The sequence below is a fragment of the Chionomys nivalis genome, chromosome 12, assembly GCF_950005125.1.
Source record: "Chionomys nivalis chromosome 12, mChiNiv1.1, whole genome shotgun sequence".
In the NCBI taxonomy this organism is placed as follows: domain Eukaryota; kingdom Metazoa; phylum Chordata; class Mammalia; order Rodentia; family Cricetidae; genus Chionomys; species Chionomys nivalis.
In genome coordinates, this window is record NC_080097.1 from 46,585,808 (window position 1) to 46,729,986 (window position 144,179).

The 144,179-nt window shown below is 44.3% G+C and overlaps 1 protein-coding gene across 2 annotated transcripts; it reads right to left on the reverse strand.

Moving 5' to 3' along the window:
* Positions 1 to 2,006: 2,006 nt before the first annotated feature.
* On the reverse strand, positions 2,007 to 98,366 carry Adra1a (adrenoceptor alpha 1A). Of its 2 annotated transcripts, XM_057786139.1 has the most exons (4): positions 98,114 to 98,366; positions 95,261 to 96,728; positions 10,583 to 10,968; positions 2,007 to 6,333 (listed from the first exon to the last, which is right to left on the reverse strand). In XM_057786139.1, the coding sequence occupies exons 2-4, from the start codon at positions 96,141 to 96,143 to the stop codon at positions 6,325 to 6,327; spliced, it is 1,278 nt and encodes a 425-aa protein (XP_057642122.1). In that variant the 5' UTR covers positions 96,144 to 96,728; positions 98,114 to 98,366; the 3' UTR covers positions 2,007 to 6,324. The 2 variants fall into 2 exon arrangements, with proteins under 2 accessions (XP_057642122.1, XP_057642121.1); XM_057786138.1 differs by lacking the exon at positions 2,007 to 6,333 and having other exon boundaries at positions 10,349 to 10,968.
* Between the last annotated feature and the right edge of the window lie 45,813 nt (positions 98,367 to 144,179).

The window sequence follows — 144,179 nt, forward strand, 5'->3', positions numbered from 1 at the left end:
GGTCATGCATCAGCTTCCTCTCTCCCAGCACTCAGACAACCAGCCATTTGGGTCAAGGCCCTTCCCTTGGCTCTTGTCATAGCCTTCCAGCTGCTCCCTAAAATCCAGAACTGAAATAGTCATGGGCTGTGTTTATATGAAGCACAGTTGGGCCAAGAACCTAAGCTCAGAAACTGACTTTCCCCCCCTGCTTAGAGCAGATTTGAGATTTTGACTGTTGGCAGGGAGATGGTGGCCAACCTCTGCCAGAGACGGCCTCTGAATGTACTTATGTTCCCATCCAGTCATGCCCAGCTGAGCTTGGGGTGGGGACCTTCCCATCGAGTCACCTGTCCAGAGGTCCCCAGAGGTCCTTTCAAGGGCCCATGGTAATATCTGAGGACAATAGGTTGTGACCTACCGCTCACATGACAGGCACTCGATTCCACTGAAACTCAAACGGCCCCTGTTAGTGATTGGGAATGGCTGTTCATCTCGTAAACACTCACTGCAGACAGTTGCCAGGCGCTGCTGACCCTGCTCCCTTAGACAAATTTAAACCGGACTTTTGTGTCGAATCCCGCAGTCAGAATGACTCTCCTTTCTCATGGCTTCAGCTTTATAAACACACATGCACCTTGCATGTAGTGATCTTCGCAGGACAGCTGAGATAATATAAATCACTTCCCAGCACCACGCCGGTAGCTGGCAAAGTGTAAAGCACCATTTTTTGCCTGGACAGTCCTGAGCCTCATGGAAATCCTCGAAACAGTTCAGGGAGCCTGACTTAAAAAACAGTACAGTGAAATTTCCAGGTAAAGGTATCTCTAATCCAAAGGAAACAGCACGATGTTGGGGGGGCAGCTAACTGAGAGCCTGCAGCTGAGTTTTGCAAGGGCAATGCCCAGCATGGCACGGCTTGTTTCTGATTTCCTTTATAATCATACAGAAATGACCTGTGGATGCTGGCGAATTCTGCAGGTGAGCCTGAGGTGGGATAAAGGGTAAAGGAAAAATTTACTCTCTCAATTGTTGCTTGTAGAGTGTGCGCGTTTACGGAGGCCTTGCAGGTCTTTTCTAATACTCACCCCACGGAGAGAGGAGCTGGGAGGGGGGATGAGTTAGGGAGGATGCTGGCAGGTGGTGGAGGCCACTGCGACAGAACTGTTTATGTCATTTCATGAGGCGTCTTCCTGAACGCACATCTCACTTGCTCCCCATTTCACAGATGAAGACATGAGGCCAGAGGGGTCAAGGGGCTCACTCAGAGCCACTGTGAGACAGGGGCCTGCACTGAAGCCCAGGACTGTGACAGCCCTGCCTATGGCTCTTTCCAATATCAACATCCCTCCAGCTTCCCTCTTGTGCTGCCGTCTGGGTGGATCCGAGTAGGTCAAGGCTCAGCAAATTGAGTCTGGTTTAGGTTCCCACAAGAGTGCTTCAGAAGCAACGGGAGGGGTCAAGTCTCAGGTTTCTATTCCCAAAGTCCCTGCAGACCTTTCCCTCCCTCTGCTTCGATGCCCAAATCCTTGTGTCCACTCTCTATGAAAATCTCCCACCTACAATACGACTCTATAATCTTGTTCCTGCCCATTTCAAACTGCGTTAAAGGGCTTAACAGTGAGCAGGGGTTCTAGAAACAGATGTGAGCAGAAATGTTTAAAGTTTGTGAGATTGTGGTGTGTGTGATGTCTAGACAAGAGGACACTCTCAGGAATTGTCCCTCAGGAGCTGACCACCTTGTCTTTTAGGTACAGTCTCTCCCTTTGACTTGGAACTCACTGATTTGACCAGGCCGGCCAGCGAGCTCCAGGGGCACACCTGTGTGCTTCTCAGTGCTGTGATCACAAGGGTGCACTGTTGTCTTCCTTCTTCCTTCCTTCCTTCCTTCCTTCCTTCCTTCCTTCCTTCCTTCCTTCCTTCCTTCCTTCCTCCCTTCCTCTCTCCCTCCCTCCCTCCCTCCCTCCCTCTCTCCCTCCCTTCCTCCCTCCTTCCTTCCCTTCTACTTTCTTTCATGGGTTCTGGGAATTGAACTCATTCTTAGGATTTGCAAGGCAAACACTTGATCAGCTATCTCCATAGACCTAAAAATTCACTCGTTAGAGTCAAGGAAGGAGTAAAAGAATCTTAGAGTTTGCCATGTGGATTAAACTGCTATGGAAATGACTGGAAGGATGTTATTTGTTCGTAACTTACTAGAGTCATCGAATAAAGACTTGTTTTTTTTCACTTCCGATGAAGAGAGCATGCAATTTGATTGGGGCTTTCAACGCTGAGCGGGATGGCTGTAGCAGGTGGCCTGCTCCCACCTGAAGTTAGGGATGAGGGTGGTGATGCTCAGCACTGGAAGGCAGGAGCCAGGCTGGCCGCCAGAAATGGAGGTGAGAACAAGCAACGGATGCTGCCTTTTAATTCAACTTAATCTCCAATAAGAGTTTACGCTAATAAAACAGAAGCAAACTGTTAGTAAGTCTAGGGGTACTGGCATGTTTTCTCTCAAAAGCACCTGCTGCTGCACTGTCTCTTAGCCTCCGCATTTGTCACCTTGGGTTTGGGCGCCTCTTTTGGACACGAAAGCTGCTTACTGACCTGCCGTCTGTCAGTGTCCTCTGTGCCTCTGCTTTTTACAACTGCTGTCACTTCCGGTGTGACACAGGGACCAGGAAGGATACTACATGCTCAGTTTTGATTAGTGAGGAGACAAAGTCAACATGAGCTGAAGAAGACACAGCCAACTAACACCTTGATTGGGATTTCTAGCATCTAGGACCATAACGACCCTGGCGGATGTTGGTGAAGCCATACAAGACTGCATTATTGAGCAAAAATGTACCCGAGCAATGAACATGAGGATACAAATCCTGAAGCTACCAGCAAGAACTGGAACACTCATGTGGAAGAAGAGTCTTCAGGGCAGACATTTCTCTATTTCAAGGGTAGGGTAGGCAAGAAGGGGAATCCTAAGGTTCAGGAACATGCAGCATAACGTGTAGGAGAGGAACAAGGAACAGAGCCTTGGAGGAAGCAGCATTCCATGGACAGTCTAGCTGAGGTGTGCTTCCCCCTAGCCATTGCTCAACGGGAAGGGGGGACTGAGTTTACTCTATGGGTTCATCAAGGCCTTGAAGAGCCTGGTGACCTCCTAATAGAGAAAGTTCACAAGAAAGAGAGAACAAAAGCAAGGGCCAAAAGGTGATGATGGAGAGTAAGGTTGACTTTGAGCGCATGGGAAAAGTGTCTAGGTTGTGAGAGGTTGGTTAGAAGTACTCCGGAAACCATTCCAAGCCAAAGCGCCCCTGAAATGTGGCCTCACAGTGTGCCTGTGCCCTTCATGAGGGAAGGATCACCCAAGAACAGAAAGGCAGAAATCCAAGGTGAGGCTCAAAGTCCTGAGAGGACCAGGGCCCTGAGGATGCTCTTGCCTTGCTGGCCTCATTTTCTGGCCCAGGCTCGTGAATAAAGTTACTGTGGTTGCTTTGGGAACTTCTCCTTTTATTCACAGCATGGTGCATGTTCCCCACAGACAAGGGCCTAATGAAACACCGTTCATTGTCTGCAAAACTGACAGGAGTGGAGGGTTGATTTATGGGGTTAAGATGGAATCAGCATAAAGTAGAAAGGGCAAGGGGTGCAGATACAGCACGAGGTGGAGAAAGGGTGTGGAAGGGAGGCTGCCATTCAGCACCTCCCAGGCCTTTCTTTCCAGGCTCAGCTTGGTTGTGGTGCCAATAGTTCCGGGTCTTTACAGATTATGTCTGCCTCCACTGTCCTACCCACGGCCCAGCCTTGGAGTCTCCTTTCTCAATACTCAGATGCTGCACTAAGTCACATGATCTGAGTCTTAGTTGCATCTGGAAACCCCCTGCTCCTCAGTGTCCCTTCAGGACCAGAGAGGAAAGGGAGGGATCCTCCATTGCAGCATTAGCTCAGGGAAACACGGTTTTTGCACTTCTCAGGGAGTGCTAAGTAAATTTTCTAATATTGGAGCCATTTCTATTTCATTCATTAGTGATTTCAATTTAACAAAAAACAGAGAAATATGAAAAGAAGGGAGACATAGGAGGAGGGAGACACGAGAGAAAATTCTATCCCCATTTTTCTTCTGGAAGATGCTCTCTGTGTCCTGTCACTTTTCATAATGAGTTCCAAGGAGGTTCCAAATGCCCTAACACAGGGGACTGTGGTCACAGGGCCTCTCCAAGAAGCCTCAAAGGTATCTAGGGATCTCCACTTCGATGAGTTCTGAGGACCTGGGAGAAATTTAAGGGCAGTCTTGGTCCAGTGGCTGCTCTGAGTTGGACAGATGTCATAGGGAGGAGACTGCCTTCTAAGCCTGGAAGACCCCTGAGCTCACTGTGGCTTCTGTTGACCTGCCTGCCCCATAGGGCACAATGTGGGGAGTGGTAAACCCTTCCCTCTGCTCCTATCACCTGCCTGGAATCCTGAGGATGTGAATGTGAATTTGCCGCTGTATGTAACAACTCACACAGTTTGGGAACATTGACTTCATCCAGGGATGACCCATCGTGACCTATTTTTTTATAAGCATGCCAATCACCCGCAGCCACAGTTCACAAGTATTGTCTCTATACTGCAAGCTAGTGGTGGTGTGGAGCAAGGATGGAAAACTGTGGCCCATGGGCTAAATTCGGTCCACACCTTGCTGTCTTGAGCTACAATGGGTCTACATTTTTAAAGGACTGTCCATAGCTCCCACTAAAGAGCCAAAACTGAGAACTTAAACCACCATGCCTGAAATGTTTACCATCTAGACATTTATAGAAAAAGCTTACCAACTCTTGGTATCCATTAAACAGATGTTTATTTATTTATTTTTGGTTCCACTAGGAGCACCTCCCCATTTGTAACAATGCCTCTTGGATAAACACATCCTTGACTTCTGAACACACTGTCAGAACCTTGCCAGCTCGCACACTGGGGACTGTCTGTGCCTCGCGTTGGTTTCATGTCAGGGTGGTGCTGTGGAGAGTGGCCGTCGGGGACTGCTAATCAGAGTGTGCCCAATGACCCACAGGTTCCCTTTGGGACCTTTGTATTCCTGAGGACCTTAGGGGGACAGTCACAGCTGACTTTGCCTGACACGTCGCCCTACTGAGCAGAGCAATCTCCTTCTGCCCCTAGCTATTTCCCTGGACCGGTAGCAGCTTATCCGTGGAGAAAGGACAGAATGACAAGTGCTTGTCTGTCAGCCAAGGGAACAAGAACGGGTGACCATGTACTACAAGTTCTTCCCAACCGCTGGCCAGGACAGGCAGGGAGAAGGTGCGGTCAGAGTTAGAGCTCTGACCCGGAACTGAAGAAGGGAGCTATGGAAGGCAGAAAGCCAAAATACATGGCGGACCTGCGGACATGAAAGCTTCTTGGAGAAAAGTTGGATATGAGGGTGCTCAGAGAAGTCCTTAACTCCTGACTTCTATTTTTTCACATGCCAAATGTAGGTAAAAGCTCCTTCCCTTTCCTTCTCCCACACTGGAATGACCTGAGAAAGGTTTGATAAGTATGTGGTAATACACATATCCATATATCCATGTGTGTGTGTGTAAACTCTAAATTTATGTTGGAATTTCTGTCTTAGCTGCTTCTCTACAACCTTCAGATACATTTATTGTATTCATCCTGATTCATAAACCAGGTTGCTCATCTTTTTTTCTCTAAACGCAATGCTAAGTTGTGCTAAGATTTTTCCCTCACCTAATTAAGTCTGTATTGTTTATGGCTCAACAATCCTCAAACCCAGCTTATAATGTGACTGCATTGAGTGTGCGACAGGGACCGCACGACAATAACTCCCAAGCGACATGAGAGAAAAGGTCATTATTTGCCCTTTGTGAATAAGCCACCAGTTTCAGGACAGTTTCTTTCCTGTCAGTTGCGGCAGAGCATGACTAACCCTTCCTGTTCTGAGTCACGGCTGTGGTCAGTCTCCTCCTTCAACGCTCCCTGCCACCCCTACAGCCTTTGGAGGTTCAGCAGTGGCAGTCTGAGACATGACATTCTCCCGCAGAGAGCAGGCAAGGCTCTTTCTCAGCTCGCTCATGTGCCATAGGGCCCGGGAAACATGAATGAGAGCCCATCCATGGCACCATTGCCCAGGGACTGGCTTCATATGCTAAAATCCTAACTCGCTTCCCGGCCCAGCCCCCACAACAGTCATGTCCACTCATTCATCTTGCAGGGAACTTGGAGGGCTGGAGGCCACTGTTGTCACGGCTTTTGGAAGATGTGACCTCAGCTCAGCTCCTCAGCATAGTTTGGAGGCCCAGAGCAGGTGCTGTGTTCCAACTGGGCTCTTTCGGAGCTGTGTATGGACAGGTGGTTTCACGGTTAAAAGCCCTGGTAGTATAAAAAAGAGACCAGAGTGACCGATGAGCACCTCTGATGCCTGCGCATCTGCTACCTCTGTCTCCTCTTGTTGCCCTGGTTTTCACTCACCTCTCATCTGTTGCCTCCTGTTTGCCATTCCTTTAGCTGATGAGCCATCTCTTCCCCTAATTAAGACTGCAAGCATTCATCGGAGAGGCAGCGTCATATTTTGGCAAGAGGATGGGGACAGAGCTATCCCCAGTAGCAGCTAGGAATGTTTGTTAGCAGTGACTAAGGAGCGGTGACTAACATAGGGACAATTACCTGCTCAAGAAAATGCTTCCTAAAATAGTTTTGCTCCCAGGCTTTCACCCCCAACCTATTGTGCTAAAAGGTCTTCGTGGTAGCTCATACAGAAAAGGAAGCAAGCTAACATGCACAGCTGTCGGCCAATGGCCTGTCTTCAAAAACTGCCAGTCGCCGGCTTACCCAGAGACCAGTGTTCTGAGTGGCATCCAGGGAAGTCATGTGCCCAGCACAGGCTCTGTACTTCCTGGTAGGATGCCTCTGGCCTCTTCCCCTTTTTGCTATCTTATAAAATAAAGGTTGGAATTTAGGTATGTGGGAACTGGTGTTGCAGATGTTTATATATATATTTTCAAAAAGGCATACTTCCTAAGTGCCCATGTTGACTTCCACACACCACTCAGTACGTGTCCCAGCTATTATTGGGCCTTTCCATTCTTGGCTAATTCTTCCATGTTCGGGTATATGCTTATCTTGTCCTGGTTTAGTATAACCCATCTGCGTTGTAAGGTTTTAGCCATATCTGGGAGCACTATGTCCTGGAGATGGGAATGCTCTCTGATAGTTGGAATTACAGATACAAGGTTTGATGGTGTATTTGCTAAGATTAATTTGTAGGAAAAACGCCAAGGGAATAAATTCCATTAAAGTTGGGGTGTGAAATAGTCTCCTGAGAATCTCCAATTCAAGCTCTCCTGTCCCAGTGTGTGAAGCAGAGGTACTGCGTAGAATGTGACCAGCTAGAGGGAAGCTTGGGCTTGAGCCACAGTTCCTTCTTGACCATGGGCAAGTCCTTAGCCCTTCTCAACCACCAGAGTTCATTTAAAAACTGGCAATGGAAGAGTTTCTAGAGGATCAGAGTCACTGATCCCTGACATGTGATAGAGCTAACAGAAGCGCCGTAAGGGAGGGCTTATAGCTCAGCTATCACTCTCTGTCTTGAATGGGCCAGTCCCAGTCAGTGCTGAGAGCTGGAAGCTCCAGTGTTTTGCAAAGGGTGTCACATGCAGCGTAATTCCGTGCAGAAGCAGTCTTGGATGAGACTATGACAAGGAAGAGCTTTTCTTGCAGTGGTACAGCCTGGAGTTTTTTCTTAATAGGGTCTCATGTAGTCTAGGCTTGCTCAAACTTACTATGTATCCAAGGTTAACCTTGGACTCTTGATTCTCCTCTTTGTACCTCCTGAATGCTGAGTTCACAATCGTGAGCCACCACTCTTGGTTTTAGGTGCTGCTGGGCTGTGTATGTCAGGCAAGCACCCCACCAACTGAGCTGCATCTCTGATGCCCCGGAGAAACTTTTGGGTGAAGAGAGCCAAGGTCCCTCCTTCATACACACGGTCTGAATCTCACACTAGTCTCAAAGTCGCCTACCATAACGCCCCCTTGATTTCATGAGAGAGAGAGACAATCCCAAAGCGATCGTTTTCTTAGAACACGCAAGAGAGGACATTTTAACTGGGGTTACTCTGGGTAAATTCTTAAAACTCCAAATAGAAGCAGTAAACACGTGAATATAAATATGACAATCATTCGTTTGGCTGTAACCATTTTAGATAGTTTTTGGCACACTTAAAGGTACAGACATTTTTTTTTTTTTGGCCGATGATTAAAAAGACATTCCGCTTTTATGCTGTTCACCCCACTTTTGTCACCATGTTTTTTAGTGACATTACCAATTTCTTATAAAGTTGCTGTGTTTCTAGTCAGCACCCTGCTGTGGGAATGGAAAAGGCTGTTAGATACTTGCTTGCCTAAGAGGGAGGGATGCCAGCGGGGTGTGCGGGTAGTTGTTTACAGATAGCGCTACATGCATTCTATTGGTTTTTATCTGAGGCCCTAAGCTGGCATTAATGGTAGCTTTTTAGTGTGCCTAAGTTTTCCACTTTTAACATTTGCGTTTTTTCACCCAGAGATTTAAAGATCATTGGTGGCATGGGATGGTACTCTGCTGAAGGAAGGCTCTGCTCCTCCCCATCAGGATGTTCTTCTATGGGGGGATGACAAGAACAAGGGTCAGTTTTAGAATGCAGATTGAGAAGGAAGTTAATTGGAACAAGGAAGCTTATATTGAGAAGATGAACCAGGCTTGCATTCCGGAGTTCTTCCTGGATACTTTGACACTCACATCTGGTAGAGTTGTTAGGAGCTATGCAGAGAGCCCAAGAAAAGCCTAAAATCCCAGCCAATTTCTCAGTAGCAGAAGCCAATTTCAGAAGAGCACAAGGCCAAGAAACTCTCTTGCTGGCCAACAAGAAGATACGACCCAGGAAAAGGTGGGATAAGCAGGTCAGATTCAAAGCCCCAAGACAACCGATCACAAAACCCACAGCCACACGCATGCACTGCCTTCATTGCGATGTGGATAAAGATTTGCCTGCAGAAAGACTTACGGCAGAGTTCAGTTTGATGTAAGGGGGGAAAGGAAAGCCACAAGGACCAGGAGTCTCCCTGCGGAGGTTTCATAGTAACTTCAGCCTGCTCAGATGCTCTTAGGGGAAGAAGTTATGAAAAATGTTGGCAGTTGTGATTCTTATTAGGGTTGGTGCCACAAACATTAAACCTTATTTTATAATTCTCACGGAGGAATGACAGGCATGTTTTAATTTTTATGTGTGATTGCCGTGGTCACCATTCCTAATAATGTGAATTATTAAGGATGCAAAACATATATATATATACATATATATGTATATATATACACATGTATATATATGTATATATGTATATATACATATATACATATAATATATATGTATATATACGTGTGTGTGTTTTGAAAAAAGTAGGAATCGATTTTGGGCAGTTATTTGGCAATCAATTGAAATGTTTGAGGGTGAGCATCAGTATGTTTGGAAGCTTAAGAGGGGTGTGCCTGGACCCTGAGACTCCCTCTATGTGCCACCAGTGAGCCCCATTCACTACACAGCAAGGAAGCGGGTGAGAGGAAATGGAAGCCAGTATTCTGCCATTCCTGAGTTTCCATTATGGAGCTCTGGAAAGGACGAGTGGTTTGTCCTATCAAAGAGGCTTCAGAACTACAGGGCATTAGCCTGATGTTAGCATCCTCCACATTCCAGCTTCTTGGTCTTTAAGGAGGTAAAAGAAGAAAGCCTTCCTTCACCAGGTCTTGCAACTGTTGCCCCAACCATACCCTCTGCTCTTGAGAAAAGCATACTGTCCCTGGCTAGTCCTGGTCATATTCCTTGGATCCAAGGAGGCAGAATACACCCTAGTTTCAACTGGGAATAAGGAACCCGTCAAAAAGCAACCTCTGGGAAGACCCCTGTCCAGGTTCACCCAAGCTGAGACTCTGGTGGCGCTTCCAAACTCACTTTAAAGCATGCTGGCCACTACCTTATACTCCTTTCTGTCTAGGTCCCCTCTCCATAAATGTCAAATGTGGTTGCCAGTGGGTTCAGCCTGAAAATAAAATACCCTCCCTTCCATCAAGAAATAGCTCCAAACTTAGAGTGTGTGCTCAAAATATTCACAATGAAATCATCATCCTGTATTTATAGTCTTTTGGATTGTGTATGAAATTTTCTTTCCCATGGTATTTCTTGTTGAAAGGGTCAGTTGTGGAAAGCAGGATCAGAGAGTGGCTGAGGGTTTGAGCTGAAGGGAAACAGGCCTCCCATCATTCAGAACCAATTAGTTACCGACTACCCTGCCTCTTACCCTGTGCCCCCCCCCCCCGGGACTGGTGCCCTCCCTCTCCCCTTTCCCAGATGGGGACCTCCTTGAACGGTCCTGGATTGTCCTTCAAGAATTCACTGGCCTTCTGAGTGGGAATCAGCGGTACCTAACATCACCCCTCTTCCTGTGACCTTTCCCGTTCTCTAGACTTCCTCCCCATTTTCACCGAGGGAGATGGTATGGATCTTAATGGTTGGAACTTGGTGATTTTCTTCGAGGCTGGGGGTCGAGGACCCCATACAGCAGCAGACCTGCAAAAAGCTTTTACTTCTCACCCTGGCTGTGGTACAGGCAGATTGGTCCTTCGGCATTGTAATCCTTGCCGATCCCTGGGACATGGAAGAGAAAAACTTCCATTCACAGACTCCGTCTGTCTTGGAGATCTTGTAGAAAGTCTCTCCTGAGCCCACGGGGATACGAACCATGTCTCTCTGCTGTCCCTCCACGGCCTGGCTGGGCGGGTGCAGGGTGTAGCCCAGGGCGTGCTTTGAAGACTGCCGTCTTCGGAGACACTGGATTCTCAGCACATTCTGAAAGGCTTTCTTGAACTCCTGGCTGGAGCAGGGGTATATGATGGGGTTGATGCAGCTGTTTAGGTAGCCAAGCCAAAATACTATTTTGAAAACGGTTTCCGAGGGCTTGAAATCAGGGAAGAAGGAACCTGAAAGAGAACGGAAAGGATTACACAGATGATTGGCAGGTCAAGGGGCCAATAAGTTAAAACCACAAACCAACACACATCTTTTTCCACTTTTAAAAAGTTTCAAAAGCTTCCCGATGCACGCAAGTGTCTCATATTTGCTGTTAACCCCTCTGTTATGATTTCAAAGACCATTTCAGACTGCTGGGGTTGTACCAGCTCCCTCTCAGTGATAGACAATCATGTGTTGGTTTCCTCAAGCCTTAGAGAGCACAGCATGCCATTTTTGGTAGAGTCTAGACACACGGTTTTGCCTGAGTTATAAAATAAGGTAGGAGTACATTCAAACCCACATCCACATTAAAATGTGATTACCCTCGCTGAGCCAGTGGCTCAGGCCTTTCAGCCCAGGACTTGGGAGGCAGAGGCAGGTGGATCTCTGTGAGTTCAAGACCAGCCTGGTCTATAGAGTGAGTTCCGGGGCAGCCAGGACTGTCACACAGAGAGAAAAAACTGTGATTACCTGATCCTATCCACTGTGAACAGAAGGACCAGCCCAGCACTCCTTATTTTTCCACCCCAGACATTTATTAGCTCCCTGAAAAGGCATTGTATGGTTTTCTGTACCCCCAAGCGTTTCTCTTCATTCCTTTCCGAGGGGTTTGTAAGAACAGCTTCACAGTCCTTTCTGCCTTTCCCCTTTTCACTCCTGAGCTGTTCTCCTTTCTTCCCTTGCTACTAGTAACAGTTTGATGTCCACTTAGGTGAGTGGTTTTTGGGGGAAGTCTTATGACACCCCTGGGCTTCCGTTTTTCCTTCTGAACAAAGCAGGATGTTGAGTAAAAGTTTTTCTCATGGCCCCACACCGCCTTTATCCTTTCTTCTGCTGATGACCTTTATTATTATTTTAATCTATCATTTGAGAGGCTGGCACACGAATATAACGTATTTTGATCAAATCCACCCTTACATCTTCCCCTCCAACTTCTCCCACAACTCACTTCTTTTCCCTCCCAGTTTCATGTACTCCTAGAACTCAGTGAGCCCGCTCAGTGCCACATGTGTGCGGGAGCAGCGGGGCAGTCCAGCAGGGGATGCATTCCTGAAGAAACCCAATACTCTGCCTCTTCCAGCAACCATAGCGGTTGGAAGGTCCTCAGGTGAGGGTGGGATTTCATGGGCTGCCTTCTCTATCCATGAAGGAAGACCATGGCCTTGATTTTCTTTCTTTCTTTTTCTCTCTGAGCTGCAGACCCATCAGAGTTTGGGACACACGGCATGCACACTGGATGCTCTTAGAGACTGCCCCATCCAACAGCATCCTGAGCTCAGAGACACAACTTACACACCATGGAAGTCAAAACATACAGAAGGGTGCAGCAGATGATGGGAGCATTTATCACCAAAGCACAAATCTTGCCTCAGAGCAATCACAGAAACACACAAATTGACAGGTGTTTACTTTGGGAAAACCATACAGCTAAGGAAGTTTTATTCTTAAGGTTCCAAGTTTTCAGCGCTGTCTCATTATTAAAGCAAAGTTTAGAGTCATCAATTATCTGTCTTGAGTCAGGCAGTGCGCCTAACTTTTTTGCATATAATTTAACTATTATTAGTAATATTGTAAGTGGTTTGGCTTCTGGACTGGGGAGATGACTCAGTCAGTAAAATGTTTGCCTTGCAAGCATGAAGACCTGACTTTGGTGCCTAGAACTCATATTAAAAAAATACAGATGTGAAAGCATATACTTATCCCAGCCCTAAAGAGATGGAGACAGGTGGATCCTCGAAGCCTTCTGGTCAACCAGCCTAGCCTGTTTATTGAGTTCTAGCCAGGGAGACAACTTGTTTTCCACTCCTCCACACACATAGTGGATAGTACCTAAGAAACAGGACCTGAAGTTGCCTCCTGACATTCACACTCATGCACATACACATGCAAGCATGTGTGCATCTCTATGCATCCACAAACATTTGTGTGTATAAACACATGCTCGCATACCAAATGACATACTTATTAATAATGTTTCTATTTTGCCAACAAACAAACTTTGAATGAGGTCGAGTAAGTCAACCAAGGACACTCAGGCAGCACTAAGACTTGGCCTTAGAAGGTCTAATTTCAGGGACTCTCAGAATCTCCTAGACGAATATCTTGGAAAGAGGACGGTATACATGAAGAAGTGAGATGGGTAGTTAGGGAAGGCTGAATTAGAGTCAAGCTTTTCCAAGCTTCACGTGGGAGCAGAGAAAGTCTATGCTAACCAGATGACTGGCTTTGTGCAAATATGGTCAATTCTAGGGAAAAATTCATTTTGCATTCCAATGACTATATATTGTTCAATATTTCTCTCTCATGGTGACAGCAATGTGATTAAGGCAAGCCATTTTACAAACTTCGGCCTTTTCCTGGGCACAATGACTGATGGCAAGCAGAGATGAGCTGGGCATAGCAAAATCCACCTCATCTGGAGATTTCATTACTACAAATCAGCTAGACAGGAGGAAGTATTTTCCTTATTTGAAGAGTTTTTTAGCCAACAACAGCAACCACGCAGCCCATCTGCCCTCTGAACATGAAGCTATTAAAGTGATTTGAGAGCCCCAGTCCCCTCAAGGATGCTATTTCTGTTTACAGTCCAGGTTTGCATTCGTAATTCTTACTCGTTCCTTTTACTCCTGAATTTCTGAGTCTCTGTGATCCCCCCAACCCTACTTCCTTAACCTTGGGTCTACTTGACCCATGGGCTAAGATCCTGAGCTCTCTTCCTGGGGTCTCTATGCTGTGTCCACAGTGTCAGCAAGAGACACGGTTCTTGTTTCTGCACCCACCACTCAACACATCCCATTTGGTTTTCCTGCAGCTGGGATGTAAAGCAAAAAAAGAATTTAGTTGAAAACCAATGCATTAAGATTTGGATGTAAGATAGTGTCCAGCCTTAATTCTTCAGGAGTATTTTCTTTTTAATCCAAGAACATCTTTGGATATTGACTTTTCAGTGAGAGGGAGATACTTCTGAGCCAAAGACCTTTCCATAAATAGCACGTTTGGTTTATTCCATTAATTGTGTGGTAGTACCAGGATGTGTCTAAGCTTAGTACGTCCTTGCTCACTCTCAATCTGATGACTTCCCTAGAGGCCTATGGCTGGATCTCCTTCCTTGCACGAGCATTGGTCTCACTTTAGAGGGGATGCGTGAGAATCTCTCTGAGTAGCTGCTGATGGATTGCGCTTAGGGGAAGGATTCAGAATAGTGCCTCTCTACCAGCAGCTTCCCACTGGATGAGAAAAGATAGCGAGGGGCTGTATTCTCCTTTGATTACTAGCCATATCCTCAGCTCTCCTTCTTCACTTCATTTTCCTGCCTTAGGAAGAGAGCCCAGAGTGAGCATTGGGCTTGGAAAAGAGTTACCACCATACCACCTTGTTCCTGGCATCATTCCTTACCCCACTATCTCCTCCCTTGCCCTTACCACACAACCCTTTTTGAACTCCCCAAACTTCTCTCCCCAAACTCAGTTTCTTCTCAGACCCCCTTCTCCCAGGTTCCTGGTGATGCTTTTGAGAGTGCGAACACAGATGGGGGATGCTGTCCCTGGTTCTCCATCTATGAGGACCACCAGAGTAGAACCAGTTATGTTGAGGATGTGTGATGGTTAATACTGCTTGTCAGTAATAACAGGACCGAGAATCACCACGGGGACAAATCGCTGGTCGTGTCTGCCAGAGATTTTCTAAGTTAAGCCAACTTGGTTGGGAAGGCCCACTTTACAAGGTAGGTGGCGCCATTGCATGGGTTGGGGTCTTGGACTGGACGAAAAGGGAGCTGAGCACTAATGTTCATCCTTCTGTGTTTCCTGGGAATGGATGCTGTGTAACTATCTGTTTCATACTCCTGCCACCATGACTTACCCACCATGATAGACCGTATCCCCTTAAACCACGATCTTACGACTTACCCACCATGATAGACCATACCCCCTTAAACCACGAGCTTTAGCAAACCCTTCCTTCTTTAAGCTGTTCTTGCCGAGTGTTCAGTCACAGCAACAGACAGGCAGTCAATACATGACAGGTTTCTCTGACCCAGACAGTAGACTATGCACCCCCCATTCCACTAGGAACTCTTTTGTGATCACCCACATAGTTCCAGAATCCGGCACAATGACCTGGAAGGCCAAGTGCCATCCCTGCTAAGTGGTTGACCTGGTTGACAATGGCTGCAGCTCACTGAATGGCTGACTGTTTTTGTTTTTTCTGTGCTTGTGGCTACCCTGTGGTCTGGGGCTTTTATTTTTAATCACCATAGCACCCTGCTTCTCTCCTTGAGCCACCTTTTTTCTGCTGTCTGCACTCTCTGTGCACATTCTTTTCAGTCCTCTGGTGTTTTCTGGGTTGGCATTTCTCTCTAGTTTCTCTCCCGTTCTGTAGCATTTGTCAAATGCCTCAGGGTTTCTTGTCACGTGTCCTAGGAAGAAAAAGTCTTCTGAAACCCTCAGGCGAGAAACTCCTGCTCCTTTTCTCACTATTGCTGTGTTTCATCCCCCAGTGACCTCTGTCCGGACTTTGCCACCAGGGATCCAACAGCAATCAGCTTAGCTGCTGGAACATCTTGCCCTGTAGGCAGGGTCACCTTTCACATGTGAATTTGTCTAATTTCTTTCTTTTATTTTTTTAAAAGATGTAAGTATTATGTATGTATGTATTTGTTTTATGTATGCAAGTGGTCTGTCTGCATGTATGACTTTATGCCAGAAGAGGGCATCAGCTCCCACTAGAGATGGTTGTGAGCCTCCCTGTGGGTGCTGGGAATTGAACTCAGGACCTCTGAAAGAGCAGTCAGTGCTCTTAACTGAGCCACCTCTCCAGCCACCTAATTTAATTCTGAGATTTTAGAAAATTTTCGGTTATTTGGAACTTCTTCTTTAAAAATTATTTTATTATTCATTCATTTATTCAGTGTGTGTGTGTGTGAGTGTGTGTGTGTGTGTGTGTGTGAGCGCGCGGCGCGCGCACAACATACTGCCAAGGACAGAAGAAAAACTTTCCAAGACAGATTTTTTTCCTTCTGACTTGTTGAGGCAGGATTTATTATTGTTGTTGTTATTATTATTATTATTATTTTGCCCCGTCCCATGTAGTTCAAGCCAACTAGCCTGTAGATTTTGAATTCTGGCCAGTTTGTTTCCCCCTCCCCCTCACTGTAGGAGTGCCAGGGTTACAGATGTGTACTACTGCATCCGGCAAAGGGTGGGCTGCAGGGATTGAACTTGTTTGGCAGAGGTTTATAGTGAGTGCTTTTGCCTGTTGAGCCATCTCCTTGACTTGGAACAATTGAATGTCCATCCACTATTAGTTGCTGCAGGTTTTGGGACTCTTTTCCAACAAAAATATTGTGACCACCTTAACACCGGCTGGCTAGAGGCACCAAGAGCAGGTGCTCACGGCCAAATGCCAACAACAACAATCTTCTCACCTTTAGAGAGTCAGAATCCTCACTTTCACTGTGGAAGCTTCTAGATCTCAAGGAGAAACGGACACTGGTGAATTAAAATGAAACCTCCTGATGTTACACCTGAAGTCCTCACCATCAGCAACATCTGGCTTCTCGTTCTTGACCCAGGGCTCCATTGGAGCCTCGGTAACGAGACACTAAAAGGCTTGGCTGTTATAGTTTTGCTTCAGCTATGAGGTGACACAACCCTTTTTCCTCAGTGCTCTCAGGAGAAGTTCAGCCAGCGTTGATTCCCTTACCTGTGTTTGCCCCACAGCACTCCTGTTTACTCCCAGACTCAGGGAGAGCAGAAATGGATGGCCTCGTGCCTCAGTTCCAACCTAGCAGTGGTCCTCAGGGGGCTCCCTTTTCTAGCTCAACTGCTTCTTCCTAGATCAGGGGGGCTGAGTATGGGAGCAGAAAGCTGTTAGCCTCCCAGCCCGTGTCCTTCCTGTCACCTATCCGAAAGCTCGAGATCCTGGAGGCAACTTTAAGAGACCCTCAGTTGGGATGAGTCCCAGGTAATTGCAGCCATGGACTTTCTAGGCTTCAAGGACTGGCAGGACTCTGGAGACAGCAGCCTCCCTCTGCCTTGCAGAGACCAAGACAGTTAAGCTGAACAGGCCAGTGATTTCCCTAAATCGGATGATTCTTCTGTCCCTGGGTCAATACTAGACCCAGATCCTTTTCCATTTTACCTATGCCGACTCCCAATCTTCACATACCGTTTTAGTTATCCAGTGATGGCATGGGGACTGTTAAAGGCAATGCACGCAGCTTTTGTTGTATGGCACACATGATAAGGAAGCATGAACTGGTTGGTGTAACTGATATCTTCATTATTTAAAAAATTAGCATGTATTGTTCAGAAAGCTTTCTAGAACATCCTTATTATTGTATTTTGAAAATTAGAGTTTAAATGATTTTAGATTTAAAATAAAAGGCCGACTCTAAAAAAGGAGAATCTGATGTTATGTGACCATGGGAGAAAATTACCCTTAATTGTTGACTATTGTCTAACCAATGGTCTCAGTAGTAGGCCTGGTCCATATTCAATGAACATAGAAGAAAAACAATTGGCCAGTTTGCCATGCCAAAGAACTCCAGTGCCAAGTAACATTCAGGCCGAACAAGTTGGCACCTTAATACCAGGGAGAAAATTGCCTCATCCAATCAAGCCCCAGAGAAATGCTGTAGGTAGGACAGCGTAAGAAGAGACTCAAATTTCTTAGTCTCTTGGGGTCTACCAGATGACCCGTGTTGGACTCCTCGTTTGGCAGTGTCGCAGTGACCTGACTGAGTACCTCCTGGGCTTCATTCAGGTCACAGTTAGACAGTTCTCAATTACCAGAAATCTTCAGAGTAGCCACATGGAGTGGCGGCCAGGGAATCACTAGGAATGCTGCCTGGGTTAGCCTATAGAGGAACCCTAGGTTCACAACTCAAGACCTATAGACAAATTCCCTGTGAATCTCAATTCAAATCTTTGTATATACAGTTTACATTTTCCGGGGAAGAGCCTTTAGTTTCTATTAGCATCTTACAGTGGTCTGTGATGATGGTGATGGCTAAGCCCGGGGAGCTAGTGAGGACCAGTTGGGCATGGTGCACGTCCTCCAACCTGTGTCCCAAGACAGTGCCCAGCTTATAATTAGGGCTAGCAGATGTGACTTGAGGGCCTTTCTGGAAGTATCTCTTGGGAATCTGCTTGGTTCTCATCGTATGCTTGAATGTAGACATGTGACTCTTGCCTTGAGAGAGTAAGAATATTGGGTCTTTTCTGGACTTTTGGCAGAAGGTGAGAAAGTGTGGAGTCATGGGAGGGCATGGTGAGTAAGAGTGAAAGGGCAAGCGTGGATCTTCTGGGTGTCTGCCCAGTGTGGGGTGGGATGGCTATCTATTCCCCCAAGAGATGCAACTACCATCACTCTCAGATTAGGAAAGGCAAGGAAACATCAACATGTAGATGAAATGCGCTTTATAGCCTTCTCTGGTTATCCAAACACAGCTCTGCAGAACCAGAGATTTTCCCCCAAATACATCCAAATTGTCCAAACCAGAGCTCTTCAAAAGTCCTGTCTCCCTAGTCAACAATGCCCAGGGCATTACTTCTCTCCTTCAAAAAGGGAAGCATCTGCCGAACGACATGGGTCACACACCATCTTTCTGTTGCTCATAAGACTGGGTCCAAGATCATCAAATAACATGCTGTCATTCAAGATCTTTCATCAAGACCCTGCTCTCTCTCTATACAAGCTTCTCTTCCATTACTTTATTTGCTTAACAAATACTTCTCCGGGTCAGGCAGTGCAGTGAGGACTGAAGAGGGGGTGGTCAGAAGAAGGCACATAGTTCCCGCCTGTGGAATTCAGAATCTACACACATACCCAGTCAATCCCTGTGCAATGACCTATGGGTTTCCAATGCAAAGGTTTTCTTTTTGTCACTGTAGACTTTTCCTGTCTCTTCACTGATCCACTGAGGCCACTACAGCCTCAGAGACATGGCTATGATTCTTCTCTCCTTCTCAGTGATCTCTCTCCTATAGGTACTTAAACATATCTATTAAAGTTCCTTTTGTTTGTTTTTAAGACTCTGGTGAAAGTTTGACTTATCTATAAAACCCTTTACATCTTCAGTCTAACCTGCTTCTCCCCCATTACACTATTTCACAGATGTTAGTTTTTTCTCTAGCAACCACTTCTATTTTCTGTGATTTATTTATTTATTTGTTTGTTTGTTTGTTTGTTTTTCCTAAACCAGAGGACAGAGCATTTCATTTTCAGCTTTGCTGTTGTATTTCCAACACTGGTAACAGTTTTTAGGATATGTAGGCTCTTGCCAACACAGCGGGATGGTGTCCTTTACCTTTTTATGACTCTGGTCTTTTTAAAGTTGCATGCTACTTGTGACCCTTTGTTTCTGTCTTGGTGATGGGCATAGTGCTCAATGAATGTTTGTGGGGTCCATGGATGGCCTCTGTTGATGGAAGAAAATTGTATTTTGAATAAAATTCCTGCTTCATTAACTCACAACTATAAATACACTGTTAGAAAGAGAGAGATCTTAACTCAATTCCAAAACTGTATCTTCCCGTTCCTCAAGATGCTCATATTTACATGAAAATAAGAACATTCTCCAAGCAATTTTATATGGCTAAGTTGCAAGCACTTCATAAAATTATTACTTCCAGTACTTATAAAAACATTTTATAGGGTCTTGAAGGAAGAGCGAAAGCCTGTAACTCAGCTGCGATAGTCATCATCTCTACCCATATTTGTGGACGTGAGTCCAGAGCCAAACACCATCAATCCAAGGCCGTGACATAAGTAACCAAAATCGGTCTTCCTACGAGGAAATGTGGGACTTTTTCAGGACTGTGCGCCTTGGCATTGAGTTGAAAGGTGCAGTGAAGTCCGAATTCTAGTTCTCGCCAGTAAGGTCATGGGTGAGCCAGTTGATGTTGGGGTAGTGAGAAGTGAACAGGGGAGCTCACAAAAGGGCTTTGGTTCTGGGTGCTGTTTAATGCTTTCTGGAAATTTTCCCTACTTGGAAACTATGTATTATGTACTCTTGATGGTTCCTGGGTCCCCATAGGCGTGTCCACTGGTTCTAGAGCCACCTTCCAGCAGTATGTAGGAATCTGGATAACTACTTGTTTTCCATTCCTGGTTCCTACATGCCAACCTCTTCTCCTGCCAACAACAGTCCAGAATGAGCCAGGGATGGGGCTGTCTGGTTCCCTTCCTCTTCTCAGGCCATAGAGAAAACTAGCCTGGGCTCATGTTGTACGAACTACCATAGGCCCTGATCTCTACTGGGTGTGGGTATTTTAACTGTCAGAATAGATACAGCCAAGAGTATTAACAACTCATTTAAAAATGTACAGGATGTCTTTTAGACTCTATAATATGGCTTCTAAGCACAGTGAGGCTAGCCAGTTTTACTATAAGGGATTGCAGCAATAAATTTTTAAAACAGTAATAGTGTGTTGATGACAGGCATCACTGTAAATGAGAATTGGCTATAGAACTGTCTTTCCTCGTAAATTTTGCAGCATTTAGGTACTTCCACCTTGCTTGAAGGAGCCATTTTCTTTCACTCTTCAAACTTAATGAAGTCTTCTGCGCTCTCTCCTGGGAACTGTGGTACTTCCAGAGAGAGACTAAGCTTGGAGTTGATCATTGATTTCTACACTTTGAGTTTCTTCTTTCACCCAAGACTCTCAGATCCTCTTCCCTAGATTCCATCTGAATTCCATCCTGAGCCCCTGTTTCCAGTGCACAAACATCAGACCTTCCTCCTGATGCTCACAAACTGGTTCATCCTTAATAACCAAATCTAACTCATTGTCACCCGTGGAACCCACTCTTCCTTCTTGCTCCACATGCAGGCAAGGGCAACCTTTCCCCTCAGTTGCTCAAGCCAGAATCCTGTTGGCATCTTTAATCACCCATTCTCCTAACTCCTCCATGACAGCTAAGCAATGGGTTCTGGCCACAGAGCTTTTGATGTCCTGTCCCTGTCCATCTTCATTCAGGTCACTATCTCCTTTTGTTGGGACCCTGTGCCAGTCCTCCAGCTGGCTTCCTGTTGTTGGCCTTACCCCTTCTGTGATGGCTTTTCTTGGTAGTCAGTTTGACTACATCTGGGATTAATGAAAACCCCAAAATTGAAGGGGCGCTCCTGGGAGATATTTTCACTTCTAATCCGAATTTTTGAGATTGGATGATGTACCTTTAATATGAATCTCGAGGTGGGAAAACCCACCTCTAATCTGGGCCATGCTTCCCATAAGGACATGGAAGAAGGAAGCTTTTGCTCTTTGCTTGCTGGCTCTCTCCTCCTTAGCAACTCTATTCCTTCACTGGCATTAGACCCAACTACTTCAGGATTCTGGCACATAATGAAGACCAGGTGAGACATCCAATGCCTACAACAACTACTGGATTCTTGGACATTCTAATCACAGGTAGCCATTGTTGAATTAGCTGGACCATAGCCTGTAAGCAATCCTAATAATATATATATATATATACACATATATATGTGTGTGTGTGTGTGTGTATGTATTCAGTAAGTTCTATTACTCTTAAGAACTCTGACTTATATACCTTCCAAGCTATTTTCACACTATAGCCTGAGAAATTCAGAGAAAGAGAGAAAAAAAGCAATCCGGATTAATTTATCCTCCCTTGATAAATTAATCTCAGTGACCCTTCCCTGGTGAAGTACAAATACTAAAAGACTGAATAGTAACTTGGTCTGGTAACAAGTTAGTTACACATTTTTTTCTAATGTCCACCCAAGTATCTCACAAGTACCAAAGAAGAATAGGGAATTCAATCTACAGGCTTTGAATACAAGTGTGCTTGTTAAGTCAATGGAGCGATATTGTGTCTTTCACTCATTATGACTGATGTAAGGCTAGACTGGATGATGTACACAGTGGCTGATGTGCTTACTTCTAGACTAAAAATGTGTTTTCTAGGCAGCAACATATGCACTAAAAGTCTTCTTAAGACCAAAGAAAAGAAACCATGCAGAATTTCCAGTGGCTCCACTGGAAGTTTTGACAGTGGCTCAGAAAGATTGATAACGCTCAGAAGACAGGAGATAGAGATGAAGATTCATGGGTAAAGTGGTAAAGAAGAATCTAAGCCAGGAAGCATGGCATTCAAGGCTGTCTGAAAGATCTAATCTTGGAGCCAGAGAGATGACACAATCGTTAAGAGCCCTTAGGGCTGTTCTGACTGAGGACCCAGATTCTATTCCCTTCACCCACATCCAGCAGCTCATAATCACCTATAACTCTAGGTCCAAGGGATCTAGTACCCTCTTCTGGTCTCCGTGTGTGCCTGCATACATGTGGTATACATACAGACAAGCAGGCACACACACATACACAAAAATAGAAATAAGTAAAAATTTAAGAATAATCCAATCCTGGGTACAGGGTATCTTTTTTTCTGTTATCAAGGGCAGCCATGTTTGTCATGGAAGGTTGTTCTCCAGTGTTGTGGTTCCTGCCTAACATGCCAACTGATGCTCATTTCCACTAGGGGATTGCTTGAAATCACATGACCAGAATCTTACTCTTTATAGAGCATCTTACTGAAAAAAAAAAGAGGAGGACATGAAGTTGGGAGGAAGGCATTAGGGGGAGCTGGAGAGCCTGGAGGGCAGTGATGATGGGTAGACATGATAAAAATACATAGTACAAATGCATGGTATTTTCAAAGAAAAAAATAAAAATTTTAAAATACAAATTAACAATCCATGAGAGCACAGCCCCTGCTAAGCTGATCATTCTACAATGGAAGACTACATATTCAAGAATATTCTGGCAGCACAAATTGATTTTGAAGGGTTAAAAACAAAGGTCACGAAGTTGGGTGGGTAAGGAAGGGGGTGGATCTGAGAAGCGTTGAGGAGAGGGTGGTAAATATCATCAAAATGTGTTTTATGAAACTCAAAGAACTAATAAAATAAATTAACGAAATAAAAACACTCCTTAGGGAGACTCTTAACCCCGAAACCTCAGAACTTCTTGAGAAGCAAACAGTACTGAGGGACAGCAAACTGGTTGTTTTGAATGTCTTGCTTTCTTTTAATATTGTAACAAATTGTTCACTGGACTACTTTTAAATGTCCATATAAAAGAATATGGGTATCTTGTTTGCTACAACAAGTTACTTAGCTTGATTTACTTGCTTTGGAGAGAGGGTAGAGCGGAAATGGTTCAAGGACTTTACAGATTTTCTTCACAGATAAACATATTCATCTAAGAAATACTGAAATTATTTGACTTGGCTAAAAATAGGCAACAATGTGACCATCCAGCTAAGTAGGACCCAGGTGAGGAGCTTTAATCTTTGAATACCTGGTTTATATATAATGCTTCCTGTTACTTAGTATACTAAAACTTTCATTTGCAGTGGTAGAAATTCCTCTAATTAGTTGGAATTGCCCAGGAAATCTACTTGAGGAACCATGGGCACTTTTGGGATGAACATCTTTAGCTGGCATCTAACCATCAAGTATGTGGCTTGTCCTTTTGTTTGAGCTCGCGGCTTTTGCACACATTTCTACTTAGATGCCCTAGGACCCTGAATGGTGCCTGAGTCCGAAGTGACGCACGTGGTTCTGCTTGTCTTCCAGGGCTTCCCCTTTGTAAGTAATAGACAACAGCTGCTCATTTGTCAAAAATGGTGCAGGAGATTCTCCTGTTTGTGTGTTGCTTTCATTGGTTGAATAAAGAGACTGCCTTGGCCTTTTCATAGGGCAGCCCTTAGGTGGGTGGAGTAGACAGAACAGAATGCTGGGAAGAAGGGAAGTGTGGCAGCAGCCAAGAAGGATGCTGGTTAGACTCATGCTGGTAAGCCACAGTCAAGTGGCGATACACATTAATGGAAATGGGTTAAATCAAGATGTGAGAGTTAGCCAATAAGAGGCTAGAGATAATGGGCCAGGCAGTAATTTAATTAATACAATTTCTGTGTGGTTATTTCGGGGTATAAGCTAGCTGGATGGCAGGACACAGCCCGCTGCTCAACACACAACAACAACAACAACAACAAAAAAGTAGGGCAGAGTGATGATTGATCTTGGTCTTCAACTTGACTAGATTTAGAAGTGCCTGGGAGATGGGTAAGTCACATCTTCACTTATGCCTGTGAGGATGTTTCTAGAGATTAGTTAAAAAGGAAATGCCTGCCCTGAGTGTGGGTGGAATAGCCGTGAGCTGGGGGTCCAGATAGAGTAAGAGAAGAGAGAGAAGGCTAGTTAGCCCTCCTTCTTGGATGCTGTTAGTGGACACTCTTGTCTCTTCCTGACATGTTGGACTAATGCCCTTAAAATCTGAGTTGAAGCAAATCTTCCTCTGTTGAGATTGTTTATCTCAGGTATTTTTCATGGGAATGAAAAGGTCCACAGAATCAGTTCTGCCATCATCCTCTGGTCATCCCCAGTAGATGACAAGTTTAATTCTGCCCAAGCACTCAACATCCACCCATTATCTAAGCCAAGTCATAACACTTGTCACCTGCAAAAGCCTTCTCATAGAACTTCTGCATGTTTTTATAACAGTCCCCTTTCCCAGGGATCATTTTAAAAATTGTAATTCTAACTTGGTGACATTTCTGCTAATCTGCCATAAATATCTTCATGGACTTTGAGGTGAAATCTAGACTCCTTTAACATAGTTTAGCAGGACACATGATCTTCTGTTGTTTCTCGCTCTTTCCAAGGTTGCTCTGACCTTGCTCTGGCCACTGATTGATGGAATTCTTTTCTTCCTTAGGACCTCCTGTTAGGATACTAATGGAACATTCTCTGCATCTCCATCTCCTTTGTGATGTAAGCCCCTATTTGCTGCTGAGGTCTTAGTTTAAATTCTACTTCCTAAGGAGTTGTGTTATTAAAACTCAGGCTAGGCTCTTCCATTACAGCATTTAACACAATTGTTCTTCTCTGAAAATGTGTGTGATGACTTCGACTTCTTCAGTGTCTTTCTCTCTCTCTATAAATTTCACTAATGAAGAAATTGTACTTGACACGTTACAGATATTTAATAAATGTTTGTTCATAAATAAAATGTATTGAGGTGTGTGTGAGTGGATGGGTGGGTGCATGCACATCTGTGTCTCTGAGTGTGCATGTGTGTCTCAGTCAGAGGTGGGCATGGCTCAACTTTCTCTACTACTCTCTGTCTTATTTTTTGAGCTCGGGTCTCACACTGAACCTGAACCTCTCCGATTTAGCTAGACTGGCCAGTCAGTAATCCACCCTTCTCTGCCTCCCAGTGCTGGGACTACAGATGTGCACAATTATATCCAACTTTCGGTTGGGTGTTGGGATCTGAACCTAGGTCTTCCTGCTTTTCTGGAAAGTACCTTACCAGCTAAGGCATCTCCCTGAACCTTTACTGGGACCTTTAATATGGAACATCATGTAAGATATTTTGTGAACCGTATCCCATTAAATTCCACTGAAAACTCTATGTGAACACACGATATATCTTATTTTACAGGTGAGGAAACCAAACTAAATTATCTGGCTGGATGAAGAAGTAAATCCAACTTGGTGTTTAAATTATGTTTAACTTTTTAGATTATGTAATCTATGCACTCTGCCCCTGATTCTTCTGGCTTTATGGTATAACTGGCACACAGTATTACAGTAATATGAGTTTAAGAACAAAATAATTACCCAACAGGACAAAAAAATTAACCATATACACCTTAGTCCTATTTTTTTTTCAGAAAGCAGAATTTTATGCAATTCAGAGCATTAAAAGTAAAATAAAATGATCAAATGTGAAGAATTATGTGTTCGGGATAGACATGTTTGGACATGGGGTCAACTGTGAACACCATGTTCCATCAAAAACCTCTCATAAAATTTTATTAGTATAATATACTTATAAAACAAGCAGGATTGGGTCAGAAAGTATGTTCTATAGTTTCAAATAAATCACTGGGTGAAGTTAAAGACTATATTATACAGAGAACTATCTGTCATCTGTATCTATCTTTCTATCTATCTATCTATCTATCTATCTATCTATCTATCTATCTATCTATCTATCTATCATCTTTCTATTTTTCTATCTATCTATCATCTATCTATCTATCTATCTATCTATCTATCTATCTATCTATCTATCCATCCATCCATCCATCTATCCATTAGCCTATCATCTATTTAGCTCTACCAAACTATCATCTATGTACTCATTGTTTTTATCTATTTATTTATCTTTTTGATAAATATTATATGATTTGATAAAATTATCTATTTTGAAGGTCATGCTAGGTAGCTCAGACTGGTCTTGAACTTGCAATCTTCCTGCTTTAGCCTCCTGAACTAGGATTACAGACATGTTCCACTGTGCCACCCAGAATATTTGTTTTCTTTAGATGAAAAGGCTTCTAAGAATTAGAAATAATTGATTTTAAGGTTATGAAGTTTGCAAACACATAGCACATTGGTTGGTAGTGTTGTCTACTGGCAATAGCTATAACAGCAGGGCAGTTCATTGGATATGTTCACACATTTGTGCCAGCTGCTTGCTCTGGGTTACTGAGTTGCCTCAACTCAACTGTAGAAGCTGCATACTGTTTGTCCCCATTTTACAGGTGATGAAAATGAGACAGAGGTATTTTGTAATTCTCTAGAAAACAAACAACCATTGAGTTCAGGGCTATGCCACCTGGTTTCATCCCTGCTCTGTAGCTCTAACGGCACACTTGCTGAGGTCCGCCTGGCTTCAGCCCACACTCTCTCCCTGCTGTGTTCTGCTGAGTGCCTGTGGATGCACCCTCATCAGTAAAAATCAGGTCTTGACTTAGACAGCAAAAGCAAAGCAGATTGAATCAGTGATTAAGATACTTCTAGAAACTTCTCATATAGATGTGTGTAGTGGCTTTCCTTTGAGAATAACTTTGCCTGTATCCAGGCACCAAAACCATCTGAAAGGGATTATTGTAGCTGTGCTTAAAAATGGTTGTGTTTGAGTTGCAAATGCCAAATATGTATAATCTGTTAGATGTTTCCATAATCGGTGTGTTCCCCACTGTGTGCCTGTTTTGTGCAAGGGGTACTCTCACACGTGTGTGACTGTGTATGTGTAGACATGCACATCGTAAACCAAAGCCAATTAAGATGCTATAGTCTAGAAACATGGATGTGATGGATCCTCCCCAGAGCTGTCTTTCCCTTCCCTTCCTTTGGTCCTTCCACACCTTGTCTGCCTCTCCCTATTCTCTTTGTAAAGAAAAGTCTCGCCTAAGAGGGCTAAATCTTTATTTACTTTTACCCAGAATATCTGAAAACTTTTGAAATAATCTTCCTGTGCCAGTTCTGGAACTTGATGTAAGGTTTAACTTACAGAAAAAGTGCAAAGATTTTAGAAAAGAAGTAGAAGAATTAGCCACCCTGCCTTTGAGGGGGTGGTAGAGTCTGTTGCCCAAAAGGATACACACACCCTAAATGAGGAAGACGCTGATTGGCACATTACAGCCTGCTTCTTTTCCTTTTGTGCCTCTGAGCTCTTGGGCTAGAGTTTTGAGGTGACAGCCCCTCTGTCTTCTCCACTCTTTTTCCTGTCAACACTCATCCCCACAGCACTGGCCTCCGTGTGGCACCGCGGCTTTAACTCTGGTTACAAGAACACATCGTAAACAACTGCAATTGTATTTCTAGCACATGCTTTTGTGACAAGCCCTTCTTCATTTAAAAACCATCAACATTTTTCTATTTTATTTTTGCTTCAGAGAACAATTTTTCATGACATCATAGCTTTTCATCGTATGAGTCAAATGAAATCTATTTGCCTACTTTGCTAATTTGAATGCTTTGCTTCTTTCCAAATTCTGTACATTATAAATAAACAAGAAGCAAATATATATATATGGCATTCTTTGGTGAATTTTCTCAAAATAGATTCTTAAAAAAGGACTTATGAATCATATGATATGTATTTTTCTAAGTGTTTGAATCACATTCCTGAATTTTCCTTTGGACAGAGTACACCTATACACATGTGTGCCAGGATGAAGAACAGCTACTGCCACAGTGAGGTGCGGTGCATATGTACTCGGTACAAGGTTCCTAGTCCTCACAGCAACAGCTGGTTTTTCAAAATTAAGAAGTGTCATACTTGTCAAATAGGAGCTATGGTTGTCAAATTTTATGCACTAAATGATAGAAAATAATGTATGTACAATTAAAATTAATTTTTATTTATTTATTTATTTATTTATTTATTTATTTATTTTTTTGGTTTTTCGAGACAGGGTTTCTCTGTGGTTTTGAAGCCTGTCCCAGAACTAGCTCTTGTAGACCAGGCTGGCCTCGAACTCACAGAGATCCGCCTGCCTCTGCCTCCCGAGTGCTGGGATTAAAGGCGTGCGCCACTATAATTAAAATTATTAGCAAATTGAAATCTGCACTCAAAAGTCATTGTCTAAAATACACATAAAACAAAATACTCACTAATAATTTTTCAGCTGAAAAATAAAAGTCACAATGATATGGGCCAGGCAAGATGACTCAGTGGATAAAGGTCCCTGCCACCAAGCCTGAGAGCTGGAGTTCAAGTCCAGGACCCACATGGTGGAAGGAGAGAACTGACCCTTGAAGGCTGTCTTTTGATCTTTAAAGGCATGTGTACAACAATATACACATTCACACACATGTATGCACACATGTGTACACACAAATTAGAAATTAAGAACCTTTTAGTGGAGTATTTAAAAGTAAAATTGCAATGACAGGCAGCTTGCAGACATTGACAATGACAGCCCCATGTAAAAGCCACAGTTGGGTGCCACAGAATGTTAGGTGGTCTGTGTGTAGCCAGGGAAGACACAAGAGAGAGCCAGGCTGATCATTAGACCTATCAGCCTTGAAGAGACCAAAAAATTAAAGCACAGAAAGTAAAAATAAAGTCTGTGATTAAAAAGCAGAAAATCATTTGGCTGAATCAGAAAATTTAGGTTTAGTCATTGTCATGACCCCCAAATGGAACAGTTCCCTGACAAACCTGATTGGAAATAAAAAGGAAAGCCTAGTTGCTTACCAATAGTGAAAAAAAAAAAGGTATTTTCATTTAGAGGATTAAAGGCAATTGTGGGAGAAAATTAAGTAATCTTAAGATTTGGGGTAATGCTTTTTAGATATTTGTATGATTTTATTCAAGGAGATATAAAACTTTTAAATAATGGAAATGACCAGAATTTACCCCATCAAGTACTGGGTCCAAATTGTTTATTAATACTGATGTTGTATTAAGCTCATTTCCAAAGACCTTAAAGGTCTAAAGCTTCCCCTGTAATAGGAGGGCCACTTGTTTGTTTCCCAACTGCCCAGACTCCTGAAATAATCACACAGAAATTGTATTAATTAAATCATTGCTTGGTCTTTTAGCTCTAACTTCTTATTGGCTAGCTTTCACATCTTAATTTAACCCATTTTCATTATTTTGTATTTTACCATGAGGCTCATGGCCTATCAGCAAGGTTCCAGTGTGTCTGTCTCCAGTGGTAGCTCCATGTTGGCTTCCTGGCTGTGGGCCATGCTGCTAGCAAGAACTCTGACTCTTTTGGGAGGTCGAGCATTTAAATGGGGTTTGTGAGATGAGTGCTACAACTTTCTTAATGGCAACATAGACCCGCAGTGTGCCTGAAAATGGGGCTATGAGCTTGGCTTGCACTAAACAGAACGTGCCAGACTGGGTGGAGCAAGCAGGCAGGGCCTTGTTTGCCCTAGCAATGCCACTGCTTAGGTTTTTAAGAAGCATTTAGCATTTTAAGAAGTAGTCCTGGTCAGAAAAGGATTACAGATACACAATAAAGATAAATTCAGATGGAAAAGACCCCTAACTAGGTCACGGTGTTGGATAAATGTGTATAGGCTTAGGAGAGAGAAGAAAAAGAATATAGACAGTTATAAAAAGAAGTAAATGATTTTTTAAAAAAAGGTAATGTCTTTAAAGAGACAGAGTACAGAAAGTCACCGATTAAATGGAGTAAAAAAAACACATAAAGATGGAATATACACAAAGAGTCTGGATCATATATACTATTGTGTTTTCTTTGAATTTTTTTGATTGCAGAGAGACATTTGATTCTGGGGACTGCTAAACTAAGCCAAGATATATATTTTAAAGGTATCTTGAATTCAAAATATGGGTCTAAGGATATGTTGCTTTGGAAAAGAAGTTCTTTGTTTCCACAGAGAATGAGAACCTATGGAATCCTTCCAGACTAATGTGGTTTGATGAACCAAGATGCCCCTGAAAGGTCACCCTAAACAGCCCCCCAAAATACTTTGCCCAACAAAAAGCAGAAATCAGTTTAGAGAGAACTATGCCCAAATTCCCTAACTGATTATTTATAAATGTTTGTTTACATTTAAAGGGGGGTATGATATAGATATGAATAATTTGCATTGTTATAGATCTTGGTTTCTTGATACAAACTTAGGGCTAATTTTGTTATACTGTGTATAATATTTCTGCTCTTCATTAAGGTATTGTGATTATGCAGTTCATTTATTTAAATATAGGTTAATAGATAGTCATCTATAATAGTCAAGTTTGTAGTCAGGTTTTCTAGATATACAGAGATATATTTCAGTTAGCTAGATACTCTTCAGATCTTTCAAAGAAAAACAGAATATGGCATTTAAAATGTTTTAAGAAACTTAGGACTTTTCATGACAATGAGACACCTCTGCTCCTGGCAGCACCAATTGCTTCAAGAGGAAGATGGGCATTAAGAGGCTCCGTATGGAGTTTGCTAGCCATTTGGTCAAAAAACTGCTCTTGCTTGAACTGCTTGATGGTATGCTGCGTGAACTGAACATGCAGGACCCATAGAAAATGACTGCTAACTTGCCTAAAGGTGAGATGATCTTTAGGGATTCCTGTTTCATGAAAGACTCTGCTAGACATTTTGCATGATACAGAAGAAAGTGACTGGCAAACTACCAATATAGGCAGAACTGTCTTTGAAATTTCCTGCTTCATGGAAAAATCTGCTGGATACTATGGACTTATAGGCTGAGGATGAATGCTCCAATGGTACAGAAGAACTTTGGGTGACTGTCCAGGCAGCAAGAAGTCTCTGTCAATTCTAGAGTTTTAGAAGTTGCTTACAATGAACTTCCTATTTACTTAGGTAATATTATATTCTTGTGGAGTCTTTGATGGAGTTGAAGAATTTATAGTTATAGTTTTCCTTAGTTATAATAAAAGATAAAGTAGATATAAATATTGTAACTGTAATTCTTGTTTGATACCTGTTTTGTTATATGTGATTTTACTATGTTAAAGTTCTTTTTTATTTAAACAGAAAAGGGAAGGTGATGTGGGATTCCCCTCTTTATGTTGTGAATACCATTGGTTAATAAAGAAACTAGTTTGGCCTGATAGGGTAGAACAGAGCTAGTTGAGGGAAAACTAAACTGAATGCTGGAAGAAAGGAGGCAGAGTCAGAGAGAAGCCATGGAGCCTCTGCCGGAGACAGACATGCTAAAACTTGTCAGTAGGCCATGAGCCTTGTGGTAAAATATAAAATAATGAAAATAAGTTAAATTAATATGCAAAAGCTAGCCAATAAGAAGTTAGAGCTGATAAGCCAAGCAGTGATTTAATTAATACAGTTTCTGTGTGGTTATTTTGGGAGTCTGGGTATCCAGGAAATGAACAAGTGACCCTCCTACCACATTCCCCAATCACTTTATTTTTAAAATTTTAAAACTTTGCTATTAAAAATGTTTCAAAAACAAAACAAAACAAAACATAACAGCAGCAACAGAAAACAGTCCATGTGGAAACTAAGCAGACTCACAGACGATACAACTCAATACGCTCCTATAGAGTTGTTAGACTAGTTCAATAGAAGCTGTGCAGTGTTTCACTGGGTTTTACACTTTCACTGGTGAATGTATCTTTATATACACTCATCTACCATTGCAAACAAAAAGTCTGTGCTAGAGTTGGAACCAGAAGACAGTTAGCTTTATGTCCTCTTTCATAGTTGATGCTTACTTACTACATTCAGCCTTTCGTCTTTGCCTTTACTGGTCTTTTTCTACATGTTACACTGTATCTGTATGTACATTATCAGCTAGATTCTGCAGCTAGATATGAAGAAAAATGCAGGGTAGTTTTCCTTCTGAGATTGTGTGATATCACTTAATATTTTACATTTTAAATCTGTTCCTTTTCCTACAAATTTTGCGATTATATTTTTCTTTAGAGAATGGTTTTCACTCATATATGTACACACACACACACACACACACATTGTCCATTCATCTGTTGATGGACAGCTAGGTTGATTCCAATTCTTTGATATATTGAATAAAGCAAATTAAAAGTCATTACTATTAAAGATAGCAGAACTCTGATGCCCAAAGTCAGAAACATTTCCAAATCAAAGCAAAGAAAATGAGAAATATCAACTATCTTTAACCACCAAAGACAAACATCCCCAACAGCATTAGGTAGAAGGTAAGGCTATACAATATGACATTATATAATACTTAGTTATATAATAAACTTAAAGTCATTGAATGTGTTTCTTTTTGTTGAAACACAGCATGGCTGAGGGGGGCAGAACCTGGCAAATGTTTTTGTGTGAAGGGTCAGACAGTGACTATTTCTGGTTTTGTAAACCCCAGAACTCTGTCAGCTTAGCTCTGCCATTGCATGCACAAAGCAGTTGTAGGGATTCAAATGAATGTGTGATCCAAGAAAACTTTATCTGTAAATGCAAAAATTCTAACTTTAAACAAGTTTTCACGAAATACATTCTTTTGATTTTCCCCCAGTCATTTACAAAATGTCAAAATCACTCTTAACTCATGGGACACGCAAAACTGGGAGTGGACTGGCCTAGAATTAACCCAGGGACAACAGTTAACTGACAGCTCAGCAGGAATTGGGGGACTCTTGTCTCCATTGTTACCAACAGAAAACAGGTCTTTTAAGTTAGAGCCAATTAATAATAATTTACAAGATTAAATCAATGCAGCAAGAGAAGAAAAATAGAAACACATAAAAATGTTCTTTCTTAGCTATATACTGGTGATTTGTTACCTGGAAACACAGTGTATTTAAATTTAATAATCTTGTGTGTGTTTGTGTGTGCACATGTGCATTCAGGGACAGGTGTGCCAAGGCAAGTATGTGGGGATCAGAGGACAATAAACTTGTAGGATCCAGGATTGAACTCAGGTCATCAACCAGCATATAAGTGCCTCTACCTCCTATGCCGTCTTTCTACCCCTACTCCCAATGATATATTTTATATTTAAAAAAAAATCTCGAAAGGGAGGGGGAATGGTGTGGGGGGTGGAGAAGAGGAGTGGGGATAGGGGGAGGGGAGTGGGGGGAGGGGGCAATATTTGGGAGGAGGGGAGGGAAATGGGAAACGGGGAGCAAGTGGAAATATTAATAAAAAAAAACTTAACAATAAAAAAAACTCATTTCCTAAATTTGGCTTCTTTAAGTACCTAGAAACAGTTATCAGTGCAGTTGCAATGAGCATGCCATCCAATGGTACACCACTCCCTTTGAGGAAATAGCTGTCTGTGCGGGACACTTGGGGCTAGACTGGCCACAGGGAAGGCAGCCATGAGAAACTGCATAGCCATGTCACCAGGCCTTAGAACTCACCCATAAAGTCACCCTTGGCCAAAAGTGAGGCAAAGTGAGAACCAATAAGGCTTTACAGAGGCCGGATAACAGCAGTGGGATTAGCAATGTGTCTAATTCTGTAAGTTCGTAGTGATTCTGAGAAAAATGAAACTCTTACTGATAGTCTTTGAAGGAGGTTAATGAACCACCTTAATTATTAATGATTAATGACATCAATTATTGAGAGATCAGACAAATAAGTGAGGGTTCAACATTAATATTGTCCTGTGTGCAGTATCTACACCTCAAAGAGCCGGTGAGCAATGCCTCTTCTTAGGGACTCTTTCAGTTCAGAAATGAAGAGAGAATGCAGAGCTAGATAGACTTTTACCACTTTTGGTAACCATCATTAACATCTTTTTAATTTAAAAAGTTTTAAATATTTTATGTCTGTCTGCCTGTCTGTCTGTCTGTCTGTCTATGATGTATGCAGGTACCCTTGGAGACCAGAACAGGAGTCAGGCCCAGAGGTTGTGAGCATCCAGGTGTGGGCGCTGGGAACTAAACTTGCATCTTCTGGAAGAGCAACAGGTGCGCTTAACCTCTGAGCTTCTTCTCCAGTTCTGTTTGCTTGTTTGCATTTGAATTTGGAAAGCAGTTTCTTTTCACAAAAATATATTTGTCATCTTCTCACTCATAGGCTTGTTATTCATGTTGCTATTGTTGCTGTTGGGTTTGTTGTTTTGTTACTTTAAATGAGTTGCAACTAAAGCTTTTCTCAGTTATAATGTCTGATATGTTAGATACTGGAAGATACAATCTGCAAAGACAAAAGCCTCCTGGAGGTCCTGTGTGATCCTAGGCATGCATCCGGGGCCCAGTAACGTCTGAAAACCATTGTCCATTTGTTGAGAAGACATCCAGGGAAATTTCAAAAGAAAAGAAGTCAAGATAGAAATAAATAAATAAGTCAGTGGACGATCCTTGAGCATTTCCTGGAATCCTGGTGCTGAAGCAGGAGAGAAAAAGACCTTCAAGTTATCAACCTGATTGTTTGATTCAGAATCAGATTGCTGCTGCTTGCCCCATCAGACAGATGAGTCTTAAATAGCTTCTGTTTAAAATTAAAATTTCTAGTTAGTGTACAAAATAATGGGCTTCATCATGAGGTTTTCATGCATGTATATGATCACGCTTTGCTCATTCTCAGTTCTGGTGTCTGCCTCCCTCTCTCTCTGAACCCCACCATCTCTCTAAACAGTGGATGTTCTGATAATACCCCAGGTGTCCAGCTGGCTGGATGAGCAAGTTTTAGTTTTCAAATTATTTGTATTTTCGTATTTAGTGTGTGTGTTTATGTGAGTGTGTGTGTGTGTATGTTTGTGGGTATGGCTGTCACAGCTCAAGTGTGGAGTTCCAGGGATCAAATCCAGGCAGGTCTTCAGGTTTAACCTTTTCCTCCTGAGCCACCTTGTGGGGTCAGTTCGGGAGAATGAACTTCTCCCATTCATAAAAAGCAGTTTTCTTCCCCGAGGTGAATGAACACAGTATGAGAAGGGCTGAGAGCACAGTCGGCAGGTTCGCATGCACATTTCTCTGTTCCCGGAAGTTGGGAGCCGCCGCGGCTTTTACCCACCTCCTGCTCAGTCTCATTTACCTTTTATACTTAGGACATTTTTCATCTCCAGACTGCTTTCCCAGGCAGAGATAATAATTCCATTATCTTGACATGCCATTTAATGTATGTGCTGTGAAAGCAGGCTTGTTTGAGTCTCTGGAACCTAATGAAAAATGGAGCAGGCATGCTATCTGGAGAAAATGCAATTTATAAGAAATGTTGAAGTTCACAAAAAGGATGTTTGGGAGATTATGTAGGTTACCGTTCTTAAGATGGGGAGGGGAGACATTTTGTAGGAACTTTCTAAAACATACCCACATCAACCCATGCCAAAACTGCACCCTCTGTCCGAGCTCCCAGAGGTCCTTTGGGCTTCCTATTTTGTGTCAGTTTGCTGCCCTTTCTGCTCCCCCACATCCAGAGAGAGCTTCCCAGGAGACGCTGTGATTATTGCTTTCCAACTCATACACAGAGCCTTCTATGTACAAATTTCCACAATGGAGCTCAAATTTAACTAGCCAGAAGTTTCTGAGAGTTATCTGCATGATGTAGAAGCTGCTAAAAAGTTCAGTGCTGGACCCAGACATGGTACAGTCATGGGTGGTGACATACCTTCCTGACGTAAAAAAAATAACTGATAGAATTGGGCTCCAGAGGAGAAAAAAAACGCAGCTTGGAATGAGCTCTCTCTCTCTCTCTCTCTCTCTCTCTCTCTCTCTCTCTCTCTCTCTCTGCCTTTTGCACCTGTCACATGGGAAGGGAGGCGCTTGCACAGAAGCATACCTTGGGTGGAAGAAGCGCAGATTGTTATCAGGGATGCAGAGATGGATAAAGCACACAAGGGAAGGGTTGGAAGGAGATGACCGTGTGGGATGTGCAGGCAATCTGAAGATGGGTCCTCCTGAACCAGGCTAAACACTGAGCTCTGCAAGCAAGAGGTGATAGCTACAAGGGAACCGAGGAATTTGTTGAGACTTGACTTTAAGCTTTGCTACTGCTCTTGGGCCCCTAAGAGATACTTCTCTGAGGTCTCAGCTAAACCTAGATGATGAGATGAAGTTTCCACTCTGTCCTGTAACACTTTTAATGTGGCCACATATGGGTGACCTCTTGAATTGCTCTTTAAGACATAGAAGGTAGTTGAATATTTTGGATGATTTTCTAATAAATTCAATAATGTAGATGGGTACATACTTTAAATAGAAAAGCCTTCAAAACCTACTCAAGAAGATAAAAAATAATTGATCAATTTATGTAAATAATTTAGGATTGCCAAGGAAAATAGGATAATGTTGGCAACGTTACACCAACTTCATGGCTTATGAAGATGATGTGGTCATTAAAGCTGTATTGTGTTAATGAGAGGATAGAGGAATGGATGGACAGAAGAGAACAGACTCTACAAGTGTAGTCAAATGTAGTCAAATTGGGTTTTCAACCAATGTTTGAAAGCAATGCAACAGGGGAAGGGAAGTGTTTTCGATGAGTGGAAAAGAGAGACTGGATATCATAATAAAATGATAATCATTTATTTCTTCTTTATATTGCACAACAAGCCTTAACTTGATATGGATTTGTAAACTTAAAGAATTAGGCTATACAAGCTTTCTTCATTGTAAAGATTTGTTTATATTTGCCAGAATGTGTATATAGGTACCATGTGCATGTCTGGTGCCCTCAGAGCCAGAAAAAGCTGTCAGATTTCCTGTAACTGCAGTTACAGACGGTTGTGAACTGCCAACTAGACACTGGGAACCGAACTTGGGTCCTCTTCAAGAGCAGCAAGTGCACATAACTGCTGGACTGCCACTCTAGGCCCTTGACTACAAAGCTGTTTACAAGAAGATAGGGACATCTCTTTGTGGTCTTAGGAGAATTTTTCACAGGACACAGAACTCAATAACCACTGAAGTAGATCAACCAGCTTGATAAAAGAGCATTAAAAATGAGCAGATAAAAGAAAACATGGGAAAGAAGACAGGCGTTATCAGTGTCTTACAGGCACTTGTGTCTAGAAGGCTTGCATGGAGGCGACTACTCAATAATAAGGTGCCAATCCAAAGAATAGAAAAAACTGAATAGACACCCAGAACAGGAAGATGCACAGCTGGTTTAAAGGGGCATTAAAATATACTTAGCATCCACTAGTCAACTTTCTGTTACTATAACAGAACATCTGAGATATTATTCAATCAACTTAAAAAGAAGATAAGTGTGTCTTGGCTCATGGTTTTGGAAGGTTTGGTTTGTGGAATGGTTGGAATAAGAATGTCCCTTGTAGGCTTAAGTTTGCCACCGACTTGGTCTTGTGGTGCTGTTTGGGAAGGTTTAGGAGGCGTGGCCTTATTGGAGGCGGTATGTCACTGGACGTGGGCTTTGAAAGTTGAAAGATTCGAGCTACTTCTGCTTTGTTGTCTCTGCTTCCTGCTTGTGATTCAAGATGTGAGCCCTCAGCTTCCTGATCTTGCCACTGTGTTCCCTGCCATGAGGGACCCTTAATCCTCTGGGACTGTAAACCAAAACAAATTCTTCCTTAAATTGCCTTGATCATGGCATTTTATCACATGGACAGAAAATTAGCTAATGATAAATATTATGTGACAAACTGGCCTCATGGCTCTAGCTTCATGGATGCAAAGCAGATCACCGAGGAAGTGTGTGGTGGAGGAAGTCTATTTGCCTCATAGCAGACGCTAGTCACAGGGAACGAGGAAGAGGCCTGTGTCCCACAATTCCCTTCAAGGGCACAACCTCCCACGACCTAAAACCTCTCATTAGGCCCCACATCTTAAAGGTTTCTGCCAGATTCCTATAGCACTCCAAACTGTGAACCAAACCTTTAATGTACAGGTCCCAGGGAACCCCTCCAGTTCCACACAATAGTGGTGTCTTTAGTCATCAGGGACGTGGAAATTCCAATCCCAATATGATACTACTAATACTGCCATCACTTTGTGAGAGAATAAAAAAAATGTGGTTTCTCAAAAAAGCTAAACTCAGGCCACATGCCTTTCACCTGATCCAACCGTTTCTCTCCTTGATAGTTAAGGGAAGCACAGCATAAAGCCACACCAGGGCTCACACTTGTATATTCAAGCATTATTTGTAAAAACAACAAATTGGAAACACACACATGCTCATTAAAAAATATTCTCTGTATACATGTAAATAGTTCCAGAATAAAGCAAGAGCAAGCTGCAAGCCTCACATGGATGCAACTCAATGTCACTGTGGTGGGGGAATAAAAAGGGAGGCATCTACTGGACGACTCCTCCATGTCCAGCTCGAGAAGTGGGGAGCTGATGTGATGATAGACAGACACCAGCATCTGCCTGGAGCCTGAAATCCCATCGCCACGGGTGGCATGGGCATCTGGTTTTGTTTAGAATCACCTTAACACGAATCGAGGCTTAGTGAATGAATGACCATATAAAGTAGAAATCAGTACACTGAAAGTTTGGGTCTAGCTCCCAATGACACAGACCACCTCTGTGTGACTGCTTGGCAGAACAGAGGTCAGCTGTGGGAGAGTCCAAATGAAACGAGTTATGAAAATAATTGCAATGATAAGGGCTGATGAAAATTTAATTTATTCTTATTGTTTGACATTAACAGCTGAGAGAAGCCACAAAATTGGAATTTCATAGCTCATCAGTGAGCACAGCTACAGCTTTGTGTTGAAATTAGCTTTGAAGATATACCACACACACACACACACACACACACACACACACACACACACTTATATTCCACAGATTCTGATTCCGACTTCTGAGACAAGGCCTCGATTTTTTTTTTCCAATACCTTTGATGGTTGTGATGAGTGCTGCAGGTTAGGAATATAATCCTAACAGATCAAGTAGATGGCTATTCTTTGTGGTCATTGACGAGGAGATCTCAGGCACGTTGACACCAGTTTGTCCCCTCATTCTCTCTTCTTAGATTTCCCTAGGCAGTCTCAATATAGTCCTGTCATTGTCATGGTTGGCCTTGTCAACTTGATATAACCTAGACTCATAAAGGAAGAGACTCTCTATGAGGAATTGTCTACAGTGGCTTAGCCTGTGAGCATGCCTTGGAGGATTGTCTTAACTTAGTTGTTGTGGAGGGAAGAACCAGTCTACCGTGAGTGACACCATTTCCTAGGCAGGGGCTGTGAACTAGGTCAGTGTGGAGCACCCTAGGTGAGCACAGGTAGGCAAGCAAGTTAGCACAAATGCATTCTGTCCTTGACTGTGCATATGATGGGACCAGCTGTTTGGCGTTCCTTACAAGGATGGACTGTAACCCAGACCTGTGAGCCGAAACAAACTCTCTCCTAACTTGTTTCTTGTCAGGCTATTTTTTTTTAAATAACAGCAGCAGAACACGAATGGTGCTTTATTTCATTCTCCAAGGTATCACAGATGGTTAATAAATTAATGTGAAAAAATGTGGACTGGCTAGGATCTACAAGGTACAGCCTATATCCACTTGAGAGCAGATCATCTGTGTGCCAGGCATTGTTAAAGGGAGACCATGTCTTGAAGTGAAAAGGGGTGTAGGAGCAACTGTGTGGCCACTCTGTGCCCCAGAACTTTTCAAATGTGGTTCCTATATCATCTCATTTAACTTTTCTGAAGAAACATGTCAATAGCTTAGAATTTCAGAGTAAAATCAGGTGTGTGAGGCTAAATTACCAAGTAGGCAGGGGTGGGTTTGAACCCTGACATTGACATTCTCTCCTTCTGTGCTCTGTTCAGAGAGCAAAGTGCTAACTCCATTTCCATTTTTTCCTCCTTTGAAGGATGAGAGAAAATCCTTTCCGTGGGCTCTTTCCTCCCATCCTTGCCCTCTCCCCCTCCACGATACACTCCTGCCATGGGGGCTGCTACTTCTGTACTTTTAGCTCAATAAGACTCATTTAGCCTCCTGTGTTTGAACCTCTAGAGCCTTCCTGACTCTAGATGCTACACTCTCACACCTAAGCTGACCTGTTTTTGCTCATTCTTGTAGGGTTGCGAACACAAAGAGCACAGGTAACCCCTCGTCCAGTTCATAGTCCCTCTAGGTGGGAGAGAGAGCATAGCTCACGCTTTTTGTGACTTCTGGCCAAGTTTTAGTGGAATGTAAGTAGAACGCCAGAGCCTGACAGGATTGAAAACACTTCAGTACTCAGGGCCCTATCCAGGCAGCGAATAATGGCTAAGAGAGTCGTCATACAGTAGGGGAAGAGATGTCAGGCCTTGATGCACGGAAACGGAACAGCCTACAGTTTAGTGCAGACCCTCCAACACCATGGATTGCTCCCTCAATCTCTTCACTTCAGTTGCACCCGAGTTCGTGTGATACAACAGGTGCCACTCACCCCCAAGGATGAACCAGGGATGAGGCTGGGAGGAGGGGAGCAACAGACCTGGCGGGGACATAAGTGGTAGATGGAAAACCTTGGGAAAGAGGAACAGGCTTTGAATCTTCAAGAACGACAAGTGACTTAGGAGAAGTAAATTAAGGAATGGGGGTGGGTGGGGCTATTGCTACGACTTACCAGAGTGGGTGCTGGTGGGTGCCATTTACAGACAGGAGAGATATGAAGGCTATGGGAAGAAGGAAGGGCTTGGTCATGCAATGGACTACATGACTTTTTATTTACTTTATTTCATGCAGGTGAGTGTGTATGTGTACCATGTGCATATAGAATCTGCAGACCTCTGCTTGATCCCTGAACGCATAATAAAGAGTCCCATATAATGGCGGCGTGCGCTTGTAATCCCGGCAGGAGCGAGGCGGAGACAGGCAGATGCTTGGGGCTCCTGAGCACCCAGAAAGCCAAACTGGTGAGTCCCAGCAACCCTGCTTTAGAATACAGGGTGGATAGCCCACGAGGAATGGCAGCTGAGGGTGTCCTCTGACTCCCACACACAACCTCACACTCCCCTCACATCCACACAAGAAAAATATGTGGGCTGACTGAAAAATCCAGAAGCCTTAGAACCATCAATTCTTTCACAAGGAGAAAGTCTGGCAATCTTTTCACAGCAAGTCATTATTTCTCTTTACAGGGCTCACAAAGCTAATCTTACTCACTAAGCAGGGCTTCTTAAAAAATATAGGCTTGGGAGCCTGGTGGTACATACCTATAATCCCAGCTACTCAGGAAGACAAGGAAGAGCCGCAGTTCAAGACTCGCCTGAATCCAGGGGTAGGTTGATCCCAAATTTCCTGAGAAACCGCCACACTGATTTCCAAAGTGGTTGCACAAGTTTGCATTCCCACCAGCAATGGATGAGGGTACCCCTTTCTCCACAACCTCTCCAGCAAAGGCTATCATTGGTGTTTTTGATTTCAGCCATTCTGACAGGTGTAAGATGATATCTCAAAGTTGTTTTGATTTGCATTTCTCTGATCGCTAAGGAGGTTGAGCATGACCTTAAGTATCTGCACCCACCCACTGAGACTGATCTATTGGGAGCTCACCAAGGCCAGCTGGACTGTGACTGAAAAAGCATGGGATAAAACCGGACTCTCTGAACATGGCGGACAATGAGAGCTGATGAGAGGCCAAGGACAATGGCACAGGGTTTTGATCTTACTTCATGTTCTGGCTTTGTGGGAGCCTAGCCAGTTTGGATGTTCACCTTCCTAGACCTGAATGGAGGGGGGAGGACCTTGGACTTTCCACAGGGCAGGGAATCCTGACTGCTCTTCGGACTGGAGAGGGAGGAGGAGAGGAGTGGGGGGAGGGGGAGAGGGGCGGGAGGAGGGGGAGGGAAATGGGAGGCAGGGAGGAGGCGGAAATTTTTTTTTCAATAAAAAAAATAAATAAATAAAAAAAGAAAAAAAGAAAAAAAAGAAAAAATAAAAACTATTCTTAGTAATTAAGGAGAAACAAAAAAAGACTCGCCTGGATAATTTGAAAAGAAAAGAAAAGAAAAGAAAAGAAAAGAAAAGAGTGTCTAGCATTGGGCATATCAGTCAACTCTCCAAATCTTTCCTATAGCTAGGACTAGAACCTTTATGAGTCAAAGACTTCTAGAACTTTCTTCCTCTTCTTTATCCATGCAATGAAGATGGTCATGCTATATTCCCAGGTCTTGTTTGGACAGTTGTGTACTGGTAGAGGTAGAAGAATGAAGGAGGGCAGCTAAGCCTATGGGTGAGGAGACATAGATTGAAGAAATCAAACTGGGGCACGTGACTAGCACCTTGAGGCTCAGAAGAGTGGTCTCGCTCTGCCCCTCTGCTTCCTTCTGACTTGATGGGAAGGAATTTCTTCCTTGGTGAGGTGTCGCTAATTAGAGTAAATATCACCTACCTGGGAAGTTGCTCTAGAAGACTGGGCTTCACAGTTCACTTCCTGCCCATCAACCCTAACCTTTTAAGGGAAGGACTGAGGGTTGCTCAGCTCTGGGGCTTCTGTGATGTCTTGGGCAGGTGGGGACCTGGTTGAATGAAGAGTCCTGTGGGCAGAAAATAGCAGGAAGGGCGCCCACTTTGGTAGGACAGTAGTAGGACCCAAAGTGGGAATGTGCACCCGAGGTTCAGAAGAGAACAGAATAAGGACTGTGGGGGACTGAGGAAGAGATGGATGTGATGAAGGGGCCAAAGCACATCCATCTTTGCCCCTCATCTATAAATTCTTACCCCACCTCTTCCTTTTCAAGCTCTTGATGGACAACTTTCTCTGCCATCACCTGTTCCTCTCTGGAGACACACCCTTCTCAAGTCCCTCAAATCAGACACATAGCTGTCTGCTCTGCTCTATTTTCCTAAGTTCATACACTGAGTATCTAACAGTTCCTTGCTTAAAAATTAGAACAGAGGGCACAATACACAATAAGCTGTTTTATCCTTGACCCTGTCTCTCCTGTTGCCCTTCAGTCCTGCACATGATCATTTTTATTAGTTTCTTGCTTATTTGTCTACTGTTTTATTTCACGGAAATACAAGAAAATATGTTGATAGATTCATATTTCTGATATTTTCTATAAAAAAGGTGGCATGCTATATGATTCTATGTGGGTTTTAAAAAACTTCATGCAACCTGGCCCTCTCATTTCTGATCATGCATGAAGATCTTCAGCCTTATAGGCTGCTGTGTGTGTTTGTGTGTATTTGTGTGTATTTTGTAGGTGTTTATTCAACCCATTCCTATTGTTGTTTAGCTAGGTTGCCGATTTTTCACATTATATATACTGTGGAAACAGTGACTAACCATGAAGAGCTTGTTGTCCTGGTTCTTTACATACTTGTTTTCTGTGTTTCCATGGTAACTTGGCTATTCTTGGGACTCTGCAGTTCACATCTGTGGCAGTGATGAAGCTCTCCTGCTCATATTTGTCTCTCTGCCTGCTTCTGGATGCCTGCCTGATATTCGGGTGTTGGTATCCCACTCGCATCTCAGCTGCCTCGAAACTCACATTATTTCTTTCCTATTTCTCTGCTGTTGTCTCCTCCCAGTGAAGAGGCTACAGCAGCATGCCACACTGGCTGTTCTCACTGAGCTGAGCAACCTCGGCTGTCTATATCAAACAGAGCAATAAACTCGGTCTTGTTTCCTGCACAGGCTTCTCATTCTTCTTTGTTAATACCATTGAGCTTCTTGGTCTCACTGTATTACTGATTTGAAACTCACTACGTAGACTGGGCTGCCTTACAGACTTGCAACAATCCCCCTGCCTTTACTTCTGAGTGCTGTGATTACAGGGTATATTACCATGCTTGCCTATACCTAGATAGTCATAAAACAATGAATAATTAACCAATAATGAAGTTTCTGAGAAAGAAATCAATAAGACAATCCCAACTGCAAGCATCTCACAAAGAACAAATTACTTAGGCACAAGCCTAGCCAAGGTGGCAAAAAACTTATTCATTGAAGACCAAAAATCACGGAGAAAGAAGAAGGTGAAAGGATAGCTCATGTCCATGGATCAGCAGGGTCAAGACTGTTAAAATGAGAACATCACTGAAAACAATCTACAAACTCAGTGCAGTTCCCATCAGAGTACATCTCACATCTCTAGAGAAATAACCTTAAAAGTCCCTAATAGCCAAAGCAACCGTAAGAACAAAGAGCTATCCAAATCATCACCAAACACACAACCAACACCACACAACACAACCATCATCACACAACACAACCATCATCACACAACACAACCATCATCACACAACACAACCATCATCACACAACACAACCATCATCACACAACACAACCATCATCACACAACACAACCATCACCAAACACACAATCATCATCACACGATACCACACACAAAGCGAGTGCTGCAGAACTGTATGGAGAACAACTTAGTACTCAAAACTTAGTCCACAAAGACAGCCGTCGCAGCAGGGGATGGAGGTGAGAACCCAGAAATAAAGCAACACAAATCCCTCTGATTCTCAGGAAGGTACCAAACACATTCCTGGGAGAAAAGACAGTGCCTGACATGTAGACGAAAGAAAACAGTGTATCTGCACGCAGAAACTAGACCCCCATCTCTCCCCATGTGCATAAATCAACTCAGAATGGATCCAAGGGACTTGAAAGTTCTGGAGGAAAACATGGAGAAAAACTTCAAGACAGGGGCATAGGTGAGACTTTCTGAAGTGGACTCCAGTAGCTTAGAATCCACATCCAAAATTGGCAAATAAGATTGCGTGAAATTAGAAAACATTTTACAGCAAAGGAAACAATCAACCAAGTGAGGAGATAAGACCATAGAATCACAAAATCTCTTTCCTAGCTGCATATTCAACAGGATTAATACCCAGAACATACAGAGGACAAAAACAAAACAAAACAACAAACAAACAAACAAACAAACAAAAAGAATACCAAGAGATTAAGTCAGTTATTCAACAAATGGGCAAATAAACTGATCGGATAGATCCCCAATGAAAACATACAAGTGACCAGTGAATGCATTAAAAAAAGTCAACATTCTGAGCCTGGTGTGGTGGCACACACCCTTAATCCCCACACTCAGGAAGCAGAGGCAGGTGGATCTCTCAGTTCCTGGATGGCCAGGGCTACACAGAGAAACTTTGCCTTGAAAAACCAAATCAAACCACAACAACAAAACCAAAACCCTCAACACTCTTTAGCCATGATGAAAATGCATATGAAAACCACACTGAGATTTTGTCTCAAGTTAGCACAGCCATCACTGAGAAAACACAAAGTCACAAATGCTGGTGGGGATCTGGGAAAAAAAAAATCATTCTGCATCCAAGGCAGGAACATGAATTAGTCCAGTCATTACAGAAATCAATATAGAAGTTCTTCAAAGGACTGAAAACAGAATTGTTGTATGATCAAGCCATATCATTCTTGAATTTATATATAAGGAACCTAAGTAAGCACACGGTACAGGTGTCTGCTAACTGTGTTTATTGAGGCATTACTACAGCAAGATACAGAATCAGTCTAAGTGCTTGTTAGCACATGAATGGGTAGAGAAAATGTGTATACATATATGTACATATATAGTTATAGTTCTTAGAGGAAGATGTGATAAATATACATAATGGAGTATTTTACTCAGTTACAGAAGTGTTATTTTCAGGACAGTGCTGGAACTAGAGGCAGAAAAAGGTTAGGGAAGAAAACTCCCACCCTCTTAGAGGGTCATTGTGCCCCTCATTGGGAATGTAGTTCTTGCTGGGAATGAAGAAGCTGTTGGTCACCAGTGTCCAAGGCTATCCTTGTTAATAGTGAGCTCTGCCACCATTCGCCATGGTCTCCTCAGAATCTGTTGTGATGCAGAACAATGTATACACCTTCTAGGACGTATTTGCTGACCTGGCCTCTGCCGTGTGACTTTAGGGGGCACTTCCAGTCTCACTGCCTGCCGTACCACAGACTGAATTTTATATCATGGCTCGTTTGAGCTACTACTGAAAGATGCCTCCTAGCTCCCACTGCTTGGACAATACCATCTTCTTTGCCTAGAGGACTTTTCTTCTTGACTCTAACCTAAAATCTATCAGTTCCCAATGCCCAACATCTCTGAAAGGGTTACCTAACTATCCTAAAATCACCAAAGCCCAAAAGAAATCTTCTTAGGAGAGGAACTAGAACCAGAATTCTGCCTGGAATCAGCAGGGAGCCACCCTCCTGCCTCCTGACAAGCCTGCTGCCTTGTCTTTGGAGGCAGAAAGGTAAGTACTTTATAAGCAGATTGGGGAATGCGGAGGCCATGGGACAATCAATATAGTAACAGTTTATAAAATCAGAAAGTCTTATATACGTCTGTCAAGCATATAGTGCATGGGCAGTCAATTAAATGGAAGTTTATTAACTTTTATTCTAGATGGGGAAATGTGCTGCACATGGAATGTTATCTTCTGTTGAAGGGAGGAAGAAGGGAAAGAGGGAAGGAGAGAATGTGGGAAGGAGGATGTGGTAGTTTGAATGTAACCGACCTCCTTAATCTCATAGGGAGTGGGCACTATTAGAAGGTGTGGTGTTGTTGGAGTAGATATAGCCTTGTTGGAGGAAGTGTGTCGCTGTAGACTTACCTATGCCCAAGTCATGCCACTTCCTGCTACCTGCCTATCAAGATGTAGGACACTCAGCTACTTCTCCAGAACAATGTCTGCCTGCATGCTACCATGTTGTGCCATGACAATAATGAACTAAACTTCTGAAATGTAATTGAGCCACCACAATGAAATGTTTTTCTTTATAAGAGTTGCCGTGGTCATGTCTCTTCAAAGCAATATAAATCCTAAAACATAGGGGGAAACACAGAGAGAGAGAGAGAGAGGGAGAGGGAGAGGGAGAGGGAGAGGGAGAGGGAGAGAGAGAACTGAAAATTATGAAAATTTTGGCTACTGATTTAGTCTCAATACATGCAAACCAATGCCAACTACCCACACCATGGTAGCAAACTGAGAATCCTAGACGTGGCTTGTATCTCCAGTCTACTTGCTGTTTGATTTGGCAAAGTTCACTAAAATAAATTTGGGCCTTCCATTTCATAGAGGGTTGATGGAAAGTCCCTTAGACTGCAGTTCCTTCTTCAGTACAGAGCCCCTGACTTTTGTCATAGATGTGGAAGTTTGGTTCTGAGGGGGAACCTTCTGGCTGTACTGTTACTTCCTGCCTTTCCCTGAACAGAGGCCTGCTGGCCCATACAAGTCTTTTCTTATGGCCAACTATTAATACTTCAATATGTTCAGAAGCCATATCGCTAACACCAGGATCTTGACCCGTTGTGGTCACCACCAAAGCAATTTTACAAAGGGGCCATCGTGTGATTTTTATTAATTCAGACAAACTTTACTTCAGCCTAATTTCACGCTGCATGTCTGAATTCCCACTGAGTCGATCAAGACTGCAGGATTTTTGTTTTCTTTGCTCCATCTGAAGACTTGGTGACAGGCAACAAGTCTGAAGCAGCTGCTCTGCCTCACTGGGGAGAAAGGCCGCACGTGTTTCCTGAAAGCAGCCATCTGCTGGAATCTTCCAGTCATGGGCACAGGGATGAGGTAGTGGGGAGTGCTTTCAAGAAGCTCCATGAAAGGCAACTAATTGGTCTTAATTATTCTCACAATGTTCTAAAACACTCAAGTGAGAAAGGACACTTGGGGGCAGTTAGATGGCTCAGAGGGCAAAGGCACTTGCTGACCTGTGTTGCTCTCCGGGACTGTGTTGGAGGGAGAGAACCAACTCCCGCAGGCTGTCCTCTGATCTCCACTTGTGTACCTTGGGATGCCTCCTCTCCTCCCAATAAATAAGGAAAATGTGAAAAAAAAGGGAAGGTCTTCATAATGTACCAATACCACGGTGCTTTGGTGATGGTGTTCTGGCATGATCCAATTTCTAGCTCGCTCTGTGATTCTGCTTGTAGGAAATCAACTACGCATAATAGACCCATAATCAAATACCCATAATAAAATAGCACAGTGACTCCCAGGTAGCCGTTCTCAACCTGTGGGTCATAACCCCTTTGGGGGTTGAATGACCCTCTCACAGGGGTCGCCTAAAGACCATCGGAAAACACAGTTACACTACCATTCATAACAGTAGCAAAAGTACAGTTATGAAGTAGCAATGAAATAACTTTATGGTTGGGGGTCACCACAGAATGGGAAACTTTATTAAAAGGTCGTGGCACGAGGAAGTCTGAGAACCACTGCCCTAGAGGATCCCAGAAGTCACTCTTTGAGGTCCATCCTCCTACCCTAGCATGCCCACCCACATAATCACATATGCTCTCATGATTTTCTTCATTGAACCCCAGGTTTTGCAACTACTTTTTATAAGAGCATGCCGCATTCAAGTGAGATGAAGAAAATTGCTTTGATTTCAGGTGCCATCAAGCAATTCCTTGGAAAACCCCTAACACCCTCTCCCCCCAAAGAAAAATCAAGATTTGCTTGGTGTGGCATTTTAATTTTTCATCCTTTCTCAGCCACATATGGAGCTCGTGTTCAGGGCTTCACTGATGCACAATCATGAATTTAGAGGGATGTTTTGAATCCACATGGGACATTCTATAGCCCTGAGTTGATTGGCAACCTGGCTGTGGCCATCATTATTTTAATGGGTTCTTAGGAGAGGAATGATAACATGGAAGGCTGGATCTTGCCTAGGGAAGCAGCTCACCTTCTGTCTGTGTAAAGACAAGTCATTCCTGCCACTACTCTCCCATCATTTATGGCCACGGAATATCCATCCATTCAGAGGCCACTCTTAAAATGTTTCTCAGCTCTTTGGTGAGAGGAACTGGTGCTTGGAAATCAGCATGGGGGCTTCCTTAAGAAGTTAGAAATAGGGCTTAGAAGCATGATCTGGCTACAGCACCCTGAGGCATGCATCCAAAGGACTCTCAGTCCCGCCACAGAGACACTAGCCCATGCATGTTCATTGCTGCTTCATTGCCAAGAGCTAGGAAACAGAGACAGCCTAGATGCCCATCAACTTAGGGACAGGCAGTGAAAATGTGCTACATACACACAATGAGATTTTGTTCAGCTGTAAAGGAAAAAGAAATGAAACTATGGAATTTTCAGGAAATAGATGGGACCGGGAATACACTGAGTGAAGTAGCCTGGTCAGGAAAGACAGATGCCATGTGTTCTCCCTTACATGCGTTTCGCAGCTTCTGTTATTTAGGTTTGTGGAGCACCCCATCTGCGGATGGAGGAAGATTCTCAGCGGCATGGTCCTGAAAGGATGATGTGGTGGTCTGTGGGTACCACTGATGTGTTTTACTGTTTGGCCGGTTTTTTCTTTTCTTTTTTTTTTTTTTTGACAGGTTTCTCTGTGTAGCTCTGGCTGTGTTGGCACTCATTCTGTAGACCAGACTGGTCTCGAACTCAGAGATCCGAGTGCCTCTGCCTCCTGAATGCTGGGAGTAAATGTGCGCATCACCATGCCCTGTATTTGCCAAATTTTAGAGTTAGACTATTTTACATAAATTATGAGACAGGCTTATCCTAACAAGAAAGAGGGTGCTGAAAGATTCTTAATTCACTTTTTTATTATAGCACATTCAGTGGGGGTGACAAGATGAAAGCCGAGTAGTTGGTGAGTTTCACTTTTTCGATTCTAGGAGGAGTTGAAATCTGAACTTCTCTGTCAGGCGGCGTCATTCCTTAACATAAACTCTGCTGCTCTCAGACCATTTTGATATTTTAGAATGGCACAGTCTCTGCCTTTTCATCCATCAAAATGATTTAAAGACATGGGCCAAAATGTCAAAAATCTCCATTAAACGATTCTCACCCAGCCATACTGAATTAAATCGCATGGGAGAAGACAAGGAAAGGGGAGTCTTCCATTGGTGCTTAAAGGTCACATTTTAGACTTCCAGGTTTGGAAAGAGAACAGTCTAGAAGGTTAAAAAAAACTCTCCTGTGGCAGAGCATTTAACTGATAGATAAACTTTGACAAGCTCTCTTTGGAGCACATGGTTAAATTGGAAGGAGACAAATAATTCTCCAGGGAACTAGAGGTGAGAAAGAGTAAGAAATAGAGGAAACACGCCCAAGCTTGAGGAGGACTTGGCAGTGCTGATGAAGAAGACTCTTGACTAAGGAATAAGTTCCCCTTACTTGTTTCTGCTCCCTCTAAAAATGGAGACTGAGGCAATGGGGAATGCTAAAAGCATCCTCTGAGAGGTCCACCCCGGGACTGGATGAGCTGAAGCAGGGGCAAAACGACCGGTCAGGGAGGCAGGGGATGTGTTCACTGAAGATGATGTGTTCAGGTGCCTGCTACCTGCTGCTCTACGCGAGCCCTAAGCAGAGAACAGTGCTCAGTCAGGGTCCTGAGAAGCACTCTGCCCTGCTCTGTGTGCAAGCCCTATTGGACCAGCTTTGGATCAATCACTCCTCTGTAGCTACAGAAAGGCTAAGCAGAGAACAGTGCTCAGTCAGGGTCCTGGGGAGAGCTGCCTTTGTACCTGATCCCCATCAGACCTTGGTCTCCAATGGAAGAGCCTTCATCCACAGACCCTGTCACTTTGAAGGAATCTGGAAAACCCATGGAACGTAGGGTAGGGAGCGGGGACAACCTCTCTTCTGAGGGAGGGGCATACTTGCTGGCTCCGACTTAGAGGATGGGGGATCAGTGAAAAGTTTGAGTCCAAGGACAGAGGCCTAATCAGAACTCCAGGAAACACCCTGTCCTGCTCCCCTGGCTGTCCTGCTCCCCCCCCCCCCCACGCGCTGTCCCACAAACACCGAGTAGCAAGTAACTGTGGGTTTCTTAATTTGTCTTGTGCTGCCAAAACACAATACTTAAGACTAATTTACTGAGAGCATGAACTTTTATAAAATCATTCTGGGGCTGCAACGTCCAAGATTAAAGGGCCATTACTGTTAAAGGCTGTCTTCATGCAGTGACACCCCATGGTGCCTGGAAGATGGGGTGTCAAGGTGAGAGGGCCAGAGACAGGGCTCAAGATGCTTTGATAACGACATCAATACTTTTAAAAGGGGAAAACGCCTCGGGATCCAATCACCTGCCCCCATCAGTTCACACATCCCCACAGTTTGACTTGCTTGCTTTATGGGGAGACATTAAACTAAACTATGGCTTACAGTTAGGGGAAGGGAAGGAACGAGAAGAGAAGACTGGGTGTGGTTCATTCACCAAGGGAAGATCTAAGCTGAAGAGACAAGCATATACCCAGCGAGCTCAGTGATGGCTCAGGGGTTAATGATTGCCATGCAAGTGTGAAGGCCAGAGTTAGGATTCCAGGAAGCCTGGTATATTCCGACTGGGAACAGCAGCAGCCTGTAATTCCAATCTTGGAAAGCAAAGACAGGAGGGGATTCTCAGAACAAGCTGGCTAGACTGGCCATATCAGTGAGCTCTGTGTTTGTTTGAGAGCCACTGCCTCAATGAATAAGGTGCCAAAGCAGCTGGGCAGTGATGGCACAGTACACATGTGGAAGTCAGGAGACAACTTGTAGGGTTGGTTCTCGCCTTTCCATTATGTGGGGCCTGGGTATTGGATACAGGTCATCAGGCTTGGGTGGCAAGAACCTTCACCTGTTTGAGCCTTTTTGTTTGTTTGTTGAGACAGGGTTTCTAGCAACAGTCCTAGCTGTCCTGGAACTAGTTCTTGTAGACCAGGCTGGCCTCAAACTCAAAGAGATCCACCTGCCTCTGCCTCACAAGTGCTGGGATTAAAGGCTTGCAGCACCAACGCCAGGCTTCTGAGCCATCTTTTATGGTAATTTGAGATCAGGTCTCATGTAGCTGAAGATGGATTTGAACTTGTGTAGCTAAAGATTGCTCTGAACTCCTGATCTTCCTGCCTCAACCCCTTAGGTGCTTGGATGACAGGCACCCATCACCATTCTCAGGACTTTTCTACTTCCTATTATTTTGTTAAAGACTTTTAGGTTATATTTGCAACAGGCTCTAAGATTGATATTTATTTTTAATGGTTTTAGTATCAGGGCAATATAAGCTTCATAAGAAATTGTGAGTGATTCTACCTTCTAAATCCTGGAAGAAAATGTCTACAATTGTTCTTAACTCTTCTTTTGATTGAATTCATTCGTGAGGTTATCTGACACTGGTTATTTCTTTACCGGCAGTTTTAAAATTATGATTTTAAGTTCCCAAATGGTTAATCACAGGGCTGATTAGTTCATCTGTTTGAGGGAGTTATGGTATTTCCAAGACACCACTCTACTTTATCTAAGACAGTTCTCAAGCTGACACATGCTGAGTTCCTGGCATTAGTTCTGGATGCTTTTATATTTGCAGAGTCTGAGGGACTATCTCATTTCACTTCTGATATTTGTAGTGTATTTCCTCATTCTTGGTGTCTTCCTAAGACTGGTGAAATGTTTGCCAATTTTATCAATCTTTTTAAAGAATTAGTCCTCTCTGTTTTTTCTCTCTTTTCAATTTCAGTGATTTCTGCTTGTTTCTTTCTTTTCTTTTTAATTTAGTTCTAGTTTGCTCTCTATCTCCTACTTTCTTTTAAAAAATTTTTATTTTGTATGTATGAACATTTGCCTCATGAGTATGTGCAACATATGTGTGTAATACCCATAGATGCCAGAAGAGGGCATCGGAGTCCCTGGGACTAGAACAAGCAATAGACATGTCCATGATAATACAGAGAAATACAAAGGAGTAGTAAAGAATCAGTGAATTGGAAGACAGAGCAATAGCAGTGATCCAACAGAAATGGAGGAAACAATGGATTTCTTTTTAGTAGGGAAAAGCACAACCATAGAAGAAAGGTCTAACATTGTGTCACTCTCTCTCTCTCTCTCTCTGTCTCTCTCTCTCTCTCTCACACACACACAACTAGATAAATAAAATAAATCTTAAAAAATAATCATAAGAAAAAATAGAAAGTCTCTAACTGTGTACATGTTCTATAAGATACAAACACAGCACCCTAGTCTAACTACCCAGCACATATCAGCAGCAACCCCCCTTACTGGCTGGGAGAGGAGATGGCCCCTGATATCCAGGAGGTTTCGGATCCTCAGCTGTCTCCATTAAGGTCATGGTGCACATGGTGAAGAACATTTTGTCAGTTGATGGAGTGAATGTCCCAGCTTCCTAGAACAGGGTCAGGTGCCTCCTCCAAGCCTGACAAGGGTGGAAGTCTCGGCTACACACTTGGTCTACGTTTTTTTCTTAGCTTTTTTTTTTTTTTTTTAAAATAGTTGTATAAAAAGTGTCATACTCTGTCTGCTCCTACCAAGAAAGTGTCATACTCTGTCTGCTCCTACCAAGGAGATCCTCAGCTGTCTCCATTAAGGTCATGGTGCACATGGTGAAGAACATTTTGTCAGTTGATGGAGTGAATGTCCCAGCTTCCTAGAACAGGGTCAGGTGCCTCCTCCAAGCCTGACAAGGGTGGAAGTCTCGGCTACACACTTGGTCTACGTTTTTTTCTTAGCTTTTTTTTTTTTTTAAATAGTTGTATAAGAAGTGTCATACTCTGTCTGCTCCTACCAAGGACGTCTGACTGAAGAAAGCAGCCTTGGCTCACAGTGTTCTTTATTGAACCTGTGTTTCTGCAATGCTGGTTTCTTCACCTCCAGTGAAGTGATTGATGCAAAAGAAAAAAGAAATCTCAGGGGATCTGTCACCAGATCACTTCTCAGGTCCCAAGATCTACAGCCACTCACCTCTGCCCAACTCTCAGGATCTTCTCATTTCTGCTATATAAACAGTGCCTAGGGGTTTCCATTGCGCTCATAGCGAGAAGACAGGTGAAAGACCTCATGCCCCACCTCCCAGAAACAGAATTTACCCAAAGCATTCAGTAAGCATCCTCATGGCTATTTCTTGATATGATTCTTCAGCAAGGGGACTCAGGAGCCCGACTAGCCGCTCTCCACCATGCTTCTGTTGTATGCTCTTTCTCCAAAGCCCAGAACCTTCCTCTGTAAAGCTCTACTTGCTTCACGGATCATTATGCTAAGTCTTGTGAGGTCTAAACATGATTACATGTATGTGTTTACTATTGCACGGGGCTACTGAGACTTGAGATATGACTAGTATGTGAAGAAGTGAAGATTTTCATTTACTCGGTTTTGGAGTCATTTGAAATTAAATTGTCATGTGTGGCTAGTGGCTCTTCTACTGGACAGACAGGCTCACATTTCTATAAGACAAGGTTCCAATAATCTTTGCAGGGTTGATGCAAAGCATCAACAAAGACGAGCACGTGGTTTGTAAATATTGCTGCGTACAGACTAAAGTGATTTTGCACTCTGTATAATAGCGCAAAGATATTTTGAGCACAGGATGACCTCATGCCCAATTGTAAATTGAAGTTCGTTGTTACAAGCACGGATATATAAACGCAAGAAGTGAACAAGACAAGGGGAGGTGGTGAAGGCTAACGATGGGACTAGTCTATCTTCTCCATGTGCCTGTGCTGTGATACACACCCGAGGCCTCATTCTGTAGTGACTACCCCCCGCATTTTCTCAACTGCTGGGTTTTGCCTTAAGTGGCAGCATGGGTGATGGGGGGCTGGGTACTGGCAGTGAGTTCTACTCACTGCAGATAATTGATTTGATTTGGGGGACAGGTGATCAATGAAAATATTCCCCTGGGGAGCCCTGTCTCTAGAACTAGCCAAGGAAAGTTAGAGTTTTATGGGAAAGAGCTCAGAAATCCTCTCCAAAAGGTGTGGTTTCCGTGAAGAGAAAAGAACCCTTTCTACACTCTTAAAAATGGGGACAAATGGGAACAAATGGGCTGGCAGAGTTCTCCAGGCATGAGGCCACCAACATCTATGCAACACCAGAAAATGTACCCCTGCTTTCTGTTCAGTAGAAGTCTGGGACTAGAAGGCCTAAGAGTCGTAGGACTATAATTCCATCATTTACACCTGCTATTTGTAGGGTTTTGTGACTTGGAGGGATCAGCCACTGCTATTGTTTGTTTTTTATTGCTAGGATAAGCACCACGACCAAAATCAACTTGTGGAGAAAAGGATTTACTTTATTGGATAGCTTATAGTCTCTTGTGAAGGGAGCCAGGGCAGGAACGCAAGGCAGGAACCTGGAGGCAGGAACGGAAGCAGAAGCCATGGAAGGATGCTGCTGACTGGCCTGCTTTCCTTGGTTTGCTTAGATAGATTCTTGCACAACTCAGGGCCACCTGCTCAGGGGTGGCACTGCTCACAGTGGTCTTGGCCCTTCCGCGTGATTAACCAAGAGAACACTCTATAGACTTGCTTATGGGCCAATATGATGGAGGCACTTTCCCAATTGAACTTGCCTTTTTCTGGGTGGCTTCTGTCGTTGACAAAAGAAATCTAATCAAGACAACACCTCCTGAAGATCATAATGCTAGCTGGAAAGTTGATAAGGAGCTAGAGGCATGATAAACATATTGGATAGTGAAGAAAGAGACAAATTTTACATCTCGTTCCCATACTGCTCTGAGCTCATTTAGAAGCAAGTATTGCCCAGCTCTGGAAGACCATGTGATGAACAGAACTGCCTCTCTCTCTTCTTTCCAGGCCCTCCACTCTCCAACCTCTGTTCCTGCTTCACCAGCTCTGGTCTGGATGTGGGAGGAAAGAGAAGAAGAATAGCACAAAAGAGGGAGGGAGGTAAGGAAAGGGCAAGCCAGAGAAGATGCTTAATAGCTTCCACCACTCAGCAGAAAAAGCGCTCAGACACTCAGCAGAGCCAGCAGCGTCTGCGCACTGCCACGATCAGAGCAAGCAGGGATGGAGAGGCAGAGTGGCGGTTCCAGGAAGCCCAGATGTACTTAAGAGGTGAGCTAATGATGGGTAAGGGCATTGAGGAATCAAGACCAAGGAGAACTCTGGTCCCACTCTTGTTGCTTCCCAGCTAGGAAACCTTGACCAAGGCAACCTTTCTTAACCCAATGCCAGCATTGCAGGGTGTGGGCTAAGCGAGGCGAGTGCACACTGCAGCCGTCTACAGTAAGAACGTAATAGGAGAGAAAGCTTATTAGTTTGGATGAGAACTCAGTCCGTTTCAAGCAATTCTCCTGACATTCTAACATGCTGTCTCTCCTCTCGCCTCCTACGCCCCCTCCCATGCCAACCGCTCCCTCAGCCCTCTAATTAGCTCAGTAAAGAGTGTAGACAGGACCCATGTTAAAAATGATTTCTGAGCCCAGTGAAATCCCTAGGGAAGCAAAGAAAACCACATGGCCAATTACCGTGCCATCATTTCATTTCCTCGGAGTGACTAATACCCAGAGACAGTCACTTAAACGCTAATCACAGGAGAACAGGTAGAAATTATGTTAAATGAGCCCATCTTTATTTCTGAAAGCGAAAAAAAAAATCGGCGATGCTCTCTGATCCATGAGCACGCTTACTCCTTAATCACGGGCAGAGAGGAGAGGGCGGCTTCCATTTCTGACCAGATGCCGGATCTCAGTTGCGTGAGGAGGTTTTCTCAAGAATAGATTTAAACATCTGCAGTGTGGAACCCAACCGCCATTCTAACAGCGAGACAGCCCCATGATCTCTGCTTTGGGTTTCTCTAAATTCAAGGACTGTGTAAAACAATGTGGCTGCATGTTTCAAGGAAGCCAGGGAAGCCCACTCTTCTCCCCCTCTCTTGGCTGTGCTTTCAAGGTCTTGGTCCACACATCTGTATTGAGAGACAGGAGAGCGTTCCATCTCCCAGGATTTGTGAGTGTGTTCATGTGCCTGCACACATCCATGTGTACAAGCATACAAATACCTGCACATATGTGTGTAGGAGCAATCGGAGGTTAGAGGTCAACTGGATGCCATGCCTCAGTCGCTGCCCATCCTGTTTTTTAGAGACGGTTCCCACTCTCACTGGGACTTAAGGCTCACTGATTGATTATGCTGGCTGGTCTGTGAGCCCCAGGAATCCTTCTGTCTCCGCCTTCCTGGTGCTGAGATTACAAGTGGGCACACCAGGCCTGGATAAAAACCATCTCAGGAATCAAGCACATCGCCCACTGGTCTATTTCTGTAGGCTCTTTCTGGAATGTTTTCAGATGGGGGACTTATTTACTAAGGGCTTCTGTGGGTCATCGGTCCCTAAGCCTGTTGTCTTCCTAGCTCCCTGTAGTTTTCTTCTCATTCCTGCTCATTATGCTTCAAATCTTCAGTGTCCCTGAGAGGCCACAGGCCAAAGGTTTGGCTGCTACTGGAAGAGAATGGAAAGTTTAGAAGGTGGGGCCTAACTGCCATAGGGGATGTTTGGAATCATGTCCTTGAATGAAATATTGGAGCTATGGTCTCTTTCTCTCCTCATGGCTTCTTAGAAGACATGAGGTGAACATCTCTCCTAACATATGACCCACGTCACTCATGATGCATTGCTTGGCTTTAGCTCCCAAAGGCAGAAGGGACATGTGGTCCATGCACTGGCATATATGAAACTGAAGGATAAAATAGACTTTTCATTTTCAAGTTACTGTGTTAGGATGGACACTCCATGATGGAAAGGTGACTGTAGCTGTCCTCCCATCAATGCCAAGAGTTTGGGTTGTTTCAAGAAGTGGCAAGGGTGGGCAGATGGACGTCATTTCCTCACTTCAGAAGTGCTCATTGACATTCCGAGTTGGTCATCCTAGGGTCTCTTGTTCCCCAAAGCCATATTGACCTGTCAAGCATCGTCAAAAACATCCCAGTTCCTCCTGCTTATATCCCTCGGGCTTCTGTCACCGCTTTGTGATAGATCTGAAATCAGCCCATAACTTTATCTGAATTGTATCTATTATGCGTGTCAGTCCTGATGCAATGGTCTTATGAGAAGGGCTCAGCCTTCTGTGCTAGTTGCTTGTCTTTCTGCTGTAATCAAATAGCTAACAGTCATCTTGAGGATGGAAGGGTTGATTCTGGTTCACAGTTCAAGTGCACAGTCCATCTCAGTGGGGAAGACAGGACTGGAGAAGCTTATACTGCTGGTTACATTGTATCTACAGAAACAGGAGACAGGTGAATGCTCCTCCTTCTCCTTTTTAAGTAGTCTAGGGCCCCAGTCCATGGGGTGGTATTGCCCACAGTCAGGGTGGGTCTTCCCATCTCATTTAACCTAATCTAGAAAAATCTCTCCCAGACAAGCCCAGAGATTTGTTTCCAAGACGACTCTTGGTCCTGTAGAGTTGGCAAGCAATATTAAGCATCATGCCTGCCACCCGTCCAGTGTTCTGCAAAGGGTGTGTTAGCACAGTGCTGGGCAATGTGGGTTATCTATGGAATGGCTACGCACAAAAGAGAACTGGCCTGGGTGTGCTCGCTTTGTTTGCAAGAGGAAGCAAACTCCATTTCTTGAATTCCTCCAGTGTTCCAGATACGGAGCCTGGCTCTGGCCCTGCCAGCATCGCATTCTGCTCTGTGAGCACTTCCCTTCCCTTCCTGTGGTTGAGGCCAACACCCCCACAAGTTGACCTCATTCTCCTTGTGGAGACAGTGACCACGGGCAGGTCTCCAGCCAGCCTACCACTTTCTGCCTGTCGTGGCTTAGAGCAGATCAAATTTCTATCCGTGGCTTTCCTCAGAATGTGTAACTCTAACACACTCGTTTTGTCTAGAAAAATGGCATAAGGGATGTTAAGGCAATAGATGAAGGTCATGCATGATCTCTTGAATCTACTTCTAACTGGTAGTTGGGCCTTTGTGACTGACAGGTACATGTGCTATAGGAGGGTTCCAGACTCCTCCTACTTGAGGCTATACCACCCCCTAAATGGCTTTGACTGGTTAGCACCAAGGGGACCAGAGGAAGATGGCATGTGGCTTTGGACTACTACAGCTCCAGCTACTTTTGCCTTCATGGGACCCTTCTGCCATGCAGAATACCAACAATTATGTGTTATAGCTCTTAGTGATATAAGGATGCCTTCATTGTGCATCAGTACCCCTTATGTGACATAGGGTTTATTTTTATTCTGATTTTTAAAGGAATCGAGCCTCTCTCTAAGCCCTTTGAATGTTGTGGGGTAGAGCTGAAGCGAGAGTTCAGTGGGTGAGAGTGTGAAGACCTGGATTTGTATCTCGCCACCCATGTCAGAAGTCAGAGGATGGCACATATTCATATATACCCCCCCCCCAGCTCTCAGGGATGGAGACAGGAGGATTGCTGGAGCTCACTGATGGCCAGATCAGCTCTAGCTTCAGTGAGAGACTCTGTCTGAAGTGAACAGGGCAGAAAGTGATAGAGAAGGACATGTGAGATCATCTCCTGGCCATTGTAAGCACATGAACACGCACACACAGACAGAGAGAGTGCACTGTGGGTATGTAGACATGTGCTCATCCAACTGATGCTTATCATCACCTCTGGTCTCACTCAGCTCAGCATCCTTAGCATCATCTCATGCCACCTTCATGGATATCACCTCCCACAGACAGACAGCAAGGAGTGGGCCTCTTGCTTGCTTCTTAGCACACTGTACTGTGCTTTGTCTAGAGCTAGGGTGTTGTGCATATGGATGAATAACATGGCCATGCATGGTTGAACAAGTTTGTGACTCAGTGTTTTCATCTATAAAATGGAGTACAAGAATGTAATTCTTTCATGGTAGCATCAGCTGTGACTGCCGTACCCCTGTGATTCAGCACAGTGGCAACTTGTAATTATGGGCTACTTAGCCTTTGTAAGAACTGCCGCAGGACAACAAACACCAGGCTATAATTTTTTGGTCTCACTGCAATCAACAGTTTTGGATAGAGTGTTGATGTTTTGTAGAAATGTTTTGGGGTAAACACACATGGATTGAGTTCTCGGCTCTGTCACCCACCAGCAAGGTGGTGTGCAGGCCTCATTTCATTTCTGTCTTGGTTCATCCAGTCTTCTATAACAGAATAGCCCACATTGTGTGGCTTAGAATCAATTGAGATTCATCCTTCATGGTCCCAGAGACTGAGAAGTTCAAGATCAAGGTGCTGGTAGAGTCCATGTCTAATGAGATCTGATTTCCTTATTCAAGGGTGCTGTCTTATTGTTCTGTCTCCACAGGTGGAAGAAGAAAACATCTCTGCAGGGTTCTTTTATAATGATGGCAATCTTAACTGTCAGGGCTACGTTCTTATGACCTCATCACCTCCTAAAGTTCTCAGCCCTGGCTACCACCACACTAGTGACAAGGTTTCCGCATGTGGATTTTGGGGTTCAAATATTCAGACCATACCACTGAGACCCCACCTTCTCATCTATGAAACTGTGTAATACTAACATGGTCCTCCACACAAGGATCAAAACCCTGGCTCGGGTATATCATACACCACCCCCCATATTAAGGAATATTGGTGTCTAAACAAATCCTTCCTGTAGATGAAAGTTTCTGTCCTGCCTGATCCCACAGCCATTCAGTCCCAAAGAAACACACAGAGGCCTACATTAATTATAAACTGGTTGGCCTATTAGCTCAGGCTCATTATTAAAAAGCTGTTACAACTTAAATTAACCAGCAATCCTTATCTGTGTTAGCCACGTGACTTGGAACCTTTTATCAGTGAGGCGTTCTCATCTTGCGTCCTCTGTGTCTGGGTGACAACTGCAGGCTGAACCTTTCATCTTCCCAGAATCCTCCTAGTCTGGTCCCCTGCCTATATTTCCTGCCTAGCTACTGACCAGTCAGTGTTTTATTAAACCAGTACGAGAGACAAATCTTTATAGGGTACAAGAGCATTATCCCACAGCACCTGTGACTTACCTGTGGCACTTTATTCCCAAGTCTTCACCAGGGACTAGATTTGGTGCTAAGCTCAGGTATACTAGCTTTTCCCCCTTGTTCCTATCTCTGTTAAATAAAAGCCATCTTCCTGGAAGAGGCCATGTACATGTCTTTTGTATGTGCTTCTCATTTCCCAGATAAACTGGGGACTGATGGGGGATTTGATGATGTAGGCTGGGACAGGTGGGGGTGGGGTTGAGGGTCTAGACTGTAGGTAGATAAGGGTGTGAGGATACAGGCTGAGGATGTGAAGGGATGTGAAGTTGTAGGTGTGGTACAAAAGAATCAAGACACTAAGGACTGACTTTTTTCCCCCAGTGACACTGGCACTTACACAATATGACAAAATCCTCTTGTTTTTAGAGAACCTAATGCCCTGAAAAGCCCTTACCTATAAAGCCTTGGCTTGGCTTCCCAGTTCTTTAAAGTTCTTGTGCTTCCTTATCTGATATTTAGCTGAGCTGAGCAATGAAAACAAGATCACAAAGCCATGCCTATGGCCACTTGTCAGGGGCATGTGATCATCAAACAAATGTCTTCTGGGTAAAAGCCCAGCACCTGGCTCAAATCCTGCCTTTCTCAGATGCCAGCTCACACTGTTTTAGGATTCTATGCCTCTTCCTTTACCATTCCTCTTGTACCTGCTATTGACGCTGAAGGAGACCTGGGGTCCTTGCTTCAAGGGAGAACATGATGTGGGTGACAGTGTCCACTAAGCTAGCCCTAATGACCGGCTTGAAACGGTGTTCTCTGCCATCCCTAGAACTCCAAACATAGTCCCCAAAGTTTCCTTGTGTTAGGATACCACACATCTGGACCCCTGAGAAGTGACCATAAAAGATGATACCATGGGAGCTGGGGGAGATGGCTCTGCTGGGAAAAAAAATGCTTTCTGTTAAAGCATGAAGACTGGAGTTGGAAACCTAGAACCTACACTAAAAAACAGAAACAAAAGCAGCAACAAAACCCTGAATGTGGTGGTGTGATATCTGAGAGCAGGGGAAGCAGAAATGGTGGATGGCTGAGACTTAATAGCCAGCTCACCTAGCTCCAGGTTTAGTAAGAGTCTGCCTCAAAGAAACAAGGAATGGTACCAAGGTTCTACATACACATGTGTACACCGTACATGCATACACACGTGTGCACATATACATGTGCACTCATACATGCACACACAAACATACACACATTTGCACACATGCACACAAACGTACACATGTACATGCATACACACATGCAGATGTACACATATGTGCACATGTGTACACACTCATACTCACAGATGATACCTGGAGTCAGATGATATTCCTTTAACACAGAAAAGGAAGCATTAATACAAAAGAAGACCGAAGACGATTTGGCTGGAGGGACAGACAGCACAGTTGGACCATGTCACCAGATGGGGTTGCAACAAGAATCTAGAGATACGCTGGATGGTTTATTTAAGGAATTCACTAAGAAACGAGCCATTCTGTCCACAGTCATTTTAGCTGACAACACCCAGTTGAATTTCCTACTCTAACCGATCTTAGAAGAACCATCCAAACCTACAGAGCCAGTTCTACCCCCCTCTGAATGTTGTGGAAACTCCTTTACCACCGACCAGAGCAGGTTGCATTGCCATAGCAGCATCTGAGAGGGGACCAAGTTTGGGGGGGCTCTCCCTCTGACCTTCTGATGTTTGCTGATTTCTACAAGATTGAATGACTTGGTGAAACATAAGATAGTGTTGCCTATAAAGTGCCTTTGTTTACCCTGACACACGGTCGTTCTCAGATTTCATAGTTTCTCACAGTTAAAGAAATGTACTTGAGAGATGAATCTGGGGGTGCAGATGGTGGGGGAGAGGGAGGTTCAGGAGCCCCAGATTGTGGGGTTATAACCTCATCATATTTCCTTGGCAGTCACACAGAGAGCCCCTGCAGATCTGTCAAACTCACACGGACCTTCTGAAGATTAAGATAACAGCATGCCTAACAGAGCTAATGAGGAGGCTCTAAAACAACTGGTAAAAATAGACGGAGTTATGAAATACTTGTTACGGATAATGACTCCGCCACAAATCGGCCTATAGGGTCAGCTTCATTTCACACACTGATGAGGGGAGAGAAGGTGCCAACAATGCAAAGCGAAGACAGGAACTCAGGGGTGGTGCTGTACCCAGGGCTCAGACAGATATGCTGGCACCGAGCCCCCGCTGAACTTGCCTGGGGGCCAGCCCCCAACAACACCTCTTCACTGACAATGACCAGCTGATGAAAGGGTTAGACGGGAGTCAGGTGACCACTGAGCAGGTCAGAGCACTTACTGGGAAGGCAGGTGTGAGGACCTGAGTTTGAACTCAAAAAAAACAAAACAAAACAAAACAAAACAAAAAAAAACCCAAGCTGTGGTCTCGGACATTTGTAAGTCCAGTGCCAGGGTGTGTCGGGGTAGCAGAAGAGAATCGACAGGATTTGTTGGCCACCAACCCAGCTTCAGGTTCACTGAGAGATTGTGTATTAAGGGAGTAAGACAGAGAGTTAAAGAGCAGGGCAGCGCACACCACACACACACACACACACACACACACACACACGGGGGGGGGGGGAGTTAAGAGGTCATGAAAATTCAGGCGACACTTGGTGTCTTAGACACTGGAGGAGGTGCATTGTGCCTCAATAGTCCAAGTGAGTTTTCCTAAATCTAAGAATAGTCATCCTGATTGTCCCCTTCCTGGCCTGATGTTGCAGAGGAGTAACATCAAAGTTCTTCTCCTGTCCTCTCCTCCCCCAGAGGAGAAGAACATAGCGTCACACTCGCAGGCAACTCAGGACCCTTTGGGAGCTTCTACATGAAGCTTTCTGCGCATCCTTTCCTCATCTTCGGTTTTGGCCCTCCAGTGCGCCCCCCCACCCCTTTCTAGGGGCCGTCAGCAGTAATAGCGGCCCATGTACTGTGTGTGCTCTGTCTTGGATTAGTCCATACGCCAGGCTGGTTCACCTTTGTTCCTGGTATACAGGCTGGGGAGGCAGGAGGGGAGGACGCCCTGCTGTTTTCTCATCTGCTTAGAGGAAGAGCCACCAAGAGCCTGGGCACTTTCCCTCCTTTGAGACCACCAACATGCCTTTCTCCTGCCAGATTCCCCATTCCGTCAACACCGGAGCAGTGCAGTGCACGGCAGTGCAGCTGGGAACAGAGTGGTCCGGCTTGTCCGCTGGTTTGCAGGTGGGATGCTTACAGGGCCAAGAAACAGCAGGGTGCTCTCCTTCCTGGCTAGAGAAGCATGCTCCAGCGTCCTAAGAAAGGGAGCTGGGGACATTTTTGTTCTACGACAAGCCCCTTCACCTGGCAGTCTCTAGTTAGAAGTCTGCCTCATGCTAGTGAAAGCTCCTATGACCGATGAGGCACTATAAGTGGAGTCTGGGGCAATGTAAGTGGCAGTTACAGAGGAACCAAAATCTTCAAGACGCTCTGGATAGCTTTCATTGAAAACATAAAGAGAAAAAAAAGCATAGATTAGGCACAGGCTAGGCTGTATGTGAGACAAGAGATTGGGAGAAATAAAAGGTGCGGGGAGTTTGAGACATACTCTTGGGCTCACTGGCAGGGTAGCCTAGCCTACTTGGTAAGTTCCAGACTGGTGGCAGACACTGTCTTTAAAAAGACCAAGATAGATGGCATTTGAAGAAAGGCAACAGAAGGTGACTTCTGGCCTCCATACGCTCGTGCATACACACCTGCAAACACACCTGTGCACACATCAGCACACACACCTGCACACACACACAGAGGAATGTACATGAATGTACACATGTACACACAAAACGATGCCAAACAGACTGTATAGGTTAAGGGAGGAGGCTGAGTTGGGCACGACTCTTCGCTCAGCTTAAATCTATTCCCAGTGTTGTACCTGTGGGGAGCAAGGCAAGGAGAATGAAGTATAAAGAAGAACAGGACTACAGCAAAGCCAGGACAGAGGCCTTAGCCCATCTCTGGAGAATGGACAGTTTGGGCTAGTTTTAAGTCAACTTGACACAAGCTATAATTATCTGGAAAATGAGGGAACCTAAATTGAGAAAAGGCCTCCATATGATCCAGTTGTAAGGCATTTTCTTAATTAGTGATTAACCGGAGAGGGCCCATCCCATGGTCGGCCGTTTCTGGACTGGTGGTCCTGGGTTTTATAACAAAGAGGCTCAGCTACCTGTTGTCAATCATCCACACACATTGGAGTGGATGTGGACAGGCCAATGGCTCATCACAGCACTTGGGGCATGGGTACAGGCTATGTACATCTGTGAAGTGATAGGCACGTGTGTGCAACTCTAGGAAAAAGTAAGCAGAAGAAAGCTCTTCAATTCTTGGTTCATAAAATATGCCGATACCAATCATTCTAAGGCCAGCAGGACTCTTTTTCAAAGGGAGACAGACAAGGCCCTGGGTCTTGCTGCTCTGGTTCTGTCTCAGGACTGATGGTTCCTTCTGACCCTGTCACCGTGGCAGCAGGTGCTCGCCCTCCTGTCTGAGTGCATACCAGTTCCTGAGAATTCACTGCTTTCTATTTTTGAATGGGATGAAAATAGAACCAAGGGATAAATTTTTATCTCCTTTTGACTTGCCTGGAGTACCTTGAATATGGATTCATACCGGCGCCGAGAATAAAACACAGAGTAAAGACCCTAAGGAGACACCCCGCTGTCTGCCTTAGGCGGGGAGTGACTCAGAGTACTGAAAAAATGAAGGTACTTGCTCTCCCTCTGCCCTGAACAAGCAGCCCAGTGTGACTCAGGCTCTCTCCTCTCGAGACTCATTAAGACGCTGTAAAAATGGAAGGGAGGCATCGCTAGACACTTTCCCCCCAACTGCATCACCAAAGCAAGTAGACACGATGTATTCAACATTAGTTCCTCCCAAGATTGCTGTTCAGTGTGAGACTGCTGTTATTAGCAAGTGTTAGAGGAAGGATGAAGGTGGAGGAAGCTCTCCCACAACCTCAGAGTAATCTGTTGCTTCTGACATGGAAGGAACAGTTCAGAAGATTGTTACAGTCTAACCGGGTATTTCATCTATTGGTGCTTGAGAATCTAGAGTCCCCCAGGAGACAAGCTTCAGGGCACGCATGTGAGAGGTTATTTTGATTGCCTTAATAAGTGGGAAGACCCGCCCATTGTGGGTGGCGCCATTCCCTGGGCACGGGATCCCGGACCACATAACATAGAGAAAGCGAGCTGTGCACTAACGAGCATCCCTTGCTCCACACAGTTTCTTGGCTTTGGATGTGACATGACCAACGAATGAGTGGGCTTCAAGCTCCGACTGCCTTGATGTTCCTCACTGTGGTGGGGTGCTCCTTGAACCATGGGCCAGAATAAGTCCGATCTTCCTTAAGATGCTTCTGTCAGGGAATTTTATTAGAACAACAGGGAAAGAAACTAAGACAGGGCTGTTCTAGAAATAATAGCCAATGCGGCCAGCCAAGAGAAAGCCCAATTATGAGTCCTGGGAAGAAGAGACAGCTGGTAAGTTAGGATGGCATCTATAATGCTTGGATAACCCACGGGGATTAGCTGGAAGTAACTGGCAGGATAGTAAGAGAGAAGGAATATACTGGCTAACCAATAAATGCCTAAATTCTGTGACTTTATTTAGTAATGACAACCAAATTCCATTCGCATTAGTAGTAAAAAAACGTGAAACACCTAGGGATACACTGAGCAAAGAGTTTCAGCATGAGTAACAAGGAAAGGGGCGCAAATGGACTGACTTATAGGAAACGGTCACTTTCTTCAAAGGGACACGTTATACTGTGAATATATCAGTTTTATCCATTTGAATATATTAGTGAACAGAATTCCAGACCATGGACACTGGACAAAAAGCCTTCTTAATTTCACCTGGAGGGATCAGTGTGGATGGAAAGACAAAATGAGACTGAGCAGGGAATGAATGTTGATTGGTTAGATTTTAAATGTATTTTAAACTTGCACACGGGCCGGCAAGATGGTGTAGTGGGTACAAGTGTCAGCTATGAAGCCAGATAAAATGTGATTGGTCCCAGAGCAGCCTTAAAGGTGAAAGGAGAGAGCAAGAGCCACAAGGTTTTCATCTGACTTCCATATATGCACCATGGGATGCATAGTTTACACACACATACATACACACGCACACACACACACTAAATGAAAATAAAGTTGTGCACATTTATAAACACTTGTAATAAAAACCCTATCAAGCATTCTCTCAATTACCCGGCTAACATGTCTGGGCACAGGAATCAGCATTGTCTCCTCAGGCAACTCTGTGTTCTTGTAGGTATTATATTACACAGGGGCTTCTCCTACCCCGGTCCACCAGCCCAGGAGAGCCCCTGACCCTGAACTCCCCAGGCATTATCTTAGACAGAACAGCGCAGGCCTACAGTTTGGACCTGTGTCTATTGGTGACACGGAGAAAGCCTGTAGCTCAGAGCACATCCTGTGGCTGGGTCTCCATGACAACAAACAGCTGGCAGAGAAGAGGCCCATCCAACTGGAACACTGGATGCTTCCCACTTCCTATGGGCCTCGTGCCTCATGGGTGAAAGGCATAGATCCCCGTTTTCATTTTTAATGTGTCTGCCAGACTTCTGAGGCCTCGTGTGGTGGTAATGGCCACATTCTTTGTGTGGACAGACAGCATTTTCAAACCCATCAGGTGCTCATTACAAATGTAAGAGAAATCCCGGCAAAAAATGAAGTGAAGGAGAGAAATAAGAAAAGCAGCTGCTGATTCTTACGTTCAGCGGTTGACAGAAAGTTGGTCTTATTGTTGCTATCAATGTCTCCAAACACTTAAGTTTCTTAGGCAGCCCTCATTGACTCATCAGAAATCCTGACTTCTTTGGAGTGGGCGTGGTGATCTCTGCAATACTGTCTTATACATCCATAATGCTTCATTGTCTATGGTATACAAACCACTTCTCTTTGGGAGTTTCCAATAATCCAACTCTGAGCTCCATGAGGAACTTGTTACAAACCCCTTTTTGTGGGTGCTTAGAGAGATACTGCACGATGTATTCTGAGTGGGTAGTGTCTACGCTAGAATGTGTTCCATAGTGTTCTAATCTACCACTCAGTGAGCAGAACTGGCTGCCGGCTGGATATATGGTAGTAAGTGCCAGTATGTCAAAGTCCCTTTCCTGGGGCCAATGCCAGGGCTCACACGGTGTCTTTGTAAGAGGAAGTGACAAATAACCTGTCAGTTAGAAAGCAGGTGTATTTCAGAAACAGTAGACTATATCACGTTGTTGCTAAGTTACTAAAGACTTACTAAAGACTAAGAACACAGATGTGGCTGGGTATGGTGGTGCCTGCCTGCAATCCAACGGCTTGGAAAGCTGAGACAGAAGGATCACGAGTTTAAGGCCAGCCTGGGCTATAGAAAAACCCCCTTTCAATAGACACAAAATGAGAGGTGGGGGGAGTCAGTAACATAACCATAAACAAAGCAATGTTTGTGGATTTAGTATCTGCCTGCATAAGCCTGGGTGAGAAAAATCAGTAGCTCTCATATACCAAATTGCAAACCATAAACAGATTTCAGAACTTTCAAGCAAAGCACAGGTGGTTGTTCAGAAGGGGTGTTCCCATGTGTTCTGCAGGTGTGCTCCCCATGTTATGCAGGTGTGCTCCCATGTGTTCTGCAGGTGTGCTCCCCTGTGTTCTGCAGGTGTGCTCCCCATGTTCTGCAGGTGTGCTCCCCATGTTCTGCAGGTGTGTTCCCCTGTGTCCTGCAGGTGTGCTCTCCCTGTGTTCTGCAGGTGTGTTCTTCCTGTGTTCTGCAGGTGTGTTCCCCTGTGTCCTGCAGGTGTGCTCTCCCTGTGTTCTGCCGGTGTGCTCCCTGTGTTCTGCAGGTGTGCTCCCCTGTGTTCTGCAGGTGTGTTCCCCATGTTCTTCTGCAGGTATGCTCCCTTGTGTTCTACAGGTGTGCTCCCCATGTTCTTCTGCAGGTGTGCTCCCCTGTGTTCTGCAGGTGTGCTCCCCTGTGTTCTGCAGGTGTGCTCTCCAGTTTTCAGCACCAGGGACCATGTGAGTGGTGAGTCAAGGTTAGTATTAAAGTCACACTAGGCTAAGCACAGAAGGTTCCAAAGGGCAGAGGAGAGAACAGAGGCCCATAGCAGACCAGGGGAGCCAAACAGCTGGGAAAGGCGCTTATCCTAGACACTGGAGCTCCTGGGTAGATCCCAGCCCAGCCACTTCCTAACTGATGAACTTGTATCTGCTGTGCCCAAGAATTATTAGTAGTAAACAATGAGGAAAGGAACTTGACTAACACAGAAGCACCAAGAAACAGCTGACTTGGGGAACTCTAATTCTCATGGACTTCATCAGCCCCATCCAAAGAGATCGTCAAGTTATTCTTTCTATGATTTTTCGTCCCATGTACGATGAAAACAGCTTCAGGAGGAGAACAGATTTTACATTTAAAAACTCATACACAAAGAGATAAAAAAAGAAGTAAGGAGATTAATACCAAGGTCTCTAATAGGCATGGGAACAAGAATCTGAAGGCCCTGGAGATGTGGTACAGCCCAGCCACACCAGCGTGGATGGAAGAGACTGCTTTGTGGGGGCTGTTCCGATGCCTAAACTAGTGATCTGGCCTGTTTGCAGAGGGCTCTGTGGCTGGACACGTGATTCAATGTGATCCCAGCTTTAGTGGCTCCTCCCACTCGTGTGTGTGTGTGTATGTGCACGTATGCGTGCATGTGTGCATGTGGAGGCCAGAGAACAACCGCAGGTGTTATTCTTCAGTACTGTTCTTTTTTTTTTTTTTTTTTTGTCAGGGGTGAAGAGGGCAGCTCTTTTACTGGCCTGGAACTTGCCAAGTAGTCTATGCTGTCTGACCAGAAAGCCCCAAGGATGTTTCTGTCTCTGCCTCCCCTGAGATGGGATTTTTCACATGACCTCTGAGGATGGAACAGAGGTCCTCACAATTGTAAGGCACACATTTGCCAACTGAGCCATACCCCTAGTGACCTTTAGTGACCTTGATGTCTGTCCTTCTGTATTCCTTTAGTCTTTACCTAAGTACCGCAGAAGACAAGGAACTAGGATTGGTCAACTTGTAAGCGGGACGCACAAGCAGGACAATTCAGCTCTATTTTTTTTTCCTGGCTTGAGTCGTTCCAGTTGGCTGTCTACAGCAATCACAAGACTCTTGCTTCTCCAAGTTGTGTAAGGTTAAGCCGAGTAATTGAGTACAAACCAGGCAGGCAGTGAATCATACAGATGTTCCACACCGTGCTCTCCCCACAGACATCAACACGCTGCTAGGGTACATTTTTAAGGACCATATTTAAGCCCCTTGGATATCCGAATTGTTTGCCCTGTGTGTATTTACATATTCAACAACATGTGACCCAAACCCAGGACTTGTCTGAATCTACATCTTAAGAAGCCAGCTTGCACCTACTTAAAGATCAAATCGCTTAGGCCACCTTTGGCGTCTAGGTGACAAGCAGAAAACTGAAGCTCCTTCTGTTAAACAAACCACAGCTGGCCAGGTGCTCACCAATGAAATACCATGAGACCTTAATTCTCTTTAATTTAATTCAATAAATATTTATTCAGCATTTATATTCGAGGCCTAGTAGGTCTCGAGAATTCAGATATGATTAAGATAGATCCAGGCTAGGCCCCTAGAATCCTCTGTGGCTTAAGTGCTGATCTTTAAGCCGGCCCAGCTGTCCTGCTGATGGAGCAGAGGCCGGCCTGGAGATAAGGGAGCTTCCCAAGGGTACAGAGGGAGGGAGAGCTCGGGCAATTTAAATGTTTGAACTCAGGACTGCCTTGGATTGCATTACTACAAGGGAAACAAACTAACAAAAGCAACGACAGCTAAAATACAAGCCCAAGGCCCATCCCTGGATCCCTAGCCCTTAGAGAATCTCCCATCCCTTCTCTGCATACCACATCTCCACACGGTACAGGGCCACCTCCTCTCAGAGTTAAGCTGCCTATATGTCCTCCAACTGATCTCAGATTTAGAAGCAGAGTAAAGTTCACTACGACCCCGACTGTATTCTATTCTGGGTAGGTTAGATAGTGAACTCAAACTAGTAAAGACCTTTTCATGCTCAAGGTCTGCTAGGAAAGGACAGAGCGAGTCTGGTTACGTATGAATGTGGGGCTCTAAAGTATGGGACACAGGGCTGGGGAGATGGTCCAGTCAACACAGAACCTGACATCTAAGGACAAGGACCTAAATCTGAGCGTCAGAATCTGTTTTAAACAAAGCCAGGTGTGTGGGCAAGCATTTATAACCTCAGCCCTAGAGAGGCAGAGACCGGCAGATCTCTAGGGCTCCATGGCCAACCAGCTTTAACCCATTTGGTGAGCATCAGTCCAGAGGAAAACCTTGTCTCAAAAGCATAAGGTGAACAACATAGGAACAACACCTCAGACTGACGCTTGGCTTCCATAAGTCCCTCTTCCCCCATAGCCACACCCATATCTCCCACCAAGCACACAAACCAAAGATGTGAGTCAGAGAGAGGGCTCATTTGACAAAGGGCTTACCATACAAGCAATAAGACCTGAATATGGATTCCCAGTATCCGCATAGAAAGCTGGGCGTGGTGGCATGTGCCTGTAATCTCAGTCCTAGGAAGGCAAAGACAAGAGGGTCCATGGGGCTCGTGGATCAGCTAGACTAGCTGCATCAGTGAGCTCCAAATTCGGTTAAGGACCCTGTCTCAAACCGTAAGGTGGTGATTAAGAAAGACACGCAACATCAGCCTCTTGTCTCCCTAACCATGTTCATCCACACGGACACACACACACACACACACACACACACCTGCTAATTGTCCCAGAAGGTGATAGATTCTGAGCCTAGAGTGACACCCTGACCTCCTTTGACAATACCTGTGTGACCGTCAGAGCCCGGTGCTGAGCTTGGTCACAGGCCAGCTGTGAAGGCAGAGATTTTTTGGAGTCTGGCATTCACTAGGGTTTCTTAAAGCTATTCTGAGACCCTAGTCCAGTCTGGGCTAGCTCTCCAGAAGAGGAATACTCAGGTTCACTTTAAGAGAGAGAACTGATGTGGTAAAAGGGGCAGGTATTTTCTCAGTTCTTCCCAGAGACTAGAAATTAGAAGAAGGAAGAGAAGGCCATGGGGTCGGGGGAGAAAGCACACAAACTAATTTCATGACTCCCCCACAACTGGAGGGTCAGGCGAGCTAAGTTGGCCAAGGTCAAGAGAGAGCAGGCCCTTGGCACTACCTCCTGCCATATGTTCTCCATATGAGATACCTCTGCATGGAGCTGCAAACTGACCTTGGACCTCACCGCCATCTGCCTGTCTGGGTGAATCACAGGAAGGCAATATGCAGTTTCTCAAGTCTGTGCTTGGCTTGTGATGTCAAATCTTCATCCTGACCCTTGTGAAACACTATTACCCAAGAACACTCAGATAGAGTCGGCATTAGTAAACTAAGAGCCCGTGGCTGTAACTCCCTTCTAAGGAACACAATTGGACTGTAGAGATGCTCGCAGTGGGATACAGGCAGGCAGGGATCCTGGGTAGCACCGAGGACATGATCCACATGGTAGCAGAATGTAGAGAGGCAGTGACTGGGTGGGAGATGGTATTGTGCACAGGACTTTTCTTTCTGACTGATGTTTGTCCCAGAAGATCTATTTGATATTGACACCTGATCTTTGACATACAACCAGCTCTTGCCAATGGTTTGATTTATACCAGCCAGGATAAAGGCAGTTACGGTGAAAACCCCAGTCTCGGGTTTGGAAAGTATAAGTGATATTTATAATGACTTTGGAGATGGCTTGTAGCAATGCACTTCTTGAGGGCATTTCTGTTTTATTCTGAACATTGGCGTTCTTTCTTTCTTTTTAAAATATGTTGTCCTGTGGAATTTGGCAAAAGAAAAGTTTTAAATCGGATTGGAAATATCACCTTCCCAGTTACATAGCTGAAGCAGGAGGTCTTGATTTACTAAAACTATATTTGTTTGAAGACAAATTCAACTCTAAATGGGGAAACTGCTCAGAGGTCAAGCTTGGCCTTAGTTACTTTGGAAGAGCTGCTAAAGCACTTTTGTTCCTGGTGGAGGCCGGGTTGACACGGGGAGCTGTTATTTGTGTTAGTTCCCACACCCATTTTTCCACCTCTCAGTAACAAGGCAGAATTACCGCTGAAGGGAGCAAACGAATCCTTATGTGGGCATGGGCACAGCTGTGGACACGCCACTCACCATAGCAGGAGTAGACTGGCCTCTGCAGCGTGCTTGTCTGGAGGGCACGGAGGACATTAAGGGCATGAGACTTGGCACCAGGGAGATGCACTCCAGTGCTCGCTCCGCCACACGCTCCTTGCATGACCCTGGGCAAGTTACTTCATCACACTCTGCCACACTTTTCTTTTCGAAATAAGACCCAGAATGATTATTGCTCTAAACGTCTTCCAGGATTTCATGAGTGAATGTGCATAAACCGTTGCGTATCTACTGCAGTCAACTAAGGTCTACAAGGAAGCCAATCAAAAGGAAGAATCGCGGGGAAGACAGGGAAACAAACGGGATTAGATGCACTGGGATGTTTTGTCTTCCAGTCCACTTGTGGCTCCTTTTCCCAGAGATCCCAAGCTCGACTCTCTCCTCCTTTCCTTTCTCATTCTTCCAAATATGAAGGCGGCCATTCCTGTGGATGCTGTGATGGCCAATACTGATTGTGTCACCTTGACACCATGGAGGAGACAAACCTCTGTGTACAAATAGGAAGTTTCTAGATTTGGATAACTGAGGTGAGAAGACCCACACTGAACGTGTGGGGGGCACCGTTTCGAGGGATGGGGTTCTGGACTGAATGAAAAGGAGAGAGAAAATGTGAACATTCTTCTCTCTCTGCCTCCTGACAGCAGGCACAAAGTGACCAGCTGCTTCATGTCCCTGCTACCATGGCATCCTGACGATGAGGGACTGTAACCTCGAACTGTGACCCAGAGTAAAACCCTTGTTTACTTAAGTTCATTTCTACTGCTGTGACAAAACACCAGGACTGAAAACAACTTGGGGAAAGAAAGGTTTGTTTCATCTTGTAACTGTGATGTTACAACTGTGATGTTTCTGAGGAGAGTCAGGACAGGAATGTGGAGGCAGGGACAGAAACAGAAGCCATGAAGGGACTTTGCTTACCGATTTACTCCTCATTGCTTGCTCAGCCTGCTTTCTTATACAACCGGAGAATTTTTTGTAGTGGCATTTTACTTGTATTACAATAAATAAAACTTTCCTGAGGATCAGAGAGTAAAACAGCCCCACTGGTCAGATTTATAATCCAGGCAGTGGTAACACACACCTTTAATCCCAGTAGCCTTGCTAGTTGCCATAGAAATCGGTAACCAGTGCATGCCTTTAATCACGGTGGTGCACGCCTTTAATCTCAGCCCTAGAGAGGATTATAAGGTGGGAGGAAAAAGCTCTCTACACACAGTCTCATTCTGAGATATCTGAAGGCAGGATTGCTATTTTGCACTGAGGTTGAGGTTAAAAGCCAATGGTTGGCTGTTTTGTTTCTCAGATCTTTAGGCAGGCTTTATTTATTGAAATACAATTGAAACGCCACTACACCCTTGTAGGCATATCACTGCCCATAGTGAACTAATCCCTCCTACATCAATCCTTCCAAAAGAACACTTTGAGGAGGTGGACTATTTATCTCTGTTCTGTCCAATATGGTTGCCACTAGCTCCATGTGGAGATGGAACACCTGAAACGTGGAGACTCCAATTTTTAACTTCATCTGATTCGAGTTTAGCTTGCACAACTCTTGGGAAGTTCTGAATCAGCTACTGTGTGTCCTGGGCATCTTGTAGGGTAGCACAATTGCAAAGACTTTCACTTCTACGCCATAATTTCAGGCTGAATACTATCAAAATTCCAGTCCTTCTGGGGCCACCTGCTTGCCCATCACCTCTGCCTATGTAGTGCTCCACATGGCCCTCCTCCACACTCGAACTTTTGGGAGTTCCACTCTGATTCTCCCACACGTGTGTGGCCTCTCACTCCTACTGACCCACCTTGAAATGTTTCTACTCTCTTCCCTGCCCTACCCCTGCCATTAAAATCTGAGAAGCAGCCTGAACTTCTCATCCCCACGCATGCGTCTGAACTTGCTCCAGCCCCGTTTCTCTATGTTACAAACTCTCGGTGTGTAGTAGGGAGCTGCGGGCCTGCTTTTCGTCCTGCCTTGCTCCTGCACGGCTAGCTTTACACCAGAAATAACAACACATGCATTGTATTCTTTTAAACACTGCTTGGCCCATTTCTATTCATGTGTGTAGCACCCCAAGGAGCGCTTACCGGGAAGATTCTAGCCTACGTCCATCCTGGGTCGGAGCTTTATCGCGTCTGCCGGGGAGAGGGGAGCATGGCGTCTGCTCCAGAGAGCAGAGCTGTCGAGTCTGAGCTCACTTCCTCTTCCTCCCAGCATTCTATTCTGTTTACTCCACCTATCTAAATTCTGCCCTATCAGATGGGCCAAGGCAGTTTCTTTATTAGCCAATGACCTTCCTCCATCATTTCCCCTTTTTCTGTTTAAACAAAAAGGAAAGGCTCTAACATAGCAAAATTACATATAGCAAAACAGTTATCAAGTAAGAATTACAGTTACAATATTTACATCTATTTTATCTTTATCATAACTAAAAAAAACTATAACTATCTATCTATTCTTCAACTCTATCAAAGACTCCAGAAGGATATAATATTACCTAAGCAAACAAGAAATAAGCAACTTCTAAACTCTAGAAATGACAGAGACATTTCGCTGCCTTGACAGTCACCCAAAGTTTCTCTGTACCGTTGGGGCATCCATCTTCGGCCTACAGGCCCATAGTTTCCAGCAGACATTTCCATGAAGCAGGAAATTTCAAAGGCAGTTCAGTCACTATCTGCTGTGTCCTGCAGAATGTCTCGCATGAATTCATGTCTCTTTCATGAATCAGGAACCCCAAAAGATCATCTCACCTTTAGGCAAGTTCAGCAGTCCTCTCTCTGCGGGTTCTTTGTGTCCAGTTTATACAATAGTCCAGGCAAGAGCAGTTTCTTGCCCAAATAGCTATCAAACTCCCTAAGAATCCTCTTTGATGCCCATCTTCTTCTGAAAGTAGATTGGTGCTGCCAGGAGCAGACGTGTCTCATTGTTATGAAAAACCCTAAGTTATTAAAACACTTAAAATGCCCTATTTTATAATCTTTGAAAGATATGAAGAATGCCTATCTAAAATATATCTATGTACATCTAGAAAATCTAACATGATTACAAGCTTGACTATTATTTGATAATTATCCATTAACAACCTATATACATTACATTTTTAAGTGAACTACACAATCACAATACCTTAATCAATATCAGAAATACATACACATATAATAAAATTGACCTTAAATTAATATCAGTAAACCAAGATTCATATCAATGCAAATTTTTCACATCTATATCATCTCCCCCTTTAAATGTAAAAGAACATTTATAAACAATATTTGGGAATATGGACGTAGTTATTTCTCTCCAAACTGCTTCCTGCTGAATGGGGGCGCTGTTATTCAGGTCTTTTATGGGATAACCTGTCTGCTAGGTTCATCTCAGTAGGCAGTTGAGCAAAGTAATTTTCGAAGGTGTTCACAGCAACCTTTCAGGAGGGCGTGGTCTATCATACCATATTGAAATAGAAGAAATACACAGGGTCTCATCCGCTGTGAAAACAAAAGAAGAAACTCTTTTCCAAAGTATCATATCCTTAGATCCAAATTCTGAAGTCAAGGTATTTTGAAAATATCTATCTTGGATTAGTTCAGCAGCATTTATAAACAAATATCTTTTAGCATCTGTTGCTCCTTCCTCAGCATTAAAACAATTCAAAGAGAGCATAATAGCATACAATATCAAGATTCTCTGTGTATTTTCCATCTTTGTGCAGCTTTATTTTAACTCTATTTTGTTTACTTTTACTTTTATTTTATATTTTCTGTATATCTTCGTCCTGGAATAACTCTTTAGACCAGGCTGTCCTTGAACTCACAGAGACCTGTCTGTCTCTGCCTCCCAGGCAGTGGGATTAAAGGCGTGTGCTACCACACCTTGAAGTCTCAGAGGTCAATCTCCCTCTGCCTCCCAAGTGTTGGGATTAAAGGTGTGCACTACCACACCCAACTACTCTCTTTCTTCCTTATTTTACTTTTAAGAACTTTAATTTTCAGCCTGTATATATTTTTAAACACACTGTAAATCATTTAAAGTTTTCTTTGTCTTTGAATCTCTCTTTACTGTATCTCTCTCTTTTTCTGACCACACGAGCCTTTAAATTACTGAGCAATATGGGTAGGATTAAAGCCGTGGCATTGCCGGCTCAATTCAGCCCATTACTTAGCTTTCCAGCCTCATGGCAGAGGTACCAGCTGTAGTCATGTTTATCACCACACTCTGTGGCGTTTCAAGGTCCTTGCCAGCAAACAAACTACAACACTCAAATACTCTCTTTGTAGCTGACCTCCTGCCTCAGAGTCAGAGTTTGCCCTGGCAGGATGGCCCACAAAGCCGGCATTTTAAAACAGCACAACTTTTTTCCTGCTACGGCTGAAAACCGAAAAGTATACCTTCAGCTTTTCACCAACACCGTTTTAAGTGTTTCGTGGCAGGACCTCTTAAGTGAGCGCAAGGTTTCACAGCTGAAGCTGAGTCAGGAAGCCTCTCTTAGATGAGAGCACTTGCTTGCCTCTAGCAAGCAGAGCAGACCCGAGAAATTGTTGCTACCAAGAAAACATGCTTTATTCTTTCCCAAGCTTTCTCAAGCTTTCTGTAGATTCAGTTATCCACGTGGGCGCCATTTTGACCTTCCTCCATCATCGGTGGCTTCTCGCTTCCTCTTAGTTCAAGACTCAAATTTTTATCTGGTTTTCAAAAAGACCTAAGGACAGTGTCCCACCAAATCTGATCATTGTTTACTCCACGATTCTTACAGTCTATACAACACTTCCCTTATACATGCATGCACACACACATACACACACACACACATGCACATGTGCACGTGCACAGACACAAATCACTGATTATCTCACTCCTGATCTTGGCATCCAACCAGCTTTTCCAATCCTTCCTTTCAAGATCCCATTGAAACCTCCTTTTCTCAAGGATGATCCTGTGACTATCTCCCTGCTACATTGTATCTCTGAGCTTCTAGACCATTCCTAATACACATACTTTCATCCCAATGACTGTTGTTCGGTTTGCGGAACCCTTCCTCTCAACGTGGGCAGTGAGTCTTCTTCCAAGTACCTCACGAGACTCAGCTTAGAACTGAGGATCCACTAAATGCCCCAGTGCTTCAGAAATACCAGAAACCCTTCTTGATTAACCAGCGGGTTCAGGGTTAGTGCTGGATATGAACCCACCAGAGAACTCAGTGGACATTAGACCACAGAGTTAATCATTTGCTCTCTGCTTGCCCGACCCCCTGCTTGCTCCTAGTGGCTTTTGTTTTCTCCTCTTCATGCAGGGGACAAGAAGAACAGTTAATATTGGGGGTGGAGCAGAAAGTGTGGAGTTGTCTGTTTTCTCCTGAAGGGACGGCCACCGTTAATGCTGCATTTGCCAAAGAAAATGAACATGACACAGAAGAGAAACATTGGCAAAGTTTCTGTCACGCAATAATGCTTGGTAGCATCAGCTAAATTATTAATTCTCTTTGAATTAGTGGAGAATTTATAGGAGCAGAAAACGTGATGAAAATACCATCTTAAAGTCTCGCGGACAAACTATAGGGTGAGTAAAATAAGTTACGATGTTGGACTGGTTATGCCTGAGGCAGAATGTACACACCATAGGGATGGCCTGGGCATTGCCATCTGAAAGGATAACCCAGAAGGGTGAAGCTCAATCAGAGAGACCGAATAAGGTACAAATTTGAAGACTGTAAGTGAAGCAGAAGTAGGAGAATTGTTGGGAACCACAGCGGATCCAGGATTAATATAGAAGTACATGGTGCTTTGGCCCGCAGGGCTCAGTGGTGCCATCATTGTCAGTTGCATAAAACAAATGCGACTGTTAATTATCTTGGTATATTTCTAAGCGGAGACTGGAAATCATCAGAGCTCTGAGCCCTGTGAGGTAACTGTTTCCCCAAATCTTTGGAGCTAAATGGAGTTTGGAATGTAGGTTTTCATAAAGGCAAGGAGTTGTATAGTGATTATGGTATCATGTTTCTAGTGCGGCATATGCCCGAATAAAACATGAGCATTTGTGAAGCACACTGTGTGAGTTTAAAACCAGCAAATAGGTTCATGAATGCAGATTACACTCTCGGCAGAGAGAGTGCTCATAGGCCAGGCTCTAGTCCCCATTATTATTTTAATTGTAGCTATTTGGGAGGTGCCTCGATAGCTTACTATGTGTAGACACTGAGTAATCCTATCAGGGAAGCTAGCTTTTTCATCTCTTGGAAAGTTTGGAAATGGTATATCAGCACCACAACTTATTAATATTGAACCTTGTGTCTTGGTAGGTTTTGAAATGAGACATTCCAAAGAGAAGTGTTTCTGTACCACATTACATGATTTTCCATAAGAAGCAACGATTTTGAAAGTTTCCAATCGGCATCCAGAGATGTTAAAAAAAATAAGTGGGTAGCAATTTCAACAACTTACCACAAAGCTACAATAGTCAAAACAGTGTGTTGTTAACAAAAAGAAAACATATGTGCAATGGATTCCACATAGTGGAATGGGAGCCCACGAGATGGCTCAGTCAGTAAAGTTGCTGCCAAACAAGCATGAGGATCTGAGTTCTAATCTCAGGCACTGACGTTAACAAACAAACCACAACAACAACAAGCTGGGAGCCGTGTCTCATGACTGTAACAGTGCTGGTGGGGCGGCGTCACGGCTGCCAACTAAAGCGGTGAGCTGTAAGCTTCCTGAGAGTGGGAGAAGGTGACGGAGAGCAGTTGAGAACACAGCGGAAGTTACCCTCAGACCTCTGTATGCGCATAGAAACAATGTGTCCAGCTGCCACGGCTGTTCCGTGAGGAAGAGAACATCGCTTCAGAGATGGTGCTGAAACAACTGAATCTCTCCAGGCTGAAGAAAAAGGGCGGAGCCTTGCCTCACACCAAATACAAAAATTAATTCACAGTTAACTCTAAGAGCCAAAGCCATGAAATTCCTAGAAGGAATTCATAGGGAAAAAAAAAAAAAACTTCCTTTGGATTAGGTAATGGTTCCAATATATGGCAATCCAACACAAACAACAAGAGAAAAGGAAGATTGCATAAAAAATCAAGACAGATGTGATAGATGCCTGAAATTCTAGCAGTTGGAAGGCTGAGGCAGAACAATTGCTAATCTGATGTCAGCATAGGTTATGTATATGCATATATATAATGTATACACATATAATACATACATGTATACATATACACTTATATGTGTGTATACACATATACATACATATATAATATATATGCATGATAATATATATATATATGTGAAACGATGAAGAAGAAACAAAGGAAGGTAAAGAACAGTCTAAAGAATAGAAATATCTGCGAACTCACAGAGCTAATAGAGATCTAGTGTCTGACACCAATAACTCCTAAGACTCAGCCACAGGTGGCAGACAGAAGTGGACAAGAGATTCAAGCAGGCAGCTACTACTCCAAAGAGGATGAACAAACACACCATAAGCACACAAGAAGGCCCAGGACATCAGGGGTGATTAGGAAATGACAGGCAGCTGAGAACTATTACATGCTCAGGTCCACGGCTGCAACGGTTACAGGCAAGGAAATAAGAAGTGATGGCTGCGGTGACCAAACAGGGCCCTGGTGCGCTGGGTGGCGGCAGAAACTGGGGCAGCCGCTGTGGGAAACATTTGGCAGACCCTCTGTAAACTAAACATAGAAGTCTCAGATGACTCAGCAATTCCACTTCTGAGGATGTATCCAAAGGAACTGCAGCAGACACTCAAACAAAGACTGAAATACCAATATTCATCTCGGCAAATGTTCTAAACTAGCCCAAAGGTGCAAAGCGTTCAGCTGCCCGTCAGGGGACGGACAGGTAAGGAACATGGAGCATAGGCACACCATGAAATATTAGCCGCTCACGTGTCACAACATGGGTGACTTCTCAGAAGAGCAGGCTAAAGGAAAGATGTACCAAAGGCTACGCATTGTGTGATTCCTTATGGATCTGGGATTAAGGGCAGAGCAATCATACAGACAGAGAAGGACGGATGACTGCCAGGAGCAAGAGAGGAATCACTGCTACAGGATATGGTTTCACGTGGGGTGATGGAAAAGAGCCAATTAGTGGCGATGGGTACACAATACTCGGTGTGCTGTCAAATGCCATTTACCTGACACTTTAAAATCGTTAAAATGGCAAATTTGTATGTCATGTGAATAGCCAAAATTAAGCAGACAGACAGACACACACACAGACACACACACACACACACACACACACACACAGAGTGATAGGAAGACTTTTTAAAAACCTTCAGGAATCTTGGTGTTCTAAAAAATTATTTACGATGTGGGAAGCCCAGTAGGCTATAGTGGTCCATGCCCATCATCCTAGCCCTTGGGACGTGGAAACAGGAGGATCAGAAGTTCGAGGTCATCCTCCACTCCATAAAGAGGTTGAGGTCAGCCTGGTATGCATGAAATATGGCTCAAAAAATTTCTATTTCTAAGATTGCCTACTAGCAATTGGCCAGTGATAGTGAAATCGGGAGAGAAGACAAGCCAACACCACTGCAGACAGCAGGGATACTTCATAATGAGGGACGGGTCTACACAGTCAGCTTGTGAGGAGCAGGTTTCTAACCCAAGCTAGATGCCTGGCAAGAAGCTCAATGCGAACAGCGCATAAAAAGAAAGTGAGTGCGATCTGTTCCCTTCTCAAACCCTTTTTGGGCAAAGGCTACTGCTCTGCAGGCATTCCAGCCTGAGGACAGCCTGGGCGCCCAGGTCGGCTTCTTCCCCTTCCTTCGGGAAAAGGCAGGCTGCTCTCCTTGCAGCAAGCAATCCTCTCTGGCCATTTACTGAGTCTGGAATTTGACACCCTTGGTGAAGAGCAGCCTGTGTCCTGCTCCTCTGGCAGGGATGCTAGCAGGAAGGGGGGCGGGACGGGCAAGTAGAACTTAGTGCCTGGGACTTGGGCTTTCCAGTCTGCTGTCACCAGTAAGGCACCCCTTTTATCCAATTTGGATCTTCTTTTTTTTTTTTCTTTTGGTTTTTCGAGACAGGGTTTCTCTGTGGTTTTGGAGCCTGTCCTGGAACTAGCTCTTGTAGACCAGGCTGGTCTCGAACTCACAGAGATCCACCTGCCTCTGCCTCCCGAGTCAGTTTGGATCTTGAGTATACTTTGCACGGTATTCTGAAACTTGCTTTGAAAGCCGCCAGGCTAATGCAACAGCCCCTTGGATAAGCAGGCAGAGTGCAGAAGTTGGGCAGAGTCCCGTGAGTGAGAGCCGAGAGCTCGGGGTGGACTGTGAGGCCCTTTGCACTGCTCCTTGGTAGACAGCCACCCAGGGCCAGCAAGAAGTCACTGACTCCCAGCTGGGTCTCAGTTTCCTCGCTTTTCTATCCTCGCAATTTCTATCCTGAAGTCTAAGAATTGAATTGATGCCGTAAGAGACGTACACACACCAGTGGCGAAGAAGGACACAGTGCGCATGCTCCCCACTGGTATGTTGGCGATCCAGTCTTGAGGATGGTAAGGTATGGGCAGATGGGAAGTAATTAGAATTCAATGAGGTCCTGAGGGTGGAGACTTTTGAGAGGGGACTGGTGTCCTTTTAAGAAGAAGAGGGTTAAATTCTTTTGCCACGTGAAGACACAGGGAAGGTGAGACTGCCTGTGAGTCTGGAAACTGGTTATACCTCCCTCCCCCTGAGCCGAGCCAGAGCCAGGAGTCATCACAGCCTCCAGAGCCGTGAGGACTAAATGATGCTGTTTAAGCCACTAATGTGCTCCGCTCTGCTCCGGCAGCCCCAGGCTGACAAAGACAACTTCCCATCATGCTATATGGAAGTGCCCACACGCCGCTCAGGAGCAGTGGGAGTTCGCCAGCCCTCGGAACATTTGAGAAACTAGAAAATGGATAACGGTGCAAACGCAAGAAATGAATCATCAACATACATCTATTAAACACTGAATCTCTGAAGCATATGAACTATTGATCATCTATTAATTCTAAAAGCCTCAATTATTCCCCTAGCTAAAAATTACTGAGTTTACATTTGCCGACTAGAATGCAGTAAATTGAAATTATTTTTTAAGAAACTAGGCAATAAAATACCAATTATTTTCAAATTAACCACTACCAAAGGACTCCTTTGATGTCTACACAGAACAAAAGAAAAACAAGAATTAGAAATACATGCCAAGCAGATGAGAAAAGTGGAGGGTGAGACATTAGGGGAAGAAATGAGAATTTGCTTAGAGGAAGATGAGTAGCTCTGATTATTTTCAACCTTCAGAAAGAGAGGATCAAAGACATAAACACTGTGGTCAAGCTAATATTGAAAAACAAAACTGTAACCAGGAAATGAAAGAGAGAAATTGCTAGAGACTAAATTAATTAATTAATTGGAAAGCAGATGAAGATAATAAACCCTGAACCTGAATTTGTTGATAGAAAATTAGGAAAAAAACTAATAAAATTGACAGCCTTTCAGTTTCTCACAGTGAACAGGAACAGTGCCATAGGAAGAGGCCCCTGGTGTCTAAAGAGGGAGATGAAAAACATGTCCAAGAGATGAAAAATTATAGAATGTCATGCATAAATCCAAACTGAAACATTCAACTGCAAGGAGAAGGAAAATGGAAAATAAAATAAAAACTTATCAAACCTGACAATCAGCATAGATCAGTATCCATGGAAGGAATAGAAACGTGTCTCAAGGACTACATCCATAAAAGGAGCTGAGCCCATGTGTTTTATGGGGCAAAGTTTTCAAAGCTTCAGGGCACACATAATTCTTACGCTAGTTCAACTGTTACTGATGCTCGAAAAAAAAAATGCAAAGTGTCACAACTTGCTTTACAAATCTGCTACCCAAAAGTGGCAAAGATGATAGACTGACTCCGTGTGGAAGCGGAAACACAACTCGAAGGAAGTGTTTAGCGGGCAGCTTCCTAATCAGTCAACATCTAACCCAAAGATGTAGGAGAGGACAACGGCATGGGACAAAACTGACTATGTCCATATCACCAAAAAAGACTGGAAAGAGAATCTGTGTTTGATGAAACTGTAGACCTGTCCAGCTTTGATGAAGCTGTGTAGCAAAATGGAAATAAATTAAAATGTACTTTAAAACTAGACCTGAATAGTTCTATAAAGTAGGGAAAGATCCGCCCTTGATTTGATGAGGGGTACTGATCCATAACCAATAGTCAGAGTCATGTGTGTGCTTGTGTGTGTGTTTAAAATGTCAAGGCAGAATCTCTTAATGCCATCGTTACAAATGGGTTTTGGGAGACGTGTGACCCAGGCAGAGTGACAGCAACAGTTCAAAGGTGGGTCCAGAAGGTCCAGAATCACAGCAACACCAAGAGCCAGGAGGTTTCTGGGAAGAGTGGACAGCCAAAAATGCATGGAATGATTTTGAAAAGGAATATTCACTCAGGAGTTTTAAGCCAGAAGGCCTTAAACTGACCACAGTCCCTTGCAAATATGCAGGGAGCTGGGGAGGAACAAATGCAAATAAAGTATTACGAAGGCCCTGCAATTCAGTTAGTGTGCACCAACACTGAAGTACAGAGAGAGATGAGCGGGAGAGAAGTAAAAGAGATTCAAGGTCCCTTTTAATATTATCAACAGCACTTTCAAAGTATGCTAGGATCTGATAGATTAGTCAATACATCTATGGAGACAGATCTAAATCCATTTCTAAATTAACATAGTTATGAGTCTTCTACCAAGATACAAACAAAACCTTCCAGCTAGAACATACGCCATGCTTTGGAAGAAACAGGCTATCTGACTCACACTGGGGATGTGTCTCCAAGTATCCCCAGAGGACACATTCCATGAAGAAACGAATTAAAATGTTTGAAGGCATAACTATTTTCTATGTCTACACGACTGAAAAAAATAAGCCCATAAAAATACAAATAAAATGGTCACCGTGTATGAGGATTATATAACTATATCTCCATTCTTCTCTATAAACTTTTTTTTTGTCTCTCAGTAGTCCACTAGCTATGGATATTCTACAGCAGCTAGGTGCCACCCTGGGAAGTGGGGGGCAAGATTCAAAGCAGAGTACCAGTTATTTGCCAAAGGAAGAGTCCTCAGCCCTGTCTCTTCTGAAGTACCTCAAAGGGAAGGGAAAAAGATGGTGGAAAAGGGCACGTAGTCACTTCTGTTCTCCCTCAACAGGGCTGGAGGAGCCATTAAAATGATCTGAAGACAAGGTAGGTCAGAGGCCAGAGGAAGTTTCTCAAACTCTGAATTCCCGTGTGTGGAAGGCAGTCTAGAGCCAAGGGCTCTGCAGCTGATTAGAGACCGAGAGCAAGTCGGGGGCAGCACACATGTCAAGGAGTCCCAAGACCTCTCTGTGCTGGGACCAGAATGAAGACACTACTGAGGATTTGGCTAGGAAGTTATCAGAGGTGGGCAAGGGGACGCTTGGGACAGAGTAACTCCCTTGCCTCTTGCCAATGGAGCAAGTAGACTCTAGCCACTGGCTGTGGGATCACAGTCAGACTTACAAGTCTATAATTATAGGGAGGGTAGGGTGTGGCTGGCTCACCAGGTGAGCAATGGTTTGTGAGTGATCAGTCTGAGTTTCCTCCGGTGTAGGAGTCCGAGACTAGATATCCAAGGGCCAACCACTGGGTTAATTGACCTCCCTCTGCAGGACACCAAAACCCCACAAACTAATAAGACGGACTTTGGGTCATAGTATGTACACTAAACATCTCACAGTGGGTTCCATCAAGGCTTGCTTGCACACCTGGCAGTTTGGGGTGACATTGTGGACCTTCAGGAGGTGGGGACTTACAGGAGGTCCTTATGTCACTGAGAGTGAGCGCCAAGGTGGATGGGGGGATTTCTGTTATTTTCTATCTTGGTTGATTTTTCTGACTCATGGAGCTAAGTACTTGCTCTGCCATAGTCTCCCATCATGGTACACTGTCTTTACCAGAAGACCAAAGCAATGAGGCCCCTGGACCTTGGGCTGCAGTCTGCTGAGTCATGAACCCAAACATGTCCCTTTGTAAATTCATTTTCTTGGGGAATATATTACATCAGTGGTGCTCAACCTGTGGGTCAAGACCCCTTTGGGGTTGAATGATGGTTTCACAGGGGTAGCCTAAGATCATCAGAAAACACAGATATTTACATTATGATTCAAAATGTAGCAAAATCACAGTTATGAAGTAGCAACAAAATAATGTTGTGGTTGAGGGTCACAACATGAGGAACTGTATGAAAGCACAGCAGTGTTAGGAAGGCTGAGAACCATTGCCTTATAGTGATGGAAAGCTGACCAACAGAAGCTCTTATTTCCCATCCCTGACAGCCCTGGAGTTCTACAAGAACCTGGCATCGTCATTGCGACTGAGGAAAGTTCTGTAAGGCCAAGTCCTGCGCTGAGGGCTCATGTCCTCCCAAGTGTGCATGTTGACATCTCAGCCTTCAATGGAATGGTGTTAGGAGGTGGGGGCTTTGCAATGGGATGTGAGGAGAGGCCCCCAAAGCTCGTTTCTTCCACCATGACTGCTGGAACAACATGTGAACCAGAATACAGGAGCTCGCTATAAACCCAGTCTGCTGGTGCCTTGATCTTGGATCTACCAGCACCAGAGCTTTGGGAAATGAGTTTCTGTTATTTAAAAATGACCTGGTGTAGAACGGCATCAGAGTGGACCAAGGCACCGAGTCAGGTGAAGGAGACGGGGCAGGTGTGATGATCAGATCTGAAGGAGGTACTTTGGGATGCTATTGAAAGTGTGAGTGGCTCTGTGTCTGTGCATGCGTGTCTGTGTGTGCAAGCGTGTGTGTGTCTGTGTGTGAGTGCGTGTGTGCATGTGCATCTTGTGTGCGTGTGTGTCTTTGTGTGTGTATGTGTGTGTGCGCATGTGTGTGTGTCTGTGTGTGTGAATGCGTGCGTGTCTGTGTGTGCATGTGTATGTGCACATAAGTGCATGGTGTGCGTGCATGTGTGTATGTGTCTGTGTGTGTGCATGTGTGTGCGGGTCTGTGTGCGTGTGTGTGCATGTGTATGTGTCTCTGTGTGTGCGTGTCTGTGTGTGCGTGTGTACATATGTGTGTGTGTCTGTGTGTGTGTGTTGTTGTGGAAATGAAAACAGAGCAGCTCCATGTCCTCAACCCATATGAGTTCTGCAGAAGGCAGACAAGTCAGTAGCTATGAGTGATTATCATCTTCCCATCGTCCACGAATGGAAGACGATAAAGAAACAGAAAAGGGCCGTCAAAGCACAGACAAGCAATTTCATCAAAGAGAAAAAATATATATATAAGCCACCAATACAAACGTGAAAAGATATGTTCAGATGGCAGAGAAATCTGCCATTAAAAAATGAAAGGCCACTATGTGAGTGACAGACTGGCAAGCTAAATAATAGGGTGGAAAGAAGAGAAACTCGTTAGTTTCAAAGAAAATGCCTCTGAAAATGTCTTCTTTCCCACCTAAAACTCTGAGGTAAGGCCATAGCTGTGTGTTCCTTACATGGTGCCTACAGAGTCAGGCTTCCTTGGGCTAAGACCTTGTCAGGCTAGGGCCTGCTTTGAAAGAGTCAGCTATTGTTCAAAGCCCTGCAGGAGTCACGGCCAATAGCTCCCGAGCCAGCAGTGCATTCTTTTGAATATGACGGTATATATCTTCAAGACAGATTTGTCTTGGGGAGGGAGCCGAAGTTAATTTAAAGCCAACTGCGGATATACTATTTGTGATGATGAGACAGGTTTTCTTGTAAATCAGAGCTCAGAAGGCGCTGACCAAAGAGGCACCCAAGAGTCGCGCGCAAAGGCCCCTGGGAAGAACACGTGATCCACATCCTACCTGGCAGGAGGTAGCTCGGCCTGTCCGATGCAAAGGTCCCCCAACTGGTCTATCCACAATCTTGCTTTCATCAAGTCTGTGAGATGCTGAAATGTGAGCTTGTCATCTTTGTGCCCTGGCTGCCATTGGATTAAAAACAACTTGTAAAATGGCTCTCAAACTTTGCCTGGTCTGGTACTTCTCTCTGCAGCTTCATCTGATACCCACAGCGAGCATCCGGAAAATCCCTGTAGGCATTGGGCTGGCCCTGCCAGATTCTTTGCACATTCTGGTGGTTTGTTTGAGATAAGGTATCACGTAGCCCAGGCTGGCCCTTGAACTCATTATATAGGGGACTTGAACTGCTGAACCTCCTGAACCTCCTGCCTGCACCTCTGAGTGTTGCGATTCCAGGTGGGCCCCACATGCCTGGTTGATATCCGCTATACACACACACACACACACACACACACACACACACACACACACATATATATATATATATATATATATATACTGGAGCCGCATACCCAGCTCTCCCACTCACATTTAACCATGAATGGTCAGCCAGTTATATGGATCTTGGCTCAAAGGTGAGTCATTCTGTGAGAGGATTTCAGTCCTCAGTGCCTAGGAGTACCCTAGTAAACTGGGTTTTGAAGGTATCATCTACAGCCACTTCCTAGCACAGTATACAGTTTGGGGTTGTTCATGTGTCTGTCTCATTCTGGAAGCTAGAAATTTGCAGGAAGGAAAAAAGAGGACCTTGAGTGTCATACAAAGCACAGCTCGCGAGAAATTCTGGCGATAGATAAAAGAGGGAGGCTACTTGGCGCACCCATGATCGGTACTTTGCCAGAAGACCCCCATACTCTTCCATCCCTGTATGGAGTCACTCCTCCCATACCAAGACACCCCATCTGCTTCTCTCTCCTTTGGACTAAGGTGGGTCTCCTCACTTGCTTTGATCCAGAAAGAGGATCAGTGGTGCTGGGCCCAAGGTGCCTGCATTTTGTTCCACAGAGGCCTGATGGGTAATGCACCATCATGGAGACAGACAGTCCCACTGTGAGACACTCGATTTAGAACGTTGAAGGAAGGGAGGCCACCATGAAGGTCAGCCGGGTTCTGACTTACATCACAGACGCACACGCAGTTACAATTACATACAGTAACATACAGTTATGGTGGCATCTGTTGCCCTGTGCCACTGTGTGCTGGGGTGGTGTGTGACGTAATAGGAGCACCTGAAATACTGCTCTTGTATCATAGAGCGGGATTAGCTTGCCTTCACACTGCTGTCTCTAAGACTTCAACCTTTTCTGTAATAACCAGGGGCCTGGTCCCACGTTACCTACAGGGAAGCAATGATTGACACCTCTTTCCTGGGCACCTGTTGAGGAACCAGTCATTATGCGACAATTAGAAGCCCTGCTATGCATCAGTGCTTTCTCTTTGCTGTATTTTTAGCTGTCTGAAGCTTTTGCTACATATTTAATTGTTCTGACTTCCAGGGATTTATTATCATTATCTCCAGCAATTCTCCAGTCACCTAAAACATAGCAGATAGTTTATGGAATTTTATCAAGTAAACAAATTGTTTTCGCCAGCTCTTCCTTCACCCCAGCATCCCAGCTTAGAACATACATCTGCATTTCTGCCCCTGTATGATTTCTGTCTTCTGGAGAGCACAATTCTCAAATGCCCTCTGCCCATGGAAATCAAAACCCAACCCATTTATTGTTTCCTTTAATGCAGAAGCAACGGCGTGGGTCCAAAGGCAATGCCAGGCATTGTATTGAAAAACGGGGCTATACACAGAATTCAGACATGTAACTATATGTTTGATAAATGGGACCCCCTCTTGCTTTCCAGTGCTCTCTCCTTCTCATAGCTCCAGGGACATCCACCATCCATGGCAACAGTCAGACCCCCATGGCAACAGCCATATGTCAACACATACATGATGATTTGTAGTTTGTACGAATCCTAATAAGAGCAGCAATTGTTGCCTTTTGCCCTGAGCTAGGCACTACAGGGAAAGCTGGTTTGTATGGCGTCCGCTGTCTTACGGAAAAGGGAGCTAAGTCTCAGGCCTCAGGAAGCAGTAGACAACAGATGAGGGGTCAAGTACCGAAGACGATATCATGCAGCTGCTGGATCGTTCCTAGGGGACAGGCTCCAGCCGTCCTTCCTTTCCACAGCTGAAGGCTGACACCTCCCTAGCCTCTCCACTCATCTCTCTCCTCAACAATCATTTTTTTACCAGCTGCCACTGCGGTGTCAGAATGGCTGATAGCAGCCTCCAGCATGACCTCCCTCAACCGAGTTTCAACCAAGCAACTGACTTGCAAAGAAAAAGAGAGAGAGAGAGAGAGAGAGAGAGAGAGAGAGAGAGAGAGAGAGAGAGGACAAGCAAGACTTATTATGTTTGAAAGCAGTTCAGCTGGATTCTTACATGCCATTACACTATTTAATCTCAGCATGCATCCCAGGCTGGGCAGGGAGAAGCTTGGGGGAAGGGGACTTGTCTTAGCAATGCCAGAGTGACAAAGCCTCCTCCTGATCTCCAGGGGGACTTTCGAAAGACAGGGTCTCTACATAGTCCAGGCTGTTCTCTGAGTCACTGTAATTTGAGTGGAGAGCAGTGGAGGGTGACCTTGAACTCTTGGTCTTCCAGCCACCACCTGCCAAGTGCTAAGACCACAGGTATGGGCCATCATACCTGAGTGGTCAGGAGCCTCTGGTGATGAAACAGAATCCACTCTTTTGTTTTTCTTTAGACAGTTTGCAGGTGGGTGCTTCACTTCTCAGATCGGCACACCCCCTTCCCTCTGGCTTCAGTTCTGTTTCTGGTCTTTTCACTCTCAAGTTGCCTGGTGCATATGGATGCTCTCCTCTCTCAGGGTTTGATAACATAATGGCGTATTTATTTTTCTGTTTGCGTCTTATGTGAAAAATGCACTTACGGCTGCTAATGAAAACAAAAATAACATCTCACTGATGGCCCAGCTGAAATGGTGCTGTCTTAAGAACCTGCTCCATCAGTGGAGGTATTCTAGAAGCTTCTGCAGTGATTTCCAGCTGAATACAACTGCTATATCCGTCAGCACAGGGTCCTAATACTGTCTGAGCATCAGTTGCTCAGGCCCATGTCAGTTACTCACTGTGTTTCTTTAGCTAGCTTACCAGGCTCTGGAAAGTAAGGGTGTGCTATATGCAGCTTTCTTTGCTTTGGTATTTGGGACTTATCACCTGTTCATATCTCCTGGGAGAAACATCTTCATATTCCTTTGGTGTTAAGAGGAAATTGCCAATCACATATTGGTGAGTTTAGGTCTCTTACTTCACTGAGCCGCCTTCTGAAACACTGTTAGCTATCGGTTCTCAGTTTTCCTCTTGACTCTCTTGTCTTTTCACTTTTCAATTGGTTTTTAATCATGAGTCCCTCTGTCCTAACACCTTTATCCAAGCAGTATCAACTCCTTGAGAATGCAAAGCCCAGGAGAAGACTCTTCTAAGTCCCAGGCATTCACCAGCCCTTCAGGACACCAGAGCCTAGGTCATTAGGCCCCATCTCCTTTAGAGCCCCGATTACCAACACAAACCTGAGGACCCAGGTATCCATCATCGCCGAGTCTTTCCCCCATCCACTCTGTGTGGGCTGTGATCTGACCGAGTCCATGTTCATCCCTTGCAGATGCACCCTCTTTATCCTGTTCCCTAGAACTCATATCGATCCTCTGCCACACTCCTGTAGCCTCCAGCCACTTAGCTCTGGGAGGGATTGTGTAGCCTTCTTCCCTGCCCTGTTTCATATTCATGATCATAAATTCCAAATAGGCCCTTGGGACTTTAGCGCCTTGACTAAATTTTTATAATATACCGACTCTCATTCCTAAGATGTTTCATGTCTTTTCTTTGCTTCTCGACAGACACATTCCTTATTCCTTTTTCTTTCTGCTTAGGCTCCCTGGGGCAATGGAAGCGTTCCAAAGAGATCTCTAATGCTCTCCTTCACTCCTTCTTGCTAGGGTGCTCATGTCCCTGGGCTTCTTTGTCATTTCCTTCTCTTGGACACTTTCTGCTCTTGCCTATACCTTTGGTGCCCTGCTCTATCCAATCATTCCCATTAGATTATCAACATCGTAGCCTATGTTCCACCTTTGAGAATTGCCTCTCAGTCTCTCAAGCAACACCCTTCTCCACTCTAGCAAAGATCTTACTAAGAGTTGTCTATTTTTCCCTCATCCCACTCCATCTTCCATTCCTCCTTGAAGATGCACAGCTGGGCTTTTGCTCCCATTACCTTACTGAAGTTATCAACCTCATCTGACCACTGTCCATCATTTAGGACCGCCTCCTCACCATGGCTACCACTGGTGTATGCGTGTCCTCTACCCAGGAGCTATGTGTGGCACAATCGACTCTTCTTGTTTGTGTTGTTGTTGTTTGTTTGTTTGTTTTTGTTGTTGTTGGAAGGTAGTTTCTCTGCAACAGCCCTGGCCATCCTGGAACTCACTCTGAAGACCAGGCTATTTTTGTTTTTAAATATTTATCTTCTGCCTTGGGGGTTCCACATTCTCCTAATTTTCCTCCTACCTCATATTCCATACTCCTCCTCTCTCTTGTTTGCTTTCCTCCCTGCCTGGTACCTCTGGGGCTCAGCTCTTCTCTGTCTTTTCTCTGGATGCTTCCTCTCTGGCAGATCTCCCTGTGCCTCTTACCCACGCATGGGTCCAAGGTTTTACTTTTAGCCCATCTCTGCTCAAAGCTCCAAGTTCACATGTCCACTAGCCACCTGGCAACCTGGCAGAGACTCGGATGTCTAATAGACATTCCCGGCATAGTGGGAAAGCAATGCTCTGATATTCCCCTTTCTCTAGCCCCTCCCTGCTCTCTCTCTCTCTCTCTCTCTCTCTCTCTCTCTCTCTCTCTCTCTCTCTCTCTCTCTCTCTCCTGTCTCTGTCAAATACATTACCATTTACCCAGTTATTCGGGTTCTGAGCCAGGAAGTCACACTTGAGTGATTTCTCTTTTTTCTCTTCCAGATGCACAAATTTGTCAGCTCCGCATTTGAAGAAAGAGCCCAGTATGCCCACTCCTCACTGCCTCTCCTTGTATAGTACACCAGAGTCCCAGGCCTCACGACCTCCTAGACCTTTCTAAAGCCTCCTAGCTGGTATCCTTGTTTCCACACTCCCTTGCAATCGGCCATTCTTCACCCAGTCATCACAATAATCGTTACAAATTATACAGATGAGCCACTTAGTTGCTAAAACCCCTCCAATGGTTTACAGCCATAAGCACACAAGCATGCAACTTTTACTTGCACAAAAAGATCCCACAAGATGTGAGCTCATCTGCCCTCAGCCTCCTTTTGCACTTGCCTCTTGTCCTTGCTTGAGCAGATGAGGTTTTCTCCTCTTTGTACCCACTGTTCCCTCTGCCAACCCGCTCTTCCTTCCTGATTTCACAAGCTTAGCTGAGTCAGCGCTCTGCTTCAATATCCCTACATTGCATAAAACTTCCCAGACTACCTGTTCCATCCTCCTTATGCTACCTGTCTGACAGCACTTAGTAATCCTTAACTTCTTAGGGCGTATTTGCACACATCTATTTCATGGGCAAGGACTTTCTGCCTTGTTCACCCTTAGCGGCTAAAACAAGGGTTCAGCGAGCATTTGAGTAAGCAGGTACAGCAATAATAGTGTACTCTCAAGGAGGCAGAAAGAGGAGGCGTGTGGGAAGAGAAGTAAGCAGAGAAGCTAAAGAGCGTCCTCCAATAAACTCAAAGCTCCAGCATCCTTCCAGGAGAAATGTCAGAAACAGTGACAGGCAGGTACAAAGAAGGCCATATAGTGAGTCAGCCTCCTCTGTAGCCTTGTTCTACTGAATCCCATAACAACAGAAATCCAGTATCCCCACCATCTCAAAATGTAGCTACTGGTCCTAGCTGGTTGTTGAACGCTTGAGAAGTGGCTAGTGAGACTGAGAGATGGAAACTGGGGATAATTTAATTTCAATCCACATTTAAACAGCTGTACATGGCTGGTGGCTATATCATTCAATAGAACTTGAAAAGCATCTTGTGGGGCAAGATGATCATTGCTGAAAAGTCTGATCAGTATCTGGGGCACAGTTGAAACTCAAAAACTAGACCTATTATTCTCCCACAGTGTCGTAATAGATGGTGCTGTAATTGATACTGGCCTCCAAGGAACTTCAGAGGGATTGTGTTATTAACGTTGTTCGCTATGATCTTGTGCTTGTGAGAGTTCGTGGTAACCAGACTGAGTGTCTGTGTTTTAGCTTACAAACTAAAAATAGCAAAGAAGTGCTTTGGGATTGCATTGAAGGCCTTTCGGAGACAGGGGGCTGTTCTGAGTGGGTCGGGTTGTTGATACTTAGGATGGGCTAATTAATTTCGACAACAGCTAATTTCGCATCTGCAAAAACTGGATTTGCAGAATTATCGTCCCTCTTTCAAGCTGTCATCCGCCACTTCCGGGATGATTCTGGAGAAGTGCGAGGTCTGTTTTCAAACTTGCTGCTAAAAATGAAAGAGTGCTTGCTTACTGGATTGTTATGGTAGATTCTTTAAGGTTTTAAAATGTGTTTGGATGTAAAACAACAATAAGGACCACCGTTTCTCTTGTCATGGTGGCTCACCACGTTCTCTATACTCTCTTCCAGAATGAAGCAGAAAGCAAAATGAGCAGCCAGAGCCTACGCAGACACTATAACTAACTATAACTAACACCGTGGAAAGAACCACTTAACCCAATCCTGCTGCCACACATCTGTCCAGAGTAAGCACAGTGGTAATTTTCAAGCCAATAGGACTTTCTTCCCCACCCATAGTGGACGGAGCACAAGCAGTCTGCTTTGGGGACTCTAAAGGACTGAGTGAATTTAAATTAAACAGGCTTAAAGGCATTAAGAAAAGTTGACATTCTTGCTAAAGAGACCAATGAATCTGGAGCAACCAGGAGCCTTCTTTACTACAGCTGATAAAGTGACCTAGCACATCTTTATGACTACAATTAGAAGCTGCTTACAAGCAGGGGGCCAGTAGCCTGCAGGACAGACAACTCCTGAGGGCTATTATCGATGATGGCAGGTCACACGCTGGAACAAGAATGATCAGATCCTGAGAACCAGACTGTTCCCCTCGAGCAAAAACAATGCAAAGGATAGTGGAGTAGAAAGAGGGAAAGCTCTAATTCCCAGGAGGAAGTCCTTCTGTGCGCTTTGAGATGCAGACCAGCACCTTCCTCCCCAGTCTCCCATGGAGACTCCCCCTCCCCCGTAAATGTTAAGCAGTGGCGCTGAGAACACTCACCGATGGGCATCACTAGGAAGAAAGGCAGCCAGCAGAGGACGAAACAGCCCACCACGATGCCCAGAGTCTTGGCCGCTTTCTTTTCTCGGGAAAACTTGAGCAGCCTCACGGAGAAGTGAGTCTTATTCTTGGCACTGTGCACCCCGCCGCCTCCTGCTGGGACATTTTTCCGGTGGATGCGGAGCGTCACTTGCTCCGAGTCCGACTTGTCGGTCTTGAGGCCGGACTTGAGGCCCCGGCTTTCCCTCTTAGCCACCACGTAGACTCGACAGTACATAACCAGGATGATGGCCAGCGGCACGTAGAAAGAGCCCAGCGCGGAGAACAGCACGTAGCCGGGCTCCTCGTTGATCTGACAGATGGTCTCATCCTCAGGCGCAGGCTGCCTCCAGCCGAACAAGGGTCCGATGGAGATGACCAGGGAAAGAGCCCAGACACAAAGCAGAGCCCTGACGCCCCTCCTCTGAGTGACAATGGTGGGATAGCGCAGCGGGTAGCTCACACCAATGTATCGGTCGATGGAGATGATGCAGAGGCCCATGATGGATGCTGTGCAACACAGGACGTCCACCGCCGCCCAGATGTTGCAGAAGACCCTGCCAAAGGCCCAGTAGCCCAGGATCTCAAAGATAGCCGAGAAGGGCAGCACTGTGGAGGTGAGGAGAAGGTCTGCCACCGCCAGGTTGACAATGTAGTAGTGAGTCACCGAGTGCAGATGCCGATGACAGGCCACCGAGAGGATCACTAAGATGTTCCCCAACACCCCGAATATGATGAGTCCCCCTAAGATCACCCCGAGCAGAATGGCCTTAGAAATGTTCACTGGTGCTGGTGGGTGGGTGCAGTTGGAGCCTTCGGAAACATTTTCAGCAAGAAGCACCATGGTCCCAGGGAGGGGGGCAAGGTCCGGCTCTGGACAGTCACCCTCTAGTGGGGGTGGGGTGGGGGAAGTGAGGAAGCCAAGTCAAACAACCTCAGCTTGGGGGAATCCTGCCAGCTGGGTTGGGCTGGGGGAGCGAGAGAACACACCTGTTGGAAACCACCCTGGGCAGCCCTGGGAACCCTCAGAGGGCCACACTGAGTCACAGAGCATTAACGGTGACATGGCCAGGGGCGCTCTGGGCTGCTGGGGACACTTTCCCTACCAGAGGCTTGCAGCCAGGTTCAAGGGGACATGCTGAGAATGCAGTCTCTGAGATTACAGGGGTTCGCTTTTCTGCGTGGTCTGATCCATCCTGTGCATTCGCACGTAAATTAGAAATTCACAAGTCTATTGCCAATCTTTGCCAAAAGAGTAATTAAGTGTAGTTCAGCTGTCGAAGCTCAAAGGCAGGGACCCTGGGCATCTGGGCGCTGCTACTGGCCGGTAGATACTCTTAGCTTGGCCGGCTGCTCTGGCGAGGTGGCATGGGTCTGAAATATTTGCTGAAACCGAAGTGGCCCTGGAACTTCGTTTATCTGAATCCAACTGAAAATACAAAAGTGCAAAGAAAAAGGCGGACAGTGAGCCAGGCGCCCTAGACAGCCAGGCCCTGCTGAGCTCGCCCAGTAACCAGACTCCTGCTGGGAGCCCGCTGCTCTGCAGTCCGGGAGTGGCGTTGGGCGGCCTTGACACAGGCAATGAGGGGAACACAGGAGGGTTAAGATCGTGTCTTATATCCCCCTCCTCAATCCTTCCCAGTCCTCCCCTCTGGGAAACTGCCTTCGAGTGCTTCACCTCTCCTAAATGGCCAATTTCAATACCCAAAACAAAACCACACCACCACCACCAATAATAATAAATTAAAATAAAATCAAAACAACCTTCCCACCTCAAATAATGGCAACAAAACCCCAAGCTGCAGTAGCTGAAAGCTGGATTTTGAGAGCCAGAATGGAGAAAATAAAACCCCCAAACGCCCCCTCCCTGTACCACCACCCCAGCTTCACATGTTCGACTGCGGTTGCGGGTTGTCGCACAGAGGCAAGTCGGTGGAATCTGGGGGATCCTCCGAGTCGCCTTTTGAACAGGTTGCACCACAGTCACCTGGAGAGGGCAGCCTGGGAGAGCGAACCTCAGAGAGCACGGAACCGCAGGGCCACGCGCACGCTCACTCCCGCGGAATTGGCGCTCGTGGGAGCAGAGCGCGCGAGTCCATTAAGCCACCTCCGAGTGAGAGCCAGGTTCCCAGCAAAGCCGATCCCCAGGACTAAATAGGGCCCTGATAGATTCAGGCAGGATCTCAAAGGGGTTCCCACCCTAGGGATTCCAACCTCTAGCCACACCCGAGCTTCTGGGGAGCTAGGTAGGAGCGCATCACTTCTCGGACCAGGCTTTATGAGTAGCAGCCACTGCAGATTCCCTAAGGGTCTAAAAAAGAAAAAGCAAACCCATGTGCCAGCAGTAGGGATGCCTGAGGTTTTCTGGGCTAGGGGTAATGATCTACCTAAATAACCCGATTTTTACAAATGACACACACCAGGAAACGTGTGTCAGGAGTGCGGGGCTTGGGAACATGCACACTTTGTCTTTTGGGGTTAAGCCCCATGGCAGGGATCTCAGGTGAAGGCTGCTGTGAAAATCACAAGTTCAAGCCTTCACAGGCGATACCTAAATCACGCCACTGCGGAACCCGCTTTCTCCCACCCGGGTCTGTAACTGGGTTAAAATGACACTTGTTAACTAGAAGGTAACTTCTCGTGGCAAATCAGGAAAACGCAGTGGTTTGGGGCGTTGGTATCAAAGCGGGTCCCAAAGCGGAGGCGCAGGGCTAAGTGGAGGTCCAGCGTTAGCTGGAGGCCGGGCACACCTGCCCACCCCCCACCCGGCCCTGCGGGATCCCTGCGCCCAGCACCGCCTGTGCTACTACTCACCTGCTGCGCGGCTGCGGAGGTCCTGGCCTGGGGAAGAGCGGACCTTCAGTCCCCGCAGCCCCGGCTGCTTCTCTGCAGCGAGGAGAGGGGCGGTCTCCAAAGACCGAGTCCCAGACCTTAGCACCCGCTGACTCACTCACTGCTGCCGAGCACCTCAAACTCCGGGCTCGCTTCTGCTTCTCCTAGATCTTTTAAAAATAAAGACTGATATCAGAGAAAAGAAAAGGCAAGTACAGCAAGCCAATAACTCCACGATCACCGGTTTGATATTCAGTTCCTGGACACCAGAAAAGAGCGGCGAGGAACTTTGCAGCTCTGGTTGACGTAGTACAGGCGGTAGCCCAGAGAGTACCGTAATCTCCAGCTGTTACCGTATTCCTCTGCGGCAACCCGCACAATCTCATAAAACTCAGGGTTAGCGTCTTTCTCCTTCCTGCCTAGAAGTGGGTTCATCTCGCTCCTTTCCATTTCTCTGTCCAGCTCTGTCTCTCTCTCCCCTCCCCCTTTTCATTTTCTCTCCTCCCTCCCTTCACTCTCGATTCCTCTCCCTCCTTCCCTTCTCTGGGTCTACATCCATCATTAAAAAACAAACAAACAAAACCAGACACCCTTCCAAGTTTTTATTGACTAGATAATGCGTTTACAGAAATTCCCCAAAGGTTTCTTTTAAAAATTTAGTCCAACTGATGGCCCAGGTTTAAGTCAGGAAGTGCGTGGCTGGGGGTGAAGAATGTGTAAGTGCTTGACATTATTTACAGATGTTTAAAAAGTACACAAGACCAGATAAGATTCCCTAGATTTGCTTGTAATGGTTTCAGGAAAATAAAGTCTGCTAAAATATGACCCACCTTTCATTTGGTTGGAGAGAGTTTTTAAAATTAAATGTTCTCAAGGCAGTTGCTGCTACAATGTAGTATCTTTAAGAGTATTTGTTTCCAATTCTCAAAAGAAAATGTATCCTCAGAGGAGAACTTCCTCTCTTCCGATTTTTTTTTTTAATAATTTGAGTGGCGAGCCCACACAGTCTTGTTTACTTATCTATTCCTGACTAATTCCATGGTCTGCTTAACTTAGAACTTAGAATATTAAGAACCCACAAGAGTTTTCCCAGTTTAGAACCGTTTCCGATGTCATTTTCTTTCTTTATTATTGACTCCGACAGCACATAATTTTTTTGAAGTGCTTACTAGAATTCCTGAATTGTGGTGATGCAAAAGTGACCTTAGGAGAACACAGGGCTCAGCTGTGCGTAGCAGCTAGTCTTTGCAAGCATGAATGAAACTCTGGGTTGGGCCACTAGAGCGCTGTGCTTCTATTCCCTCTCCTGAGCAAAATTTGTTCATGTTCCAAAACAGAGATGCTGAGAGACTTTTTAAAATAGCAGCATGTCACTGTGTGCAGAGACACAGCCATGGTTTGAGTTCCAGGGTCCTCTACACTGAAGACCTGGTACTTAGATTTTGTCTTTCTTTGTATATAAAATCTCCCTAAGCTCATGTCTAGAGACATACTACCCATGCCTACCACGTTTGATTCGATTTGACTTTCATAGCATTTAAAGTGTGTGTTTGCTTCACAAACTGAATCTTTGAGTCTAGAAGAAGTCTCGTGGATGCTCAGACCAGAAATGTGAGCCTTTTAACCTTAGTCTACTAGTGACTAGGGTGCAATCTTTCTAAGATTCCCCTCCCCATTTGGAGGAGGCTGCTCTACAACCCCTGAAGCCCACTACCTATCAAATAAATGGGGAAGAGTTCTTCTTTGGGAATCTCGCCCCCTAGAGGGAGATCACTGTTGAGCTTTGGATCCTTCTTGTCCTACATCATGAGCCGTCATTCTCCTTAATATTCGTTCAGTGGTAAAGAAGGGAAATGATTTTGTATGCAAGAAAACAAGCTCTGGAGGAAAAAATGAATGAAGATCTTGGGAATTCTTAAACCTCTCAGCCCGACAAATGGGAACATTCCCATTCCAACCACAAGCTATGGCCCAACCCAACAGCCACTCCCTGCAACCAAGTAGGTTGCAGCTTTTGAATGTGAATGTCAATCTTTATAAAACAGACTCTCAGCACAAGTCTTCTGGTTGCTAGCCACCAATTCGCGAATAGGAAACCACTTACTCTTAGTTTTTTTTAATCAACTCATATTTATTATACAAAATGATAGTTTTAAAATGACATTTTTATTCAAATATGTCATGCACATTGACGATATTCACTCATTGCCTTCTCCCACTAGTTCCCCAAATCTTCTCAAATAGTTCCCATTCTATCTCCTGTAATATATTTACATGTATTACACTCATATATGTATAGAACAATTTGCACACATGAAAGAAAATATACAGTGTTTGCCTTTCCGGGTCTAGCTTAACATGATGGTTGCCAGTTCCATATATTCCTTGCAAATGTCATAATTTTGTTCATCATGGCTGGATCAAACTCCACTGTGTACATACTTCACAGTTTCTTTGGCCTTTGTGTAATGTGTGGCTAACATCAATGACAGACTCCTGAAAGCTATATAGAAGAGATTGTGGCCATGGAGACCCAAGGAGCAAACCCCACCTCCTGTGAGGATTTTCTGGATCTTGGTTTCTCAATTTTTAAAGGGCACAGTGAAACCCAGCAGGGTTGAGGGTGATGTCAAGTGAAATTATTTCTCTGAAGAATGTTACTTGTGGTCCTGATTGACTCTTACTACTAATCTTATGAATGAATTAATCTTATGAATTTTTTTCCTGTACATTTTGGATTACTTTCATTTGAAATATGCACCGAACCTAACACAGGACATGGATGCTCAGCTTGAGAATTCACTTGGGAAAATGGTGATGTCAGACTTGTACCTTGCTCTTCTCTCCCTGTGTCTTCAGGGACCATTCAACTGCATGGGAACCCCTTAGCCCAGGCATTCTGAGAGACCCCTGTCAGCAGTAGGTCTTGACAAGTACAAACCTGTGGCGTCTGTCCAGAGAGGATGGAGACAGATGAAATTCCTGAAGATCAGAAAGAGAAGACTGTGTGACTATTCAAGGTTCGGGTGCCAATAAGACACAAGGCTTTAGTTCCTTGGACCCTTTCTGTCAAGGAGGAATCTGGGACCGCAGGGAGTCAGAGCTGAGCCCTGTAATCCAGAAACCCTGCTCAAGGAGAGGCTCCTCTGGCTTCATTCTGAAGCATGTGTGAGCAGGTGTGGTGGAGGTGGAGAAATGCCATTGATGGAGAGATTCTGGGAAAGCTTCTGGGTGATACCACTTGACTCAAGGATTGCAGGAGAAGCCAGATTCGGTTGATAGACAGAGATGCGAAAAACAGCTGGACGGAGCTGAGTCACAAGGGGTGTGTGTGTGTGTGTGTGTGTGTGCGTGTGCGTGTGTGTGTGCATGTGTGTGTGTGCATGTGTGTGTGTGTGTGTGTGTGTGGTGTATTCAAACAGTCAGTAACATTGGAAAAAACATTCTGATTAAAGAAGGACTGGCCAATCAGCAATATCTGACACCTTTGGCTGCTAGGATTGTGTAAACGATAAGTGAGGTTTGGAGGATTTTTAAAAAGGCAATCCATCAGCCTGCTTCTTAAAAACAATGCACAACGGAATTAGGGCTATTTTCCGGGATTTATGTTTTGAAATGGCAGAGTAGATGGCTTCACGTTAGCAGCCACCATAGCGACCCAGCCTTATCCATCCATTCCCTTAAGCCTTAGCAAGTTAAAGCGGGAGGAAAATGAAAAGCATTGCTCAGAAGGCTGTGGATGAAGCAACAAATCACAATTCCCCAAATGAGTGTTATGTTCCAGTCCTCTGACAAGCCATGCAAACCACACAGTGCCCAGACACTGTAGGAGGAAGCTTCCTGAGAGCATAATTCTGTCTTGGTCATCATTGCCCCAAACCACAGCATCCCGGGGAAATAACCTACTCAGTCTGCCATCTTCGCCTTGCAGAATGCACAGCGGGCACATGGAGTCCAGTCAGCCCTTTGCTGCCCAGGCAACCTTGCTCTTGTAGAGCGCATCTGACTCGAGTCCTGTCAATCAAGTGCACTTGGTCCCTGGATCGAATGGTCCCTAGCTCAAGCCTGCTAGGGCTGAGCATGTCGGACACTCCACTAACCACCCATCTTTAGTCCTCTCCACTCCATGGTTGGATATGGAACTCCCTGCCTTCTCCATTGTCATCCCCCATTTCCCACTACAGTCACTTCCTCAGCCACTTCTCCACTGAATCATGCTCTCTTCTCTGCTTCTTGGAGGAGTGAAAATGAATGCACAAAATGAGCTTTTGTGAGATTCGATCGTTCTTGTCACAGGCATTTAAAGAAACATATCACAGATCTCTTTACACAGAGAGACTCTGCATGTTAGTCATCCCGTAGCCATCACAAATGGTCACGTGTACTCCTAGGTCACCAAACATTTGCATCTGTCTGTGTTACATGCACATTACAGGACTTTGAGATTTTCCTTCTGTGATGAGGAAGGGCGATCTCATGGAAGAACTTACCCTCATCCTCTCGACTCTTTCAACTTCCCTTCCATGTTTAAGGCTTATTTTAGGACCAGTATTAAGTCGTGTGAACTGACACTAATTTTAAAGACTCTCTGGGGTACAGGAGAGAGAGCCCAGTCAGCGAAGTGCTTGCTGTGCAAGAACCAAGGTTTGACTTCAGTTCCCAGAACCAGAAGGAACTTGGCATGGTGACACACACTTGTAATTCCAGCACCAAAGAGGAGAGACTGGAGGTTCCCTAGAGGTAGATAGACAGTCAGTCAGCTTAGCAGAACCAGTGAACTCCAGGACAGTGAGGAACCCCCTTCTCAACAGACAAGGGGGCTGGTGACTGAGAGTCAGGTGGGGTTCATTGACCTCTGACCTCCACAAACACATGAACACACATTTATATATGAATGCACACAATTCTTTTTTTTTTCTTCCCAAGACAGGGCTTCTCTGTATAGCCCTGACTGTCCTGGAACTTGCTCTGTAGACCAGACTGGCCTCAAAGTCAAAGATCTGCCAACCTCTGCCTCCCAAGTGCTGGGGTAAAAGTCATGCACCACCATTGCCCAGTTGAACACGTATAAGTCCCTAAAATATTTTTGGAAGTCTTTCTGAACTGAAGACCCTGCAGAGCACTGGGACAGAGATGATTCTTAGTGTCCGCTAACTTCAGCTCAGCAAAAGGATGACGTCATCTGAAGACTTGAAACAAGAGAGGATTTGTGCTTTTTATTGAAAGCTAAGCTCGCCCTCTGGATCAATACCCGGACTTCTATCCAGTCTTGTTAATTTAACTGCCAACGGTGCAGCCCTTCTAGAAGTCATGAGACATAAATTGGTAAAATGGTCTTGTTCCTCATATCAGCAAAAATCAAGGAACAACAAATTGTACTACTTAAAAAAAAGTTCTGAAATGGCCTTTATCATTACTGAACTCAATAGGAGCAGTCAATGGCCCCAACGGAGAGAACTCTAATAAGCTTAAGAGAGGGGGAAAAAAGGAAGAAAAAAAGGAAGTTTAAAAGTTGGCTGATCTGATTATCACACCAGCAGTAAATAGGACGTCTCCGAAAACAGGCTGGATCTGTCAGCCCCACGCATACTCTTCTATGTCGCCTTGGCTGAGTCCTGCCATCACTATAGAAAAGTAAACAAGGCGGAGAGTTACGTTATCAGCCGAGAGAAACAAATGAAATGAGGTCTTGGAAACAGGGACTCCTCAGCATGTGTTTGCTATTTTCAGTCAGTTTCTAATGACATAGGTTAAACACGATTTTAAATTAACATGGTGGGGGTTGATCATAAACCTTCTGGAGGTGACCACGCCAAATACATAAAGTTTAAATTAAAACAATGTATTCATCCAGCTTTAAGGTTAGATATCAGTCTGCTCTCCCACAAAATTTGTTTCTTAGTTTCCATCTCCAAAAATTCTGCAGCTAACAGTGGTCTATAGTGAGAATAACAAGATGGATAATCAAGTTATTCGTTATGATAAGTCAGTACGTGAGAGTCTAAAATGTCCAAAAATGGTTGTTGGCCATTAGAAGCAAAGGTGAATTAAGTCAGTTTATTACTTCATGTGGATCCAGATGCTGCAGGGAGTATATTGGACCCAGAAGGGCTTCCCTGGAGAAGGCGGTAAAAGGCCTATTGGCCGCACTTGAGATTTTGGATAATTGGGACTAGGGAAATGCTTTTAACACAAACGACATCAAAAGCAGAACTTGTGAGGTGGTTGAGCAGCACAGGTGCTGCTGCCAAGTCTGGCGACCAGAGTTGGCTCCCTAGAACTCTCATGGTGGGAGAAGAAACTGGCTTCTGCAAGTTGCCCTCTGCCCTCCACACAGAAGCTGCAGCACACACACACACACACACACACACACACACACACACACAGTAAATAAACACTAAAAACCCAGAACTTGTAAAAAAAAAAAGTCAGTGACTTGAGCCACATTAATAGCCAACATTTCATTATAATAAAAGGAAGAAAGTGGCAGTATTGAATTACAACTTTAACTGGGAGAGAAATCTTTAAAATAGTTTAACAACAAGATTATTTTTAGGATGTGTATCTTCTCTTGTTTTTCTGGACACTGTTGTCCTGGGAGAGTCTGTCAAATGTCTATCACTTGGAGGCAGCAGACTGTGTTTCACTTCTGGTTTTAGCATTTTCTCTTTGAACTCTGTCTGCTCGGTTAGGATGCATCTGTGTTATATAATATTCCATCTGTGTTATATAATATTCCCATCCATTTTCTTCAATCTGCACTCTTAGTTTCCCTTTCATTTATTTCACTTGTTTTTATTATTATTTCTTCATAATTTCATATGCATGTATATATAGTCTTGACTATATCCCCTCTTTTATCACCATTCTATTCACACTCTTATCTTCCCTTTAAGGCCACTATTGTACCGATGTACACATGTTGCCTGGCAGGTTGGTACTGCAGTCTTGGTCATCAGACTGTGCTGTGTGTGTGTGTGTGTGTGTGTGTGTGTGTGTGTGTTATTTTTCACTTTTAATGAGAAGACTGTTTGGGGACAAGAGAGCAGCCTGGAGAGTTTCCATGCCTTTGGGGCACACAGAGGACCAGGGAGCAAAGAAACTGGGAGAATCAAGTTTCAAAATGTCAAGTTGTTGTTGTTTTTTTTTTTTTAAAGCTATGGATATTAAATGCTACATATAAATAATGCTGAAGTATATTAAAGATAAAAAGACAAAGCGTAGAGCTGGAGATGGTTTCTAATGCATATTTTATAAATGGCTTTCCTCTGGCAGCAGTGTACCGTTAGAGGGTTGGAGGAAGAATACAAAATCAGTTTTGGTCAGTGGCAACAGTTCCGCGCTATTAATGCTGTTTAAATGCTTTGGCAGGGAAGCGTTGCCGTTATAGCTTTTATTCATTTGCATGTAACTTTTTTCTTCACTGGGGTATACAATCCTAATTATCAGCAAGACCTAAATTTTTCTCAAGAAACGAGTCTTCAGTCATTTTATTTTTAGGAGGACAAAATCTTTGGCATTTCTAATTGACTTCTCAAAATATTCTTTTAGAAAAATAATTTTTCTTTTGTGGTTTTTTAATCCACTGAATGAGAAAAGTCAAGAAACCACAACCCCCCCCCCACACACACACAAAGTAGTTTCCCATATAAACAAAATCTCAGCTTCTAAGAAAAGCTTGGAGCTTACTAATAATTTATGATTCAAACCAATATTTCTTTAGGATTTTCCCACACTATCACTGGAACCATATCCACACGGACTAATCCATGATGTCTTCTGAGAATTAATATCGTCTTAGAGTTCAGTGACATTCACAGTCCCCAAAGCAAGGGTTTATGTACAGTTCAGAGTCGGTAAAGGATTTTTAAATTCCTTCTCTAAGGCTTCATGGATCAAGGCTTTAAGACAATTCTAACTGCATAGAAGTTCACCGAGTGTATAGACTGCAGACCTGGTTAATTCTGGTGTGTAATATTTCTATTTATTTGCATTTTAAAAAATAATAAAGTTTCTCAATTTTTTTTGAGACAGGATTTTTCTATACAACAGTCCTGACTGTCCTGGAACTCGCTCTGTAGACCATACTGGCCTTAAACTCACGGAAATCCACCTGCCTCTGCTTCCTGAGTGCTGGGATTAAAGGAGTACACCACACCCGGTGTACTCAGTTTTTTGTAGGGCAAAGTACCTGGGACCTGGAGAGATGGCTCGGTGGTTAAGAACACCTGGTGCTCCTGCAGAGGGCCAGGGTTCCATTCCCAGCACCCACATGAGAGCTAACAACAACTGTAACTCCAGTTCTGAAAGACCCAGTGCCTTCTCCTGATCTCTAGGGCACTGCATGCAGGTGCTGCAATGCATTACCTGCAGGCAGAATACTCACACATATAAGATAAAAATAAATTTAGAAATCTTTAAAACAAGGTAACGCAAGCTTAGAGAAATCATAGGAGTTGAGGGCTGACTCACACAGTGATTCAGAGACAGACAGATTTTTGGAGACTAAGCTACTTACTCTTTTCCACACGAAAATGTCCAAAATAAGATAAAATTCTTGCTGTGTTGCATGCATCATCAAATGGAGAGAACAATGCCATCTTCTAGCAGCCGATTTGACATGGCCTGGGAATCAGTAAGCTATCTTTCATGGACAAAATATGACCCTCTGGCTTGTTCTTTTAATTATTTTTGAATGTCTACATTTATTGATTTGTTCGTTTATCTTGTATGTGTATATGTGTGTGTGTGTGTGTGTGTGTCAGGAGACACTTTGTTTGAGGTCAGTTCTCTCCTTCTACCATGTGTGCCAGGGACCATGTTCAAGTAGTCAGGCTTGTTGGTAAGTGCCTCTATCCACTGAGCCTCCTTGCCAATTTTTCATATATAAAGTGGCAAGTTTTGTCACAGTATTTCCAGGCATATCTGACATCATACTCTACAGGAATCCCCACTGCCCTCTCCCATGTTCTCTAGGACCCCCCCCCCCAGCTCCCTTCTTCCCCTCAATAACCTCCCTTCGGTTTTTATTTCTTCTGTGTTCCATTATCCTCTTTTCCCCAGGTTCAAAGCTCTTCCTCCCTCTCAGGATCCCATTTTAATGCCATGACCCCCACCCATACATAGAAACAAACACATGTTTGAACTCTATATCTAACAATGAGAGAAAACGCAAAATTGGTCATTTTGTGTCTGCCTTCTTTCACCTAACGTAATGATTCTAGTTCCACTACCTGTTTTTCTGCAAATGCCATGGTTCCATATTTCTTCCCAGCAGTTTAAAATCCACCGGGTCTAGATCTCTACGGTTTCTTGGTTTCTTACCTGTGTATTTGTTGATGCCGTCCGCTGGTTCCCTCCATGGCTACTGTTACCAGTACAGCGATGATCATAAGTGGGGTGCAGAGTCTCATCCTGGAGTCACGTACCATCTGATAGTTTTATGATTCTCCAACTAAGGATGTTTTATCTATTTTTCAAGTTTATAAAAACAGCAAGCAACACTTGCCTAACAAAGATGAAGCTAAGATGTTTGGAAACCATAAAGGCTAAAATAATTATGTTTTTGTTCTTTTTTTAGATTGTTTTGTGAACTCCCGTCTGATAGGTACCAGGGACAACAGGAGCAGGACACCTGTTTGCTGGCAAGTGGCAAATATTCTTGTAGGTTGACATCTTCAGCGGGGAGACTCGCCTGGAGTGTTTTCATTGCAAAGGTGAAGGTAATATATGTAAAGAGACATAGTTCATGGAAAAGCTCTAGAAATCAACGTGCCCTGCAGTTTTGGGTTGGTATTACTGACCCTCAATAGAAAAGGTCATTTGTCCGGGGCCTGGCTCCTCCTGGGCTTCTGCAGGAGGCTCAGGCTGGCTCTGCATTTGCCCCCTTTGGTTCTCCGTGTGAGAGAGCAATCACGGAGCTACTGGATAGTTCAAGCTTCACTGGCAGAGCTTTGGAATGTCTGCGCCCCGACTTAGGGTATAGAGGACGGTTCTCAACGGTGGGTGCAAAGGTCACCTCACCGACTGCGGTGTGAGAGACAAGGTAGAGGTGGCCAAAGATAACCTCACTCTCTGTGGTGTGAGAGAGACGTAAAGGAGACAGGATTTGAGCAGATGGTCTTTTATTTAATCTATTCACCCGAGTTTAGTGCTTCTGTTATTTAATTATTTAACATGAAACAAAGCTTGCTAAGGATGTCTTTTTTTTTTTTAACAGACTTTTATTTAAAAGCTACTTTGAAAAAGACTGTGGCTGATGTTAGAATACAAAGGTGAGAAAAACACCTTGAATATAGCTGGATTGTGACATTTACTGCTCTTGCCTCTTTTTTACTAAAGAGTATCCTGCTATCAAAGTCTGGTCAGTGCAGGGGCACTAAATTCCACAATCACTCACCAAGTACCCACTGTCATTTGGCAACTCCCAAGGAGCCCACCTAAGAGAATTACATAAATAAGGCAACAACCAACTAACTCTTCGGTCTCCAAGAGAGTGTTGAACCAGCGATCTCACCGCTGGTTAAAACCGTCTCAGACAGGCGCCACCAGGTAGCAAACCTATGTGCTGTGTTGTAGAGGGCGCAGGACCTTATGTTCATGGGTAGACTCCAGGGAAACCTGGAATGCTAAATCTGCAGAGCTGCCTCTTCAATGAAAGAGATGTAGAACTGGTTTTCCACTCAGAAAGCTGGGAAGGGATGTGGTTAATAGCCGGGTGAACTCTGCACATCTGTATGCCTGAGACCATCGCTGTCTCCCCCATGCTCTTACAAACAGGACTGGAGATGTTAATAGCCTGGTAACCTGTACCTGGATGACCAAGGCCACGCCAGACCCTCCCCTAGGCCCTTAGGGTCTATCTACAGAACCCATCTTTATGAAAGACCTGACGTGTAATTTGAAATGAGTTTCATTGTAATCATGTCTTAAGTTTTCTTGTGCACACAAGATTGTGTTACACCGGGAAACTCTTTTCCTAAATTTTACTCTACTTAAATATGCCTAAAATAAACTACCAGGTGTCAGACTCTAGAAGTTTGGACCCACACAGTCCACTGAGTCGTGTAGAACCGAACTTTGTCCTTGCCTCACATGAACTGACACTAGGCTGGCCATGGTGTTTGCAGAGACTTCCTCACGATGTCTGCTTGGTGATTGTCTATACCAGCATTTCTCAACCTCACGACCCTTTTGGGAGGTCAAATGACCCTTTCATAGGGCTTGCCTAAGACCATTGGAAATATCAGATATTTACATTACTATTTGTAACAGCAGCAAAAATACAGTTAAGAAGTAGCAATGAAAATAATTTTGTGGTTGGGGGGTCACCAAACATGAGGAAGTGTATTAAAGGGTCACAGAATTAGGAAGGTTGAGACCCATTGGTCTATACGGTGTATAGCTAACAGTCAGAACATTTTTAGGGCAGGGAAGTCCCCATTACACGAGCTCATATTGCTAAATGGCAGCTCCTTGGAGCGGCTCTGCCCTTGGTATTTTGAGTCACATGCAGATGTGGCCATCATCTGCTGCCATCACTGACTGGCTCTGCTCCATACACACGTTTGCTCATTCACCTTTCAGGTGTCTCAGCTTTTACTTTGCACAAAAGCACGTCTGCTTCTTGTAGTTCATCCACCCCGGGTCAGATATTCCAAAAGGAGAATTCACTGCAGCATAAACAGGACTCCCAGCCCTGTTCACAGAATCTCTCGCATGCTCTGGCACTAACTTTGGCCATCAAGGCATTTTGAGCCATTCTAGGCTTTGAGAGGAGCTATGAGAACCAGCAGTGAGGGAAGGGTTGATGCCTGGCCAAATTCAGATAGAATGTCAGTCACTCTCCTTGGAGACCCTTGCAAACTTGGGACTGTGCACAGCACACACAGGAGGCCTTCCTGTTCTGCATCACTTCAAAGACATGCACAGGCTGCTGTTTCTAGGCCGCTGCATCCAGAGGGACCAGAAGACTCTCTCCCGCAGCAAGAGAGGTTAGCTTGAATGAAGTCAGCTGGAAGAGTGAGAGGATTCAATTGCAAAAAGGAAAAGCAAAATTCTTTGGAAGTTTTGTGTTCGTGGGAAAAAATGTATGTGTATATAAAAAAGCATGCGCCACATTTGTGTTGAGCCACAAGCAGGGTGTGCAGTGGGCACTGCAGTGGCAGCTGCTACAGATGGGGTGGAATTGCAGGGGCAAGGGCATGACAGGAAGAATGGACTCTCAACGGTGATGAACTTAGAGGAGCCGAGGAAAGGGTTTCCTGTCTTTAGGTTGCATTGGACTCAAGACCACTCATTCCAGCTCATCTTCAAGGTGGTTAAGTAAGGGATGGCTCTGCTGTGGAGAACAGTCAGCTGTCTTGCGGGGACCAGTTTGGTTGTTTGGTTCCCAGCATCCATGTTGGAGGGCTTACTATTGCCTGTAATTCCAGTGCCAAGAGATCTGCCACCCTCTTCTGGCTTCCATGCACATGTCTGCACACATGTCCATACACACACAAACACACGCACACACATTTAAAAACCAATATCTTTATATCCCAGAGCCAAGTGCCAGACAGCAGGGTAAAGCACGGGAGCACGGAGATACAGTTAGAAAGCATCATCTGAGAAGCCAGCAGAGCAGGTGATGTGCTTTGTGGATGGAGTTGGCCTGGGGTGGTTGATGCTTTCCTATGATACCTGTTTGCCATGAGTCCAGGGGCAGGTACCACATGTAGCTAGAAAGTAGCAAGACTCTAACAGCAGAAACTAATTATTAGCGAAGGCAAGGAAACTAGTTTCCTAACAGAATATGGAACAGGCAAGTGAAAGCAGCAGCGCGAAGTCCTTTGTAGGCATATGGGGTTTTAAGGGGTTTTGCTCTCTTTCCTTCCACCTCCCTCCTTCTCGGAGTACAGCATTTTGCTTTATCTTTTGATAAAGCAAGGATCCTCATAGACTGTAAAGGGGAGGTAAAGGTCAAAGAAGAGATAGTTTTTGTAGCGCAGGTTGGAAAAGCTGGGGCCTGAGACTGAGCGGTAGTTCACGATATTACATGATGTGCTGAAAGTTTGCAGCGAGGAAAGCAAAGAGGCGACTCCACTAGATGGTAAATGGGTTAATTTCCCTGACTGAAGCGGTCCTATCACTACTGACTGTGTGGGAACACTCTATTATTCACGTCACAGTTATAAACCAAACCAGGGCTAAACCAAAAACAAAAGAGGAAGAAGGGAAGAGGGGGTGAAATCAAGATTTTAATAATAATATGTTAAATCTAGAGTAGCATATAAAAATTGAATTTTCTTTATCAGGACAAATGAGACGATTTGCAGGTGGGAGGAACACTTGCTGCCAAGCCAACTCCCTGAGTTTCATCCCCCCGACCTCAGAGCCCACATGGTGAAAGGGAAGAACTCCTGCTTACCCGTTGTTCTCTAACCTCCACACATGCACAGGCCGATGCACATACCCCCTCAAATAAATAGGTGTAAGATTTTTTAAATTCCTTATCAGTGTCACCTCTGTGACCACTTTTGGTTTTGCTTTACAATTTTAGATATTTTGAAATTTCCCAGCTTATCTTAGCAATGTCTTTCTGCTGAGGAAACAACACATTTAATCTTGGGAATCTCTTTCCTGCTCACGGATAATGCATTTTGAAGATGCATATTCCTCCCCCCAAAGCGGAATCAACTTATTAGAGAATTGCAAAGTTAGCTCAGTTTGTGTATCTCATGGGAATAAAGCAATTTTGGAGGAATTTTGCCTTACTAAAAATGACAAGAAACACTCCCTTGACTCTGGTAGAATTTTGGTGATCCAAAAAGGAAGCAGTCCGAGGTTTATAGGGAAGAGAGAGCTGAACTAGCTGTACCAGTGTAGAGCGGCTGCTAGGGGCGGGACCGAAGGTGGACGCAGAGGTAGTGGTACTTCCGTCACTGTACAGTGGCAGCAGCAGGAACAACCCTGGTGGGGGTGCCTGAGACCACAGCAGGTGGCAAGAAAGAAGTGGAGTTGATGGCTCTGCAGTGGCCGCCATGTTGGGTTAGTCTCAAGTCAGTGGTGGGCGGGGCCTATTCTAAGTGGTAGGACGCAGCTGCAGAGCTGAGAATGAAGCTGTCAGGAAAGGAGGCCTTGCTTCTCCACTGAATTCTTCCACCAACCCTTTATGTATCCTCGGAGAATGTGCCTATCCCTGGAAACAGCAATTTCTACATCTTTATTGGAATGTCTATTCTTTGGGTCCTGGGGAAGGGGTTCAGGGGGCAAAGTAGTTGTTTTGCAAGTAAGGGGACCTGAGTTTGATTCCAGCACCCTTGCAAAAGCTGCTAGGTGCTATAGTGTGCTTTATAGTCCCAGAGTAGAAGGTGAGGGAGCAGAAATGGGTGAATCCTGGAGGCCAAAATGATAAACTGCAGATTCAGTCAGAGACTCTGGTCTAAAAAAAAAAAAAGAAAGAAAAAAGAAAAAAAAAAAAAGAAGTGAAGAAACAAATGGGAGAGTGACATCCAGGTATCAACCTCCTGGCTTTATGTGTACCTTGACATGCAAGCACACTTGCACGTGTTTACATACACACACACACATACACACACACACACACACTTCTCTGAGTTTCCCTGGAGCTCTAAAAGTCTCTGATGTAGTCTACCCTACCATTGAAAGCTAAAGAATACCAGACCAATTGCTGTAATAATCACCCCAAATCTGTCATCTATAGTCAATAGCAATTTACATCTTGCTAAATCTGCTTTGTCTAATTTTTGTCTAATTTAAAAGAAAAACACACATGTCTTGACCTTCACCTTGCTAAATGCCTTAAAGCACTAATGGTTTGGGGAGTTCTTCTGTATATGTGTTGCTTTTATTGGTTAATGAATAAAGCTGTTTTGGCCAGTGACTTAGCAGAATTGAGCTAAGCAGGGGGGGGGGACTAAACTGAATGCTGGGAGGAAGAAGGCGGAGTCAGAGAGAAGCCATGTAGCAGCCAGAGGAGAAAGATGCAAGCCGCCAGCTGGAAACTTTGCTGGTAGGCCACAACCTTGTGGTGATGCACAGATTAAAGGAGATGGGTTAGGTTAGGATATGAGAGCTAGCTAGGAATACTCTTAAGCTATTGGCCAAACAGTATTGCAAACAATATAGTTTCTGTGTGATTATTTCAAGTCAGGGCAGTCAGGGAATAAACTAGTGGCCCCCAACAACACACTCTTCTGAAAAGTGGCTACATTTGCTGAGATAAACACAGTATCATTATCACAATGAATATGACAGTAACTTTTTTTATATTGGTCTATGTCCAGTCTGTAGTTGAATTTCCCTAGTTCTCCACAAAATATTTCCAGCTTGTAGCTTGAAACAGTTGTTGATGTCCACACATTGCATTGGATGGTTGTGCTTTAAAACTTTCTTTTAATAGAAACCAGGCTGGGGCTGGAGCAATGGCTCAGTGGTTAAGAACACCCACTGTTCTTCTAGAAGACCTGGATTGGTGTCCCAGCCCCTACATGGTATCTCACAGTCATCTGTAATTTCAGTTCCAGGGGACCCAATGCTCTCTCCTGGCCTCTGAGAGCACCAGCTGTGCACACAATACACAGACATACAAGCAGACAAAGCACTTGTTCACAAAATATACTAAATAAAATAAATACTAATGCCTTGGATTTGAGAAATATTCGGGGCCTTAAAGTGCTTCCTGTGCAAGCTTGAGGACCTAAGTTGATGCCAGCACCCTCATAAAAAGTCTGGGTATGGATTATCAGCTCATGCATGGACACACACACACAACACACACGCATCCTATTTGTCCAGTTTCAGACCAGTTCCAGACCTGTCTCAAAAACACAAGGTGGATGGTTCTTAAGAAATAAGTTCCAAGGTTGATCTCAGGCTTCCACATGCTTATACATGTGCACATCACACATGCACCTGCACACACATGCATGCATACACACATACACATATTTTTCACCTTTTTAAAAAACATTAACTTATTGAAGAAAATAAATTTTTGGTGACACATAGCAGTCAGCCTGTCTCCTTGCCCTCTGTACAGGTGCAAGGCTCGACTATATCTGATTGGGTTATAAACACCTTTTGAACTCCTCCTCCTCACAGGCGCAATGCCGGGCTGCATCCAACTGCTTTATAAACACTACAAAGTGCTGTCTCCAGTAACCTTGCTCTAAGTAAGACGCAAACTGAACAGAACCGACATCTTTGGCCCAGACAACGATGACTCAAAGCAACAAGCTCCTGTCCCCAGGCTCCGGAGTCACAGTTGGTCAGAGAGCCAGACGGGGCTGCAGAGGGTCATGACTGGTAAATGCACATGGAGACAGAAAGAAAATGTTTCCCTTGCAGAATGGGGAGGAATTTAATGGGAGCATTAAACCCACAATATCATTTTAAGGAGTTTCTATTTTATTAAATACAAGCTTCTAGTTCCTTCGATCCCAGGGGAATTCTTAAAAACATCCAGCTATGCTTTTTCCATTGCAAAAACTATAACTTTTAATTCACTTCTCGAGGGTAATTTAGAGAATGGTTATGACTTTTTTTTTTAATGTTATTGAAGAACAAGAACAAGCTGAGGGTTGGGGAGGGGGACTTTATCTAAACATTGATCAAACCATTTGGAACCGTCTGCTTCTTCAGGGATGTCTCATCAGAGTGCCCTATGCCAGCACTATTTACGGTGGAGTGTGAAGTGTCCATATTTTGGCATTTGCCACCATGTGAGCACTATGCATAAGCTGCTTAAATGTGGGGTTATTCCCTGGATCATGAGCAACATGTCAGTGGCCATATTTTCTCTCAAAGACCAATAGCTCTTTAGCTCAGAGTGGGGCCTTGGAAGCCCTTCCATCATCCATGCTGAAATTTTAAAAAATGTGTATGTGTGTACATGTATACATGTATGCACATGTGTGTATGTGTATATGGTGTGTATATGTGTGTGAATGTATGTGTGTATGTATGTGTTCCAGAAGACGATATTGGCTCCTCAGGAGCTGGAGTTACAGGTAGTTGTGAACGGCTGGTGTGGGCGCTGAGAAATGAGCTCCTGTCCTCCACAAGAGCAGCAAGTGCTCTTGGCCCCTGGGCTGCCACTTTAATCCTGGTGCTGGAATTTTTAACTAACTTGAGGGTATGATTCTTGTTCCCTTATTTTTGTCAAAAGAGGTGTTGGTCTGAATGAGGTGTTGCTCATTCTCAGGCATTTGAATACTTGGTTCCCAGTGGTGGCCTTATTTTGGTAGGTTTAGGAGGTATGGCCATGCTGGAAAAGCTATAACACTGGGAGCAGACTTTGAGAAGCCAAAAGCTAAGTACCAGTCACTCCTGTTTAGCCATTTCTCCTTCCTGTCATTGCTATGACAAGGCACCTGGTCAAAACAAGGTGGGGAAGGTTTATCTAAGCTCACACTTTCAGAGATTTCAATCCAAGAAAGCAGCTCAATTGCTTCCAGGAGACACACAGATGTCACTATGGGAAGGTGTGGTAGAGAGGAGATGCTCACCCTGTAGAGTTGGAAAGCAAAGAAGAGTGACAGGAAGGAGACAGGTGGAAGGCACAGCCCTCAAAGGCAGATCACCTAGAGACTTCCTCCCCAGCTAGGCCACACCTTCCCCAGTCCCCAGTTCCCTTACCTCCTCATGGTCCATTTAGATTTTGAATCCAGGGTGGATTAATCTCTTGATGGAGCTATAAGCTGATGTTGTTATTAGGAGGGATTAAAAACTTAGAGGTGAGGCCAGGCTAGAGGACAAGGAGCGTAGGGGATACCTCAGGAGGGTTTGTCTTGTCTGCACCCCTTCCTGCCAGAACTTCCCTGCTTCCCAGTAGCCATGGGGTGAACACTTGACTCCAGTAAGATGCTCTGTCATAATAAAGGAGACAGCAGAGCATGCCTGAAATCTTTCAAACCAGAATAAGTCCATCTCTTCAGTTGCTTTGTTAGATGTGGTCACAGTAAAGAAGAAACCAACGAACACCACTGCTGGAGTCAAACTTTGTCTTTCTAAGACTCCGTGGGTCAGCACTGGCATCTTCCATCAGTGAGGGACAGTCTTCCATGCTATAGAGAATCCAGGGCCTCAAGTATTTCATGATCATGGTAATGCTAAATCTCACATCCCAGGCACATTGAAGAGGATTGCATAGCTATCTTTAGAGCTCTTAGGGTGGGTCAGTGACACCAACTTCTGTATCCCCAAGAAACAGCAGTGGGAGGAAGAGGACACTCGCTGTGCGTGGAAAGCTCTCTTTGCCTTATGGTGAATGTCAGTGTCTTGGGGTCGCATACCTAACTCTTCATGAACTGCAGTGCCTTCCTGGACTCTGTGCCTGGATTCACCTCCATCCAATCTGCACTAAACTCTCACTTGTGATTCTCATGCTCTGTGCATCTTTCTGGCACTTTTCCCATGTACCCCTAACAGTTTGAATTAGTGAGGTCTGTCATTCTTTTATATTTTATTTACTTTTGTTTTTTTTTGTGTGTGTGCTTACATGTTCATGCATGCTTGTATGTCGATATTGGGTATCTTCTATTCTCCATGGTACTTTTGAAGCAGGGTCTCTCATTTAACCCAGAGATCAGTGATTCAGCTAAACAAGCTTGCCAGAGTTCCCCAGGAACCCTGCTGTCTCTGTTCCCTAGTGCTAAGATCACAGATGTGTGCTGCTGTGCCTAGCTTTTCTACATGAGTGTTGGGGGTTGAACTCAGGTTCCTGTGTTGCTTAGGACTGACTGAGCTGCCTACCCAGCTCATGGATATCTCACTCTTAAAGTCTGGAGCTACCATCGGGGTAAGTCAGGTGTTGTGCACTCTATTGGTCTGAGTCAAAGTGTGATGACAAGCATCCATTATGGCAGGGTCATAGAGGACTTTACCAGGACTAAGCATCCCTGAAGCTCCACCTACGGGTTTCTCTTTCTCTCCAGACCCTGGCAACCATTGGTCTTTTGTCACCATAATTTGTCTTTTACAGAATAGCATAGAGTGAAGCTATACACCCCTGTGTTAATTCCAATCCTACACAGTGTATTGCATTGAGCATCCACTTTTAAATCTCTAGCCTCATCTTTAGTGCCCATTTTCCCAGCTGACTCATTTTCTTTCTTCCTGAGTTGACTCCCTTACCATTCTTAACCCTTTATATTCTGTCTGTGGATTTCTATGCTCACCAGATGTGTAATTTAGCTCTTGCCTTGGATCAGCACAGGGAACTGGGTAGGTAGTGATTAATGTCATCAGTGCTGCTCATCACAGTCTAGCAAATGCTGACTTCTCTAACAGCAGAGCTGAAGGTAAGTCAATGGTGTGATGATCTCAGATTCCAAGTCTCTCACTTGGTGTGTTATTTACCAATCTTGTCTGTTCCAGACATTTCGCCAACTGAGAGGGACAATTGGGCTCTTCAGGAGCCTCATTTAATACATTTTATGTCATGTTCATCTCTAGCAATAATATCTAGCTACTTCTCAAAATAAAAACATTAAGTAATCTTTTGTTTTGGTCAGTGTTCTATTGCTGTGAAGAGTCACCATGACCATACTGACTCTCACAGAGGAAAGCATTTAATTGGGGCTGGCTTACATTTCAGAGAGTTAGTCCTTTATCCTCATGGTAGGATGCGTGGCAGCATGCAGGCGGCCATGGAAGCTTAGAGTCCTACATCCAGATCTGAAGGCATCAAGGAAAGCGAGTCACTGGACCTGGCTTGGGCTTTTGAAATCTCAAAACAGGCTCATGGTGACACACTTCCTCCTATAAGGTCACAAGTTCTCCTGCTTTCAAATGGTGCCACTCCCTGTGACTATACCTTTAAGCGTTTGGACCTAGGAGGGCCATTCTTGTTCAAACCCTCACAAAGGGTGTGCACTTCCTTTGAAGGGGACTGAGAGAACACCAGGAGTGGTGAGCTGGCTGTGGTCCTCTTTGATGAACTGATTTAGTTTCCTATCTGCTGTGTGCTGGCTTCCCCTGCCACCAAACCTCTCTTCATGGCGTAGTTCATGGTGATGTAGTGTAGCCCTGAGGGCCCTCACCAGAACCAGCGCCACACTGACTGGATTTTAAGCTTATCAGAGAGCGAGCTATGCAACCTCTCTTCTTTGTATGTCTCCAACCCCAGGAGCTTCATTATGGTAACGAAATGAGGACCTATGCAAGGAATTAGCTATGATGAGGACGGGGCAGTAAGTTCGCTGGTTGAACACATAGGGCAAAGTACAACACAGGCACCAGTAACCCCTGAGAATTCTGTGAGGTGTTTACAAAACAAGCGTGCACAGTCTGAAGTCTTTAACCCTTCATAGTAATGTAAGGACTCAGCAACAAACGACTTGCTCTTACACTGCTACTGTATAAAGTCAGGCACAGAAAGCAATCTCAGAGGCTATATAGTTCATTATTTAAATTGTTTGTATATCTCTTAAAATGTCAAGTGTTTTTTGCAGAACATTAATAAAAGAATAATATTATTATTAGTTTGTAAATATTTTTATGTAATAACTATTACTTCTCTAGCTATTTAGATACGTCTATTGAAACTTTTAGACCACCACATATATTTTCCCTTTGCTTTGATGACATGATTCTTGTGAATAGATTTTCAAATATGAAGTCCATTTTCTTGTCTTTATTTTTTTTTCCACTTTCTTTCTTTCTTTCTTTTTTTTTTTTTTTTTTGGTTTTTTCGAGACAGGGTTTCTCTGTGGTTTTGGAGCCTGTCCTGGAACTAGCTCTTGTAGACCAGGCTGGTCTCGAACTCACAGAGATCCGCCTGCCTCTGCCTCCCAAGTGCTGGGATTAAAGGCGTGTGCCACCACCTCCCGGCTATTTTCTTGTCTTTAGATAGGGTTTTCTTGATCGTCATCTGCTATACTTTAAGCCACCTTACCATGTTTCCTGTAGTCTTTCTTAATTTCAGGATTGGATACCAAAATCCATTAGCTTCCTAAAACAAATTGGGAAAGGCCGTAGACTAAGGTGTTCCTGTGTTATGCTCTGTTGTTGTTATATCCCACAATAATACTTTATGCTGTGAATTCTGAACAGGCATTTGTATGTAAATTTAGTAGTTTATAAAAATGTGTATCTTATAATCCCAACAGTCTCTGACATTGTATTTATCTCTTTCTTAGCTTTTTAAGATTTCTTTTTGTTTTTAATTGTACATGTGTGTTTGTGTTTGGGTATTTATATGTGCACAATAGTGCAGTGTCTGTGGAGGCCAGAAGAGGATGTCAGATCTCCTGGAATTTGACTAACAGTTGGCTGTGAGTCACCCAAGGTGGGTGCTTGGATCTGAACTCTGGTCCTCTGCAAGATCAGTACAAGCTCTCAGTCACCAAGGTACCCACCTATGCAGGCCATATGTTGATCTTTGTTTTGATCCCAGAGCCATTTGGGACATTATCCATGAGTATGAAGATACTTTTGTGCAAATTAATCTCTCTCTTTTTTGCTACTGAGTTTAATTTTACTGCATTGGTCAGGGGACCACCATTTGGACAATTTCTACTGTATTCTTTTTGAGTTTGCTATTATGCACTAACATGGTGCTGGAAAGTGTGCCAATAACTTTTGTATGCTCGGAAAAGAAAATGATTTTATGGTTAGATGGCAGTGTGTCATAAATAGTGATTAAGTCATTCATATTCTGTAGATCTATTTGTTATGGACCAAGGATATTCCATATTTGAAGACTTCCTGATATCATTTCTGTTATTTTCCTTTTATCTTTGGAACATATTTTGCTGTACCTATTTTGGTATAAGTTTCTGGTGCAGAGAAGTTTGTGCTAATGACATTTAAATTTTAATTATATATTTAGGCAATATAATATAATATAATCTTTTCCCTCTTGTTCCTCTTCCTTAGTGCTGAAATACAGGCATGTCAACCTTGCCCACTTTAGCCTTCTTTTTCACATCTTAATTCATATATTTGTTCCAATCATTTCTTCTGGCTCCTAGATTATTTCTGGGTTTCTCATCTGTGTTGAGTGAGATGCATCTGCTCAGTGTCAAGAGCACACAGCGTCTTCTATAGTCAATGTCTCATAGCCACATTGCTGCTTTAGACTGTTAACAAAGATGACACAATTTCCATACCCCTCCCCCACTTTGGGTAACCCTGCATTGGAACATGGTATCTTCTCCTCTTGATATACAACACGGTGGTTTTTAACGCCTTTCTGTTTGTCCTCCCAAAGGAAGGTTTGCCAAATGATGGCTTTTCAGCTCGTTGTGTACGGTGTGTGTACTTTGAGACTATAATAAACAGGGCCTGGAGGGATGGTTCAGTGCTTAACCACTACCTCACATGTGTGAAAACATGTATGTGAGCATGGCACTGGCTTTTCCTTCCTCTCCTGTGTGTGTGTGTTCATGTCATCTGTACCTCTTGGAATCATATGGCTTTCGGACGTTTTCTGAGGGTCTCATGCAGCTCACTCAGCATCTAGCAGAGAATTGAACACACCCTTCCTCACATTTCCCATGGCCTAAACAGCACATTGTAAGATACATTTTACTAACAGGGAATGCATTGAATTCTAATACAATCTTCTCCATCTCCCTACCCCCCAAATCCAGGCTTTAAATATCAATATTTTGGGGTAGGGATTCTTAGAGCAGCAGATAAGAGAAGTTTTCTGCAATCCATTTAATAAAATAATTGGGTTAATGTGCCTGGGTGTATGGCATTGTGGATAAAGCCCACGCTTCGCTACTCCTGCACAGAGTGAGCTGCCCGGGGAAGCTGATAGATTCCAGGCAGCTGAGAACAGTAGCCTGTCTCCCTGGCCACCCCTCCCCCACCATCATATTCTGTTTGTACCCAAAAAGCAAGACAACAGTCCAGAGCTGTTTAAATCTTTTCTGAGATGTTTACAAGGCTTGGATGCCGGTAGCTGCTGCGAGAGGCAAGGCTAAGTCAGTGAATTACTTGAAGACATCATCTGTGAAGGCTGTGTCTGAGGATGTGAGCCCACTGACAATGGCTGGCCTCAGAAAGGACAGCTCCCTGAAAATGGCAGACTGCTTTCTTTGCTCTTTTCTTAAAGACAAAAGTCGTGTTTATTTGTGTGGGGGTGCATTTGTGTATGATATGCTTATTAGGGTCAGAGGGCAGCTTGCAGGAGTTAGTTCCCTCCTTCCCCTATGAAGGTCGTTGGGGATGGAACTCAGGTCACGAGGCTTAGAGTAGGCTCCTTTATCCATGGAGCCATCACACTGGCTCTGGTCTTTTCTTACAAAGACTCTAATTCCACTATTACATCAGGTTCTTTTAACTACCTCTTCACAGGTCCCATTGGGGGTTAGGGTTTCAAATGCCTGAACTTTAAGTACATTATTTACCCTAAAGCAGGTAGACTGATGGGATATAGCTTGTGTGGAGAGAGTGGAATTGAGATTCAAAGAATTCCTTTGCTTCTCTAGGTACTGTATGCCTTTCACAAGGCATCTCACATTCTGAGTCTCCGTACTCCTGTATGAAAGACATACGACCTTCTACCCTTCCACTCTGTCTAGGTCCGTCAACCGCATTGCCTTCCTACACTTTCCCTCATGGCACAGATGTCTTCTTGCAGTGCTGTGGATTTTTTTGTTATTGTTGTTTACTGTCCTGATGTGGGATTCCCCTCTGTATGCTGTGAATATCATTGGTTAATAAATGAACTGCTTTGGGCCCATAGCAGAGTTATAGCGGAACAGAGCTGCATGGGGAAAACTAAACAGAATTCTGGGAGAAAGGAGGTGGAGTCAGAGAGAAGCCATGGAGCTGCCACAGGAGACAGACTCTAAAACTTTGCTAGTACGCCATGACTTCGTGGTGATGCACGGATTAATAGAGATGGGTTAAATTAAGATGTAAGAGTTAGCCAATAAGAAGCTAGAGCTAGTGGGCCAAGCAGTGATTTAAATAATACAGTTTCTGTGTGATTATTTCAGGGCTGAACAGCTGAGAACCAACAAGCGGCCTTTTTACAACACTGCCCCTTCTACTCATGTACCTCACCTAAAAACCAAGCATCAGTGGGGGAGGGGTAGCTCTCAAAGCCACACCATCACTTGGACTAAAACAGCAGAAAAATTACAGACTGAAAAAAGGCTGAGCAAGTGTGGGGTTTCTGAAAGATGAGGGTGGTCTCATTTGTTATATAACAAGTGGGCCTTCTGGACACAGTGATTTCTATGTACAAATGAGGAGTGGCCCATGGGGGTCATCATTGCAGGTGTGGGTGTGGGTGCACTGCGCTGAGGCCAAAGATCTAGGATGCACAGGTACTAATAGCTGTCCTAATCCAACAGTTCTGTGCTTGTCTGCTATATACTGGAGAAACACAAGTGACTTGGCCCAGGATTATATAAAGTTGGCTGGGTAGGGAGGTGGGGAAGATCTGCAAGGAAATGGGGGAGAAGAAAAACATGATTAAACTATATTGTATGAAAAAATTTTAATTAAAAAAGCTCATATACCTCTAGAATAACAGAGAATGTTTCAAATAATAAATCTGATGGAGGATATTTAAGTGAAATATGTAATTCAATTCTTTAGGAAGAGAAACAACCCAGCCTGGCATAGTTATGCACACCTGTAATATAAACACTTGGGAAGGCTAAACAACAACAACAACAACAGCAACAAAATCTTGGCATCATAACCCATTCAGAAAATGTGGATCAAATCTAGAATGAGAAGCTTCCTACTTGTCAGGGTGGCTAGAAGCTTCATGAAGTTCAAACAGTTTTGTATTTGAAGCAATTTCTGTCCAAAGTCTGCCTCTGAGTTCCTGGTGCACAAATCATTAACCGCTCATTCAAGACATAAAACATCTCAAGTGATAGTGGACTCCTGGCTCACCATTCATGCCCTTTTCTGTGGGAGCCCATAGAAACAGGTCCACTCCACCTTGACTGAAGGTCAGAGACCTTAAACCTACTCTTGGTCTCTCAAAGTCATTGACAAGAGTTCTGACTTAAGGAGTCACTACAAGCAAGAGATCCTGGCCTAGGGTGTGGTTACTTGGTGTTTTGGATATTAAGATGGCCCATGGAGGTGGATCCTCTCCACCTTGACAAAAGGTCAGAGAATTCAAGCCTCTTCCTGCTCCATCAAGTATAAGACAGGAGGTTTGTAGGAGATTCTTCTGTTTGTGTGTTGCTTTCATTGGATAATAAAGAAACTGCCTTGGCCTAGTTGATAGGGCAGAACTTAGGTAGGAAGAGAAGACAGAACTGAATTCTGGGAGAAAGAAAACAGAGTGGGAGAACAGCCATGCAGCCACCAGAATCAGACATGCTGAATCTTTCCCGGTAAGCCACGACCTCATAGTGATACACAGATTAATAGAAATGGGTTAAATAAAGATGTGAGTGTTAGCCAATAAGAGGCTAAAGATAATGGGCCAGGTAGTGATTTTAATTAATACAATTTCTGTGTGGTTATTTCAGGTGTAAGCTAGTCGGGCGGCAGGGACAAACAAAGGGCCACCCTTCTTGTACAACAGCGGTTTGAGCCAGGGAATGGCTGCCTACAGGATACTTGGTCTAAGGTATAATTGTGATATGTTCTGCCTAAAATATCAGAATGCTTAATTCAGGAAATAGCTCCTTGACATTCTAAGTATTGAAGCAAGTAATTGTTCAGTTTGTCCTTTGTGTCACGTTAAAGCAATCTTTTGCGTTCTTCCTCCCTTTTTGGATTGTGGTAGATAAGCATATTGAAAATAAACATGGGTGCATTTAGTATTTACTGGATAGCCCTCCCAGTCCTATCCTATGTCTCTATTTCTTTCTCATCTCTGTTCCTCCTACCTAATTTTTCTAATCCACACGCTCTTACCCTGGAATATGAGAACCCCATCGAGGCTGTACCCTGACAGATGTCACCCCAATCTGTGTCTAGGACATTTTTCCATACCTTCACAGCTTCCCAGTCAAGGCCAGCAGGAAGCTCAGAAGGCACACTCACAGAGACCTCTCTGTTATCCTGTTCCACTTGGAACCCTTTCCAGTTTACTTTTTATGCAATAGACAGCCATTGTTTAACACTGAGCTATCTTTGGTTTAATGTGCAACCCTTTTTTTTTTGTTACCTGTATAGTTGCTATGATTTATTTATAACATATTCTGTGTGCATATTTAATTTTTAAAATTTAATTTTTTAAATAAAGGGTAAGAGAATAAGCATGGGTGAGAATGCAGAGAAATCAGAACCTTCATAGAAATCTAGAGTTGGGCCGGGCGGTGGTGGTGCACGCCTTTAATCCCAGCACTTGGGAGGCAGAGGCAGGTGGATCTCTGTGAGTTCGAGACCAGCCTGGTCTACAAGAGCTTGTTCCAGGACAGGCTCCGAGACCACAGAGAAACCCTGTCTCGAAAAACCAAAAAAAAAAAAAAAAAAAAGAAGAAAAAAAAAAGAAATCTAGAGTTGGGGGTGTGACTTAGTTGGTAGAGTGCTTGCCAAGCAGACACAAAGCACTGGATTTGACCTCCAGCATTGCTTGAAACCAAGTGTATTGGTGCACAGATGTAACTGAGCACTTAGGAAGTGAAGGCAGGGCATCAGAAGTTTGAGGTCATTCTCAGCTATCTGGTTAGTTAGATGCCAGCTTGGGCTGCATGAGACTGTCTCAAAATAAAACCCACTACCACTACCAGCACCAACATAGCCACTACTAAAGAAAGTACACACTGAGTGATTTATACCACTAAAGGTATAGACACAGGAATGAGTGCAGGTGTCTACCTACAAGTTGTGTAAGGATGTTCAAAAAAGCATAGGCTATACTAGCAAATTGAATAAACCCAACATCCCAACACAACCATCAACTGCTGGATTAATGCAACGGGGTCCCTCTATACACTGAATATTACTCAGCTATAATAATGGAGTACTGAGACATGGATGGACTTTGGAAAAAATCCTGCTAGACCAAGAGAGTCAGTTATTTGAGCTGCTCATTATACAAGACCATCTGCATGAAAGAAGCAGAACAGATGTGTACAGCCAACAGATGGATGTGAAGAGTCAGAGCTGACTGATGATGGTCCAGGGCTGGAAGGTATGAGCAGAGTGAGTTAGTGAGTAGTGGCTAATGGCTACTGGATGTGTGTGTGTGTGTGTGTGGCTACAAACATGTTCTAAAATTGGGGTGATGGCTGCATGACTCTGAAAACACTACAAACATGGAGTTGGATCCTTTATGTGGTGGGTGACACAGAATGTGACCACTAGATGAAGAAGTTGCTCTTATAAAGGTCCTGGGGTGACTTTAATGTTCAGCTAGAATTGAAAATTTCTTTCTAGAACTGGAGACACCTCCCAGCTGCTAAGGTTTCTTACAGTAGCTCTTGCAGAGGACCTACGATCTGTTTATAGCACCCATGTTGGATGGCTCACAACCACCTAAAATTCTAGCTCCAAAGGGATCCCAGGTCTGGCCTCTGTGGGCACCTGCATGTGCTTGTATATGCATATACACAATTTGAAATAATAAAAATAAAATATTTTGTTTTTGAAAGACAAATTCTTTCTTCCTCCACACTGAGCCGGCCCTGGTGGCACAGAGTCCAGCATGGCAGAGTGCAGAGCGAAACATGCTCAGTCCTTAGGCTGTAACCTTGAGAGACCAGGTTGGTTTAGACAAGAAATAGTCATAACTGACGATTATACAGGTCTGGTGGCTATGGTCCTACCGACCTCATGGCACCATGACAGGCTTGACAGGTTGCTGTGCCAGCAGGAGAAGGCCCCATCTGTCTAAGGCCACTTCCAATCCAGAGAGGAAAATGGGTGAGTGACACTGGCTCCTCACACACACTGGACACCCTACCAACAGACTCATCGTGGGCTGGGATAGAAATTTCTGGTTTGTTTGCTACAGTCCGAAGCAGACTATTCTTCAAGAAAACATGGATGCCATTTATGGACAGATCATAGAACTCAGGCCAATGAGAAAAAAGGGAGGCAGAGCACGGGCTAACCTGGGGGGTTTATTGCATTTAATGATTCTGGCATGGAGTTAAATCAACAGGCGAAAGTCTATCTCGTGAGTAATGAGAAAATCCATCACAGAATCTTAAATACAGATTAGTCTTCAAGGAGCAGTAAATCCAAGTTATATATTTCTGATGATCAAGCAGGGTCGCAGAAAGGCCAGCTGACTACCAAGGCACGTCTCAGGCCTTTACAAAGCTGCTTAGGAGTCTCCTTCCACCTGGGGGCAATACCTGATGCCCCTACAGGGCTATGTGAAGCTGGACTTTCCAGGGAAACAGCACCAATAAGTTGGAAGTGTATGTTGTGTTTATAGTCACCTCCAGAACTGATTCTAAGATTTCCTGAAGGATATAACCAAATCTACAGGTGTTTATCTCTCGCACCTAATGGTACCTTAAACACATGCACATCTTTCTGCCTACCTTAAATTAACTCTAGATTACGAATGACAAGCAAATACTATATTACATAAATAGCTGTTATGGTTTGGGGGATAAAAAATATTAATTTAATGAATAGAGTAAATTTATTATTTCGGGAATGATGATAACAAAAGGATCATGAATTGTTTGGTACAGGTGTGGTCTCTCCCAGAACATCTTTAACCTGTGGTTGTTTAAAGTCATGGATGTAGGTAGCAATGAGGGGACGAACGGACATGACTGGTAATAAGGAGCTGGTTCCTTTGGTCTTAGGATCTGCCCTAAGCAAGCTGCTCAGTTTTTCTCATATGAATTCAAAGCCCCAAGAACCAAGAGACTTGATCTCACACCAGTAAGATCATTGTGGTCCAGAGCAGGTGAGGAGGCTTCAGGAATGAAAGAAGCTTTAAAATGATTGCATTTTTTCCCCAGAAACAAGAGAGAGAGGGGGATCCCGCTGAGAAAGCAGTATGACCACAGAGCCGTTTGGGCATTACTATAAAGGAATGGGTGGAGCCACAAACAGGAAACAGCCTAAGCAGAGCAGAGCATGCTGGGAATCCAAGAGATCCAGAAGACAGATGGGGGATCGGAGAAATTCTAGAGAAGAACTGAGCGCTTCTGCAAATCATAGCAGGAAGCCACTTTGCCAAGCCAGGGATTACCCTGACACCTTCTAGAAAAAGCTGTCTGCTCCCACAGCTAGTCAGCTATGCAACCATAATCAAATGCATCTCACGAAAATGCAACAATGGGAACGAGGCCAGTAATTAAAAAATTCTATTTGTATTCCATTCTTCATGTACTGAGAGAATTCAGAATAAACCCCCCAGGCTCTGTGTGAATTTAAGAAACAGGCCATTTTTACACATGGGAAGCTGAGGCAGGAGTGTAGATTTCCTACTCGTAAGCCTGGTGTAGTAACTATCATTTTAAAAATTCACCCTTAATAGTCTGCAATGATATCGTCATCAGCCCTGAACTATCGTTGACTGGGGGATATTTCATTTACTTTTGATTTGTAGCCCAGCGTTGCAGGTTAATGCTCTCTTAAACACTGAATGACTCACCCTTGAGTAGCCTAGCCTTCCCCCAGCACCTGCTCAGAATGCAGAGCTGGACAACTGCCCTCTTCTTCACCACTGGGGGCCACACAGATGAATGTAAAAGTTATTTAACAGCCTGCAGTTCTCAGATCTTCCACATGGAAGGAACATTCCTCAGGTGCAAGTTCGAAGAGCTCCTCAAACCAGTCCAGTGCCAGCCCCAGCCATGAAAAAACAAAAGAAAACAAAACAAACAAAACACACACACACACACACACAAAAAAAAAAACCCCAGCAAACAAAGAAACAAAACAAAACAGAGATCTGCATCCTTAGTGCTGTGTTCATCCTTTCCGTAGGGTGAGACAGTTGCCCTCTGGTATTTGAAGATAGGTTGGAATGGGAATAACCCCCCCCCCACACACACACACAAGGCTGATATCTGTGTTTGTAAGAAACTTCAGCCAGGGCACGCACCTTCCCCTGCAAATGTCAGTACAGACCCTTTTAAAAACACTATGGGGAGGGGCATGGGCAGAATCTGAAAGCCGTGTTCTGGAGAAGATAGCCTTCTTGATGGTACTCAGCTGCACATCAAAATTACCTATTTTTTTTAGTTCTTCCCTTCCCCTCTCCTCCGGCCCCCTCCTTCCTTTCCCCTTCCTTTGCCCCTTCTTTTAAAGTCTTTATTTCTTTTTAATTGACAATTGCTAATCATATCTATTTACTGAATACAGAGTGATGTTTTGATTTGTGTGTGTTAAAAGATTCAGTTCAAGGGCCATACCATCCTTAATGTGCCTGATCTTGCCTGATCCCAGAAACTAAGTAGGCTCAGACCTGGTTAGTTCTTGAATGGGAGGCCGCCTGAGAATACCGGATGATGTAGGTTTGCTGGTTATGGTGGCCCACACCTTTAATCCCAGCACTTGGAGGCAGAGACAGGTAGATCTCTGAGTTCAGGGTCAACCTGGTCTACAGAGTGAGTTCCAGGAAAGCTAGGGCTATGCAAGGAAACCCAGTTTCAGAAATAACAAAAAACAAATAAATTTAGTTCAGATGATTAATGTATCAATTACCTCATCAATGTAATAGTACTTTCTTGTTGGAACCGCCATTCCACAAATAACAATACGGAGACTTCTTATTAATTATGAAAGCCCAGTCTTAGCTTAGGTTTGCCCCCAACTAGCTCTTATGATTTAAATCAATCTGCTTCTATTGACTTAGGTTCTGCCATGTGGCTTTTTATACCTCTTTTCCATCTCTGTATCTCCAACTTGTTCTGCATCTCGCCTAGATTCTTCTTCCCGGTTTCTCTTTCTCCACAAGGAAGTCTCACCTATGCTTCCTGCCTAGCTATTGGCCACTCAGTTTTTTATTACACCAATCACAGCAATGCATCTTCATACAGTGTACGAATATCCTACAACACATCAACTTACTTTGTTTGTTTGGTTGGTTGATTGGTTTGTTTTTTTGAGACAGGGAGAAAGGGATTCTCTGTGTTATACCTCGGCATCCAGACTTTTCCAAGAGCCCCAGGTGATGTTCACTTGCACCCCAGGCTGAGATACTGGGAAAGCAGTCCTTAGTGCAAGTGGAGTCTGAGCTGTGGGGTATTGGAGGTATCACATGGTCTGCTTGAACCTTTTCTTTCCCATGTGTGAAAAGTGGTGAGCTGCCTTCTACAGGGCCATGGCGAGCATCAGACAGGATAAGGGGTATGAAATATTGCTGAAATATAAAGGACCCATTATCAGGTAAGGGGATGGTGAAAATGTGGTCCATGTTCACAATGAAATTTTGTGTGTGTGTGTGTGTGTTAGTTAGGGTTTCTATTACTGTGAAGAGACACCATGACCATGGCAACTCTTATAAAGTAAAACATTTAACTGGGTGGTGTATGAAAACGTCATAAGGAAACATGTTATTTTGTATGATAATTGAAAACTAAATAAATTGGGCTGACAAGATGGCTCAGTGGGTAAAGGTGCTTGCCTTCCAAACTGACAACCTAAGTTCAATCCCCAGAACTTGCATGGTGGAAGAAAACAACTGACTCCTTTGAGTTGTCCTCTGACTTCTGCATGAATACTATGACATGCATGTGAGCACACACACACACATGCATGCACGCATGCACACACACATACACCGTAATACAAAGAAAAAACAAATTAAAATATATGTTATCTTAGGTTTCTACTGCTGTGAAGAGACACCATGACCACTGCAATTCTTATAAAGAAGACATTTAACTGGGGAGGCTCACTTACAGTTCAGAGGATCGGTCCATTATCATCATGGCAGGAGCAGGGTGGCGTGCAGGCAGACATGGTGCTGGAGCTGAGAGTGCTACATCTTTTGTTTTGTTTTTGATTTTTCAAGACAGGATTTCTCTGTTGATTTGGAGCCTATCCTGGAACTCACTCTGTAGGCCAGGCTGGTCTTGAACTCACAGAAATCCACTTACCTCTACCTCCTGATAAAGGCATGCACCACCACTGCCCAAATGAGAGTGCTTCATCTTATAGGCAACAGGAAGTCAATTAACTGTCACACTCATTGATGTTTGAGGAAAAAGCCCGCCCCCACAGTGACACACTTCATCCAACAAGACCACACTTCTTCCAACAAGGCCACACCTCCTAACAGTGCCACTCCCTATGAGATTATGGAATTATGGGGGCCAATTAGAGCCAAACTATCACATATATAAAGGACTCTACAATTTTACAGCCCTAGAGATACTGGGGTGTTTTTTTTTTCCATAAAGAAACATTTTAGCCATCCAATTTGTACAAGAAACTATGATTCAGTCCCAGTAGCAGAAAACAAATGTCTTACCAGTGGTTAAGACTCATCTTAACCTGGTAGGTTTCACACCAACAGGAGAATATTCAAATAGTGTCAATGAAGTAGATACAGACATAATTTATAATTCTTTAAAATTTCTTTTTCAAAAAATAATTTCCCTTAGTGGGAAAAAGAGGTAAGTACATTGGCTGCAGGATTTTATCTTGGCATAAATTGGATGCAGTTTTAGTTTTTTAAAATGTCACAGGTAGACTATAAAAAACGAACTGATGGATACGAGAAATTCTTCAGTGGTCAGAGGATTGTGGCAAAGAAAAATTGGTGACATTGAAGATAGATGGGTGGACCATGCAACCCACAGCACGGAGGGGACTTGAGACACACATGGAGATGGAGTCTACAAAGCACTGGTCAATAAAATCCAGCCCAATAAAGAATTGCCAAAAAAATCAGATGAAGGTGGGAGGGGAGCACAACATGAAGGGAATTTGAGGCCAAGAGAGGTTTTCCCGTAAGATCCTGGAGTTACTTGGAAACCACAGAATTGATGTTTGGAATAAGGCCTGAGGCTGAAGAAATGGGTGAGGTCTTCCAGAAGGGGCCATGAGAGGCAGCTTCGGAGGAGAGGTGATTCATAGGAGAAGGGCCCACACATCTGTAAGGAGGAGAAGCAGAGGCAATGGGTACACTGTCTGCTGGCCATGAATGTGAGGACCAAGTAACGGAACCTGATGCTCTGTTGTTGCAAGACCACCACACTGGAGCCAGAAAGAGGGTGCTTCAGCAGGGAGCGGGAGGCAGGAGACTGTAGTGAGTCTTTGTAAGTAAGTAGATGCTTTGTAAGGTGAAAAAGGATGCTCATGAGTGGTTAGTGTCGGTTTCATCGTGGACCAAAATGCATCTTTTATTTCATAGGCAGTTTGTGCTAGGCATTTCTTTATAGTGCTGGAACGCTGACTGGCGTACGATTGTAGAAATTCCTCTTTCACATGCCTCTTCCTTAAATCAGTACATGGTGTCTGGTGTTTCTCTAGCAGCAGCTAGATTTGGCTGGAACTAACTGGATACGTTCAAAACAGGCAGTGGTCCCCAAGGTGCTTCAAATCATTAACAGGCATTATAAACACAGGAGCAGCCAGTTCAGATGTCCACGCTGCCTCCTTACCTGCTGGTATTTGGTGGAATGGTGACTGTCTGAAATATAATGTCCCCAGAACCTGTACATGCAACTTTGTGTGGAAAAACAGCATCACAGAAAGAATTAAGGATCTTGAGATGAGATTGTCCTTAAATCCAATGACGGTGACCTTATAAAACAAAATGAGGGGAGAGCATTCAGAGGGGAAGTCATGTGATTGTGAAAGGGAGGTTAGGGCTATACACCTTATAATATACAGCCAGAAGCTGGCAAAGGCAGAGAGCCTCTGAGAGGTGCACGACCTCACTGACACTCTGACCTCAGGCTCCTGGCTTCCATAATGGATGGAAAATGAGGTTCAGTTGTTTTAAACCCCCAAGTTTAGAGCAATTTGTCAGAGCCTCCGTGTGGCACACTAATATAACTGTCAATGTAAATAGGCCCTGTTTCCAAGAAAATGAACAGAGTTCCCAATTAAATAAGAAAGTAATAAAAATAGTAAATCTTGCTGGTTCTCTTCTAGGTGGGCCAAGTTGCCTCAAGACACGCATTCTGCAGCTTGTAAGAGCACAAACCAATCCTTATCCAGCGGTTGACTGTGTCTGATGACATTAGCAGAACCATCAGATTCTGACAAGGCATACTATGTAGCAAGGGACTGTTCTTTAGGAAGAAGGTGACTCAATTTCCCAATGCTCAAAAAGTAATAAAATTTCATTTGCGAATTTTGTTTTTTAGAAAAGTGAAGGGGAAAAAAAATCAATAATCTGAAAACCTCAAAAAGAGAACAATGAGGAAAGAAAACATATGTCTTGGGCTTTTCATTGTTTTAGTGGGAAAAAAATCAGCAAATGCTTTTGTTCTTGCTTCCCCCTCATGGGCGGGCACTCCTGGCACAGAGGTCAGTTCTCACCTCAGTCTCAAGCGGAAGTTGAAGCAGAGTGACATTTGACATTTTGCTGATTCAGGTAGCAGGGGTCAAGAAGCCAGCTGAAGACAAATCTGATCAGAGCAGTGTTCTCACCCATGCCCAGGAAAGAAGGCACAGTTCCACGGTCGCTCCCTTCAGCATGAGTCTCCCGCCGCCTGACCAGGAGCCCAACAGTCCCTGATCATGGCAATGGCACCAGAGCATGGGTCCCAGTTCATCTCCACTTTCCTACTCTGGCTCCCAGAATGTGGGGAAGAAACACAGCATGAGATCTGGGAACAAAAGTCCCAGGTGAGCTGTACATGTGTGCGTGTGTGTGTGGATATATGTATGTCTGTGGCATGATGTCTGTCAGCGTGCATGTGTGTTTGTGTGTGGAGACTTTCTTAATCTAGTGTCTTCTATAATAATACTAATAAACAAACAAACAAACCAACCAACCATCTCTATGTTTTCTACCAAGGTCTCTCATTGAACCTGGAGCTCATGAATTCAGCTAAACTGTCTGGCCAGCAAGCTCCAGGAATCCCCCTGCCTCTGCAGTGCTGGGACTACCTGAGTGTAGGGACCTGAATTTGAATCTTAATGTTTGCATGACAAGCTCTCTACCGATTTGCTTTTTACATGATTGCTCTGGCCCTCCCAGCTACCTACGACTTTGATATTGACAACCCTGTATTGGAGAATAGCTTGATCTAAATGCAAAGAGGGCTATTTCTCTCCTGCCTTTGAACTTATTGTAAGAAATCTCACAGAAGAGGTAGTATTGGCTAGAACTACCCACCTAGAACCAGGAAGAGAAGGACCCAAGGCCTGGTTGATGTAGTCAAGACCACGAGAGATGGAAACGTTTGGGCTGCTGGACCACAAGTCAATAAGACAGGCTCATCCAGAAGCCCAATAACTGAATATGGACAGCCAGGAAGTGGAGCTTGGAGGCTTTAGAAATTGCACACCCTTGGGCTGGGGAAATGGATCTGTGGGTGAAACACTTGCCAAGATGGATCCTTGGAAATCGTATAAAAGTCAGGCATGGTAGCCAGTATGCAGTCCTAGCTAGCACACTAACAGGAAGATGGGAGGTGGAGGTAGGAAAATCCCCCTCCAGGCTGGTGTACTGAGCTGGGAGACCCTACCTCAAACGAGGTGGACGCGTGGCTCAACACTTAAAGTCGTCCTCTGGTCTCCATACACACGAGCACGCACAAACAACACACTCAAATAAGCAAACAAACTAATCCTGATTATAATATAAACAAATAAGTTCTATACTTCATAAATCTGAATTTTGTGTAATCACTCACTATACCATATTGTTTAGGAATTAATAGCAAGAAAAATACAGATTAATAACAAAAAAATATAGATTGGAAACGCAGAGAGCTGAAGAACTGTTGTGTATACTGCCCACCACTCCTATCCCAATCTCTTTCACTTAACCAATCCTACTGAAGGAGGCAAGAGCAGGGGCCCGAAACCTCCCCAGGATGAAGTACAGATGAAGGAGACATAACATCTCTTTTCAAGTATCCAATAAGTGCTCATGGGGAAAATGACACAATTGTCTTATGGTTTAATAGACTTAAATGGCTAACCCATATTTATGATCGCTGATATCAAGCCAGCGTTTGAATTCCCTGTTGAAACTTGTCAGCTGCCAATGCTCCTGCAGTAACAGTGACTATGCTTTTCTTCCCAGCAAGACAAAACAAGAAAGCAGGTTTATTTCATCCTTAGCCCAACAACGAACAGGATCTAGTTATGTGCCGAGCAGAGGATAAGCGAGTCCAGAAGAGAGAGTGTTGGACTTGGTGAAAGCAGCAGGTGCCTCCGTGTAAGCGGTGAGAATGTTCAGATTCCATCCGCCGCTGCAGGAGTTCCTGGACACTGCCCGTTGGCTTGGCCCTGCTTGTTCTTGCTAGGTGGAGTGACTAAGCCATTTTAGAGCCTGTGGTGCAGGGACATAGCAGGGAAGGAAGAGAGGAAAGGGAGGGTTGGTAATTGTTTTTCCATGAGACAACATTGAGTTAAAACATACCCATATTCCTGTGTAGTTAAGGGGTGAAGTTGAAATCCTAAAGATTGGCTTATGAGGTAGCTTTTCTTTCCTCCCACTTTATTAAAGATTATGTGACACATTTACCACTTACTCTCAAAAATGCTATCATTACAATATTAAAAATTGGTCCACTGAACTTCCTTAAGGTAAATTTCATCCCTAGAATGACATTTAAACCAGTGAGATGAGGGCATTGCAAGCCTGGAGATCGGAGATCAACGCCACATCAGCCATCCATGCAAAGAGAAAGAAGCCAAACGACAACAACAACAACAACAAAAAAACCCACAGCATTAATAAAACAAGGCCCAGTGACTAGTACTTATAATATCAGCACTGAGACAGAAGAGGCAGGCAGATCCCTGGGCTATAACCAGTCAGACCAGCTACATGGTGAGCTCCAGGCCAATAAGAGAGCCCGTCTCAAAAACACATCCCAGCTGGGCGGTGGTGGCACATACCTTTAATCCCTGCACTAGGGAGGCAGAGGCAGGTGGATCTCTGTGAGTTCAAGGCCAGCCAAGTCTACAGAGCAAGTGCTGGGACAGGCTCTAAAGCGACACAGAGAAACCCTGTGTCAAAACACCAAAAACTAACAAACGAAAAAAAACCCAAACAAACAACAACTACAACCACATCCCAACACAAGGTACTGCTGATGTCGTTGTCCTCTGACTTCCATACGCATGTGCACACGCACGCATACACGTACACATACACAAACACACACACCCATTTACACACATGAACACACGAATTCCTCCACCATACCTGCCATCGTGGTGGCCCTTCACCATCAGAGAAGGAGCTTGTGACTTCCGGTTAAGAAGACTACCTTGTAGTCTTCCTCCAAGGAAACTATCATCTGTGGAGGAATCAAAGGTGCAGCTGCGCTCACGCGCACGCGCACACACACACACACCAGTGTAATCAATCACTGGGTCTAAAATCACTTCCATCACATTGGAAACCATTATCGGTGACTCTTCCTGGGTTAAGAGCAGACCACAGGCAACAAATGTGTTGTCTTGAAAATGTCAAGATGCAAAACACATTAGAACCAACAAAGACCCTGAGATAATATCATCAGCCATCCCGTCTTCTCACCCTCTCCCTTCATGGTACCTGCTACATGCTGGAAACAAGCTCTCTTCAGAAGCGTGTGAATGGGAAATTGTCTCATTAAAAAATGGCACCTCTTTCTTGGAGAATTACTGTCTATTCCCTCCTTATAAATCTAGATGTCGGTATCAGTGTTCCGCAGTTAGTAACTTGTTTAACTTTCGTGATGCATCCCAGAGAGAAGGGTACCACTTTGGACTGATTCTGCAGAGAGGCAAGTGTCGGCTGATCCGCTCTTCTGGCCTGAGAGCTCTTCCGGCTCTTGACCACCACGCTGCCCTTCTGTCATGCTGCCTCTTCAAGGACCTTGCTCATGAGGACTGTCTGGACCACTCTCTTCCCTTGAGTCCTCTTCTTCCCAGAGATTTCTTTTGACACTTCTCAGAAAGTTGAACGATTTTCTAAACCCTGGACAGTGAGTGGAGCTCAGCGCGGAATCCGATCCCAAATCTTATTATCTTCAATGACATCACACAACTGGATATAGCTGAAGTTTTCAGCTTAGGAAAGATTGGCTCTGAAGCCAAATAGCTGGTACTATTTCATTTTTTTTTCCAGAAATACATTCCAGATGAATTTAAGAATTAAATCTTGTGAGGGAAACCATAAAAGTACTGGGGGAAGTTTGGGTGAATATTTATGTAATCTTAGGGTGACAAAGGTCATTCTAAAAATGGCCCTAAAGTCAAAAAAGATGGATACATTAGATTTCATAAATATAAAAAAAGCCAGTCTGTGAAAACATCGTAACTAAAAAGGAAAGTTGCGCGACTCGGTGCGGGTAAGCAGTTTTCTTTTCGTTGCCTATCATTTATTCATTCCAAAAAAAGTTGGTCATGGGGTAAAATAGAGTTAAAAACAGACAATATCCCAGCCTTTCTGCTTGTGTATGTGTGTGTTGTATGTGACCAAATGTATTGGTGCACACACATACATGTGTATGTACACGTAGAGGCCAGCGGTTGATATCCAGCATCTTCTGCGTTATAGGTCAGGTTTGCTCTCTTACTGGAACTTTGAACTTCTGATACAGTCTCCTCAGCCATTTGCTCCAGGGATCTGCTGTCTCTGTCTCTCTTGTGCTGTGACTACCCTTTGACCTCCACAACCACCTACCAGGGATGCCAGGGGTCTGGACTGTGGTGTTCATACTTGTGAAGCAAATACTTTACCTGCTGAGCCATTTCCTAAGCACCCCTTCATGGAGCCTTGAGTCCGGAGAAGTCAAGATGGATTGAGGAATGCACAACAATTACACGAAACATCAAGGGATGCTTTCATGACAGAAGAGATCTGATGATCCCAACAGGGCCAGGAAAACCTGTAGAGTAATGCTCAAGAAGTTAACTCAGCTTGGGAAAAGCAGCAACGCACATCCCAAGAGAGAATATCATCCCTTCTGGAGAGGAGAGCAGAGTCCAGCTGATGAACGAGAGAAGGCCAATGTAGGCTGGGAACAGAGCTCAGCTGACTGAATGCGTGCCTCTATATATGAGCCCTGGGCTGGATTCCAGAATGGCATAAAAACAGTAGAGTGTGGTGCATGCCTGTATTCTTTGGCTACATAGCAAACCTGAGGACAGAGTGGACAACATGGAACTTTCTCTCAGAGAGGAGGAAGGGGGGAGGGAGGGAGGGAGTTTACAGCTTGTAGTCCATTACCCAGGGAGCCAAATAGGAACTCTGCAGGAACCTGGAGTCAGGAAGTGATACAGAGGCTGTGGAGGAGGGCTGCTTACTGGCTTACTTCCCATGGTTTGCCCATCCTGCTTGTTTGTACCAATCAAGAAAACCTGCCCACAGGTGGCACCATCCCCTGTTGGCTAAGCATTCACATGTCAATCATTAATGAAGAAAATGCTCTACAGGCTTGCCTACAGCCAACCTAGTGGAGACATTGTCTCAGCTGAGCTTTCTCTCCCAAGGTGACTTTAGGTTGTGCCCAACAAAACAATGAGTGAGGATAGCCCTTGACCCGAATAGAGGGCACTTTAGGACAGACAGAACACTAAAGCTTTGACCTTGAACACATTTAAGGCATCCTTCTGAAGGTGTCCTTAACCATCCAAGTGGGGATGATTGCTAAAGTCCAGAGTAAGAAGTTCTAGAGTGTGAGCTGGGTGCCAGGGTTCATCAGCGGCCTGAGGCCACCATCATAGATGAAGACATTCAGGGAGGGAGGGTAGAAGGGAAGAGCATTGAGAGAGGAATTCTGAAGAACGCTGGTATTTAATGGCCAGAGGAAGCTGGATCTACCGACAAAAGCAATGTGGAGATTGAGCCACAGGGGCCAGGAGGGGCCAATACCACGGGAATAGGTGGCTTCGTTCTCTTTTTGCTACTGTCCGCAGTTTACCCTCAGATGGTAATTTATAAACAGACATTAATTCAACTCATAGTTCCAGAGGCTGAGGCACTGCTTTGGGTGAGAGTCTTGCTGTTGTGCCAACCCACAGCGGAAGGGTGAAAAAGGACGGGTACTGGGGACCATCAGGGGAAGAGGGTCACCCCCATCCTTTTCAGAGGACCCCACTTCATCAGTATCTAATCTGCCTCACAACAGTGACACTTGCCATCTCTTAGAGGTCTTCTCTCTCGATGTTGTCGCCAGCACACGAACTTTGAAAGACCCTTTAAAACCACAACACGAAGAAAGCAGGCATTTAGAAAAGGAGACAGCACAGCATCGACAGGTTTACAGATGAAAGAAAGGCGGGAAATGCCCCAAACACCCAGGAGGAGCAGGAGCATTGTATGGGATGATGGGGGAGCTGCGCCAGAGTGGGATGAGATGCGAAAGGGAAGAAACAGAAACCAAAAGAGCCAGGAAAGGACAAAAAATGTCTGAGAAATTTGTCCACAAAGGGAGGAAAAAATGAGTAGCAGCAAAGGGAAGATTTTTAAGAATTAATTTCTTATTTTAGATGGAAGACATTTGTGGCTAACATGGTGTGACGCTACACCTACAAATTTAGTAGACAAGATAAAGAACTGTGACCTTAACTTTTATTTAGATGCCTCATGGTCAGAGAGAAGAAACGGAAGTGCAGTTGTTGATAGCAGCACCACCTTCCTCTGGGTCGCAGCTAGGTTCTGAGTAGGGTCATAAATACCAGCTGTGTGGCCACAGTGCTTGGCAGAGGGAAGTTCTCATGCCTTATGCCTGAGATATAAGCACTCATTCCTCTTTTGTGCTGAGTCCAGCTATTTCCTTGTCTCTTCAAGAAGTGCAGGGCCCTTGGCACTGAAGCCCAACGCTTCACCCTTGTACTGTCTCCTCACTCTGGTCTTCTCCCACATTGGCCTATCTTGCTTTAGTCGGGAACATTTCTGTCTCTTTGACTTTTCTGTCACTTTCTGTTCCATTCTGACCGAGGGGTTCCCCAGCTATGAAGATTTAAAGATGTTCTGTTCTCTGGCCTTCCTTATCTGTCTATGCTGTGACCCACGTGGCAATTCTGCAAGAGGATTGTAAGTCCCCGGGAAGCAGAGATTGGCTGTCTTCTGGACCCTTCTGCCTCCAGTGTGGAGAAGCATGTCTGCTACATTCTCGATGACTGTCTGCAAGTGAAGGAAGACAAGGGATGGAGGAGATGAGTGAGAGAAGGCATAAGGATGAGAGAAGGCAGAGGAAAAGATCAGTGAAGTAAGGAGCGAGGGACGAAGGGAAAGAAAATGAAATAGGAAGAGAAAATGAGTATAAGAAGGAAGGAAGGTACAGGAGAAAGCTGGGAAGATAGACAAGCAGCGTCTCCATGGTTGGTACCTAACTTCAGCAAATGTCTGGAAAATCCTGACTTTTCAGCCCCTCGTGAAGCGATGCTTTATCTGGAGACTTAAGCTTTCCATTGTCCTCTGCCTATAGTTCTGGGAGACAGCTAGGAACTTTCCCATGTGCCGTGTGTGTGTGTATGTGTGTGTGTGTTTGTATGTCAAGTGTTGGTCCTTTATTGTGCCCAGCCTGTTATTTTCTGCAGAAGTCTACAAGCATCTTCTGACACTGGGCAGCCCCCCAGCGCAGTTTCCAGGGCCAGTGCTGTTCTTCATATGTACTGCATTCCTTGAACTACCCCAGCTGGGAATGTGGAGAGAGAGGGAAGTGAGCCTAGAGCATCTGCTCAACTGGGTTCTCTGTAATGGGAGCACTGGGGACATGAAAGAGCTCTGAGAGGGGCCTGCTGGCTCCCTGCAGTCAGAGACCTCTCTGGAAAAGCTGAGCCACTCTGACTAGTTCTAGGTTATGTCATTAGTACCAAACACAGCTTTTCACTAAGGGATGTTAGGAGCTTCTCTCCTGCCCAACCAGAAAGTGACCTCAGGGCAGAAGGGAAGCTAGAAGGAATAGTATGTTTAAAAAAAAAAAAAAGTTACAAGCAGAGAAAAGTTTACCTCTGCTATGACTGTACAGAATGACAGGGCCATTAGAAATGCCAAATTCACAGGGCCTGAGCAGAAAAGCAAGGTCCTTCATGTAAGAGAAGCACATGACTGGAGACATGTTCCAGATCACCTTTGCTGTCCCAAGCCCCTGAGCAAAGGGATTTGGAAAAAAAAAAAAAAAAAAAAAAAGACAGGAAGGGAACTCTCATTCTTCACCAGCATCGTGCTGGGCTGGCACTGTGCCCGCTGAGTCACACCCCAGCCATTCAGCAGAGCAGTGAGGGTTGAACTGACTAGTTTCCTTTCTGTTTGTTGACGATAGGAAGGATTTTGATTTTATTTCTCACCTGTTTCCAAGGGATAGCCGACACTAAGACAGTTCGGTAGATTCATCAGGCTCTCTTGTCCCCAACTTTATCCCTCTCTCTCCTTTCTATCCCTCTCTCAACTTCTACCTCTCTATCGCTCACTCTCACTCTCTGCCTCTGCCTCCATCTGTCTCTCTCTATCTCTGTTTCTTATGCTAGGCCTATCTCGTTCACAATATTTACTGGAAAAACACGTTCATGTGGTTGGTAAAAACAAAACAAAACCCTTCACAGTAACCCGTCATTTAGATACTTTCCCTCTTAGTGCTACAACCTTCTGTATTTCCCACTATTTTCCAATTTTTTTGTCTAAGGTTTTCTGCCCAAGAATAAAACTATACTGATTTAACAGTATAAATTTTACTATCGGCTGTATTTCCACTTATGTGCTTTTCATTTTCATGGCTGTGCTTGCTTCTGAGAATTAACTTATATGGCTTTATTGAACTTCACGGATGCCCGTACAAGCTCTCTGCACCTGCTGTATCGGTGTGTGTTTTCCTCCATGTTCCCAGATTCTTTACTAAGGACACCCAAGTGGCTTGGAAGTTTTTCAGTCTGGAGTTCCTAAAGGAAGAGTGGTTACATGTTCAACATTTTAAGTGCCCTAATTCTTTATAAGATAAACGTGCCTTATTGCTAGAAATTGCATTTGGCCCCAACTGACAGAAATGAACACGGGCTTAGGATAGAGTTCTATTTTGTTTATTTATTTATTTTTCTCCTGTAAAACAGGCCTGGAGACAGGCAGTCTAGGACTGATCTTGCCGGGCCTTACAGTCGTCACAATTCTTGATTTGAGTTGCTCTGTTCTCAACACACGGCTTCTGTATTCAGGGTCTACTGGAGTTCAAGTCGAGGCTGGACCTGCCGCCACCACTTACACTATCTGTGTCAGAATCACAAAGGGAAGCGGGGCCAAAGGTGACCTTGTTCTTAAATTTTTTTAAAAAAAATTTATATCATAAATTTTATGTTTAGTATGCAAAATAACAGGTGTACTTCTGGCATGTTCACTCATGCTTTGCTTGGTTACTCTCCTCCCCCCATTGCCTTGCCCCTGACTGCCCCATCTCAGCCCCACCATCTGCCTCCCAGTATTTCCTTTCCACTTTTCATATCACTTGTATGCTCTAACCTTCCCACTCCTTCAATCAAACACCCCCACAGGCATACACACACACACACACACACACACACACACACACACACCAGCAGCAGCAGCAACAACAATTGGAGGCTAGGATCTGCATGCAAATTAAGAGCGTGCAACGTTTGCCTTTCTGAGCCTGGCTCACCTCACTCAATACGATGCTTTCTGCTTTTAACTTCCATTTATTTTCTTTCAAACTCCACAACTTCATCTTTCTTTCTGGCTAAATTATGTTATGTGCACCACATTTTAATATCCATCCATTTTTTGATGACTGTTTCCATTTCTTTGCTATTCTGAACGGAACAGTAATAAACGTGGGTGTAAGAGTAGCTTCATGGTAGATCTTTCCCAGTAGATGCCCTGGAGTGGTATATCTTTGTCTATGGAATCTCTATTTTTGTTTTATGAAAACCATATCCACACTGACTCCCGCAGTGGCTACTGCAGTTTACATGCCCCCGTCTCAACCCTTGCCAGCATTTCCTGTCCTTTGTTCTCTTGATGGCAGTATTCTTACTGGAATGAAAGTCATCTTCATTTTCAGTTTCCTGATCAGCCACCCCAGAAGTCTCACTACTGCTCCTCACAATGTGACACCAAATGGAACTTAATCCCCATGGAGGAGGCTGGGCCATGCACTCTCTTAGCTATGTCTGTGGCTTTAGCATGAGACTGGGATTCTCTTACTAATGGGGCGGAACTAAAAATGAGATGCACAGTTAGCAGTCTCTGTCACAGGTGTATTCAAAGTGTTTAAGGTCAAGAAAACTTTTTTCCCCATCCAAAATGAAAATCTTACTTGTGAATCCATGCATTTTTATTGCTTTGTTCCCAAACTCCTTCCCCATCCCCATCCATACCCTACCTGCCCCCCATATGCCAAGGTAGCATGTTAGGGAATATAATTAGAATCATAGAAGTTCCCAAAGTTTAAAAAACATCAGCTAAGATAATCCCCAAGGGTTCTCACGCTTAAGAAAAACCGATTCTTTAATTTTTTGAGTGCTTAGTAATAGTTAAAAGATCACATTTCTTGGTGATTATAGTATCATGCTTTCTAAAACTGTGTACCAAAATAGGTGTCAAGAAGTGATGCCCCCACTGAATTATCTCAATCTGAGATTCCTCTCATGGGGACATAGAGCAGCTCCTATCCCAGAGTCACCAAGGTCAAAACCAATAGAGAGGGCCTAACGTGGGGCTGAAGATACAGATTAAGAAGTTTACTTGTTTTTTTGGTTTCCTCTCCAAATATATGGAGCCCAGTAGTATGGGGAAAGGTAATTATTCTAAATTTATTCAATTGTTTTGGTTCTGTTGTGTTTTCTGAGTAACTTGTAAGCACATATTGTTCCAAACAGCCCAGCTCAGAAAAAAAAAATAACCCCACATCCCCAGGCTAACTTTAGAATTTAGAGAAAGAACATGGGTGTTGGGAACACACATCCTTGTCCTTAGAAATCATTTCTGATTCTTAGCTGTGAAGATAGAAGAAAATCAGGCTTTTTTTTTTTCTTTTAAAAATGTCTTTATCCACCCAACAGGGCTATCTACCTTGCTGCCTTCTGGAGTGGAGAGAAACATCAGAGAAGATAAGCTCCACAAATGATAGTTTCCGCAGAAGAACACAAACCTGTCTTGTAGCCAGAAGTCATAGGCTCCTTCTCTGATGGTGAAGGGTCAGAGGGAAGTGGGTGCGTGGATGGACTCATAACCACCAAGATGGTAGGTTTGGTGGAGGAATTCATGCAGAGAGATCGTGGAGGCAGATCTTATGGGATACAGGGTAGGGTGTTCAGTCTCATTAAGTACCTACCGTCTATCTGTGTGTGTTCCTGAGTGTGTGCGAGTGTATGCACACACAACACATATTGGTTCATGCAAAACACCAAGAAACATTAAGAGAGGTGTAAGAGCAAACGAGCATTTGTGTTTTCCAGAATTGCACTGCGGTTGTGAGCCTAAATTTCTTGGCTCCAGAACTGGGGATTTGTCTGGTTCAGGATTATTCTTGGCTCTTACATGAAAACACAGGCCTAGCCAAAGGCCAAATTAACGAATCTTTCAAGTTGGACTCTGGCAAGCCTCCTCCTTTCAGCACCTTCCCAACTCCAGAGTGGTGAGGGGAAGAAAGAGAATGTGGAGGCAATGTCAAAAAAAAAAAAAAAAAAAAAAAAAAAAAAGGAATATAAAGCTTTTGCCTTGAAAAATGCCTTCTTGAAACAAAATGCCTGCCTGTGCGCTCCCCCAGAGCTGATAGAAGCATTTGCTCAGCTCAGTCCAGTCAGAGTCCACAGACAGTGCAGGAAATGTCAAGAGCACTCACCGAGGAAACCATGAGACACACTCTCTGTTAACTACGATGAGTGGTCTACGCTCGGCACACACCCTTTCCCTTCTTTTGTCTTTCTTGACTTAATCCACCCCAAATGGCATTGCTTTCATAACGGCTGCATCCTCCAGCCTTGCCAGCTGTGGGCAGCTAGTGCTCCATGTGGTCCAGCCAGCTCCAGTCTCTAGCTCAGTATCAGAGACCAGAACCCCTGATGCCTGTTTCCTGGTATTCAGCACTTAGTTGGGTGACTCTGTGCT

Bases quoted from the DNA above. Each gene is read 5' to 3' on its own strand.
- Adra1a (XM_057786138.1), bottom strand. From the start codon at position 96,143: ATGGTGCTTCTTGCTGAAAATGTTTCCGAAGGCTCCAACTGCACCCAC. The intron at 10,969-95,260 runs GTGAGTGTTCTC...GTTCTCTTTCAG, and splicing joins CTTCCTAGTGATGCCCATCG to GTTCCTTCTTCCCTGATTTC.